Source organism: Schistocerca piceifrons, chromosome 3 (assembly GCF_021461385.2).
Source record: "Schistocerca piceifrons isolate TAMUIC-IGC-003096 chromosome 3, iqSchPice1.1, whole genome shotgun sequence".
Taxonomy (NCBI): Eukaryota; Metazoa; Arthropoda; class Insecta; order Orthoptera; family Acrididae; genus Schistocerca; species Schistocerca piceifrons.
The window spans coordinates 279,436,302-279,580,480 of record NC_060140.1 but is presented as its reverse complement, the minus strand read 5'-3'; the positions used below and the strand labels follow the sequence as shown (position 1 = coordinate 279,580,480).

Genomic DNA, 144,179 nt, shown 5'->3' with positions numbered 1-144,179 from the left:
TAGCCCAGCTTCATGGAGACGGTTGCGAATGGTCCTCGCCGATACCCCAGGAGCAACAGTGTCCCTAATTTGCTGGGAAGTGGCGGTGCGGTCCCCTACGGCACTGCGTAGGATCCTACGGTCTTGGCGTGCATCCGTGCGTCGCTGCGGTCCGGTCCCAGGTCGACGGGCACGTGCACCTTCCGCCGACCACTGGCGACAACATCGATGTACTGTGGAGACCTCACGCCCCACGTGTTGACCAATTCGGTGGTACGTCCACCCGGCCTCCCGTATGCCCACTATACGCCCTCGCTCAAAGTCCGTCAACTGCACATACGGTTCACGTCCACGCTGTCGCGGCATGCTACCAGTGTTAAAGACTGCGATGGAGCTCCGTATGCCACGGCAAACTGGCTGACACTGACGGCGGCGGTGCACAAATGCTGCGCAGCTAGCGCCATTCGACGGCCAACACCGCGGTTCCTGGTGTGTCCGCTGTGCCGTGCGTGTGATCATTGCTTGTACAGCCCTCTCGCAGTGTCCGGAGCAAGTATAGTGGGTCTGACACACCGGTGTCAATGTGTTCTTTTTTCCATTTCCAGGAGTGTAGTTTCTCTATTTCCCATGCTAAGTTTGGTTATAAAGTTTCGGACAACAATCCATTGTTGGGTAATTTCTAGAGAATCTTGTTTTCACTCCGCTCAAACATTTGAACAAGACAAATAATAGCTAAGATAAGATGGAGATTTTTTTGTAGTGGGGCTATCTTGGCGAGTATTCGGTGCTTACTGACAAGGGACTGTGAAATTTTGGGCTTAGACGAGTGTGAGTTGGGAATATGAAACACTGAAATGAAATGACATTATTGACCAGGAGACTCCATCTGAAGCTCTTGTACTAACTTGTAAGTAGTGAGCCATGAAGCATAATGGGACCGTTCTTAGAATTGAGATTTGTAAAAAGTATATGACAGAATATGGAATGACACTGAGTGAAAGTGTTTTGTCAGTGACAGGAAAAGAGCCTATGTATACTTTTCGTATAGAAGATGCGAGTGTAGGGGCTAGTGAATGTTAAATCGCCAAGTGAAGCTCATATTCATGTTATTTTGTGGTAGCATATATAAAGTGCAAAAAGACTGTGACTGATGCAGTTGTTTCGCTGAACATTGGTCATGTACAGTGTACTGGTATTAAATAAGAATTTCTTAAAGTAACTGACAGCTACAGGAAAAATCCTATTTCAGTCTCCCGCGGCCGTCTTGGGTTTGCCAAGTGGATCCCATCAGTCCGAGCCCATCTCCATTACGCAACGAAATCCATGTCCACAACTTCCACTATATATGTAACATAAATCTTACAGAATAGGTATGGTCTTGCGGAAAGTGGTCGTAGTGTAGTGATAGAAGCAGTCGAATCTGATGAAAAGAGTTCGAGGTTCGAATTCCATGGAGCATGTTTTCCATTATTAATATTAAGTTTCAAAGTCAAAATTGTCGTTTCGTAGCTTCTGGTATTACCACCATATTAGACTGGATTAACCTAATGGAACGCACCTAAAATTCAGAGAAAAGCTATGCGAGGCGACATAAGTTTGGTTAATCTACGAAAGGTTGACACGATAATGGAGAGAAGGCGATAGTGGAAGACATTACTCGGAAACACCTTTCGTGGTATGTAAGGATTTAGTCTTGAGTTTCGAGACTTATCAAGAAAGTACGCAATTCCTACAAAACCTTGTTAATCTAGACCGTGACGGTAAAATGTGTTACATTTGTGATTTCAGTAGTGGAGTGTCGTCAGTCCCTTTTTCTCCTGCAGCGTCCGCGGATCCAATAGAAAGGAAATATGATACTACACCATTATGTTCATTGAATCACACACTGCACAGCAGTTTAAGAGGACTTAACGCTTATGTACCTTTCAAATGGTGCTCGACAGATGCAACCTAGTCCATTTGTATAAAAATTACCGCTAAGACTGTACATATTACTGAATTCTTTCTGGCAGCCAATATGAGACTAATCCGCGTTGTGAAACTCCCATGCACAAATAGATCAGAAAAGTTACCAACAGGGTTAACCGTCGTTCTTAGTGAGAAGTTTTTGCGGCTGCGCCATTGGTTTTAAAGTGAAAAATATACCATCTCCCAGTTGTCATCAGAAATTTCAGTGAATTGGAGAAATGTAACTGTGTCAATGGCAGTTGATGGAAGAATCAAGTAGTTAATGTCCCTCTCGTGGCGAACAACTCATTCATTAACAATTCATTCTATCCGAAGTCTCAAGAACAAAAGAGTAAATAAGTGCGGCAACAGTTTGACTGATCCAAAGGGTCATCAGAGGATAAGCGTATCGTCCTTGTCTCTAGATCTGCGTCCGTAAAAGCTTCCTGAACCTTGTGCCGGATTTGTGACGGAAATACCGCAATGATACGCAGTGTTGTCGAAGCAAGACGAGTGGAGGTGGCACCACTGCTGACAAATGAAAAAGCGGTGCGAAACGAACGGGCGTACGAATGACCCTAGGCCGGAGTCCGAGGCAGCTCACAGACCTTAACGGCAGCTGAATGCCGTTTAAAACGACCGTAACAGGCGCTCTGCGCGGATACAATGCGCAAAAGCCCGCTGTCTGTTGACGCGTTCAGTATTCGTTCCAGTGAGCATCCTACGCACACAGCAAGAGTCCCTAGAGAAATATACATACTAAGATGGTATCTGTTCTTTCGGCCATGTCCGAAAGAACAGATACCATCGGTGACCAAGCAGCTCGTTAGAATGAAATTACAATGAAATGAAAACCATTAGCTGCTTACAGGCGTTGACATATGTCAACGGGGACAGATGAAAAAGTGTGCTCCGACCGGGACTCGAACCCGGGATCTCCTGCTTACATGGCAGAAGCTCTATCCATCTGAGCCACCGAGGACACAGAGGATAGTGCGACTGCAGGGACTTATCTCTGGCACGCATCCCGCGAAACCCACATTCTCAACGTATTGTCCCGCACTACATTCGTAGTGCCCCCGCCCATTATACTCATTACTCGCGGCGCGTTGCCGATTCCCTTAAGAGTTCGGGCACTGTTTGTGCATCTGCACAGAAGAAGAAGATGGTCAACTGGCCAGTGATCCTTAACTATATATATACTAAGATGGTATCTGTTCTTTCGGACATGTCCGAAAGAACAGATACCATCGGAAACAGTGCCCGAACTCTTACGGGAACCGGCACCGCGTCGCGGGTAATGAGTATAATGGGTGGGGGTACTACGAATGTAGTGCGGGACAATACGTTGAGAATGTGGGCTTCGCGGGATGCGTGCCAGAGATAAGTCCCTGCAGTCACACTATCCTCTGTGTCCTCAGATGGATAGAGCGTCTGCCATGTAAGCGGGAGATCCCGGGTTCGAGTCCCCGTCGGGGCACACATTTTCATCTGTCCCCGTTGACGTATGTCAACCCCTGTAAGCATCAAAGGGTTTTCATTTCATTGTAATTTCACCCTACAGAAATTTCTTGGTCTTGCGTGACCGGGCCAAATATCTCACGAAATAAGCGTCAAACGAAAAAACTACAAAAAACTAAAGTTGTCTAGCTTGAAGGGGGAAACCAGATGGCGCTATGGTTGGCCGCTAGATGGTGCTGCCATACGTCAAACGGATATTAACTGCGTTTTTTTTAAATGGGAGCCCCCATTTTTTATTACATATTCGTGTAGTACATAAAGAAATATGAATGTTTTAGTTGGACCACTTTTTTCGCTTTGTGATAGATGGCGCTGTAATAATTACAAACGTATGGGTCACAATTTTAGACGAACAGTCGGTAACAGGAAGGTTTTTTAAATTAAAATGCAGAACGTAAGTACGTTTGAACACTTTATTTCGGTTGTTCCAATGTGATACATGTACCTTTGTAAACTTATCATTTCTGAGAACGCATGCTGTTACAGCGTGCTTACCTGTAAATACCACATTAATGCAATAAATGCTCAAAATTATGTGTCAACCTCAATGCATTTGGCAATAAGTGTAACGACATTCCTCTTAACGAGTATTTCGCTTCCGTAATGTTCGCACATGCATTGACAATGCACTGACGCATGTTGTCAGGCGTTGTCGGTGGATCACGATAGCAATTATCCTTCTACTTTCCCCACAGAAAGAAATCCGGGGACGTCAGAACCGGTGAACGTGCGGGCTATGGTATGGTGCTTCGACGACCAATCCACCTGTCATGAAATATGCTATTCAATACCGCTTCAACCGCACGCGAACTATGTGCCGGACATCCATCATGTTGGAAGTACACCGCCATTCTGTCATGCAGTGAAACATCTTGTAGTAACATCGGTAGAACATTACGTAGGAAATCAGCATACATTGCACCATTTAGATTGCCATCGATAAAATGGGGGCCAATTATCCTTTCTCCCTTAACGCTGCACCATACATTAACCCGCCAAGGTCGCTGATGTTCGACTTGTCGCAGCCATCGTGGATTTTCCGTTGCCCAATAGTGCATATTATGCCGGTATACGTCACCGCTGTTGGTGAATGACGCTTCGTCGCTAAATAGAACGCATGAAAAAAATCTGTCATCGTCCCGTAATTTCTCTTGTGCCCAGTGGCAGAACTGTACACGATGTTCAAAGTCGTCGCCATGCAATTCCTGGTGCATAGAAATATGGTACGGGTGCAATCGATGTTGATGTAGCATTCTCAACACCGACGTTTTTGAGATTCCCGATTCTCGCGTAATTTGTCTGCAGCTAAACACCTAGTTGAGCATCATCATTTGTTGCACGTCGTGGTTGACGTTTCACATGTGGCTGAACACTTCCTGTTTCCTTAAATAACGTAACTATCCGACGAACGGCCCGGACACTTGGATGATGTCGCCAAGGATGCCGAGCAGCATACATAGCACACGCTCGTTGGGCATTTTGATCACAATAGCCATACATCAACACGATATCGACCTTTTCCGCAATTGGTAAACGGTCCATTTTAACACGGGTAATGTATCACGAAGCAAATACCGTCCGCACTGAGGTGAGACCACGTACTTATACGTTTGTGACTATGGCAGCGCCATCTATCACAAAGCGAAAATAGTTGACCAACTAAAACATTCATATTCCTTTAAGTACTACACGAATATGTAATAAAAAACAGGGGTTCCTATTTTTTAAAAAACGCAGTCGATATCCGTTTGACCTATGGCAGCGCCATCTAGCGGGCCAACCATAGCGCCATCTGGTTCCCCCTTCAAGCTAGAAAAGTTTCGTTATTTGTAGTTTTTACGTTTGATGCTTAGTTCGTGAGATATTTGGCCCGGTCGCTATCAATGGACCACCCTGTATTGTGCCCATTCAATAATGTCCATCCCGAACAGTCACCTCAAATGAATATATTTTTTCACATATTATACATATACACGCTGCACTCTGCAAATAATCAAATCGCGAAAGTAGAAAGCAGGCTTCATCAGCGAATTTTACTGATGAAATCATCTTAGGTTATTAATCTAAAAGCAGCATTGTCTTGCATCGCTGTTTCGACAAGTTTCCCTGGCATGGTTGTTAGTAGGAAACGTTTTCCCAAGACAACGCTGTTACTCAGTTGATAACCCGAGTAAGTTTCGTCACCGTAAGTATCAACTGTGTTTGACAACAATTTCAGGATCTGGTATGTAGCATTACAGCATATCATACCAAGATTACGTTCTGTATGTCACTACATGATGGAAATAAAGAAAAAAAGATTAATGTCCCACCTAATATCATTAGAGATAAAACGCGAGCTTGGGTTGGGGGAGGATGGAGAAGAAAATTAACCAAATACTTTTCAAAGAAATAAATCTAGCATTTGTCTTAAGTGAGGGAAAGGAAATAGATAACTTAGAACTAGATTTTTTTTTATATATGTCCATCCTTTTGACTGGAGGTCTTGGGGACCATGGTCGCTCACTATTGAAAGAAAATGAGACGCCTACAGTCGTCCTCATGATCTTCTTTATTGCGTAGCAACAAGTTTCGGCGCTTCAATGCGCCATCTTCAAGCCATAGTTGATGCTGAAAAGGTTATTACGATCCAAATATATGCTGCAACAGCCAACGTAACTGGATTACGCAGGCTGTCTGTAACAGTGATGTCAGCAATCCAATCATCAACTGCCAACTTTAAATCCAGCTGGTTGAGCAGATGTTGGAACCACTGCCTTCCCAAATGTAAGTCCAATGCCTTATCAGTACACCACCTCGTTTGGTACAGCCTGATAGAAAAAGGAGGGAAAGAACATTATGTTTTAAAGAACTGACAATGTTGAAGTCATTAGTGATGGAACACAAACTCCAGTTGGGAAAGTACTTTGGCCACGCTTTTTCAGAGTAACCACCCTGGCATTTGGTTTAAGCAATTTTGAGAAATCAAGAAAACCTAAATATGGATGGGTAAATGAGGATTTGAACTGCTGTTTTACTGAATATGAGTCCAGTGTCTCACCACTGTCTTCCTGGTGGATATTTGTCACTCTCCTGGTCAACACCAAAACTGAATTTGCTCTCATCACTGAATACAACTTTGCAACATCTTTACCTCCACACTACTTAATCTAACTTAAATTAACTTCCGCTATGGGCAACACACACGCACCCACACTCGAGGGAGGATTCGAACCTCAGACAGGGGTAGCCGGATGGACCATGACAAGGTGCCCCAGACTGTGCGACTACCCTGTGCAGTGAAGTGGGGAGGCAACATGTATAGGGTGAAATATCTTCGTTGGTACATAGTGCTACAGTACTAGGAAAATTTTAAAAACAATAAAATACCTGAAATTGCAGAAGTATAGAAGGGACAGATACTGTGGTTTTGTTAGGTAACACATATGTATCTTATTGGATAAAAATGAAATTATTGCAGTGTCAGGATAGGAGAGGGGACAGTCAAAAGTGTACCAAAAACTGGTTGGAGGACAGGCAAAAGGCATGGACTCCAACATCTTTATTAATTTCCATGCCGCTGAACCAACAGTGTTAATATGCAGTACATAAACTAAAAGTGTTTATAAAAATATTTACAAAAACAAAGCAGTAATGAAAACGACAATGTTTAACAACCCTTATACTATAGAACAGCTAAGCACATGGAAAATTAAATGCGTTTTATGAAACTGTAAAAAGCATACTAACATTACATATCATCAAGCATATAGTAACATTACAGGCTTACTAGGCATAATTAAATAAAAGTTTACAGGAGGGCAAAAGAATGCATCTAGGAACTAGTCAGATAACGTGAGATGAAATTTAGCCAAACAGCAAGGCAAAACATCTTGAAACATTTTACACAGCTGCACTCAAAACATGTCAGCAAATATAACCTTTAACAACATTTCTGTTGATTCTAGTGACCTAATAAAACAGTTCTGAGACATGCTCACAGTTTACATAATGGTCATAACTTAAGACAAGATGGCACATCTTTACTTTATATGTCAATGCCAAATCCGTGTGGTGTCATAGTTGGGAAACAGAGCAACAACAGAGCAAACTAGTAGACCTGATACAAGAACTAAGCTTACACATGCTGAATAGACTTAGCCCTACATATACACACCACGGAAGAACAGAAGCAGCAACAAACATAGACATGACTCTGGTCAATAACAGAGCATTTCTATGGGTCTCTGAATGGCAAGTACAAGATGGCGCACCACTAGTGATCATAATATGATCCTGTTTGATTTCAAAAAACCTGTGGGAACACAACATTATGAAAACTGTTCCAAGCAGGTTTAGAATTACAAAAGGGTCAAAGAGGAACGAAATCAGATTACGACATCGAATGGCAGGTTCAAATATTGACATTGCAGCACAGAACTTAGAACAAGCCATACATCAAGCATAAAACACAAAATGTGTCATAAGATATCATAAGAAGAACTGATATCTCTTATGCATAATCAAAGGTCTGATAATGATGATGATAAGGAAAATGGTACAATAACACACTGACAGTATCTACCAAGCATCTTACTACCAGTGTGTGATGCGGAAGAGGACAATAAACAACAGCAGCTACTTAAAAGATTGATGAATATGCCAGTAGTAGAACCATTTGCATAGAAGGAAGCTCTAGATGCAATCAGTCTTTAAAGAGAGGCAAAATTCCTGGCTTAGATGGGATTGGTGCAGAGTAGCTGCAAGAAGCAGAGCCAGCTAGTGCCATATATAACAGCAGTTTTTAATTACTGTCTCATGCATGAAAGGGTACCTGACAGATGGATGACTTCTGATGTAGTAATATTCCAAACAAGAAGAGGACCGGGTCCCCACCTCAGAGAAATCATACCAGCCAATACGCTATTTGAATGCTCTGAGAAAAGTCCAAGAAAGGCTTCTTTGCACATTGCTGCTTACACATTGAGAATTGTCTGGACTGAATCATACAGAAAATGGCTTCTGGGAGAGAAAATCTATCAAGGATGAAATAAAAGAGACACTAGCGCTTCTCATGAGTGTGATGTCTACACCAAAGAACTGTTTGTCATTTCTGGGGACCCCTCTTTTTGCCAGGCTCAGTGACTTCAAGATACCTTTACATGAGCCTGCTAGATTACTGCCAGAACTGGGAGGTACAGCGGAACACCCAGGCAGCAGTATGAAGAAACATCGCAAAGAGGTGTCCACAGGAATCCATCTGTAGGGCTACCTTTTGTGACATAGTAACATAACCCCTTCTTGAATTACTAGAAGAAAGTCATGAAGATACTGAAGTTGTGGCACATGGAGAAGACCTTTTGACTATTGTTTCAGGGGGTTTCAGAGCAAATATAGAAATTAAATGTAATGAAGCTTTAGTCTGGTGTACAGCTGGTCCATCCATAAGTTACAAGCAGCTGTAAATAATACAACTTACATAAAAGTAGATATTCTAGGGCACTGTTCTGGCATTATCACAAGTGCTGGAACGAAGAAGAAGAATACAAGACCAGAGAAGGTGGTGAAGCAGCGTCAGCCAATAGCCCACTGACAAGGACTGCGGTACAACAGGAGCGACCTCTGCAAGCAGGGAATACAAGAGTGCCGCTCCTGCCAGCCTCGGGCGGACATTAGTGGACAGGATTCGCACAGTATTGGCAGGACCTAGCAGAGAGTGCTACGATATCAGATTGTAGTGATCCATATCCACTGCTTATTTGAACATTGTGTATAACCAGGACTCAGATTTATGTTGCATGTCACCCATTGCTTGCGACACCTTTGTACATTAAAGTTAAGTATTGTCAATCAGCTTTATAGCAATAAAACTACTAATGTTATCTGCTGGAATTGTTGTATAGCATTCCGAGAATGCAGCATCCCTTAGGCACCCTATACAAGATGAGTGGGCTAGACTCCACAACTGGTGCCAAGAATCATCTGAACCCAGTGTCCTGCGGTCATGAACATTTCTCTTTTTTTGTGCTGGTGCCTTAATTCTCTCTTTGTCTTTATTTTGCAGGGGTGCTTAATTGCTTTACCAGTTTCTTGCCATTTTTGCTAATGTGTTTTCAGGTGGGCACTGCAGACATTTCCTTTCCTTTTTTTGTCTGTTTCTTGCATTCGTGTCTTCCAACGTGCCCACCCCGCCTGTCCCATCCCCTGCTCAGGTACCGCAGCTACAAGCGTTAGATGCCACACAGCTAATGCAGTGTGGCTAGCGCACACCGCTGGTGCAGAGTGGGACGATCACAAGTAAGGGACTCAACCCAGCAAATAGCTGGCTGCTCAAATATATGAGCTGACAAAGCACCGGAATCATTCTGATCTAGTATTTGCACTACCTACTGAAATGATGGATTGGACTGTTTCAAAATTTGTTCTCTGAATTTGGTATCAGGTACACTGTAGATGATCACATCATGCAACATTACATCTGAATATAAAGCACTGCAAGCACATTTGAATCTGTATTTTCTTGTCATACCCTGCAAATCTGTTACCCACTCACGATAAGTTTTTTCTGACCATTTTTTGCAATTAAAGAATTGACACCTTGCTGCTACCACATTCACTTGTTGGTCATAATAGTTAGTCAGCAAAGAGATAACATTGTCATACACAAGTTCACTGGTAGTGGTGTTAGGAAAGAGTTTTTGAATTAATCTGAACGCTGCACTTCCTATTATGGATAATGGATATGGAAGTTTCACAGTACCTGGTACATTGTGAGCTAGCATATGCGCATCAAACTGGTGCAGCCACTTGAGCCATTCCTCATTTTATTTACTAAACTGTCGAAAAGGTGATATAGCAGCTGTAGTAGGTGATGGTTGTTCTGTCGGGCGCGCAATGTTGGCCAGTAGCTGCTACACCGTGTTGAGCAGTGTAGATATTTGCTGCATCTGAAACTAAAAACTGCATGAGAAAACAACTTTCCCTCAACACGTAAGCAGTTCGCTACACAGGCGAATAGAATTAAGTCTTGCCCTATGTGTTATTCACGGCACAAATGCCAAGACTGTCCCTCTTGACAAGCTCAGTGTTACGCTTGTGGTAGGAAAGGACATGTGCAATCCGTAAATTTGCAATTGAACAAATATAAGAATTCAGCTCGCTCACAAAACTCTTGTCACAAGGCCCATGTCATTAACGCAGTATATTCCAAGACTGCAACTAGCAAGTAAGCAGTTTCGTCAGTGAGACATCAGTCAAATAATCTTTTTGCTTGTACACTTTTTTGTGAAAAACATGTGAAATTTCAATTGGACATGGGTGCCTCTGCCACATTGCTAAATCATTGCACATATGAACTGTTAGGCTCCCCACACCTGGCTAAAACTAGCACGCAACTGGCGGCTTATAATGGATAAGACATTCTCATTCTCGGAACATGTACTTTGTCTGCCATGTATCACTCACATACACAAACAGTGACTTTTACAGTGTTACAACCATGCGAGTGTGAGAACATTTTTGGTCTTGATTCTTTTGATTTGTTTTGCCTTTAACATTCAGAACAATGTGTTGTCAGTGTCTGCATCCAATGTAAAAGGCAGTGTAGCTAGCTTGCTAAAAGAGTTCCCGCAACACTTTTCTGAAGGTTTAGGCAAAGCTAACAATTTTGTTGCACATCTTACTCTGAAATACAATGCTCAGCCAAAATTTTGCCCGGCCAGAAATGTTCCCATTCCTTTACAGGACAAAGTCGCTGCTGAGCTTAAATAATTGCAAGATAGCACCCATATTGCCACTGGTTTTGCTGCCCAAACCTTCAGGTCACATTTGCCTCTGTGTAGACTTTAAATCTACAGCCAACCCACAAACTGTCATTGGTACTTATCCATTGCTGTGCCCTGAGGATCTTACAGACAAATTAGGCGCTGGACGCTACTTTTCAAAAATTGATTTGCGCAGTGTGTATCTTCAAATACTGCTCAATGAAGAATCTCAAAATGTGTGAGTAGTGAATACTCACTTGGGCTTGTTTAAATATTTGTGTGTGCCTTTTGGCAGTGCTTCCACACCCACCATTTTCAAAGGTATTTGTAACAGCTGACTGCACAAGTGCCAAACTGTTCAAACTATTTGGATGATACTGTAGTAGCGGGTCATATGCCTCAAGAACATATTGCAAATTTACGTGCTTTGTTTCGTGTGTTATCTGATGCAGGACTCAAGTGTAGACTAGACAAGTGTGATTTTTTTAAACCTGAGCTGCAGTATCTTGGTCAGGTCATAAACAGTCAAGGTCTACATCCTCTTCAGTCATATTTGTTAGCCATATGAGATTTGGCAGTTCCTCACTATTTCACAGAATTGCTGTCAGTTTTAGGAAAAATTAACTACTATATTCGGTTCATGCCAAAGGCTGCACAAATTGCAGCTCCATTGCATCATTTGCATCACGAGAATGTCCCCTTTGTTTGGACAGATGAGTGCCAAGGAGCTTTTCAAAAACTTAAAGATGCATTGCTCAGTGATCGATGCTTAGTTCTCTTTGATCTTGACAAACCATCTGTATTGCAAGCTGATGCTTCCTCTTACGGAATCGGTGCAGTGCTTTCACACAGAATTTGTGATAAAGGCAGACCTATTGCTTTTGCATCAAAAGTGTTATCCAAAGCTCAGTGTAACTATACACAAATTGAGAAAGAGGCTTTGGATATTGTGTATGGTGTCACCAACATCCACCACTATTTGTATGGCAGAAAATTCTACTTAGTAACAGATCATAAGCCTTTGCAGTCCTTGTTTCATCTGACGAAACCGGGCTCTTTCAAATGAATCATCCAACATTTGCTTGGAGAGATTTAGGGAAATGATGGGAAATCAAAATTTAGATGGCCAGATGAAGATTTGAGCCACCGTCCTTCCGCACAAGGGTAAATTGTGCTAACCAGTGAGCCATCTTGCTTAGTAACATGTTGAACAATTCTTTGGAATGATCATCCAGTTTCCACAGCCCCACAATACCATACCGTATAGGTACAACTGAAATGTAGCATATATTCATTTGATACAATTCTACTCCTTAAATAATTTTTTTCCTGCTTCGTCAAATTCTTATCCACATCTTATTCAACACAACTTGTTAATGGCACAATTTACTGTCAATTGATGATGCTAGCATAAGTAGTGCATGTAGAAACATTTTATCCAAAGAAATATTCATAACATATGATACTTGTATACCATGTGCATGTCAAAATTCAACCCTACTATAGACTGATTGTTTTTCAATTGACATAGCTGCTTGCTTTGAAAGCATTCATTCTTCTCTTTCAAGCAAACTTTTTACTTTTTATGAGTACTTAATATTTCAAAAGTTATTTGTATTAAAAACTTTCGTAATCCAGACCATTCCAATCCTAAACTGCAATGCCATCAAAATTCTAAAGTAATAGTTTTATAAGTACAATTACTCTTTTTCCAAAAATGTGTACTTTCATTAAAATAAAATTTTATTATTTTATGAAGTAGCTAAATTACACGTTGTAACTTTCTAAAAAAATTCTTGGCAAACTTTCAAAATTCCAGTGTACATTATAATGTTCACTTCATAAAATATTATCTATCATTTTGACATTTTCTGATTATGCAGCTTATAGTCAACTAAGATAACTGCACTACCTATTTTATTTTCACATTTTTCGTTCTCTACTGATTGTGTTAATGTTTACAGTGTAATACGAGTTGTATTCAATAAGTAATGCAACATATTTTCTATTGGCCGATTTGGGCTGAAAAATGCAAAATTTGTTGTTGGACATTTTTGAATAATCCCACTTCAGCCCCTATAGATTCACGAAGTTCTGATAGGTGGTGGCACCATAAATAGCCTTTAAAACGGTTTTTGTAACGGAGGTGCGTTCCAAGCAGAGAGCTGTCATTAAGTTTCTTTTGGCAGGAAACCAGAGCATCACAGATATTCATAGACACTTGTAGAATGTCTAGGGAGACATGGCAGTGAACAAAAGCATGGTGAATCATTAGGCTGTCAATATTGCAACAAGGTCACAGCAAACCGTCCGATCTCCTGTGTGCTGGCTGGCTGCATACAGCTGTGACTCCTGCAATGTTAGAATGTGCAGACACACTCATTCAAGATGATCAATGGATCACAATCAAAAACTTCGCTGTACAACTGGACGTCTCTGTTGGTAGTGCTTAAACATCCAACCACGAGCTGGGGTACTCGAAGGTTTGAACCTGCTGGGATCCATCCTTCAACCTGGATCTCCACTTCGACTTCCACCTGCTTGGTCCAATGAAGGATGCACTCCACAGGAAACAGTATATGGCTGATTGGAAGGTTATTGATGCAGAAAGACAATGGCCCTGATGTCAACCGGTAGAGTTGTACCAGGCGGGTATACAGGCCCTCTCAGTAAGGAGGCATAAGACTGTCACATTGAACAGAGATTATGTTGAAAAGGAGGATTTTATAAACAAAAGAGTGCATAATAATAGGGTGCACTGCAATCCTAAATAAAACCAACTTACTTTCAGAAAAAAAAGTGTTGCATTACCTCTTGAACCCCCCCCCCCCCCCATAGCTTGTTATTTTACCATTTCGTCTTTTGATACCATCTTTGTTGCTAGTTACCACCCTGTTCTGAGAAACATACTTTGGGAGGGGAACATAAATGTGCAATCAGATTTACCTGAATTAGTTTTGGACCACCAGTTGTAATTTAGACAGACATCACACGTGTTGCAAAACAGTTTCGGTTTAAAAAAAAAAACATATTATTGAGTTCTTTGTAGCTTTGCTAACTGCAATATAAGTAAATGAATGTAGTTGGAGTTGATTATATCAAAAGAGCTAGGTGACACACAAAATACCTTTGCACTTCAGCATTTTATTTATCAAAATATAAATGTTCGTTGTGGCACCAGTTATCTCAGAAACTCTGGAAGGTAGCCAAACTCACAAAAAGCAGGCTCAAAGTGTCCCTCACAAGTCACGAATAACTGGTAAAACTGTTAATTCTACAAGGCGTATTAACACACTTTCCCCTGAAAACTTTAAGGATCCTGTACAACCACACTCATAGAAAAGATCCAAATGATGTGAACTGGACAAAAAAGTCCCAACACCTGTACTATGCAGCAACTTATTGCCCAGAAATCAGGTCACACAAACTTCACAAGCTCACATCCTGCTGACAGAGCTCCTCACCCTTTTGTGTCTAGATACAAGATTACTCTCCAGACTGTCCAAGTTAATCAGGACCTCATCCTACACTATACTTATAGAACCACTCAAACCAAAATGCAAGTGTTCATATTGCAATCTCTGTGTCTTCCTGTAGCAATTGCACACAAAGCAACAATAAGTTAAGTCTGTCACTCATTAAGCAAACATCTGGGTTAATCAGTCTTTGCATCTAGTAAATTTGTGAAATCACTCATAATCCACGTGGCTTACTGATCTATGTTACGAAACTGATGTTAATACATTACAGTCAAACTGATCATCGAAACTGAATTTAGTGCCTAATTATGGAAAAATGGTTATACCAGTTTGCCATCTGCAATTCATCTGTCCTTCTCAATGTTATATTCTGATTTGTTCTGATTGTGCCTGCTAGTAAGAAAATGGTACTCTCCAGGCAAAAATTAATTAATATTCATTTTTTACTTTCATTTTAAATAGAAAACTTAAAGAATTATGGAAATGGAAGAGGATGTAGATGAACGTCAAATGGGAGATACAATACTGCATGAAGAGTTTGACAGAACACTAAAAGACCTGAGTCGAAACAAGGCCCCGGGAGTAGACAACATTCCATTAGAACTACTGACGGCCTTTGGAGAGCCAGTCCTGACAAAACTCTACCATCTAGTGAGTAAGATGTATGAGACGGGAAATATCCTCACACTTCAAGAAGAATATAATAATTCCAATCCCAAAGAAAGCAGTTGCTGACAGATGTGAAATTAGTTTAATAAGTCACAGATGCAAAATACTAACTCGAATTCTTGACAGACAAATGGAAAAACTGGTAGAAGCCGACCTCGGTGAAGATCAGTTTGGATTCCATAGAAATATTGGAACACGTGAGGCAATACTGAGCCTATGACTTATCTTAGAAAATAGATTAAGGAAAGGCAAACCTACATTTCTAGCATTTGTAGACTTATGAGAAAGCTTTTGACAATGTTGACTGAAATACTCTCTTTCAAATTCTAAAGGTGGCAGGGGTAAAATACAGGGAGCGAAAGGCTATTTACAATTTGTACAGAAACCAGATGGCAGTTATAAGAGTCGAGGGACATGAAAGGGAAGCAGTGGTTGGGAAAGGAGTGAGACAGGGGTGTAGCCTCTCCCCGATGCTATTCAGTTGGTATATTGAGCAAGCAGTGAAGGAAACAAAAGAAAAATTTGGAGTAGGTATTAAAATCCATAAAAACTTTGAGGTTCGCCGATGACATTGTAATTCTGTCAGAGACAGCAAAGGACTTAGAAGAGCAGTTGAACGGAATGGATAGTGTGTTGAAAGGAGGATATAAGATGAACATCAACAAAAGCAAAACGAGGATCATGGAATGTAGTCTAATTAAGTCGGGTGATGCTGAGGGAATTAGATTGGGAAACGAGACACTTAAAGTAGTAAAGGAGTTTTGCTATTTGGGAAGCAAAATAACTGATGATGGTCAAAGTAGAGAGGATATAAAATGTAGACTGGCAATGCCAAGGAAAGTGTTTCTGAAGAAAAGAAATTTGTTAACATCGAGTATAGATTTAAGTGTCAGGAAGTCATTTATGAAAGTATTTGTATGGAGTGTAGCCATGTATGGAAGTGAAACATGGACGATAACTAGTTTGGACAAGAAGAGAATAGAAGCTTTTGAAATGTGGTGCTACAGAAGACTGCTGAAGATTAGATGGGTGGATCATATAACTAATGAGGAGGTACTGAATAGGATTGGGGAGAAGAGAAGTTTGTGGCACAACTTGACCAGAAGAAGGGATCAGTTGGTAGGACATGTTCTGAGGCATCAAGGGATCATCAATTTAGTGTGGGAGGGCAGCGTGGAGGGTAAAAATCGTAGAGGGAGACTAAGAGATGAATACATTAAACAGCTCCAGAAGGATGTACGTTGCAATAGGTACTGGGAAATGAAGAAGCTTGCACAGGATAGAGTAGCATGGAGAGCTGCATCAAATCAGTCTCAGGACTGAAGACAACAAGAACAACAACAACAACAAAGAATTTATATGTACTTTGACACAGATATAGTAAGTGTCCATATTGCTTAGAGGAGATGAAAAATCACATTCATGGTCCACTGTGATGCATATCAAGACATTATCGATCTCCAAAATATGGACATGATGAAATACAGAAACCAGTCACGATTTACAATTAAAAGCATTTGTGAATGGACTGTAGCAGGATCAGAAGAGTATAAAAATAATTTGGGGTAAATACACTTACATTATAAAGGGTAGGACACAGTTTTTTTGTGTGTGTTTAATTTTATACACAGGAGAAAATACCTCTATCATCTGGCCAGATCACTAGCCAGGTCCAGAATGGCATTCTTACCGTAGTTAAATCACTGCCACCATGTTGCCAGTTCCCCAGTGTGAAAGTATGTGGCACTAAGCAGACACTATCATTTCATTTAGTCATCCATCTAGGGACCATAGTATCCATTCAGCAGATGTTCCTCTTTTTGTTTAAGTCATATGTCTCATATCAATCTCATATCTGTTGTCCCCTGTCAGCATCCACCTGATCATTTGGAACCAGTTACCTGTCTCTCACCCCAGAAAATCCTAGAGGTCTTCATATAGTCTAAAACACTTAATAGAAAAAATGCTTACTAAACAATCAGAGGTAGGGTATTTGTGAAAAGATGTTCCTCATTCTGACCTAGGCTCATTCCTGATTTTAGTTCCGCAATTACTTGTTCTGGCCACGGTCTCATTCCTCGTTATAGTTCCACCATTCCTCACTACCACTTAGGTCTTGTTTAGTCTGTCTTGCTCGTTTTTGGGTGGTCATTTGTTCTTTATTCCAGCTTCACCATTCTTCCTTGTATTTGCCCATTCTAGTCCAGTTTCAAACCACTGGTGAAATCTCAAATTCTTGTGCTTTGTGTATGCTGTTCGGAATCCACAATTGGTAATTTATATCTTTTTTATGATTTTATGTTAAAATTAACAAGAAGCCCCATTTCGCTGGAACTATTTTTATATGCTAGCCCATGTTTTTAAAATCCAGGTCATAATTTCCACTTTAAAATTTATAAATTATATTTACTAACATGAATACATAAGACACAAGAGAATTACAGGCACCGGCTGCAAGAAGTCACTGACTGAAAAGAATGGGGAAAGCTGAAAATTTGTGCTGTACCGGGATTCAAACCCGGGTCTCCTGCTTACTAGGCAGATGCTCTGACCGCTAAGGCATCCAAATACAATGTTCATTGCAACTGCGTGGACTATCCTACCACACCTCCCATCAGACCCAAATTCTCAACTTATCCACACACTACCAATGTAGTGCCCCTTGACCACATCCTCATTACTCGCACCATTTCACCGATTCCCTTAAGAGTTCGAACTTGGTGTGCATTTACACTGAAGAGATCACTGGCCATCTGTTCTTTTGGACATGTCTGAAGGAATAGGCATAACATCTATAGGGAATATATAAGGTAAAATCTTCTGGGGCGTTAGGCTGCATCTATATGATCGAAGCTTCAGGCTCCCTGCTCGGGGGTCTTCTTCAGGGTCTTGTGGTGTCCACGGTTAACTGAACATTGTCCAAGACCGCCCTTGCATTACTTATAAATCGGGATTCTTCCTGCACTTATACCTGAGAAGTGGGATTATTGAGTACAATTCCTGTGGCTATCATCGGTTGGCCATTGTCATTGGATAGTAAGTGAATAGCCCACACTAATGCTGCTGAAAAAGTGGGGTTATTGGATAAAATTCTTGTGGCTACCACTGGTGGACCATCATTGTGGACACATAGGGATTTTTACCACACTTATATTGAAGAAGAGTTATTAGCTGAAATTCTTCCTGCTGTTGTTGATGGACCCCCATCATTGGATAGAAGTAAACCAGACAGAGCATGAGAGGGGGAATGTTTACCAAAAATATTACTGGCCCCAGAGGTGGCTTCCTGGACATGTTTTTATTCCTCACTCATTGTGGCTGCATATAGACTTCCTTGATGATGGGGAGCCGCAAGGCTGGAAACTTACAGCCAACCTCTCTATTGAAGTTAAATTCGTTATTAGAAATTTCAATTGCTTCTCGGACTTTTATTTTATAAATGTTCCTTTCCTTAGTTAGCAGATATGCGTTTTTTATATATAGGAAGAAGTTTTGTACCCATAAAGTTGCTGTTTTGAATCTCACTAGGAACAATAACAACTTTTATTTAAACTCTGTATGTATTAACAAATGGAAACATTAAGTAAGTAATACTGAATTTTAATTTTCATAATAAAATGAGGTTTTTTATTTTTAATTGCTACTCATATCAAGATCAATTAAAATTTGCCACAGACCAATAGTACTATATAATTACATAAAAAAAAGGAATGGTGAATCACTGAGAATTAATGTGGCCCCGAAAAGGACATCACCCGAGAACTAATTCCCAAAGACGAACTAGACTGCCCATCTCTAGAAATAATATTGTGGTTCTGACAAAAAACTGTGTATTTTTACTCCTCCCTCCAAAATATTTTGTTTCTCAGATCAACAAATATATCTGACTTCTACAGTTGTGAGTGTTATTCTTGTGCATGGTCATACGAAGTATACACTGCTTACTGCTGCTGCCATTTCAGTGCTTGTCTTTGGGCACCACCATTGCTGAAACACTTCAACTAGCTTCCAAATTTGGTGAAAGATGAACAAAGTTGGTGAATTGTGTTCAGCATTGTTTCATGTCTCTTTGTTTTTAAATACTGGTGTTGTAAATTTTTCTTAAGCACAATGGCAGAGAAAATGACAAAAATGAATTGCTGTCTTCTTTAAAATGAAGATGAAGGTGCCGCGCGGGATTAGCCGAGCGGTCTAAGGCGCTGCAGTCATGGACTGTGCAGCTGGTCCCGGCGGAGATTCGAGTCCTCCCTCGGGCATGAGTGTGTGTGTTTGTCCTTAGGATAATTTAGATTAAGTAGTGTGTAAGCTTAGGGACTGATAACCTTAGCAGTTAAGTCCCATAAGATTTCGCATACATTTGAACATTTTTATTTTTTATTTATTTTTTTTTTTTTTTTTTTCTCTTGAAGATGAAGGTGTTTAAGGCAGTTTTAAGAAACTGAGCTTAAAAACAGAAATCTGTAAGCAGTTTGGCATTGGTAATTCTGCACTGCCAATGTTATATAAAAAACAGAGATCAAATTACATGAGCACAGTATGTTCAAGTCAGGGAGAAGACATATGAGAATGACTACACACAAAGATGTGTTGACGGTGTTGCTTGTTACTTTCAAACAAGCTAGATCCCAGAATGTTGCCAAATCAGGACCTTTATAGCTGGAGTGGGTTGATTAACTTACAAAACAAATGGATATCAAATTTTCTGCAGATTCAAGCTGGTTCGAATATTTCAAGAAAAAGAATGGCACAGTGTCAAAAATGCAACATGCATCATTCAACTCAAAATTCTTTACTGGTCCCTCAGTTTCATATTAGACATTTTTCACTATATCTGTATGCAGACGTTTCAGTTTTGTGTGTCTTCTGTTTATATGCCCATTTCCTCTAGATCCTTTGTAACATTCATGAACCAGGGAATTCTTTTTTCAATTTCGAGACAAATATGTTAAAGATGAGTTTAGTCCACTGGGAGTCATTCATTCTTGGTTATAATGTGGACTCAGTGTTTATAAGTTGTGTCCCTATTTGTGAAAACCAGCTAATCCAATTACAACTAACAAACCAAGAGAGCAAAAGAGGAACATCTCCTCCCCTGGAATGAGGTGAGATCACAAACACAATACTTACAGACTGAAAAACAACAAGTCTGCTGGAGAAAATCCCATAATAGCAATATTATGGAAGTCTGAGCCTGAAGCATCAGTAGATGTTTTCCAAAAAACCATAGCAAACATATGAGAGAAGAAGAACTATAAAATGAGTGGAAATTGGCCACAATTCTTCCACTGCATAAGCAAGGAAATAGTGAATTTACAAATCATTATCATGTTATCGCATTACTCTCAGTTAACACACAAGATCTTGTTACTACCCATCTTAAACTTCCTAGAACATCTCAAGCATAAACTGGGAGAAAATCAAGGAGAATAGTGGAAAGGTCAGTCAACAGAAGAATAAATAGTGAATCTGAAAATGTTAATAAGATATTATACACTGAGGGGAAGACAGTAGATCTCTGCATTAACAAATTTTTAAAAGCTATAGGATTGCATACATCTTCATGTGCTTAACATACTGTCAGAAATTGTAGTTGTTGAATAAAAGGTAGGGATTATAAGAGTAACAGTGACAGCACGAAGTCTAAAACAAAATTTTAAGCATGTTTCTCAAACCGTCTGAAGTCAAAAAAGTAGTTTGGTAGGGAGATGGACACTTGCTACTTTTGTTAAACTATGTTTTGGATAAAATAGTTAAGAATACAGCATGGAATTAACCTATTTACAACTTTAATCCATAGACACACACTCTCCTGTTCATTAATTTTACGATGGTTCCTTGTTCTAAACCAAAATGCCTGGTTAGATGTGAAGTAGGATATACCCAAATCTCTATTGAACACTTCTCCAACATGAAAAGTGCGGTAGGCTATTACATCTCTTGGATTAAAACCTTCCAAACCAGTCACATTCTTCACTTTATCACCATTATAACGAACAACAGCAACTGTAATCCATCCATTGCCAGCTTGATGTGTGTCTAATTGCGTAAGTGTAAAATTAATAACACAACCACAAAACACAGATGGACCTTGCAAAATAACCTGTGCTCCTTTGTTAGCAACTCTGATCTCCAGATCGTCTAAAGCCTTGTAAACAGTTTGACGTGAACGTCGATATCTTCTGCTGTAGCGAGGCATCTCATAACATGCGGTTGCACGCGCAGCTGCTCGCCGACTGAAGCCGGCTTAGACTAAGCACACATGCTCTGCGCTGGGCAGCGACTGGCGGTGCCGGAGGCGGCGAATCCCGGACGCGCGCGGTAGGATCTCTAGACTGCGCGCGTCCGCGATTCAGCGGCTGCGGCTGACCTTGAGCAAGCGCCAGTGTATATGACGCAACTCAGTGCTTACGTCATGCTCTGCGCGAGCAAAAAAAATTGTTCTCGCTCTATGGCCTCCGGTCAATGTAGCGTACGTCTTGCGATCAGAATCTAGCCGGTCAATATTTTTTTTAATATTTTTTTTTTTTTTTTTTTTTAAAGGAAATGTGGATAGATTCTCATCGCAAGACGTACGCTACATTGACCGGAGGCCATAGAGCGAGAACAATTTTTTTTGCTCGCGCAGAGCATGACGTAAGCACTGAGTTGCGTCATATACACTGGCGCTTGCTCAAGGTCAGCCGCAGCCGCTGAATCGCGGACGCGCGCGGTCTAGAGATCCTACCGCGCGCGTCCGGGATTCGCCGCCTCCGGCACCGCCAGTCGCTGCCCAGCGCAGAGCATGTGTGCTTAGTCTAAGCCGGCTTCAGTCGGCGAGCAGCTGCGCGTGCAACCGCATGTTATGAGATGCCTCGCTACAGCAGAAGATATCGACGTTCACGTCAAACTGTTTACAAGGCTTTAGACGATCTGGAGATCAGAGTTGCTAACAAAGGAGCACAGGTTATTTTGCAAGGTCCATCTGTGTTTTGTGGTTGTGTTATTAATTTTACACTTACGCAATTAGACACACATCAAGCTGGCAATGGATGGATTACAGTTGCTGTTGTTCGTTATAATGGTGATAAAGTGAAGAATGTGACTGGTTTGGAAGGTTTTAATCCAAGAGATGTAATAGCCTACCGCACTTTTCATGTTGGAGAAGTGTTCAATAGAGATTTGGGTATATCCTACTTCACATCTAACCAGGCATTTTGGTTTAGAACAAGGAACCATCGTAAAATTAATGAACAGGAGAGTGTGTGTCTATGGATTAAAGGTGCAGGAATATGTGCCAAAATACAAGTTACTGGAGATGTAACGCATTATTATAAAAATTAAAATAAACATTCTCTTATCCTATCCACATTTCCTTTAAAAAAAAAAAAAAAAAAAAAAAAATATTAAAAAAAATATTGACCGGCTAGATTCTGATCGCAAGACGTACGCTACATTGACCGGAGGCCATAGAGCGAGAACAATTTTTTTTGCTCGCGCAGATGTAACGCATTATTATAAAAATTAAAATAAACATTCTCTTATCCTATCCACATTTCCTTTAAAAAAAAAAAAAAAAAAAAATATTAAAAAAAATATTGACCGGCTAGATTCTGATCGCAAGACGTACGCTACATTGACCGGAGGCCATAGAGCGAGAACAATTTTTTTTGCTCGCGCAGAGCATGACGTAAGCACTGAGTTGCGTAAGGGAGTAAGAAAAATGGAGTCAAAATGGACTATTTTGCTTTTCCACATGATCTAGTAATAACAAACAAATATTTTGAACAGTAACAGAACAAATTTTCTTCATTGTGTATTTAAAAAGAAACATATGCAATATTTTGACTGTTGGTTCCTCATAAAAACAAGAAGAAAAGTTCAAATCAAAATGATACCTCAGTAGCAATACATTCTATTTTTTCCAATTTTGGTAGTTCTTGACTGCCCATACTGAACACATTTTGCTCAAAATGTAACAAAAACTAATTACACAAAATTTTTGCATTGCAGAACAGTTCAATTTGGGAAGACAGAAAATTTCTAAGTTCATTGACTGAGTATTCATCCGCAATGGTGCCAGTGTGTCAACAGCCACGACGTGTATTATTAGCAAGTAGGCTTGGCAAGCAGGCTGGCAGAAACAGCAATCTTAGCAAGGCAGTGAGCGACTGCAATTGGTTCAGCAGGCAATGTGCGACGTGTGGCCCGATAATGTTATGCAAGAAGCACAATTCATTTCACAACTTCACTTTCTGCGGGTTTGTAGAGAGAGCTGACATACCAAAATAAAATGTAGCTGTGGGAGAGACTGAAGGCTAGGAATAAAGGAGGGCAGTTCAGTCATTACAGATGACATCTAATAGCAAAACCCCCTCCCCAGCTGTAACAAATACACCAACCAAAAGGCCAGTAGCGACTCGATCGGAGGGATCAATGACGTTTACCTCATTCACACTCGACTCTCTGATTACTATTAGGTAAGAGTTTGTGCATGAATGTTCCAGTTCTCCAGTACATCTCTGCTACACTGTTGGGCGAGGTTGACTGCATCTCTGTGAGCTGCCAGGAGCCATTTTCAAAACTGGAATAACAACTGCCACTGATGGGCCACTCAGGAAACAGTCACAATGACACCAAGCAGGGGCACAAGCTGCTCTAACATTGCAGTCTCTGATCCACCACCAGCTTGCTGAAGGGCGGGTTAGGATTGGCAAACAGCACATCATGACAATGCAGCCACATGATGGGCAGAAGTGTTGATCATCACGACAAGTGACAACATGACAACATGCAGTGCCTGGTAGGGCGATAGTGTCAAGCACCACAACATCCAATGACTCCACAATGTGGTGTGGAAGGCAAGAGAAGACACGGAACGGATCGAGCATTCCCACATCCACTTGGAGGTACAGTCAGAGGGCCACAGTAGCAGGCGGATGTGAGGACCCGCATCCAGGACCTAGCGGAGAATGGAAGACGCTGTCTAGATTGTAAAATTACTGAATAAACAGGTCTTACAACTGATTCTTCTGTTACTGAATCTGCCAACGCATCCAGGAACCTACCATGACCATCCTGCACACAGTACAGGCATCAGCTCTTATGGTGTTAATTGTCCATCAGATAAATTATTTTCCAGATGTGTACACAAAAGAATATATTTAGTTTGTAGAAACAAACTGGTTTTATTCTGCACAACAACAATATATGTCATAAATATAAAAATTATCTATAAAAATATAAAAAATTACAAAATATATAATACAAAAATATCATTTATGGTTCAATGAGAATTATATGCAATTAAAAATATTTCAGAAATATGTTTACATGTAATTCTCAGTTTGATCACAAGTATGAAATACTGATGGATCTAGATATAAATATTATCTTCTTTTGTCCTCTTCAGCCAATGATCAAAATGATTGTTGTAATGTTCAACTGTTGTTTCATTTTCTCCGCTGTTTCCAACCAATCAGGTAGCTGCATAAAATGAACCACATTATTATTTTTTTTTAAAGTGGAAGACTCAGGAAAATCAAATTGTTCTTGCAGGTCAGTGCAAGCAGCCAACAATAGAACAATGTTTGCATCTCTTCCTTATAAAACATAAAAATAACATAAAAAATAAGTACACAACAAGAATGGTAAAATTTGATGAGTCTGCGTACACTGAGAGGATATGTGACTATACACAGTGATCATTATTGGTGTTCAAAAATCCCCAAAGTGACGTAGGTGATCCTGAGACAAATAATTTAATACAAGACACAGTGGGCTGCAAATGGGAAATACCCCAGAAGTGGATGTCACCAGATGACATACCTCACCGCATGTGCAATGGTTGGGCTTGTCAATCCTAATCTCGCTATTAGGACAGTGCAACACATCGCTCCGCTAGGCTACGCCGTTTTCATGAATGTGTACCAATTCATCATAGTCTACCAATACAGCAAGCACTACAATATCACATCAGATAAATCAAGAACAAATGCAGAATACCTTAATAAGCAGTGAGTAGCACTGTCCCTGCCAGCAAGGATAGGAACAACAAGCCCAACTGCTGCATGTGTGATGAGGTTCACCATCTGGTGACATCAAATGTTCCACATTTATCATCCACTACTGGGGTATTTCTTGATATTTGCAGCCCCATGTGTCTTATTTCAAATTACTTGTCTTAGCACCCCCACATCATTTTGGGGTTTTTAAACATTTATAAGAATCATCCTGTAGAATGATTACAAAAGTACAATAAACAGACGATAGAGCTCTCTCTACAAGTATAACAGTATGGGAAAGTTCTCTCGGGACTGGTTAAATGTGACTCTGAACGAGATTAATGAGCCTCTAGAGACAACTTGATCTACAGATGTTGCAAATGATTCTCAATAGATCAATAGTGCATCAGTGTTAACATTCATTCTAATCATTCTCATTTTTCTTCTGTGACAGATCTGGGGGTTACATTATCACAGGAGTGGCCCAGCTTACTGCTGATGATCCAATGACAGATGCGCTTTCTGCACACAAGAAACGTGTTGCTGGAAGAGTGAGCTGTTATTTTGTTCCTTTGTTGAAGAAAGGCAAGTGAAGTCTGAATGAACATATACTGTACTATCTTGAATGCAGTAAAAATGCAATCCTATCAAAGTACCCAATAATTCCAATTTAAAATGTTGTCACATACCACTCTAAGCAAGTCAGAGAGTGTACACAAAATTTCAAACTATTCTAAATTAGAGGTGTCTACATCATCCAAACTTGAATGCACCATATTAAATCTCAACAAAGTTTAGTCGTTTTAAATTTATAAACCTTCTTTTACAAACTCTAAAGGAATAAAATGGGTCATGTAAAATCTACTATGCATACCATTATTGTTTCCATGTTAAATTATGCCTCTAGTGGCAAAAATTTGTATCACATCCTGCTTACTGTGTGGCGTTTTCTCAAATAATGCAAAGTGCATACTTGGGTAAAAAAACTCATGTCATTATAATCAGCACTCTGTACAGCCAGTTCTGGCATCAGTTATACTGAATGTTGATATTCCACTAAAACTACATTGATTTTAACATAAAACTTTTCCATATATAAATACACCTTTTTCAGCCCTTATATTTATAAATAACCACTGAAAATGACTGTACAGCAGCAAATATTTCACCAAAATTCAGTATCCTCAAAAATTCACATAATCTGCTACATGCTTGTGACGCATGACTAATGTCATTGAAAAGTATGATCAAACCATTAAACAAAGCATGTTTGCAACGAAAAAATTGTCCTGTGGAGAACAAATATGGAGATCACTATAAAAAACTCATAAATTATAACACAAAAGTATTTGTAAAACTTCTGTTGTCTCCTGTTCTTAACTCACTTGTTGTTTGGAGTCTTAATGATAAGCTGAATTTACTGTGTGTATCTAATGAGGAGGTATTGAATAGAAATGGAGAGAAGAGAAATTTGTGGCTCAACTTGACTAGAAGAAGGGATCGGTTGGTAGGGCATATTCTGAGGCATCAAGGGATCACCAGTTTAGTATTGGAGGGCAGCTTGGAGGGTAAAAATCATAGAGGGAGACCAAGAGATGAATACACTCAGAAGGATGTAGGTTGCAGTAGGTACTGGGAGATGAAGATGCTTGCACAGGATAGAGTAGCATGGAGAGCTGCATCAAACCAGTCTCTGGACTGAAGACCACAACGACAACAACAACATGTAATATGCAGTTGTGAGCAGTCTTGGACACTAGTATCACTGCAAAGGATGAGATCTGATTATTACGCTGGATCTTCAGAGTAACCTTAGGGGTTTTTACTCCACCACTAAAATATTAATATCTACCACATCTAGTCAATAAAGCATTTCTCTTCCTTGATTCTATAATGGCCTTGTTACTTGTTGCCAATTATGGCAGAAAAGCTGTACAGACTAAAAAGTGGCAACTCACAAGCAGTCAACAGACAGAAATCAGCATTCACATGATCAAAAGTGGCAGTTCATTAGAGTCAGCACAAACAAACTATTTGACTAAACTTGTGAGCACCTGCCATCAGCCATACACGTTCGTAAGTGCACTACATCTGCGTTGTATATGATGGCCTGCTGACTCATAACAACTGCAGCCTTTGTCAATGCACAGTCATTAAAAGGTAAAACTGTACTGCTAAATACAATCTGGTATACCACATTATACATCAGAAGAACAGATGTTTAATACCTTGACAACTCTCATTTTGCAATCCCGCCACATACCACCAAATATGAGATCTAGGAATCCTATCAAACTTTTAACTTAATCGGTTGTAACTTAGTTCACTCATTTACAATAACACAACCAGTAACTCATATGAAATAATTATATGTGGTGTGCACTGAGAAGGGGTCAAAGCCTGTTTTTAGGGTCTAGTCTTCTAACAGGCCTAGAATCAACTGCAACTCATGAGCTTTGACATTAAAGTTGGTGGAGTAACTAAATGAGTATAAAATCATCCTCATATAATGAACTGTAGCTGTACATGTGGTGCTATTTATTTGTTTTCACATGTATAGTCACATTCACATAACTTTTCTGAATACATCTCACCCCAGTATACCTTCAACAAAGAACTGGAAAATTTGCTGTTGAAGGAAGAGCTGCAATAAATCTGGCAGCTGTCCATAGAACCTCTATTTATGGAATTATCACAGAATGATATTTTCAGGAAAGCCATCTGCGAGCCAAGTTATTAAGACGTCATCCGATTTTTCATTTGGAGCATGAAACAAATCTCAGCAGCAATTAATTGCTCCTAATAATAGCTTTCCTGCATAAAATGTCTGTGGTGTGCTATGATAACATCTTGTTCAGGCTGAATCCTTCTGTGGCTCAAAAAGTGGTACCACAAGCATTCCTCTCTGATTACCTAGTTACTATTCTTGAACCAAATTTGGTCATATCTCGATGTCCCCATTGCACTTAAAGTAGCTCCTTCGTTGGGGAAGAAAAATTCAGTCTATGAATAAAAAACATATTTCAAGATCAGATTTTTAAAGGCTTTCTCATTTCTGCAATGAGGCAAATTTTGTGATTACCTATTTCCTACTATAACTGGTGAACTATTCTTTTGTAAAGGCAAGCCAAGGGATTAATTACTGTTAGGTAAGAATTTTTTTGTTATTGTAAATAGCTTAATTTTGTCTGATTGAAACTGAAATTAAAGAACGGTATTGTATCCCATATTATAAACCATTCACGATTGTAAGGTCTAGCTGGGCACTATCTATATACAACAGATTTTAGCTATAGTTGGAGACAGTAACCACTTATGGTACTGCTTTCGCTGTCCCTGTCTGGATGGAAATTTTAAATGTGAAGATAAATTTTCCTGGTTTTGGAAAGTTCACCAGACATACATACTTTTTGCCATTGGTTTCTCAAAATAATGATAATTTGCAACAGAATCAATTATTTTTGTAAAAGTGGAAAATACTTAATTATTTACAAGTTGTGTGGCATCTTCAATCCGAGTGAGATGAGCAGATTCCACCTCATAATTTTTAAAGGTAAAGGTATAAAGAAATAAATAATATTACAATGAAGGAAAGATACTACAAAATCCACCGTGAAACGCAATGAATCCAAAGATAGGAGAAAAGGGAACATTACAATAATATGATAAGAGAACCAGAGTCAAATTTCAATCATCACAGAGCAAGACAGTTGAATCAAAATTTTTAAAAAAATCTTTAGGTAAATTCACTAAAAGAGAACAGATTATAAAGGGTCAGCACAGGAAAACACTGACCAACAAAGTGACATACAAGAAGATGGAAAACATACTTTTCGCAACTACTCTACTATGTTGGGCCCTGGTGGTCTAGTGGTAAAGTGCTTGACCGGAAACCAAAAGGGCACGTGATCGATTCCTGGTTGGACCTTGAAGTTTTCAGTCTTTGATTTAACCTAGCCTTTACCTTTCAATGATGTGAAGGATTGCCAGGAACAACACATGGTTCAGATTCCACATTAAACTGTAGGACCCCTTTCCCTGATCGGACAACTGGGGTAGGTTAGGGGCATGAAAGTCAAAGTGGCGTCCAATTGAAAGTTTTGCACCAGGCCAGTGTCCCACACAAAATTATAATTACTGTAACTACTTTGCTGTAATGAGTGACAGTCTTACTTTAAATGTGAAGAACCAGGTACGGCTTATGTACAAGTCACCACCCCGATAGTTAATGAAGTACAGCAAGTAATAAAGAATAACAATACTTGTGAAGACCAGATATGTATTGAGTTATTTACAATTTGGAAAACAGAAACCACACCTGAAGCCTGGAAAAGTGCAGGTGTATGTCCCATATTTGAGAAGAATTATTCCCTCGTATTCAATAACTACAGAGCAACTGCTTTACTGGGTGCCACTTATAAAATACTACAGATTTTCCTATTAACCAGGCTGATCCCCATAACTGAAGGACTAATTTAGGACTACCAATGCAGTTTCTGCAGAAAAACATGATCCAGTCACATTAACGTGACCACCACCTACGTTCAATGTCAATGTGCAATAACAACAGTCCAACATCAGGTGGTAGAACTAGCATTGGAGGATATATAAAGCATGTTGGGGGACGTGGAAAACAGTGCAGTAATTGTTGTAACGTGGGGAGTGGCAGCTGGCCTTTTCAGATGAATCATATTTTAAGCTCCATCAGACAGATGGCTATTGGTGTGTACAATGTGAAATGTGCAAAATCAGAAACCCTGCAACAATCATCAGAAGGAGGGGGGAGCATTATGGTCTAGGGAATGTTTTCGTGGCATTCCCTGGATCATCGTAAGTACAAATCTATCCTCGGGGACCATGTCCACCTCTACATGCAATTTGTTTCCCCTCGGCACAATGGCGTCTACCAGCAGAACAATGCAATGTGTCACACATTTCACAGTGTACATACATAGTTTGAAGAGCACCAGGATGAGTTTACCATGCTCCCCTGGCATTTACACCCAATCAAGAATCTGTGTGAACACTACAAGCAGGCTGTATGTGCCACAGATCCTCAGCCGAGAAACCTAGTGCAACTGGCCTCGGCACTAGAGTTGGCGTGGCTCACACCTCTGTTAACACCTTCCAGAACGTCACTGACTCTCTTCCTGCACATCTTGCAGTCGGTACCGCTGCAAAAGGTAGTTAATTTCAGCTTTGGACAAGTGGTCACATTAATGTGACTGGAAAGTGTAGATCTATACTACATCATTTATTCACTCCGAGACAAGTAACTGATAAGACGTAGGAATTGAGTGTAGATGTTCACATTTTCAAGAAGACCCACCATGGCATACATTGACAGACAGTCCTAAATATAACAAAGGAATCTGAAATACTCTCAAAGTTGATCAGATTAGTTAAAATGTGTATAGAATACATTTTATATCATATAAAGACACCTGTAGGAGAACCTGAAAATTTTAGTGTGTACACTGGACTGAGGCATGGAGATGCCAATTCACCTATTTTATTTAACCTCATCACAGAGGCAACAGATTGAGAATTTATTAACATTAATCCACAAGGGACCCACCTGCAGGGTTAACAGTACTAAACTTGGCTATGCAGATGATGTATCATTAACATGTGGTTCCAAAACAGAATTAATCTGAATTATGCAAAATTATTATAAAATTGCTGAGAAAACAGTATTAGACATTAATGAAGAAAAGACAGAATATCTGATTATAACCAAGAAAATCTGAAGTGCTGCACCTTTGGCTGTAGATGTATTCACTTCAAGACATTTAGCTGTTTCAAGTACTTGGGAAATGTTTTTGCTAACAACAATAGGACAGATATAGAGATAGATACCTGTCTAGCAATAATGATTAAGATACTTTTCAGTTTTATCAATATCTTAAGGAAAATATTACTTAACAGTAACTTCAAAATTCACTTGCACAAACTATTATACCAACAACATTTTATATGGATGTGAAGTATTAATATTTAGAAACAAAGATGAAGAAAAAATATTAATATTCAAAAGAAAAATATTAATGAAATTTTTTAGATCTGAATGTGATGAAAATAACATGGAAACAAGCACTGAAAACTCTATGTAGAAATATCAACAATATAAGAAAAAATACATTGCTACTTACTGTAAAGAAGACACGTTAAGTAGTTGTAGACAGGCACAATTAAAAGCTTTTGGCCACAGCCTTCATCAGCAGAAGGGAAACATACACCATTCATACACACAATCAAGCACACCTCATGCACACATCACTGTCAGTGCAGGCAGAACTGTACCAAATCTACATAATTACATTACCAAACACACTGTCTTGCATTGTATTGTGATGTTATCTGTAGGCTTATTTTCTGTCTGTCAATGGCTGTTTTTTATTTTTATTTTAGAAAGACCTATTCCGTGTAATATTGCCCACCTTCACATCTGTTAAACATTAGAACTGGATTACAACTGGGTTCTAATCCTGTGACTGCAATACTATGAAACTAAAAATTTTTCTCTCTATTTTTAATATAAAAGTTTTATATTGTATCCTATCTCACTGATACAGAGTAACCAGTCTAAACAGAACTACCAGTTCACTTTCACATACTAATGCCATACTCGCATCCTGTAGCTTTATATTAAAATTTTAAAAGAAATTTGATTGGTGCAAAACATCTTGAGCTTTAAAGAGTGCCCTCTAATATAAAATGATACCATGCAAGTATGGTTCTAGTATATGTCTGTGAACTGATAGTGCTGTTAAGACGGGTTACTATGTAATTACAAAATATGTAAATTCAAAATTAAAAACCAATAGTAATTTATTGTTATTTTTGTATACATTTGTAGATAGCTGACATTACCTGAAACAGGTCTTTTTGAAAATTAAAAATAAATAAATAAATAAATAAAAGTAAAAAATAAAAACAGCAATTGACATAAAGAAGGACTGCAAGTGACTCCCTATGACCAATATATCCAGTTTTTATTACCTATGAATGTTCCACATTATGTGATTTTTGTAGCTCATGGGCTCAGGCTCTCTGGTTTATTGTAGACTGTTTCATGAAAAACTTATCATACTAATCTCCACAGTCACCCTGTGGCATGTAATAAGACTGGTGTGTGCCACGATGTTTGGTACACATCACAGTCATGTAAAACACTCCCATACCCTCAATGCTCAAGCAAGATGATAAAAAACTCAAACTCTTACATGAGCATTTCTTGCTTTCATTATTATTCACTGTGCAATCAGCCCTATTAATTATATTAAAAACTGACTGTCAATCCTGACAGTGTGCAGTGTCACTTTTCTGTCACTAATGATAAAGAACATTCATTGTTGCTTGGTATATGGCTGCCTATTAAACAACCTTGAAAATTTGGGGATGGGTAAATTTATGATACGTTGAACCCATTTGCAGGATAATATTCTCAAATGCAGTTAACACACTATTCAGCATTCTAGTGGTATGCAAATATGCAATGTATGTTTATGCCTTCAACAACATTTACTAAGCTGAAATTGATGATTCCTTGAAACAATGATGTCACAGTGGTCTTATTTTGGCAGTGACGAGGTGATTTCATATTCACATGATGACCCTTTTCCAAACACTTGTGGTCTCACACAGTAGCTTTTAGTGGAAGTCAACAAGCTGCACACACACACACAAAAGAAAACATACTTTTGATGAAAAGTGCTAAATCAGATATGATAAAAAGTATGGTGATATAAATCCTTCCAAACCTATGGAAGTTTCAACAGGCACTGGTGCCAACCTCCAACTTCAGCCATCCCACATCACTGCCCTAGTACCCAAGGAAAGCTAATAAAGGCTGCCTGTAGCAGGAAATTAGCCTTCTTACTTTGAAAGTATCATCTTTGCAACTATTCCATTAACAGATTCCATTAACTGATCGTCCTTGTTTACCTTGGACTGTGATATTTTTGCCAGACTTTGCTTCTTCCCTTCACTTTTCTGAACTTTAGTGTCATGCCATTCTATATTGTTATTATATCCTGTTTAACTGTGTGTACTAGTATCTGCCTAACAGTGTCACGTTCCACTGTTTGTGCCTTTTCCAACTGTGCTCAGAGTACAACTTCAATTCAGTATCCATTAAAGCAAACCATGTCTTGTTTAAATAAACACTGTCTCACATCATGGCAAAAGCATTTATGCTGTCCATGGAATCTGCAACAGGTAGCAACTGAAAAAGAATATTTGAAATACACACAGCTAAATATACCAACCTAAGAGTCAGATCTTGAGCACGGCTTGTCATTACAACCTTTTGCATCTCAAACAGTTGTCACATTCCAAAGTTCGCACATTCGGTAAAATTCACCTTCATGATCCTCCTTCAAAAATGCTCGGAAACCTGTGAACAGAAATTAATTCTGAGTACATATAAAGTTAAGCTGTACAGTGGTGGAGAGGAGAGGAAAATGGAGGCAGGGGAAAGGTAAAAGAGGGTAGTTAGGTGGGGGGGGGGGGGGGGGGGGGGGTAGAAGGGAGAGCCACTGTTGTGGTTTTATAGTTGAGATACACCCACCATCAACTACGACACATCTCTTCTACATGGTGTGCAGTTGCCTTTCATTATACCATTGTTAGTATTCAATTAACAATTTTCTGTTAATATATTAATATTTACAAAAAACAAAGACGAAGTGACTTACCAAACGAAAGCGCTGGCAGGTCGAAAGACACACAAACAAACACACAAAATTCAAGCTTTCGCAACAAACTGTTGCCTCATCAGGAAAGAGGGAAGGAGAGGGAAAGACGAAAGGATGTGGGTTTTAAGGGAGAGGGTAAGGAGTCATTCCAATCCCAGGAGCGGAAAGACTTACCTTAGGGGGAAACACACATATCCATCCACACATATACAGACACAAGTAGACATATTTAAAGTCCACACATATACAGACACAAGTAGACATATTTAAAGTCTTTAAATATGTCTACTTGTGTCTGGATGTGTGTGGATGGATATGTGTGTGTGTGTGTGTGTGCGCGAGTGTATACCCGTCCTTTTTTCCCCCTAAGGTGTCTTTCCGCTCCCGGGATTGGAATGACTCCTTACCCTCTCCCTTAAAACCCACATCCTTTCGTCTTTCCCTCTCCTTCCCTCTTTCCTGACGAAGCAACCGTTGGTTGCGAAAGCTTGAATTTTGTGTGATGTTTGTGTTTGTTTGTGTGTCTATCGACCTGCCAGCGCTTTCGTTTGGTAAGTCACATCGTCTTTGTTTTTTGATAAATTTTTCCCACATGGAATGTTTCCCTCTATTATATTAATATTTACACGTACATAAAAGAAGTCAGACAAATAATGTGACAATACATCATACATATGGCAAGTAGCAGAAATTTTGTACTTGTCTGGGCAGCTTCACTACTCTGCCATCACATCTGAAACTTGTTCAATGAAAGATCCAAATTGCAATATCAGTCATTCAAATTCAGATACTTTAAATTCTAAATCAGCCACCAAGAACAACACAAGGAAGCTATGTTTCTCTGTTTGTTTTTTTTTTTTTTTTTTTTTTTTTTTTCACGTTTTCTCTCTGCTCACTTGCACATGTACTTCAGCAGATTAGCAAAGCATCATCAGAAGGAAACATCCTGCAGGAATTCTTCAATTGCAAATAATGATATTTAAATTTTACACACACACACACACACACACACACACACACACACACACACATACTGTGACATGCCTGAAAGCTGGCAAAAATCATAGCTTTTAAATTTGCTGAGGACAAGCTACTCTACTGTGTGGTTTAATGACAATGGGGACTATTCATGAGGATGCTGTCATCACAAAAAGAGCTCATAAACTGAATTTTAAAATCTCGGTTGGAGCATGAATGTAATACAACAATCATCCACCATTGCTGCCAATTAATGCTTTATGTAATATCTAAACAATAAAGTGCTCCTTGTTATAAAACAGTGAAGCTGCAGTGTAATGTTCTTTTAATACAAGGTGTATCATTCTTTTAGTTTTACCTTAGTATTTGAATGTCTAAAAATACCCATATCTGTAGCAGTTCATACTTACTTTCCAAACTGTTTACATTTTATGAGGAGCAGTTTATTATGATAACAATTTTCTTAGACCTGTTTTCGTTCTGCTATTTTCCAAAAGCAATGGTCTGACAACAAACCAGGAATAACAGCCAAATATGTTCACCTGGCAGACCACACACATTCATTTGAGTGCCACATCATATACCTCAACCCCATAAAACTTTCTTCCACATGTCAACAGATATACAATGGTGCTCTTTCAGTATATTTTGGATTTTGGTGATCCCTACTGATTATTTCTTAGCCCTCACACAATGATAATTCAGCTTATTGCTTCTTTTATAGTTTCACATCACAATATCATCATCGTCATCATCACTACCAGTGGCCCTAAGCACTTATAAACCTTATGAAATCTCTTACAGAAAGACCTAATAGACCCCTATGATCATGTATTATTCAGATTCATTTGATTATCTTCAGTTACTTCTGGCAGGAAACAACTGTATGATGGTGGTGGTGGTGGTGGTGGTGGTTGTGATAAATGCATTGTTCCTGAATGCAAGGTCATATGTCACAGACTGAGCATTCAGTGGGGTGTTAGGAGCATGTGAGGTGACAGATAGCTGTCCGCAGTTATCAAATAAGTTAACTGTTGACAAACAAGCTTATTTAAACAGTTTCCCGTTTCAGTATTTTTGTTCACTCAAAGATACATAATTTTGTGAAGATACTCACTATTATTGTGACAAAAAATATTTTTATTAACAAAGTGATTACATTCACCATTCTATTTTTGTTGTTATTTGACATGTCTATGCTACATTCACCTGCATCTGGCTAGTGCATGAATGTAATAACAGAATTTGACCCTTACAATTATCTCGCACCTTAGACAGAGATGTGCTCCTTTTCTGCTAACAGTATTCATACACACTACTGCTGAACAGACTACGTGCAGCTTACACCGAGCTGAAATTGTGATTCCATTGCTACAAAAATCATATGTAGCACCAGTAAAATTTGTGATTCCTTCGTATGAGATCCTACATGTCTTTTCAACACTTCCATGACTTGTATGTGTCTTATCACAAATAAATAAAAACAAAAAGAATATTCTTCAACAGTCAAACTGAAAAAATATCTAGATAATGCGATAAAACTGTATTACCTGTCAGCTCAAACACAAATACAGTTATGTACAAACAAATGATGTACAGAATGAGATTTTCACTCTGCAGCGGAGTGTGCGCTGATATGAAACTTCCTGGCAGATTAAAACTGGTTGCCGGACCGAGACTAGAACTCTGAACCTTTACATTTCATGGGCAAGTGCCCTACTATCTGAGCAACCCAAGCACGACTCACGCCCCGCCCTCACAGCTTTAGTTCTGCCAATACATCGTCTCCTACCTTCCAAACTTCACAGAAGCTCTCCTGTGAACCTTTGATGATGTTAACGGCTGCATCTGGCAGATAAACAAAGTCAGAGGTCTCAGCTCAGACATGGCTGACAATGGGGTAGAATCTATGACCATATGTGTTCAGTTTTAGTATAAAGGTGTCACTTTGTATAAACAAACTATCTTCAAAAGAGATATTACAACTAAAGGAAAATAAAAAATATTCCAACCTACCACTTAGTAGTACCCTGACACAGTGAAACAGAAGCTAGTAGACCGTTCCAAGTAACAGGTGAGCAAGAGGAAGGAAGGGGGAGAGGAGTCCTTGTCTGAGCTGGAGATCTTGGTGACTTTCCTGCTTAATCCTACATTGTTTACTCAAACTGGAGACATTGACTAGGCTAGTAAAGACACACATGGCTGCAAAAGCTGGTGTTTCTGGCAGCACTTGTTCAGATGGAAAGGTGCACCTAATTGAAAAGGAGACTTTCGCTGCAGTGGTGTTATTTGTAATTCCCGTGGGTGAATGTATTTACCAAGGGTGGCATGATTCTACTATCAGTTGCACATGTGGAGTTGACGGCTTCGCAGCCATTTCCTCATTTCTAGAGAGTTGTTTCTATATTTCATTTCATGACGAATTCCTCCCGATCAGCACAAAGAGTGGTTATCCAATTTCTTCACACAGAAGAGGAGCATGCATCACAAATTTAAAACAGCATGAAAGGACTGTATAGAGAGCAGTGTCTCACATGGTGAACAGTATTCTGGTGGTGTCAGTGTTATGAGACTGGAATGTAAACTTCAAGGACATGCCATGCCCTGGGCAGATGCACATTATCACCACCAGTGCTACGATTTCGGTTGTGGAGGAGTTCATACAGATGAAAAATCAGATCACCACACATGATACTGTTGTTGAACTGTCAACATGCAAAGGAACAGTGTATCACGTACTCTCTGAGAAGCTTTGTTATGGCAAAGTTTGTGCACAGTGCATGTCCAAGCATCTTTCAGAAGATCAGAAGACAGTGAAAATGGGTGTTAGTTTCGCCCTTCTGTTGCGATAAATACGGCAAGGAATGGATTTCTTTGCTAAGATTGTGGCATGTGATAAAAGGTGATGTCACCAGTTTGGCCCTGTCTACAAACAGATGAGTAGGGAGGGAGTGGTAACATCTGGGCTCGCCTCTTCAAAAAAAAAAAAAAAGCCCACTGTACCACAAAGGCTGGAAATGGTCAGTTTCTTTTTCAATGAAAAAGGACCTCTACTTATCAACTGCCTACTTATCAACTGGCTAACATTGTGTACAACAGTTAATGTTGGGCAGTATTGCAATACATTTCTGAGGCTCAAGCAGACCATCAAGAACAAGTACAGGGGCAATTTCTCAAATGGGATAGCTCCTTCAGAAATATGAATGGGAGGTCCTAGAACATCCTCCTTACAGCCCCAGCATCTCCCCATGTGACTTGTATATCTTCGGCCCCTTAAAACAATCTCCGAAATTTCAGAAGTCCACCATGGCAAGGAAGTGCAGCACACTATGGAAAAACCAGATCCATCAGTGACCCAGGAGTTTCCTACACTGAAGCCTTCCAATTTCTTCCTACATGCTGGGATCGGTGTATCAATGTCAGTGGCAATTATGTATAGTCATACTGTTCCACGTGAACTGTAATTCTATAATTGTTATTAAAATTTCTTTCCACATAACTGTAATTGCATTTTCATTTGGGTACACCTTACATTAATTTATAAAGACACGAACATGTGAATAACAACACTTGATAATCAAAATTAATGAGAGAGAGCGCAGTTTTTTTATATCTTGAATGCATCTATAACAACAAGCATCAGTTTAAAGCTAAACCAAATGTTACATTGAAGAGAACACAGTCAGAAGAACATAGGAAAAACCAAAGCGAGAAAATGAAGATATTTTGAGAAAAAAAGAAAGCAACGATATCAGTAAAATAAGTACAATCATGCACCACAGCTGGGCATAATGATGTCAAAAAAAAAAATTGTAAGTTGCATGTATATTCAGTTTTTGTGACAAACGTTGTGGTAATAGCCTAAAAATTAATATAAATCAAACATAATAATGCATAAATATTAAATAAAAGCAGGTGCATGGCTAAGCTGAATTAAGGTACAGGGTGTTCAAAAAGTCTCTCCGCAGTGCCATATGATTGTTAGCTACACGTGCCAGATAATTATAGGAATTGAACTGTGTATTCAACAACAGGGGCCACACTTTCAGCATTTAATGTGAAAATTTGCAAGTAAAAATGAATATTCAATAAATTAATAACTTTTATTTCACTGAGTTTCATTTCAGTATATTCAATGCGGCATACAGCACGTGCAGACTTTTTGAACAACCTGTATTTTATTCACATTATGAAACAGATCACAGAAAATATAGAAACATTAAGATTTTTTTTTTTTTTTTCAGAATTCGCAGTGTTATACACACATAAAAATATTTACCTAAGAAATATGGATTTAATTCCTTTGACCGTAAGAAAATATCTTTCAGTTGCAGAAGGAGCTTTTTCACATTACTTTCAGTCTTGTATTCTTTCACAACAGAGATAAATTTCTGATAATTTTCAGTATCAAGTGCACCTTTTACCTGAAAATATTTAACAAGTGTTAATTAAAGGAACTAAACTTAATAGATGGTTATAGACTTAACTGTATAATTGTCTAAAATGGGGGAAGGGGGCAGCAGAGAGGGAGATGGAGAGGGAGGTGAGAATGGGCATATGGTGACAAAATAGGACTGTGAAACAACTCTGTTCTGAAACAACTTGATAATTTGCTGTTGAACCATTAAAGGTAGTTGTAATGTTTAGTAAATATTAAGACAAATATAAATATCTTACCTTCTTTACATAGTTTGTAATATCATCCAGTTTGTCTGTGCCAGATTTACTAGGTGCAGCTCTTGAAGAGGAACTGTATTTAGACACCTCTTTGAACCTGTTACTAGAAAGAGGCAAGGGGACTGCATTTTCTGAAGTGTTTTGATTTGATTCAGACAGCACATATGTGAAAGGTGCCATCTTCATCTTCTTCTTTTTGGCTGGTGGAGGTTGTGAACAGCTCCCTTTAATATCAATAGTACCTCTGTTCTTGGAGACACTGTCAGGCATTTCATTCAGCAAATTAATGCATGTAGTATGGGGTTCAAGAGCATCCAAAAGGCTTCCATTTGTGAAAGGATTGTTACTCATTGCTGGGCTCTGTGTAGTGGAGGCACTAGTTGTATATTCATTCATTGACCATGAAGTCGCATTATCATCTGATGATTTATGACTGTCTTCCTTGGTGTTTAATAAACGACCAATTGCTGTTCCAAATGATGCTGGTACAGGTGGTAAAGAAACATCTGAAATACTTAACACAGATGCTGATGGAAACTGCAAAGCAAAATACCACAGTCCATTACAATAAACTAATAAGCACAATAAAAAATCATATACTTGGACAACAGTTAAACAAGCACAAGTTCAAGTACAAATACAAGTACAAGTACATTTACACCTACATCTACATACATACTCTGCAAGCCACTCTATGATGCGTGGCGAAAGATATCTCTTACCACTACTACTCACTTTCTTTTCCGTTCCACTTGGAAACAGAGCAAGAGAAAAATGACTATCCACAAGCCTCTGTACATGCACTAATTTGTCTTATCTTCATGCCTCTTGGGTGGAATGTACATTGGTGGCAGTAGTCATTCTGCAGTCAGCTTCAAATGTCAGTTCTCCAAATTTTCAAAATAGTGTTCCACAAAAAGAACTTCCTCTTCCCTTCAGAGATTCCCATCCAAGTTCACGAAGCATCTCCATGATACTCGCATGTTGATAGAACATACCAGTAACAAATCTAGCAGCCCGCCTCTGAAATGTTTCAATGTCTTTCTTTAATCCAGTCTGGTGGGTATCCCAAACACTCGAGCAGGGCTCAGAAAATGGATCATACTAGTGTTCTCTATGCGCTCTCCTTTACAGATGAACCACAGTTTTAATCTTCTCATAAACCAAAGTTGACCATTCACCTTCCCTACTACTGTCCTTATGTGCTCATTCCATTTCATATCACTTTGCAAAGTTATGCCTAGATGTTTAATCAATGTGATTGTCAAGCAGCACATTGCTAATACTATATTCAAACATTACATGATTATTTCTTCTACTCATCTGCATTAGCTTCCAATCTTCTACATTTATACCTAGCTGCCATTCATCACACCAACTAGAAATTGTGTCCAAGTTGTATTGTATCCAACATCCACTCACCACCGACACCTTCCTGTACACCACAGCATCATCAGCAAACTTTTTTATACGTCCATCCTTGTGCCAGGTTGTCTGGGGGACTACAGCTGTTCATCACTGTAAAAAAACTAAACACCTACAGCCATCCTTAAGTTATTGTGTAGCTACCAGTATCGGCATTTCAATGCACCATCTTCAGGACTTTGTTGACACTGAAGGGGTTATTGCAATCCATATATATGATGTATCAGTGGCCAACAACTGCTTTACGTAGACTACCTATAATTGTGATGTCGTCCATCCAAACATCAAATGTCAACATTTTGGCATGTATGTTCACTGAGTGACCGATTAGATGATTTTGAACTGCTTACTGATTTCATGCAACACCAAAACCTCTTAGGTTTCTTAGTTATATCTAATAAAAAACAATGTAGCTTGGCACTGGCAGTGCAAATGTTAGCTAATGCCTCTGACATGGACACAAGGAAAATTGTATACCATAGCTACTTAAACTCTGTTATACAGTATGGTATTGTTATTTGGAGAATTTTGAGCAAAATAACTCACATACTGATTTACAGAAAAGAATCATTACAAACGTGTGCTGTGCAGCCAAGGAAATCATGTGTCTCACTATTTAAAAATCCTAAATTATTAACAGTCCCTCCCTATATATCTGTGATATTATCATTTCTTCTTCTTTTTTTTTTTTTTTTTTTTACACGGCAGTTTAGAATTATGGAAGGAAAAATGTTTTGATCACAGATATAATACAAGAGACAAAAATAATTTTATGCTCCCTGCTCGTCATTTAAACTTGTATGCTTAGACTCCCCAGCATAAGAGAAAGAAAATTTACAACAAACTAAAAACCAAGAACATTCCGAGAATGAATTTAAATTTACTGAAAAGTGAGCTACATGATACAGAGGAACTTGGATTTCACATTCTCCGATTTAACGCTTTTCACGATTGTACACCAAAAATTTGTAGCCCCAGTGCTAAAAATTTCCCAATTTTACATTCCTTCCTAGTAAGGTAGTCACTGTCCTCACCCATCCAGCCCCCTCCCTGTTCCCATTCCAGCACTACACAGTCGTCATTTCACCGCCACACCCAGTCTTTTAATTTCTTTTTATTTCTCTACTTTCCGCTATTTACCCCCTCCCCCCTCCGCACCTTCTCTCCTACCTCAGTCTAAACTGCAACACTTCACTATACGCCACCCCCACCATTCTATCCCTCCCCCTCCCTGCCCCAGCCTTCTCCTTACCCCCACCCAGTTGCCACTCCCATCATACACTGGTGCTGCTGCTCACAGTGTGGTTTCAGCTCTCTGAGACTGCAGACGTGTGTGCAAGTTGCGTTTGCATCTGTGTGTGTGTGTGTGTGTGTGTGTGTGTGTGTCTAATGCTGACAAAGGCCTTAATAGCCGAAAGCTATAACTGTGTGAATCTTTTTGTTGTGCCTACCGCGACTCAGCATCTCCGCTATATGGTGAGTGGCAACTTTCCTTCTCTGGTACTGAAAATATACTTGTCGTGCAGATGATATGCTATGATAGAGATGTCACATGGAAATTGAACAAGGATTTGGCGATAGCACATTTTGAAGACCATCGTGTTCAAATATGACATGATAGAGTTGCAAAAACTACATATACTACTCATGTATATACTTTGCACAATGCATTGTAGATCATAAAGATTGGTAGCAGTGGTAGAGGGCACAAAGCAAAACTGTAGCACTTGAGCTTTCTTTCAAATTTACATTTTATACAGTTACAGAAATTTACTGAGACAATTTACAATAAGCTTGTCATGTCAACTGGGGAAGCAAATTCATTTTTTCATGTGTCTGTTTCTCTCATCAAGCCTAAAATTACACTTTAATGACAGCGAGTATATGAAGTGCGGCTTGTAAGAAAAGCATTAATATAACAGCAATGTTGACAAAGTTTGTCAGGAAGCAGATGTCTACATATGCTTATGGTTTAACCACTTAGCTGCTGTGATGTTTTTAGTTTAATTCAGCACGTTCATCAATTTTTTGTTTTCTTTTTCTGGGTGAGCACAGAGGATGATTTCTCAAAAAAGTGTGTTTTGAATGTACAATTTGTCGTCATAGCATGTTGGAAAATAGCTCAGTTACCTTGTACCCAGCTACCAATTTCAATTTTTTTATGAATTTTTACTTGCTGTTACACATCTGTGATGTTTTAAGTCCTGATGAAATTCATTGCCAAAAATTATTGTATAAACATTTTATTCTACATTTAATTTCCTCCACTTGGACAGGTTTTATACAAAGTATTGGAGAGGATTGAGATTTTTAATCATATATGCCAATTGCCAATTATATGTGCCTTTTTTGTGTTAAATTTTTCTCAATTCTGCATTTTCCTCAATTTGGGTTTTTTAAGTCTGGACCGCACGAAAATGTACAATAGGGGTTTCACTGTACCCTACTTCAGCAAAGCTACTAGTCAGTTGAGGATTTCATGAAGGATGAACTGAATATCTGTGGTAGGAGGATGTAGTTATCAACTATCTTGTTATGTAAACATAGATGTCTTTTTCACAAAAAGTTACATTGATGTTCAAATATTGCTATATCTTATTAATTACAGTTAATATCAGTGAAGTCGTATTATCTTATTTTGACATGTCTCCTGTACCACAATCATATCATTAGTGCCTGTAAGCTATGAGGTGAATAAATCACAATCCTTGATGAACACATGTCACATTTCAGAAAAGTTCATTATATCAAAATCACTCAGAAATCGGCATTGTTCTATGGCATTCACGATGATTGATCCACTATGTGGCTTTATAGCCAAATATCTGCATCTACATCAATTATCCGCAAACCATCTAATAGTGTGCGGTGGAGGGTACTTCTGGTACCACTATCTGATACCCTTTCCCTGTTCTATTCGCACATGGTGTGTGGGATGTATGATTGTTGATAAACCTCTGTATTAGCCATAATTCCTCGAATTTTCTCATTGTGGACATTTTGTGAGATGTGGGAGAAATTAATTTGTTGTCTTATTCTAGCCAGAATTCTTTCAGAATATCAACAGTAAACTACTCCATGACGCACAAGCCTCTCTAGCAGCAACTGCCACTGGAACTTGCTTGTTTAGCAACTCTCTAATGTTATCGGGACAACTAAACAACTCTGTAATGAAATGAACTGCTCTTTGTTAGATCTTCTCTGTTTCTTCTATTAGCCCTACCTTCTAAGGGTCCCATTGACAAGCAATACTCAAGAATCAGTTGAACGAGTGTTTTGTAAGCCACTTCTTTCATGGATGTGTTACATTTCCTTAAGATTACTTTCCCTACATTTGTTTTATGTTGCTATTCCACTACAGAGGCTCCAGAAAGTCCTATCTTTCCAATGTTAAAATAGCATTTATACATTAATGTTTTCTCAGAAAGTATTTGAACTCAGAAGTTGAAATTTTTACAGGTTATTTATTGGAGTATTGGCTACAACTTAATACATGGATTTTTAACCATTTGAATTCAGTAGTTAGAGATTAATTTTTTCCATTTCAATGAAAATTCACTACTTTTGTGCCATTTGTTGTTTATAAACTGAACAATATACAGGTTTCTGGAAAAACGTAGTGTTAAGTTACGCAGAAGGGACTGTGTCACATTTCCTAAAAATTTTAAGCAAATTGGTTTGGTAGATCCTGAAAAAAAAATTAATTTGTATGAAAAAATAAAACTTTTGGGAATCAAGTGACAAAGTTTGGATTAGCTTTTTCATGCATTTCAATCCATAGGCTGGATTATCTTCATCTGCTGCAAACTACTCCTCCAAGCTTCCTCTTTCTCCTCCTCCTTTTTACTCTGACTTGTATCTCTAGACTACTTATAGCCCTGTCAGCAGCCCAAAGACATTCTTTGTCTAAAGCAAGCATTGTTCTTACCATGTTGAAACCTATATACATTCCCATATTTCGAAATACTTTGCATCTTACAACATTGCCATAATTGAATGTAGCAACAGCATCACACACACCAAAGTGAAGTGTTTCTATTCCAACACAGTTGTGGAGATTCTTGACCATGTAACACTATTTACACTTACATTGGGGTTTTGAGTTTTTCCACAAACACACTTTTTCAACAGTTCAGGAGCTGCTAGGTCTCAAACTATGTTTTATCACTTACAATACCACATCACGCAGACTATGTTTATGAATGTACACTTCACTAGCTAGCAATCCCTTGTTGTACTTACACCAATTGTTTTGTCCTTTGGGACACAAGTATTGATGGGGACCTTCATCGGTTGAAAAAGTATGGAAAAAAAGGAGCCCAAACCTTTTTCATTGAGACTGTGTGTGTTTTGCCTAATAGCTATTCCATAATAGTTCTGTATTTTGTCAATTACACTGTCAGTTAACCTTCCCTTCTCACGCAACCCTTTACTATCACTGAGTTTTTGTTTTTGTTACGAAGCTTTCACTTGCCGAAGTCTTGATCCATTTGTTTCTGTACGTGTCCAATACATTCAGATTTCTGCACTACAACATCATCGCCATAGGGCTTCAGTTCTTGAATATGTTTGACACTTATAGAATCACCATCACCTAGGCAATTTACTTATCGCACATTATCATATGCAACAGAATAATGAAGTATACTAGCAACACCAGCCACTTCCGTTCCTCGACTGCTGACAGTATAGTTAGGTGTGCAATTATTTTCATGTGTACCTTTATTTTTTGTGGACACCTACAATATATAGATATTACTGCTACATCTAAAACTTTCCCTGTATACACACTGGTGGCAAATACTACACCATGAAGATATGCCAGGTACCATTGAATGCTGCAATCAGGTTTCTATTACCGCTGTTTTCTATTACTGCCTCTTCCACAGCTTTTTTCATAGGTTCTATACATACATATTCTACTTTAGACCCTATGAATCTATTATAGTTCATAAACTTGGTTGGGTGATTTGGAGTATTCATAATGCCACAGAAAACTGCACCTTCACCAATTGTATGCAAGGCATAAACAAATCTAATGTTGTGTTCGTAGATTTTGCTACAATTTTCTTCATTTGGAATTACTGCAACACAGCTCCAAAAGGAGGTCGTGTATGAACACTTACAACACTTCAGTTCCATTTCACTGGAAAGTCCTACGTCATTTTTGCAGAGAGTTCCAGACAGACTTCACTACACTGAATACATCTTACAGAGTTTGAAAAAATTCCGTTGAGAACTGACATATCAAATATTTCATTCACATCCGATTCGACAATAAAATATTCGTACTTTACACTAATGGAACCAATCTTCCTCTGCAAATTATTTTCTTTCTCACTTTCATGGCAATGGGCAGGTGTACCACCAAGATTAGGTTCACACACTTTGTTATCATCTTTATTGTTTACGGTAATAACAACTACCTTTGGCTTTCCAACATTTCTCCTTTTCTAAAAAGCCTTCAGAGGATCCCTAGTCACTTTACGTTTATCCACGGTTTTCCTTCAATAAGACAGAGACTTCAATGAACAGAATACATTAGGAATATTTTCAGCATTACAAGAGAGTAAATAAACATAAAACATACGACAATCAAGCGAGTGATATATATCGAATTATCACACGTTAGTCACAACACTTATTTTCTCTCACATTACTAATATGTACATGATGAGCATGTAGATTCATGAGTACAAGATTTGACAGCAGTTTAACAGCACCACAGTGGACCACAGCCTGCAGAACATATTTCGAAAATATTTTAAAAATAGTTCTTGTCTTCTGAACTGAATGCATTATACACTCCTGGAAATGGAAAAAAGAACACATTGACACCGGTGTGTCAGACCCACCATACTTGCTCCGGACACTGCGAGAGGGCTGTACAAGCAATGATCACACGCACGGCACAGCGGACACACCAGGAACCGCAGTGTTGGCCGTCGAATGGCGCTAGCTGCGCAGCATTTGTGCACCGCCGCCGTCAGTGTCAGCCAGTTTGCCGTGGCATACGGAGCTCCATCGCAGTCTTTAACACTGGTAGCATGCCGCGACAGCGTGGACGTGAACCGTATGTGCAGTTGACGGACTTTGAGCGAGGGCGTATAGTGGGCATGCGGGAGGCCGGGTGGACGTACCGCCGAATTGCTCAACACGTGGGGCGTGAGGTCTCCACAGTACATCGATGTTGTCGCCAGTGGTCGGCGGAAGGTGCACGTGCCTGTCGACCTGGGACCGGACCGCAGCGACGCACGGATGCACGCCAAGACCGTAGGATCCTACGCAGTGCCGTAGGGGACCGCACCGCCACTTCCCAGCAAATTAGGGACACTGTTGCTCCTGGGGTATCGGCAAGGACCATTCGCAACCGTCTCCATGAAGCTGGGCTACGGTCCCGCACACCGTTAGGCCGTCTTCCGCTCACGCCCCAACATCGTGCAGCCCTCCTCCAGTGGTGTCGCGACAGGCGTGAATGGAGGGACGAATGGAGACGTGTCGTCTTCAGCGATGAGAGTCGCTTCTGCCTTGGTGCCAATGATGGTCGTATGCGTGTTTGGCGCCGTGCAGGTGAGCGCCACAATCAGGACTGCATACGACCGAGGCACACAGGGCCAACACCCGGCATCATGGTGTGGGGAGCGATCTCCTACACTGGCTGTACACCACTGGTGATCGTCGAGGGGACACTGAATAGTGCACGGTACATCCAAACCATCATCGAACCCATCGTTCTACCATTCCTAGACCGGCAAGGGAACTTGCTGTTCCAACAGGACAATGCACGTCCGCATGTATCCCGTGCCACCCAACGTGCTCTAGAAGGTGTAAGTCAACTACCCTGGCCAGCAAGATCTCCGGATCTGTCCCCCATTGAGCATGTTTGGGACTGGATGAAGCGTCGTCTCACGCGGTCTGCACGTCCAGCGCGAACGCTGGTTCAACTGAGGCGCCAGGTGGAAATGGCATGGCAAGCCGTTCCACAGGACTACATCCAGCATCTCTACGATCGTCTCCATGGGAGAATAGCAGCCTGCATTGCTGCGAAAGGTGGATATACACTGTACTAGTGCCGACATTGTGCATGCTCTGTTGCCTGTGTCTATGTGCCTGTGGTTCTGTCAGTGTGAGCATATGATGTATCTGACCCAGGAATGTGTCAATAAAGTTTCCCCTTCCTGGGACAATGAATTCACGGTGTTCTTATTTCAATTTCCAGGAGTGTATATCAATTGAAAGGGGAAAGTCTGCAGATATTTAAAATGCGAAAAAGGAAAAATTGAACATTTCATGATTTTGAATCTTTCCGGAGCTGCTGTAGGTCACATAACAGTCCTATCACACTTTCTGGGGGTACTCCTGAAATTTCCTCTACACATGTTCCTTTACGAGCGACATGTTGAGTTCACTCTGGAAAGAAGTCTTGAATCGAGTCACAAACCTGGGCTGATATCTCACGGATCTTTTTCACTAACCGGCAGTGCGGGTTGGTGTCAAATGGAATGTGGAATCTATGTTGGTTTTTAAGGAGGCCATATTTGTTCCCCAAAAACATCATGATATGTGAGCATAATTCGGCAACCGATTGACATCAGCAATATAGGCCTATAATTACGTGAATCTGACGTATTACCCTTCTTGATACAGAAATGACCTGCATTTTTTCCCAATCGCAAGTACCGTCCGTCGCTCCAATGTCCTATGATAAACGTATGATGATTGAAAAGAGGTACTGTATTACGATCTTCCATGATGAAACAATTTCAGAAGACTAAATTCAGTAATTCAGCCTTCTCTCTGTCATTTTCCATTTTGGTGCCTGTATGGTCACTTGGTGACTGATTAGATGATTTCAATCTCCTTACTGATTTTGTGTAAGGCCGAAACCTCTTAGGGTTCTTAGTTGTACCTAGTAAACAAACTATGTAGCTTCACATTTGCAGTGCAAATATTAGCTAATGCCACTGACATGGACACAAGGAAAATTGCATATGCCACTGACATGGACACAAGGAAAATTGCATACCATAGCTACTTCTACTGTTATAATGTGTGGTATTGTTATTTGGGGAATATTGAGCAAAATAATGCCCCCATCAACCATGGACCTTGCCGTTGGTGGGGAGGCTTGCGTGCCTTAACGATACGGATATCCGTACCGTAGGGGTAACCACAACGGAGGGGTATCTGTCGAGAGGCCAGACAAACGTGTGGTTCCTGAAGAGAGGCAGCAGCCTTTTCAGTAGTTGCAGGGGCAACAGTCTGGATGATTGACTGATTTGGCCCTGTAACACTAACCAAAATGGACTTGCTGTTGTGGTACTGCGAACGGCTAAAAGCAAGGGGAAACTACAGCCGTAATTTTTCCCGAGGGCATGCACCTTTACTGTATGATTAAATTATGATGGCATCCTCTTGGGTAAAATATTCCGGAGGTAAAATAGTCCCCCATTCGGATCTCCGGGCGGGGACTACTCAAGAGGACGTCGTTATCAGGAGAAAGAAAACTGGCGTACTACGAATCGGAGTGTGGCATGTCAGATCCTTTCATCGGGCAGGTAGGTTAGAAAATTTAAAAAGGGAAATGGATAGGTTAGAGTTAGATATAGTGGGAATTAGTGAAGTTCGGTGGCAGGAGGAACAAAACTTTTGATCAGGTGATTACAGGGTTATAAATACAAAATCAAATAGGGGTAATGCAGGAGAAGATTTAATGATGAATACAAAATAGGAGTGCGGGTAAGCTACTACAAACAGCATAGTGAACGCATTATTGTGGCCAAGATAGACACGAAGCCCACACCTACTACAGTAGTACAAGTTTATATGCCAACTAGCTCTGCAGATGATGAAGAAATTAATGAAATGTATGATGAGATAAAAGAAATTATTCAGGTAGTGAAGGGAGACGCAAATTTAAGTCGTGGATGACTGGAATTCAACAGTAGGAAAAGGAAGAGAAGGAAACATAGTAGGAGAATATGGATTAGGGCTAAGAAATGAAAGAGGAAGCCACCTGGTAGAATTTTGCACAGAGCATAACTTAATCATAGCTAACACTTGGTTCAAGAATCATGATTGAAGGTTGTATACATGAAAGAACACTGGAGACGCTAGAAGGTTTCAGATAGATTATATAATGGTAAGACAGAGATTTAGGAACCAGGTTTTAAATTGTGGACTCTGACCACAATCTATTGGTTATGAACTGTAGATTAAAACTGAAGAAACTGCAAAAAGGTGGGAATTTAAGGAGATGGGACCTGGATAAATTGACTAAACCAGAGGTTGTAAAGAGTTTCAGGGAGAGCATAAGGGAACAACTGACAGGAATTGGGGAAATAAATACAGTAGAAGAAGAATGGGTAGCTTTGAGGGATGAAATAGTGAAGACAGCAGAGGATCAAGTAGGTAAAAAGACGAGGGCTAGTAGAAATCCTTGGATAACAGAAGAGATACTGAATTTAATTGATGAAAGGAGGAAATATAAAAATGCTGTAAATGAAGCAGGCAAAAAGGAATACAAACGTCTCAAAAATGAGATTGACAGGAAGTGCAAAATGGCTAAGCAGGGATGGCTAGACGACAAATGTAAGGATGTAGAGGCATATCTCACGAGGGGTAAAAAAAATAGATACTGCCTACAGAAAAATTAAAGAGACCTTTGGAGAAAAGAGAGTCACTTGCATGAATATCAAGAGCTCAGAAGCAAACCCAGTTCTAAGCAAAGAAGGGAAAGCAGAAAGGTGGAAGGAGTATATAGAGGGTCTATACAGGGGCTATGTTCTTGAGGACAATATTAGGGAAATGGAAGAGGATGTAGATGAAGATGAAATGGGAGATATGATACTGCGTGAAGAGTTTGACAGAGCACTGAAAGACCTAAGTCGAAACAAGGCCCCGGGAGTAGACAACATTCCATTAGAACTACTGACAGCCTTGGCAGAGTCAGTCCTGACAAAACTCTACCATCTGGTGAGCAAGATGTATGAGACAGGCGAAATTCCCTCAGGCTTCAAGAAGAATATAATAATTCCAGTCCCAAAGAAAGCAGGTGTTGACAGATGTGAAAATTACCGAACTATCAGTTTAATAAGTCACAGCTGCAAAATACTAACGTGAATTCTTTACAGATGAATGTAAAAACTGGTAGAAGCCGACCTTGGGGAAGATCAGTTTGGATTCCGTAGAAATGATGGAACACGTGAGGCAATACTGACCCTACGACTTATCTTAGAAGAAAGATTAAGGAAAGGCAAACCTACGTTTCTAGCATTTGCAGACTTTGAGAAAGCTTTTGACAGTTTTGACTGGAACACTCCCTTTCAAATTCTGAAGGTGGCAGGGGGTAAAATACAGAGATCGAAAGGCCATTTACAATTTGTGCAGAAAGCAGATGGCAGTTATAAGAGTCGAGGGGCATGAAAGGGAAGCAGTGGTTGGGAAGGGAGTGAGACAGGGTTGTAGCTTCTCCCCGATGCTATTCAATCTGTATATTGAGCAAGCAATAAAGGAAACAAAAGAAAAGTTCGGAGTAGGCATTAAAATCCATGGAGAAGAAATAAAAACTTTGAGGTTCGCCAATGACATTGTAATTCTGTCAGAAACAGCAAAGGACTTGGAAGAGTTGTTGAACGGAATGGAGTGTCTTGAAAGGAGGATATAAGATGAACATCAACAAAAGCAAAACGAGGATCGTGGAATGTAGTCGAATTAAGTCGGGTGATGCTGAGGGAATTAGATTAGGAAATGAGACACTTAAAGTAGTAAAGAAGTTTTGTTATTTGGAGAGCAAAATAACTGATGATGGTCGAAGCAGAGAGGATATAAAATGTAGACTGGCAATGGCAAGGAAAGCGTTTCTGAAGAAGAGAAATTTGTTAACATCGAGTATAGATTTAAGTGTCAGGAAGTCGTTTCTGAAAGTATTTGTATGGAGTGTAGCCATGTATGGAAGTGAAACATAGACGATAAATAGTTTGGACAAGAAGAGAACAGAAGCTTTCAAAATGCGGTGCTACAGAAGAATGCTGAAGATTAGATGGGTAGATCACATAACTAATGAGGAGGTATTGAATAGAATTGGGGAGAAGAGGAGTTTGTGGCACAACTTGACTAGAAGAAGGTATCGGATGGTAGGACATGTTCTGAGTAATCAAGGGATCACCAATTTAGCAATGGGGGGCAGGGTGGAGGGTAAAAATCGTAGAGGGAGACCAAGAGATGAATACACTAAGCAGATTCAGAATGATGTAGGCTGCAGTAGGTACTGGGAGATGAAGAAGCTTGCACAAGATAGAGTAGCATGGAGAGCTGTATCAAACCAGTCTCAGGACTGAAGACCACAACAACAACATAATGCACATACAGAATTACAGAAAAGAATCATTGGAAATGTGTGCTTTGCATCCAAGGAAATCATTTCTCACCTTATTTAAAAATCTGGAATTATTAGCTGTCCCTCCCTATGTATCTATGATATCATCGTTTTGGTAAAGTTTTACTTCCAAAGTCACTGAATGCTTCTCTCGTTGCTCTCCTTATGATTCACTTCATTCAAGTTTTGTCTGGCAGCTAGGTTTTGACTTCTCTTGATTCTGAATCTTGTTCCTCTTCATGCGCATTTGGTCTTGGGGAACAGATAAAAGTCACATGGTGCTAGGTCAGGTGAATACTATGGGTGGTCAAATACTGGAATGCTGTACTTCACTAGAAACCTCTTAACCAACAATGTAGTGTGAAATAGCGTGTGTGACTTGTTGTTCTAAAATTTTGGTATTTTTTTCCTTTTCACAGAGTTGAGCAAGTACCTCAAGGCAGTAATGTAGCTTTATAATCTGACCTTCAGGAACCCAGTGAGGATATACACTTCCATGAATATCGACACTTTCAATCTTGATTTGCTCATTCGAGCCCTCTTTGCTCTCAGTGAAGTTGGGCCCTTCCAGTCCATGGACTGGGGCTTAGTTTCTGGATCATAAATCAAAACTGAATATTCATTACATTGTCACACTTTTCAAGAAATTAAAGTCATTTTCAATAGTACTCAAAGTGTCAGTACAACCATTATCACAAGTTTCTTTTTGTTCAATTGTGAGAATTTTCAGCACTCATTTTGCACACTTTTTTCATGTTAAACTGGTTATGTAAAATTTGTGTTGCACATTCTTTGTCAATTCCTATAGTTTCAGCAATTAATCAAATACTCAACAAACCATCTGATCAAATCAGACTTACTTCTTTGATATTTTCATCTATTTTTGATGTTGAAGGGTGTCTTGTGTGCGAGTCATCTTCACCATCTTATCAGCCATCTGGGAAATGCTTGGAACACTTAAAAAACTCACATGCATGATAAACAGTCTTTGCTACACATTTCTTTTAGTAAAAGATAGGTTTTAGTAGCAGTTTTTCCAAGCCTCATGTGAAACTTCCCAACCATTTGTTGCTTTATTATTACACTTATGATTTTTCCGGCAAAACAAAATAACTGCTCTTACACAAATGAAGGCCACAGCCACACTGCAATGTCTACAGAAACCAGAGATGAAGGCTTCATGCTTCAGAGCTATTGGTCATTCATCTTTGACATGTGTACTTACTCTGTGACAGTATTAGTCCCATTATTTTATAGGTACATCTCATACACACGAAATTCTGGACATTCTCCCTGAAATATTCTACCACTGCAACTCCTAACACAGATGGTCTTTACAAGCACCAGATTACTATTTTTGACCCACGTGTGATGCTTAACTTCATCCAGATTGATTCAATTCAGAATCCCTGATAACCTCAGCATATAATATCAAATTCCTTACTGCAATAAATTTGCGCCACTTTTGGTGGCAAATATTCCAGTCTAAATTTAGAATCCTAATACTATCTGGGCATTATTACCTTTAATCGGCAGTTCTAATTCTGGTACCTTATCCCAGATGCTCCTGCAGTTTACTAATATCACATTAACCTTTTCTACTTCTGACCTCCAATGGCAGGCATTATCTGAGAATAATGTGCCAGGGTGCTACTCTAATTTTAAAAATAAATAAAAAAGTTCATGTGCAAGTCACACCTGCTCTGCTACCCTAGCACCCAATTACTGCATGTAGTACATGCCTAACCATTAAGGAGGGTCCTACAATTCTCCACCCTATAGTGGAGATTGAGAAATTAACATCTGATATCACCACCCAATTCTCTGTGCCTTTGGTTTACACCTCCCACTCTACTGCACACCAGAGGACCCAATGAACTCTGGATACAATGCTATAATAGTGAGTTTAGCCCACATTCCACATGCGGTGCTAGCTGCTGCCATCACCATATCACCCATCCACCAAAAGGAACACAGGATGCCCTCAGAACCCAAGTGGCAGATGTCATTTGTGACAAAATGAGCCATGATTTGCAACCATTGCATACAGTGTGCTCAATAGCTGCCAGCAGAATCTCCTCCACATCTCCAAAATGACCCACCCGGCCCTTCCTCCCCACTCCACCCACCACCAGCCAACAGACTGAGTCAAATGCACAATAGCATTTTTTTTTTTTTTTTTCCTGACATGCCTGCTATTTCCCTGAGAGGATCTATAATCTGCCTAAAATTGGAGCTCTCAATGACTAGCGTATCTGCCCTCTGCACTTGCCTGGACTGAGCAGGAAAGTTGGCCACTGTCCCAACAGGAGCCATCCCGTACTGGCTCAGAAGTATTAAACACTGGGTACAACTTTCTATCTGTTGTTAAGGTGTAAGGGGCCAGCTAAGTGTCCCATTCCTTCTTTTGCCTTCTGGCCAGTAACATGCAAACCCATCACTGCCCGCCATTCACTTTTGAGTAAAGACTCAGTTATTGCATATCTGAAGATGCAGCGACAACCAGGTCACCTGCGGATTCAAACAGCACCAAATCTGTTCATGTCTTGTCACTGGAACCCAATGTCACTGCAGCTTCCAGCAGTAGCCAGAAGCCTGTTGACAGTGGCCAATGCAGTTTACAGCTGTTTATGGACAGTGGTAAATTCTCCTTGGGTCGCACAAACACAACAAGTACAGTCCCTATCCACATCAATCTGTGGGGGGAGGGGGGGGGACCTGTTAAATTCTCAAAAATGCAAAAGACGTGGAACTAATTAAAAAAGAACAAAAAGACCCCTGTAGGGAAGAAAATTACCCAACTGTGGTGCTATTGATGTTGGGATGTGCTTAAATATAAACAAGGGAAATAAACAAACACTAAAATCTTCTCTGTAGAGTTCTCACTAAACACAAAGATCTCAAGATCTGCAAGCTCTTAGAACAGAAACGAAAAAAAAAAAACTCAGCTTTGCCAGAAATTCAGCTCACACAAAAGATAAAGCAAAAAGTAAATACACAAGTTTGAAATGTACACAGAGACTAGACAACCAGATAAAAACACAGATAAATATTCACTTCTTGACAGATGCTCATGGAAAATAAATCCTGAACAACACTAAAGGCTATGTACTAACACAAACTACTGGCAATGCCACTCTGAACACTCCTATCACCTGTCTAGCTGTCGCCAAACTGACTGATAAACTACTCATCACAAATTCAAAGTGAATCAGCCGATGGTGGCAGTAATGATGATCTGAAGTTACACTACTCAGTTCAGACAAAGGCTACCGCAGGAAATAAATATGCAAGCTTTTATGTAAATAAAAACTAGACAATCAGATAATAACACAGATAATATTCATTTCCTGGCAGACGCTCATGGAAAATAAAGGCGGAAGTAAGATAAACTCTACACACTAACTGAAACTGCTGGCACTGCCATTGCGCCTCCCACCTGGGGAGCTGCCCCTAATCTAACATTAATTTTGCCTAGCTGTGACACTACTGTAAGTGACAATAAACTGAAGGCTCTTTCCATATGAATTATCAAAATTCTTTTGCCCGCTCGCTTAATTTTTTTTTTTAAATTGCTCAACCTATCTCTGATGTACACCGATAAAAAAGTAACAACTCCCTCCACTGTCATAAGGGAAAAGCTTCAGATTACAGTGGTGGAAGACTCCCAGGGCAAGAAGTCCCAATATAATTAATGACCTTTCCTCGTCCAGTGTTCTTTTCCTCACATTTTGCAACTTAATCCCTTACTGCTAGCAGTTTATCTTAGATTGCCAGAGCAACAAAGTTTTCCAAGCAACTGGAAAAGGGTGCAAGAGATTCATATTTTCAAGAAGGGTAATTGAACAAATGCATAAACTGCTATAGACCTATACTGCAGATGTCAATCTGTTGTAAAATTACAGAACGCTTTCTACGTTCACATTTTATGGCCTTTTAGGAATAGAGAATAGTGTGCTGCATCCATCAACATGAATCCCACAAACTACAGTCTCATGAACACAGTTTGTTCTGTTCATCAAGGAGGTACAGAACACAGTAGTGTGTCCATGTTCATGGCAAGTTCCATGAATTTTGGAAGACGTTCAACACAGTTCTGTATTCTCATATAGTGCACAAAATACAAGCTAATGGAACACTGAACCATCTTTGTAATTGGAATGAAGATGTAGGTAACAAAACTCAGCATGTCATTCTGAACACTTAGGGTGCCCCGCCCATAATATTACACACACATCTTGGTGAGGACTGCCACAACCATAATATAACAGGCAGTGCGCCTCATTAGTTCTTGTGAGTAATACTCGTTATCCAGCAGATAAGAGAAGGGACATCAACAATTCTAGTACACATTTCTGCAGTCTGATTCATAACAAGGCACTCTGATAATCGAAGCACTCAAACAAGCAAGTTGAATGTAAGACATCACTGTTAGCACATTGCGTACTTGAAGCAGTATGTTTGACAATAATCCACTCAGTGATGCAGAGATTTTTTGCATTCTGAAAGAATCTGAAGATGAACTTAGTGATATTTTTGATGTTGATGACATGGATGAAGAGTTCAGTTACAATTTATCTGATTCAAATAAGAAAGTCTCTGTAATTTTTATGTTGTATACATATTTTGTTAGCATAATGTATCTGATGAAATAATAGAATGTGATGCTTCCTCCCCCTCACCTGAAGAAGGCATTATTTTGAAACTCCTGTGACAACAGGTGATTTAACAGAGGAACAATACTTTAATAATCATTTAAAGAGCAATTAATACACTATATTTCAAAGCAACAATAATAGTTTCACATACTTCTTACAAGATAATCATGATTGTAAAATCAGATATTTTGAGCTTATACAAAGGCTTCCCAAGTCATTCTTTGCACCCACTATTTACGGGTGGAATAAAAAGGGAAGAAATGATTGTTGCTCACTGAATGTCATCTGCCACACACCATATGGTGGCTTGCAGAGTATATAGATTCAGAAGTGGTAACATTCTTCTTTTTGTTTGTTATGGTATCAGATTGTTATTTTACTTGATTTGCAAAGTAACTATGTAAACAGAAACTTACCTCATAGCAACAACTGTTTAATATCAGCTTGAGATAACAGAATATGTAAGATAAGGGAAAGGCAACCACTTACCTCTTGCCTATAGATGACTGGTATATGGCCAACAGAAACACTGCCACCCCCCCCCCCCCCAATACCAATAGGTGCTCTCCCCCCCCCCCCTCTCTCTCTCTCTCTCTCTCTCTCTCTCTCTCTCTCTCTCTCTCTCTCTCTCTCTCTGTCTCTGTCTCACACACACAACCTTTTTTTGCACCTCTCTCCCTCCCTTTTTTGCAACTTCTCCCTTATTCGCACCCCTCTCCCCCCTTTTTTTCTTTTTTTGCAACTTCTCCCTTATTCGCACCCCTCCCCCCCCCTTTTTTTTGCAACTTCTCCCTTATTCTCTCACTCTTTATCATCACTGCACTGCAGCAGCCATGTCATCTAGTGCGAGATCTGCCTCACACAATCCTGCTCCCCCCGCCCCCCTCCTTGCCTCATGCGTCCTTCCCTCCCTCCCAACCTCCATCCACATAGGCAACTACTCTCAATAACTGATATTCAATAATTAGTCTTTCCACTACCACAGGGATGTACATTTGGTGTCTGTGTGTGAGAATGTGTGTACTCTTACCGGTAAAAGAGCATGAGCTTGAAAGCTAGTGTTAACTGTTTTTTGTTGTGTGTTCCTGTGTGCCACGCACCAGTCCTGTGCCATGCACCACTCCTCTGTAAGTAAGTGGTTGCCTTTCCCTCCCTACTCCCTCCCAACCTCCATCCACATAGGCAACTGCTTTCAATAACACTGGGCAATCACCATAAAAATGACAGATTAGCTCTTGTTCTGAAGATCAAGTGACATTTTGTTTTTTAGAGTGAATATTTTAAATTTGGGGGAATTTTTTTTTTTTGGGAGTTGGCACACCTGTCAAATAACAAAACACAAATGCTCTTCAGCTGTTTGTAAGTCATAAACATAGATACTGTTGCTGTGACTGTGAATTACATGTAGTTTCTACTCAAATTAATGCAAAATTTCTGGTTCGTGAGTGCTTTTTTAGCGTAAAATTTGTAAAAATTCCACAAAAATGTGTAAATATGGTGAATAACTTTAGTTATATTTGTGGTGAAATAACATTTTCCTCACAGAAACGCAATCTGACGCCTCTTGTAAAGACTGCCTATCAGTATTATTTCGGTATGAAAGTAGAGGACCAGGATAAGTCTTGGGCTCCACATATATGTTGCAACGCATGTTCAGTTACACTGTGAGAATGGCTGAAAAAGAAGAAATGATCTATGGCTTTCGCTGTGCCTATGATTTGGTGGGAGCCTACAAACCATACAGATGACTTCTATTTCTGCCTGACTCCACCTATAAAGGTACTGTCTATGAAGAAAAGAAGAACAGTTCAGTACCCGAATCTTTCATCTGCTATTCAACCCATTCCACATTCGGATAGTTTACCAGTTCCCACTCCACCTAAAAATTGTGTACGGTATGTTGATGATTTTCACTTATGGACCGTCTGAAAATCATCAACATACCGTAGTATTACGCGCAACTGAGGAGGAGGACAGGACCAAAAAAATTGAAGATGTAAAAATTGTGTGTTTGAAGTAGAAAATGAAGCCAGTGTGGAACAAGAAGAACCAAACAAGCCTTCCACATCTCATGACCCTGATTTTGAGGGAAAAGATGATAAACCGCACAGACTGAGTCAAGCGGAATTGAGTGATCTCATTAGAGACCTTGGCCTGTCAAAGGAGAATGCAGAAATTCTTGGGTCTTGACTACAGCAATGGAATCTTCTCTAAAGTGATGTGTATGTACATGTGTAGCTGTAACTTAGAAATGTAAAATATAATGTAAACTTTTGTAGTTCTCTTAAAAAAGTAAAAAAAGTTTCTTTTGTAAACCTTGACATGTCTCCTGTACATCAAATCAAATGATTTGAAAATTGTATGTAATGAGATGAATAAACCACATAACACATAACATAACATAACACAGTACAGAAAACGTCACAGGGAACTGCTTCCCTTTTTAGAGAAGAAAAATAATCTTGTTGTTTGCTGTGACATTAATGGCTTGATGAAATCTTTGAATTTGAGTCATGATCCAACTGAATGGAGGTTATTCATAGACTCCTCCAAGCTTAGCTTGAAAACTCTGTTACTTCACAATGGGAACCTTCTTTCATCTATTCCTGTTGGTCATGCTGTTCACATGAAGGAGACATATGCAAATATGACAGCTCTCTTGGACTCAATTAAATATCATGAACACAAATGGAAAATCTGTGGTATCTAAAAGTCATTGCCATACTCTTAGGAATGCAACTGGGTTAGGCAAAGCATTGCTGCTTCTTATGTATGTGGGACAGTAGAGATAGGAAACTGCATTATATTAAAGAAGACTGGCTTGCAAGAAATCTTCACCCTAGCGAGAAAAATGTCGTTGCCAAGCCTCTTGTGGACCCAAAAGATGTTCTTCTTCCACCCCTGCATATCAAGCTGGGTTCCATGAAAAACTTTGACAAAGCTATGAACCGAGAAGAACTGGCCTTTAAGTACATAAGAGAGAAATTTTCGAAATTAAGTGATGCAAAAGTTAAGGAAGGCATTTTTGTCAGACCACAAATAAGAGAACTTGTAAACGATCCTGCATTTGACCAAGTTTTGGAGGGGAAAGAAAAAGACGCTTGGGAAGCCTTCAAGGGCATTGTTCATGGATTTTAGGCAACAAAAGAGATGACAACTACAAGCATTTGGTGACAGTGCTCCTGCAAAAATACTGTAACCTTGGATACAACATGTCCCTTAAGAGCCATTTTCTCCACTCCCACCTAGACTCTTTCCCTACTAGTTGTGGAGCTGTTAGTGATGAACATGGTGAGAGATTCCATCAAGACATTTCTGTTATGGAACAAAGATATCAGGGCCATTGGAATGAAGTAGTGCTTGCGGATTACTGTTGGTCTTTGTGTAGGGATTCTGCAGAACTCCATTACAAGAGGCAAGCTAAAAGACGACAAAGTCAATAGGCCACCACATGATTTTTCCAGCAATTTAGAACTCTTAGCATGTAATTACTGGTTAAAAAAGTCAAATGCACTTTCACTGTTGTTAGCATGTATGTAATTAAAATGTATCCTTTTCTCTCAATCCATTAATATGTAATACTTCCACCTTGTGTATATCCTAGAAACTGGAGCTAATAAAAATTTTTCATTGTCATATTTGTTTTTCTCAACCCAAAATTAGTAGGAACTGCCTCATGAAGTGCTCAAAACATTCAAAAATTATTTTTTTGTTGCCCAGTGTAATTGATATTCAATAATTAGTCTTTCCACTACCACAGGCATGTACTTTTGGTGGCTGTGTGTGAGAATGTGTGCACTCTTACCAATAAAAGAGCAAGAGCTTGAAAGCTAGTGTTAACTGTTTTTTGTTATGTGTTCCTGTGTGCCATGCACAAGTCCTATGTAAGTAAGTGGTTACCTTTCCCTTATTTTACACATTTTCCCATCCCGGAATTTCCATTTCTGAACTAACAGAATAAATTATATATTCATATATTCAGAAAACTCTCTCTCTCTCTCTCTCTCTCTCTCTCTCTCTCTCTCTCCCCCCCCCCCCCCCCCCCTGTGTGTGTGTGTGTGTGTGTGTGTGTGTGTGTGTGTGTGTGTGTGTGTGTGTGTGTGTTTTACACTTGTCTCCTAGACAAAAGACAAATAATTGCTATACATACCATAAGTTCAGCTTGTCTAAAGAAGGATCGTATATTCCTCACAATGGGACCAAACTGGCGAAAAGTCTTAATGTGTGGTTGCAGCCATGCAGATAGTTGTTTCTTGAAACTGGCATTCTCAAACCTCAAATCACAGAGCAGGACAGCACCATAATCCTTGGCATGTCTAATGACACGTCCCATAGCCTGATTCACAGCTCTTGATGCCTCCAGCTGATACCAGTCACGACCTGACAACATCTGTAAACATTTTTCAGTTACTGGTTTTGAAGGTAAAGTAACTATACAAACAATAACTGAAAGTACCGTTTAACAAAAAAATAAAACTGTGAATCAAAAAGTGATATGATGAGTGAGACTGAATCACATAATTTTTCTATCTGCTCTTGTTCACCTAGCCTTTGATGTTCATATTTTACAAACACTGCAACATAATACACTATACATGCATGCCTCTTAAAATGTGAAACTGTTCAAGACTGAATGAAAACAGTTTTTATGGCTGTTAATGGATGACTGTACTCTGCTGAATATAGGTAGTAGTAGCTTAGTTCCTAAATAGGTTAAATGACATTGATTTTATAACAAATTAAAGAAATGAATTTAAAAATGCACAAACCACTGAAGACACATCAGACATGCAAAGTGAAAAATGTTTAAATTTAAAAAAATTAATTAGTATTATATAATTACAGAAGTTACTCGACGCTAAATCTTGAATTTCTTCATTTCATATGTACATTTGCTTTATTTTTGCCTTTTCAGTAAAGTTACCATAATTACTTCAAAAGTTCCTGAATGGGACATCGCACTGACATAGGAGGTGGAATTATTGTTAAGTGTATAATCATAAAAACTGTACATTTACCCACTAAGCTGACTCCACATATCTAGCATTCAGGTCATTATCAACTACTTGGAGGAGGCTTGAACAGTCTTTTCCCCTTTAATATTTAACACCTCTGTCCTAAAATAAAATAGATTTTTATCTGATCTATTATAAAACAGCTGCCTGAAAGTGTATGACTATTTTCACATGAGACAACATTAGCTGTTAAGTTTTTTGTCACCGGATAACTATGACTGTCATGTTTTACAGCTACAGCATAGCAAACAAACTAAATGTATGACTCCCTTTCCCCTCAGCATTTTCTTATATCTTTATGTAGTTCTTTAAACTGAAATTTTACATAATAATGTAAGAATTACTCAAACTACAGTTCTGTCTATTTATCCTGGAAATTACCCACAGTTTTTATTCTGTGAATGTCTTTAATCATTCCAGCCATCATTCATCTGAGTTGCACACAAAGAACTAAGTAGTAAAACGTGACTACAGGTTTTCTCATTATGGTTCGGATGCAAGAAAATGTGAATGTTAGTCAGAAAGCTTTATGAAAGATCAAACATTTTACAAGCAGAATCTTTATAATCCAGAAATCACATACAGAAGCCTCTTTTTGAAAACCAACATTCCCATAGGTTTCTTCCCCCACATTTCGTAACATCTAGTCTACAAGGAAACTATAAGTCTACAGCAGAGTGTGTACTGAAATGAGCCACCTCAGTCAATTCTTGGCTACACCTGATGGTCAATGGTATCAACCACATATACCCTTCAACTGTACGCTTGGAAGAGAGTCTTTGGTACTGACAGGTGAATAGCATTGTTTTGTTGTCTAGTGACCATAGGAATCAGTCAATCATTTATTAACAAATGAAAAATATTAAGGGAATGGCAGATATTGTTGCATAGCAATGTAGATTTATGCAGAGGATAATGAGTGAGACCTTTGATAATATTTTGTGATCAGCTGAAACTTGTGTCAATGTTAATCATTCATACATAGAGGTTGAAGTGCTGGAGCCACCAGGGCGACAATAGCAGAGCCTGGTAAAGGAGGGTGAATTATCATTTTACAAGCAGCATACGGCAGTTTTGTGCCAAATGCCTGTTAATGTTACATTCACAAAAACAGAACACAAGAGGTTCAAACCGTCCTTATGACAAATCTCAGAAACCCATCAGTCACTGTTTGGCTAACAACCCATATCATTTTGTTGGTCATGATGAGATGCCAACTCTGGAACACTGAAAGATGAAACTATTGACTCAAAAGATATCTCCACATTTCAGTGCTATTGCTTCTACATAAAACAATAAGTTGCCACAAATAACAAAAAGTTTAGCATCTCTAAAGGTGCAAAAATTCTTGTGGAATATGTGAATCAAGTGAGTGGTGAGACCTGCAGGACTTCGGTGAACAGCATAGCAGATTTCATGATAAGGAGCCGAAAATGAAGCTGTTGTAGAATCCTTTGTGGAAAAACTGATTGCAAATCAATGACGGAGCAGTGAGAGTTCAAGCAGTTCAGAAGGAAAGACTTGCAATCAGATTCTGAAAGCAATGTGAGTGATTTTTTTCTATTATAATACTGGCAGCACACTCAGGAATTTAAAAGGAGTACATGCCATCAACTAATCATCAAACTGTGAGCAGACTGAAATTTACACTCTGCAGTGGACTGTGCACAGATATGAAACTTTCTAAAAGATTCTAGAGCTACCCAAGCATGACTCATGACCTGTCCTCACTGTTTCACTTCTGTTCGTCACTCATCTCCTACCTTCAAAACTGTGATAACTGGATGTGAGTCTTGCTTTGGTAGCTTGATCGGTAGAGTCCTTGCCTGTGAAACACCAAGATCCTGAGTTCGAGTCTCGGGCTGGCAAAAAGTTTTAATCTGCCAGAAAGTTTCATAACAGCACACAATCCGATGCAGCATGAAAATTTCACTCTGGAAATCCCTCAAGGTTGTGCCTAAGTCATGTCTTCATGATATCCTTTCTTCCAGTACTGATAGACCAGTAAGTTTCACAGGAGAACTTCCATGAAGTTTGGAAGACAGGAGAGGTGGTCTGTCTGCAATCCTCCCTGGGTATCTCCACAACAGTTTGCTGAGTAATGCAATATGTTAGCTGCAGGATATGCTACTAATGTCAACATGCCTTTTTCTCATTATCTGTGTCTTGACTTGAAAATCTCTCTCTTTCTTTCTTTCTCTCTTACACCCTCGCTCCCCCCCCCCCCCCCCCCCCCAAAATTGGTGTCCCAATACCACATATGCTTTGTATTGTCTACTTCTCCATTTTGGCATGCTGCTGAGTGCTGAAAACTCAACAACAATCATTTCTCTCCACACTTCTAAATCAGACAATGTTCTTCCTTCAAAAATCACATTATAACAACTTTTTACAGTCAGGAAACAACTTTGAACAATTCTCTGTCTACTTGACAAGTGTACCTTAACTACGTTAGCAATGAAATGAGTTGCAGTTCAAAGCAGAGTCTACTAACATGAACTACTTTTGTTCCACGACTTTTTCGGGATCGTCAAGGCTGTCTTCTTCCATGGAGTCTGGGGCAACTCCGAGAGAGGTTTGCTGCTCAGAGAGAAAACATTAAGAACAGCATGCGTGGCCACACAAGCTGCGGGCCCAGGAAATACCAAGCTTGACATCTGGCACCAAGGGAAGGTGGAAAGAGCCACTTGGGAAGGAGAGACTATGTATGGTGCATCACTCCCCCATGTGAGGCCGGTTGCCGGCATGCCTGACCATAAACTGATATGGCATGGTGGGACTTGCATGTTGAATGTGGCATTTCTCTATATGGGCATGTTAGCTGAACGGCAATGGAGACGGTGTTGTTAATGAAAGGGGCAATGCTGGTGGCAATGCTGTCTCTTGGATGTTGCCTTGCATCAGAAGGGAGAGTTGTGATGCAACCCGATGCGACAGCAAAGGGTGCATGGCAAAGGGGGAGCTGTGTACAGGGACTTAAGATCTGTCTCTTGGGGAAAGGGGGGGAGAGGGGGTTTGAGCAGGCTGCTAGGCTGGGGGGGGGGGGGGGGGAGGAGAGGGTTGCCACCTCCTGGACGACTCCTCAGTGCTAGGCACCTGCTGTTCCCCTCGCTCTTTGCATGGAGCACAGACCATCAGGTGCCCTGCATGCCCATGAACTCGTTTGTCGGCATGGGATCTCAGCGCAGGTCAGCAAGGATCCTTCACCACACTTGTGGGTAGCCAGGGCATATTCTGCCAAACCCAGAGGGTGGTGACATTGCCTGGACCAGGTCCGCTGGGTCCAGTCCGCTGAACGACTGGGTGACCATCCCACCACCTGAGTAGGAGTGGGTCCTTGACCAAGAGGTGGAAACTTGGGCTAGTAGGCGGCAAAGGCCGAGAGGTGCATCTGCCTCTCAGGAGAGGGGTTGTACTTTCCAAGGAGCGCTGAGTGAAATCGTCGGTGACGGGGCCGTCGAGGGGGACCAGTATGTTGGTGACAGCTTGCTGAACCCGGCAGCTCAGGAGTGCCCTTGGCCTAGGGGCAAGTTTGGTGGGCAAGCTGCAGTAGTCCCCCACCCATGCCAGAGGAGCCGGTCTGGGGCAAGAGACAGACCTCCACCTTTCTTCACTTGTCAAACTTCATGATGGCTGATTGAGAGATCAGTAACATGAGTTCACCTTTATGGGCATCTATGGTGTCTGATCCCTCCTCACAGGACAAGCTGGGAAAGGCGACAGACGAGAATGTTATGAGTAGGCACACCAGAATAACACTGCTCCTAGAGCAGAATGTTAAAAATGGGAAAATAAGACTAGCTGCTCTGATGACTACTGAAGATGAGTTGGCAGCATGGGCCACTGCTAATTCAGGGCTCGAAGGCTGTGTAAAAGAACTGCGAAAGGAAAACGAGAGGCTGCACAAGCAGCCAGTAAAGACCTGGGCAGGTGTGGCTGCACAAACGCCACCCACACCACAAACTATGAAGGACACGATAGCAAGGGTCACCAAGTGGCCAGACACAGTAGTCTTTCTCACACTGCTGCCTGGTCAAGACATAAAAAAGGTCCAGGAGATTTTCACGACAGAAGTGAACCACGCAAAGGACAAGATTAGAATTAACAAGGTGAAACAAGGTAAAAATGTTGTAATTGTAGACATGGCAACAGAGGAGGACAAGGAAAAGCTGTTAAAAAAACCAATAGCTATGTAAGGTAGTAAAATGTGAACCACCTAAAAAGTAGAATCCTCTTGTCATACTATATGATGTACTGACTATAATGAAAGATGAGGAACTGTATGAAATTATAAAAAGACATAATTTTGATGAGATGGGAGGATGAGGAATTAAAAAAGAGTTAAGCTGAGATTCAAAACGGGACCTCAGGACCATGATGTCATCCATCACGTTGCTGAGGTCACTGGAGCAATGTGGAGAAAAATCACAATGGGCAAATTGTACATAGGCTTCAGGTTAATGTCAAAGATTATTTTGTGGTACCTCATGGCCACAATTGTGGGGACCTGGACCACTTCTCAAGCACTGTACCAGAGGGTCAGCTTGCTCCCAGTGTGCTGCAGAAAACCACAAAAGAAAAGACTGTAATGCAATAGGGATATGTGTCCCATGCAGGAATAGGGGTAAAAGATCATGTGGTGTCACTGGGAGGAATTGCCCTACCTACAGAATGCTTAAATAATGATTCATTTCAAGAATTGATTATGGCTCAGGCCACAAACAGAAACAGGATGCCAAAGAGCAAATCCCCGAGCAAAAGGAGGAGGAACGCAATGTGAGCAAGTAAATTCAAAGAATTTTTGAGGATGCTTTCAAGCACCCAGAAGACAGGAATGGTTGATACTGGAATACAAACAGGGCTGCCCACACCAGCTGAAGCTTTCTCCTCCCAAAGCTGGGGACATAGGCCAACTGAAGACCAAGGGCGGCAAGGACGTCCTGTGGTAGTGGCCTGACCAGTAGTTACGCAGAGGAGCAAAATGTGCAGAGAGCGACAATACGAAATTCAGGAGAACACAATAACAAGCACAAGTGTGCTTCCATTTGTGAAGGAACCATCTCCTGTTAAGAGTACCACCCATGCACCCTGTTAGGGTGTACCCAAATCTTGAACACGCCATGTAACTAGCCAGGTTGGAGCAGCCAACTACCCTGACCACTGCGTTGTGGCATGTGGTCTAGGTGGGGTATGAATATGGCACGAAAGTTGGTGATGGAGGCTGCTGACAGAATACAGTTTAAGTCAATTAATCTCCCCACCGACTTTGGAACCCTATGAGATGTGGTCAAGAAAGTATTTGAAACAAGAGGTGAAGAGTTTGATTTAGATGAAATTTATGTTCAATCAGTTCTGGCAAATGGACGCATTGCATTCGACTGCCGAAATAATTGGCCAGAAAATCATGTACATACCTACTTCCCATAATGACCACAATAACTATTGGGACAGCTAAATACACACAATAGCAGACTCGAGATGCAGGAGCTGCACAAGGTGGTGGAGAAGAAGAGATTAGGTGTGCTCTGCCTGCACGAGCCGTACTCCCAAGCTGGGCAAATAGCCTTCGGAGCCGCGACATGGCAGGTAGTCAGTAGTGGAAACGAGCCGAAAGTGGCAATGATAATAACGAATAAAGCATTACGAATAACAATCCTCTCTCAGTGATCGACTTGATTACATTTACAATAGGTGGCAGAGAGTGCCACAGGGACATGGGGTGGAAGATCCAATTGAATTATAACAGATCGGACTTGGGGTGCCTAGCAACGGAGTGCGACATTCCTGCATTACCAGAAGATGACCAAAACCAAAATGTAAATGTGGAATGATGGGTATGTCGAAGAGTTCGCGAGAGCTATCACTAGTGCAGTGAAGGCAGCAGTACCAACCAGGAGGGGGGCATAGCAGCCTCTCCATCACCATGACCATGGTCTGCCGAACTGGAGCAAATGCACCAATCTATCAGAAGAGCGAGGAGGCATTACCAGCGCAGTGTCATCTGGTGGGAAAAGCAATGATGGTTGCAACAATACAGGGAGTTAAAAAGAGACATTCCAGAAGCACCTTTCGGCAGTTCCAGTTTGAAGTTGGGAGAGAGATGTCACAAATCAACTAGCTACTGACCCACTGGGAGTGCCCTGTAAGTTGTGAGGGAGAAGACCCACTCTCCAATGGTTCTATCTACAGTCTGGCATGGGGACAGATGACGGAGTCTTGGCAGGAAACTGCTGAGGTCCTCCTCTAGTCCCTGTTGCCTGATGACAATGAGAAAGGCGAAACAGAGGGCCAGCACCAAATAAGAGAAGCAGATCTTGTAGGATATACAAATGATAGGGCAGTATACCCCTTCTCTGAAGAGGAGGTGGCTGCCCAGATTAAATCTTTGGAGAGAGGAAAAGCTCCTGTGCCAGGCGGCACTGTTGCAGAGGTGGTGCAGTTCCTCGCCCCTCAGTCGGTAGCGTCACTCACAAAATTGTATAACAAGTGTCTCAGGCTGCAAAAATTACCTAAAATTTGGAAAACAGAAAATGTGGTCATAATAAAGAAAGGACCAGAAAAAGACCCAACTGAGACCAAATCATACACACCAATCTCTTGTAAAACTGTTCAAGAAATTATTGGCTGATAAACTGGCAGCACTTGGAGTGCTGTGCGGGATGAGTTCGGCTTCAGGTCTGGACGGTTGGCATCTGATGCAATCACCCTGGTAGCCAAGGTCTGTGATTCAGCCTCCACTTTTGACCACCTTTACTGGCCTTCGCTTTTCTCCTGTTTACAGGAGAAGGAGTGTCCAAGGCCGCTATATGGTTGACTGAGGAGTTATTGCGACGATCGGGAGGTCTGGCTATCATCTCCTAGTGGGACAGTTAGAAAATCAACAACAAAGGGATGCCCAAAGGGATGCCCAAAGGTCTCTGCATTGGGGCCCTTGTTTTGGGACATCCATACGGAACACTACTGGACAGTATGCAACACAGTGAAAATGCAATAGAGGTGAAAGCCTACGCAGATGACTTCCTCCTGCTGGTAGGTGGCTGTAACTGCGAGGACAGTGAGCCCAAGATCAAGAAGCCAAGAATATATTGCAAGAATGGTGCCATAAAACTAAAATAACAGTTGCACCAAGTAAGCCAACCTACCTTTAGCTGAAAGGACAACTAATTAGAAACCCGACAGTCACAATCGAGGGCTCACAAGTTCTCTGGCACCGAGAGGCGTACTATTTGGGAGTCATTGATGAAGGGTGGAACTTTGCAAAGCACACTGGAACTGTAACCCAAAGAGCCTTAGAAGTGCTCGATCCTGATATGCATCAGGCACAAAAGATTCCATCTCCCTCCTGAACTGATAAAGTTATACTACAACAGTATATTAACATCAATAGTGGGTTACAGCTCAGGAGTCTGGGCACACAGGCTCATGACAGTGGTGCCTGCCATGGCCGTGAGAAGGGTACAGAGAACTATGTTATTAAGGTCAGTTGGGGCCTACAGGACATCCCTGGGTGGGGCCTTGTTGGTAATAATGTGGCTTTGGCCCCTTGATATCAAAATTAGAGAACAGGCTGCATGGTTCTGGGCAAAGAAGGAAGAGACTGGGAAAACAGGGGATATTCTGCATGACTCTTCAGGCTGGGGAAAAGGGAACAATTAAGAGAAGGGGTGTAGAGCTGTTGCAGGAAGTATGGGAAGCTGATGACACTGGACATAGAACTTTTCAATTCCTGCCAGATGTAAGAGAACAACTAAGTCTGGGATATTTTAAGCCAACAAGGAGACTGTTTCACTTTCTCACTGGTCATGGGCCTTACGCAACGTATTTGTGTCGATTTGGGAGAAGGGCTACACATTCATACGACTGTGGTGCACCAGAGGGTACTCGAGACCATTTGGTTTATGAGTGCCCCCTACACAACGATGTAGCAGCTGCACTGAGGCAGCAATTACCACACAATGACACCTTTAACCTGTTACGACATGAGGATACATTTCAAGTACTGAATGACCTGGCCAATGAGGTATCACAGAAAGTTGTTCTAGAGTATCTGAAGGACAATCGTGACTAACAACAAATAATGAAATGTATTCCAATACGCCAATCCCGTACCGCCTGGTCGTGGACAGGCTGAGCACCGTTACATTCAAGATCTGCCATGCCGATAATTAAGGAAGGGGGGGTACATCATCACTAAACTAGAGGAACTCATCAAATTTGATGCAGATTAGGTTTTTAGTAAGTAGGACTTAGATACAGGAAAATAGACAATAGGAACCTGCAGCGAATAGTTAAGACATCTTGGGCCTGCCCAGTGCTAGGGCACAGTCACCGGGATTAGCCCGGTACACAAGACCATCACAGAAGTAGGTTTATACCTGACTGGTACACCTGTAACACTGCAGGTAGTGTAAACGTTTAAGTTTTAGTACATCACTAAAGATGCAGTAGACTAATGGCAATGGTAATGTAGCTTGCCCATCATAGCCAGAACACCAGCACTACTTTTAGTTCATTGTAAATTAGTTGCAACAATTATTGTAATAATTTTAGGACCCACTAATTGTATTATGTAGTGGGTTATTACCTATAGTAACAGATTAAGAAATAAAGTCCCACCTTCCAAACTATATAAAAAAATCATCTTCAGCAGTCAATGATCACCATTCACCAGTATTAAACACATTGTGCAACATCACTTTAAAAAAATGGTATGTTACACTATGTGGTGGAAGCGAAGCTGTGAGGCTGGTTCGTGAATCATGCTTGGGTAGACCAGTCAGTAGAGCACCTGCCCACAAAAGGCAACAGTCCCGAGTTTGAGTCTCAGTTCTACACCGAGTTTTAAACTGTCAGGAAGTTTCAAATCGTAAGTAGCTTTTTATGAGTATATCTGTTAATCTACTGATGGATTACCCCATAACACAAACATTGAACAAATTGATACCGACCATATTTAACAATGAAAGCAAAAACTGATCATGTTCTATCAAATGACAAACAGTTTACATTTCTACTGTGAAATGCACTGCAGGGGGGGGAGTACACCCTCAAGGAAAAGGTTATTTTATTCACAAGTTAGGGCACAGGTAGTTCATCATTGTACAAATATATGATAATACATTCAGACCAAATGAAACACACATCACATTACAAGTTGTCCAAACAGTCATATCAATACACAGTGTACCCACCTCTGGCAGTAACAAAGGTGTGTATTCTCACATGCAAATAATCACAAAGGTGCCAAATGACATCCTGCAACAGACTGTCGCAATCATCTCATGCCTTTTGTTGCAGTTCAGCAATGGTTCTTCCAGGTCCTGGAGAATGAGTAAGCCCCACTTCATCACCTCCTATGCGTGTTCATTTGGTGAGAAACCTGGTGATCTTGTTGGCCAGGACAGCTGTTGTAGACTATGAAGAGGATTTTGGGTTGCATCAGCTGTATGTGAACATGCACTGTCCTGCTGAAAAAAGCACGTCTTCCTACTGATGCAACAGCAGTAGCCTGGGGTTAACAGCCTGTGTAACTAATCAGGTGCTGGTTACGTTAGCCTTCAGCAAATGTGACCGCAAGTTGTAACTGGTGGTTCGCCACATTTTGAAGCCTGGGATGGGACCCATGTGTCATGTCAAATGCACTCTGGAATAGACAGCTCAGTCTGTCATACACAAGTACGTCCTTCACCCACATACTGACAGCACCTACTCTGATCTCTGAAGACAATGGAGTGCCACTCTATTCTCCAGTCAACTCTTTGACAACACCAGAGCAGTCATGCCAAGCGATGATGTGGTGTCAGTGGGAGTCTGGCCAGAAGCACTCATTATCTTAATCCTGCTGCAAGAAGATGGTTCCCAATGCTCCCTGATGACACAGCAGGTGCAACATGTGCACAGATTTCGTCTCAGGATATGTTCGGTCAGCCACCACTGCTCACACAATGTGTAAATCTGGAAATGCGTTTATACTATGCTAATGTCTGGAACCCGGTCTAAAGGTGTGAGAATGTCCCACGACCACTATTGAAAGCAGTGACACACCACCAATACACGGTGCCCAACATGTGCAGCAATCCGCTGACATGTCTATCCCTCTTCCCATAGCCCACAATGCGACCCTGATCAAATGGCTGGAGCTATCAACAGGATTACGTACTTGTTGGTGGGGAATGATTGTACCCTAAAACGAATGTTGCAAACACTGTTCACCTCTCAACTCTGCACAATTACTGCCTTCAGAGTCATAAGAGGGGGTGCACAAACAGGCCTTCTCATTATCATCTGATTGTTAATGACCAGATAAATGAATAACTAACACTAAAACCCCCTCACTATGCTCATACTCAGTATACACATGGTGCCCTGGAGATGTTTCAGCCCCCCCCCCCCCCCCAGAAGTATATATCAAACAACATCAGCATACTAGATACTGAATGTTGTTATTTGTAGTTTTTTGAGTTTATGTATCAGAACCAGTAGCTGCAAAGTAGTGCAGATGCAACCTGCATGTTATTGCATCCCCCCCCCCCCCCCATGTTTCCCCCAAGACATAGGGATCAGGGTACAAATACCACATGCAGCAACACTGCCATTTATCTGCCTTAGCTGCTGTCAGTACCATTTATTCGTCCCATGTATTATGTAATACTGTGCCAATTGTCAGCAATGATTAAGTTTGGTAGCATATAATTTCTTAATGCTGGTTGCAATACACTGTTTACCATGTGGGCAATCCAAGCATACATCATTGGCTGACAACATTTCAGTCTATCTTCTACTTTTCCACACTCCTAAGAGGTGCTCCAACTGGACTAACACCACTACGGGGAAAAGGAAAGACCTCAGTGCAAGCAGCACAAAACTTTAATCTATCAAGGAGGTTCCACTTCCAAAACAAAACTTTAATACATGAAACACCATAACAAAACGAAGTGCTGCTACGAAATATTGCAGAGGATACTGTAGCAAAAGTCTGATCTAATCTAATAACACGAACATGGCAAAAACAATTTTATGTAACATGTTACTTATAAACCTACCTCATTTTCTTTTGTTCGGTTTTCATCTAAGTACTTCTGTTTAAGTACAACACGTGGGTCCTTAAAAGGTGGATAAGGCAGTCCAGTAATAATTACAGCACGACCATTCATGTCTGCAAAGTCCAGGCCTTCAGATACCTTGCCTCTTGTGACTGCCATAAAGCAGGCACCCTTGACATTTGGATCTTTGATCTTCGCATAGTATTCAGTCATTGTTGCAATAAATGCATCCTTCGTCTGAGGTTCCACCAATATTGGCTAAAATATAACATAACAAAGCAAAATTATACTTCATGGAAAATGAATGTGAAATGCAAATCAAATTCAAATATGTATACTTTTTTGTTCTACAGATTAAAACTACTGAAAAGGTATTTCACTTATGACCTACAACAGCATATGTGATTAAACGATTTTACAAATGCTCAGGCATTGTGCCAGATGTGCGATTCATAACCCACACATATTACGAAAGCTGATGTGATTATATATGTATATGTATGAGTGTGTATGCATGTATGTACATACATATGTGTGGTCCACACCTTCTCCTAAACCACTGGATCAATTTGGATCACTTAATGTCTCGGAAGAACCACTGTGAGGGTAAGAACACCTATCTCTCAACGGGACAGGAATGGAGGTGAAAAATAAGCGTACCTCAAGACTTCCAAATAGCCAGAGTATAGTCATCCACTATTTGTGAATACAGCACTTTGTGATTTGCAACCAATTTTACATGTAATTTCAAACCTTTTTGAGACTTTTTTATCACTTTTACACCCCCCACCCCACCCAATGAAATGATGATAAGAAAAAAAGTTTGTCGCTTATTACATATTCCCTGTTAATACAGTAAACTGCCAAATCAGGCATGACCTTCTAATTTATTACTTCTTTACTATTACCTCTATTTGCAACATATTTTACAGACACAATACACATGTGCTGAAGAATGAACCTACAAAATTATATCTTTACATGACACGTAGATCATGTTCCACCATAATGTCAAGTGCCGGCATGATGGCCAGAATGTTATAGCAGAGAGGGCTGTGAGACGACATCACCCTATAATAAGCTGATGGAGTCCTCTCTAGGGCGACACTGAGACCAGAGCACCCTCTATACTAAGATAATACAAGTGCCGCGCCACCTAGCCGTGGCCAGAGTTGAAGTTGAGCTGACCTAAGAACACTACAGGAGTGACTTAGAAACTGTATTGGTTCACTTGTATTATGAATTGTATATGCTGAAGAGCTTGCTTATGTTTGTCTGTCACCCCTTGCTTGCGACACATCTATATCTCACAAAGTTACATATTGTAATCTTTCCTTTTGTAATTAACTCCATTAATACGATTTGCTTGAATTGTTATCTAGTGATCCGAGAAAGCAGCTTTCCTAGGCACTCTATATTAGACGAGTGGGCAGAACCCAACAATTCAGGAGATATGACATAAACATTGAGCTGCTTGAAAATGGAACTGCCAGACAAAATTCGCTAAGATAAAGATGAAGTCTGTGCAGAAATATGTGTGAAATATGTTAAAAACATGTGAAATGTATGCGTTGTGCATAAATGCGCAAAGCCATGGGTAAAACGCTTCTCCTAAACAACTGGATCGATTTCAACCTAACATGGTACATATATTACTTACTACCTAGAAAGAAATACTGTGGAGGTAAGAACCAGCAACCTCCTATTGGGGTGAAGATGATAATGGGCAGAAAGAAGGGAGAAGAAGGAGATGGACACAAGAGTGGGCACGATGGACAGAGGGGACGAGGGTGGGTAAATCGACAGGAAAGGAAGAGGAAGAGACAAACAGAAGGGAGAAGAGCAGATGGCCAGAAAAAGGAAACAAAAGGGGAAGGATAGTGGAGGGGAACAAAGAGAAGGACCGCAGGGGGGGGGGGGGGGGGAAGGAAATAACAGAGAGGGAGGAGGAGGAAATGGATGGAGAGAAGGTCAAGGAGGAAATGAACAGAGAGATGGAAGAGGAAGAGATGGTCAGAGGGAGAGGAGAGGAGTGGATGGACAGAAAAAGGGAGGAGGAGCAGATGGGCAGAGAGAGGGGCAAGGGGCAGGTTGAAAGAAAGAGCAGCGAGAAGTAGATGGACAGAGAAGGGGAAATGGCATATGATCAGAAAGAGGGACGAGAAGGATATAGACAGAGGGGGATGGAACATATGGACAGGGAAAGAGGAGGAAGGAGCAGATGGACAGAGAGGGGGAGGGGCAGATGGTTAGAAAGTGGGGGGAGGAGGAAATGGATAGATGGAGAGGCAGGAGGAGATGGAGAGGGAAGGGGAGGGGGGGGGGGGGAGATGGGAAGAGAGAAGGGAGGAGGAGGAAATGTTCTAAAAGAAGATTAGAATAAATAAATACCCAACAACATCAAGTACTCAGCTAATAATAATAGTAATAATAATAATAATACCTGGAAAAGATAAAATAGCAAATTCCTGGCTAAAGAAGTTCACCTCAACACATTCACATCTAACTAAATTATTTAACAGTTACATTGCAGACCCATACACATTCCCTGATACATTTACACATGGAATAACTTATCTGAAACCTAAAGATCAAGCAGACACAGCAAACCCAGCTAAATATTGCCCCATAACATGCCTACCAACAATATACAAAATATTAACTTCAGTCATTACACAGAAATTAATGACACATACAACACAGAACAAAATTATAAATGAAGAACAAAAAGGCTGTTGCAAAGGAGTACAAGGATGTAAAGAGCAACTGATAATAGATGCAGAGGTGACATATCACGCTAAAACTAAACAAAGGTCGCTACACTACGCATACATTGATTACCAAAAAGGTTTTGATAGTGTACCCCACTCATGGTTACTAAAAATATTGGAAATATATGAGTAGATCCTAAATTGATACAGTTCCTGAACATAGTAATGAAAAATTGGAAAACCACACTTAATATCCAAACAAAATCAAATAGTATCACATCACAGCCAATACAGATTAAGCGTGGAATATACCAAGGAGACTCATTAAGTCCTTTCTGGTTCTGTCTTGCTCTGAACCCACTATCCAACATGCTAAATAATACAAATTATGGATATAATATTACTGGAACATACCCACACAAAATCACACATTTGCTATACATGGATGATCAAAAACTACTGGCAGCAACCAATCAACAACTCAACCAATTACTAAAGATAACAGAAGTATTCAGCAATGATATAAATATGGCTTCTGGAACAGAGAAATGTAAGAAAAATAGCATAGTCAAGGGAAAACACACTAAACAAGAAGATTACATATTGAATAACCACAGTGACTCCATAGAAGCAATGGAAAAAACAGATGCCTATAAATATCTAGGATACAGACAAAAAATAGGAATAGATAATACAAATATTAAAGAAGAACTAAAAGAAAAATATAGACAAAGACTAACAGAAATACTGAAAACAGAATTGACAGTAAGAAAAAAGACAAAAGCTATAAATACTTATGCTATACCAATATTGACCTACTCATTTGGAGTAGTGAAATGGAGTAACACAGACCTAGAAGCACTCAATACACTTACACATTCACAATGCCACAAATATAGAATACATCACATACATTCAGCAACAGAAAGATTCACAGTAAGCAGAAAGGAAGGAGGGAGGGGATTCATCGACATAAAAAACCTATATTATGGACAGGTAGACAATTTAAGAAAATTCTTTCTAGAACGAGCAGAAACTAGCAAAATACACAAAGCAATCACTCGTATAAATACATCGGCTACACCACAGCAATTTCATAACCACTTCTACAACCCTTTAGATCACATAAAATCAACAGATACAGACTTTGCAAACAACAAATAGAAACAGTAGATCACATCACAAGCGGATGTACAATACTAGCAAATACAGAATACACCAGAAGACATGACAATGTAGCAAAAATAATACATCAACAACTTGCCATACAACATAAACTAATAAAACAACACCTTCCCAAATACAAGTATGCACCACAAAATGTACTGGAGAATGATGAATACAAATTATACTGGAACAGAACCATTATAACAGATAAAACAACACCACATAACAAACCTGACATCATACTCACCAATAAAAAGAAGAAATTAACACAACTAATTGAAATATCCATACCCAATACAGCAAATATACAGAAGAAAACAGGTGAAAAAATTGAAAAATACATCCAAATGGCTGAAGAAGTCAAGGACATGTGGCATCAGGATGAAGTTGACATTATACCAATTATACTATCAACCACAGGAGTCATACCACACAATATCCACCAGTACATCAACACAATACAGCTACATCCAAACATATACATACAACTACAGAAATCTGTAATTATTGATACATGTTCAATTACCCGAAAGTTCCTAAATGCTATGTAACATATACCGTGCAGTTAAAAGGAAGTCATGCTTGATCAAAGTCCGCATCACTTTCCATTTCTAACCAGACATAACGTCTGAGAAAGGAAAGAAATAATAATAGAAGTTCCTCACTCAATACAATAATACTAAAGTATGTCAACTGCCACAGGCAAAACTTAAGATGGCGTGTATAGATTGCATAAAGGCATATTATAGTGCACCTAATGACTAGACCCTGAACTGGTTTGAACTATAGGAGTTCACCCAAAATTTTTATAATTCTGTATGTATAGAATTAAATGATAGAATACTAGACAATCCAAAAATAATGAATAACAATGTTTTCATTCATGAATTATATGGGTAAGAAAAGGGAATATTTCATGGTGATTCTTTGCCTCATCTCTTATGTTGCATTTGTCAGATTCCTCTAACTAAATAGATTCTATTTCAATTATTAAGCCTTGTGACAACTTAATTAGTCATCTTTTTATATGGATGGTTTAAAACTATTTACAAGAAATGATAAAATCCTAAACAAAATACTAAGTATTGTTAATACATTTAGCGTTGACATCTGTATGCTGCTTGCTACTGAAATTAAGTGTGTTTAGAGGAAAACTTGTTAAGTCAAAGGAAATTCATTTGGGTGAAGATACTAGTAATAGAAAGCTAGAATCTGTTAAGACTTACTTGACACTTGCAAATAATGTGACAGGTATAATCTTCTGGAGAAGGGTACCAAGTGCCCAAAATCGGTTAAAAAATTACATTTCTTTTATGTGACTAGTTGCTGATTAATTATGAAATTATTAAATGAATAATAATTATGATATTATTAAATGAATAACAAATCAAATGATGCAGCAGTGAAGAAAAGAGTTCTTCAATAGTATTATGGGGCACAAAACTGAAATTAAAAACTGAATTCAACTCCACAAACAAAATTACGACTAAAGGTCACTGGCAGGTCCTGTAATGACATAAAATTTCAGTATGGAGAACTGGACCCAACAAAATATTTTATCTGCAGACTATAAGAAACAAAAACTGCTTAACATGTTTGGTGCTGTACACCCCAGGGCTAACATCAACAGACAGTATGTGACACACAAGGAAGGAGGACGTCTGAGACAAATACAAGCAGTATGTTATAGTGCTCCAGTTGGATTTGGGAAGGAATGTGTCTCAGCATCTGAATGAAACACTAATATTTCAAATAATACAATCTGAGACTGCAAATGGAAACAGAAGAATTATTGTCCTGGATAAGACAGTTACAAGAAAGTTCTCCCAGAATGCATAAGATACTGATACTGACTCCTCCCTGCAAAACAATCAAAATTTGGACTCAGGGCAAGCTAAAACTATCATGGAGAGAGCGCCCAAACCCAAAGGAAAACTGGAAGCACCCAAAAATATACGTTCTGTTGTAACTAATAATAATAAATTAAATCCTATTTTTCTAGAACAGAAAAGCAGTGCATTAAAAAGCTAAAAGTTGAAACAAATCATGCCTAATAGCAATAAGGTAGGAAGATTAGAATTCAACAGCCCATTGACAACAAGGTCAGTTGGAACACAAGCTCTGACTGTTATATCAGCATTTGTCCTGAGCAATATAGCAAAACCACAGAAATTTTATACTGGCTTGAACAGATGGGAACTGAATAACAGTCCTACCAAATTCAAGGCCAGTGTCTTAAGTACCCTTCAGTTCACTTTTTCAGTAAGACTATGGAATGCATGACAACTGTGAGTGTGCACAGCAGAAGCATCATAAAAATAAGCAGAGAAGAATATGACTGATGTTTCAGCAATTCAATATGCTTGTAATAGCTAAGTTGAATGATAATGTGTGTCGAAAAAAAGCTGCATGAACAATCAGCCACATCTTGATAAGATTTCAAAGTGGTGCGAAGTTTGACAACTTGCCACGAATGTTCACAAATGTAAAATTGTGCACTTCACAAAATGAAAAATATGTAGTATACTATGACTACAATATCAATGAGTCAAAGTTGGAATCGGTCAACTGATACAAATATCTGGATGGAACACTGCAGGAATATGAAATGGAACAATCGCATAGGCTCAACTGTGGGTAAAGCTGGTGGTAGACTTCAGTCATTTGCAGAGTAGAGATGTAGATGTGGGTGAGAGTGAGATGTGGATGTTTTGGGGCTTGGGTCCTTACCTCTTCACTCTACATATTGTCCATGTATTGTGGGACAACATGTGAAAGTGAGGTTTATGTCAGTTCTGTATTAACAGCTCCATAACGCAAGGCTCTGGAAATGTACGATGAAGGGGAGGGAGGGGAAAGGGACAGCATTTCAGAAGACGAAACTGACAAATGTCCTCTTTATCCCAACAATTCTTATCCTAAAGACATTTACTTCTTAGCAGTGTCCAGGGACACTATTAGGCTACTGAAAAAAAGATGCTGCACGCAATGGGCATGTATGCGCTTTATCCACAGACACAACACTTTATGTACTGTTACACTGAGCGTATGAGACTTGACAGTGCACAGAACTGGGCAATTCAGTTCCTCAATAATGGTTACCATATGCCACCAAGTGGCAGGTGTGCTTTGTGCACCAGATTTCTACATAAATAAAACTAATTTGCAGATAACAATCAGAGCATCTGCCTTCACCACAAAATCACTACAGACAATGGTCACAAATAAACATAAATAATGTTGTTCTGGAAATAAAGTGCAATGTACATATTTCAGTTACTTCGTTATCAGTCTGCTGGTTTCAACATCTGAGCAATCTTGACTATCACCTAATCAGCATTTCAGAACTCAGCAGGTAGCAAATGGAACTCAATTCTGCAGCACATATTTGGTTTGACTAATGCTCTGTCTTGCCCCATATCTCATCGCTTCAGCCACTCTATTTTCAACCAATTACTCTTCAACAGCATTTTGCGGACTTTGCATGAGATCAAACTTTGCTGTTGCCTTCTTTTATTTAAGGTTTTCCGCTCTCACTTGAAAAGCTTTCTTAAGGACCAATCATAAATGATTTTCTTCTTTTAGTACAAAGACACTTTTTTCTTCTTACTATCCGATTTTCTTCAAGCACCAGGTACTTCATATATTGAAGATAAAGATTTATTTTTTTTGCCCGCTAATAGCTTTGGTGTATTATTTGCTACAAGATAATAATTTCTACATCCTTAAAGAGTCAATAGTGAATATCAAGAAATTACTCAACACAACACAGGACCAAAGTTTTAATTATTTACATGTATAGCAATTTCATTCCTAATATGGTAGTTACAACTAACCAGCAAGATTCCTACCACCATCAAGAATGTCAGAAAAAAATCTTTCACTATACATTTTCCGTGTGGAAGAAACCAACCAGCCTTAATGGCTATGGCACACACACACACACACACACACACACACACACACACACACACACATTCCAATCCCGGGAGCAGAAAGACTTACCTTAGGGGGAAAAAAGGACGGGTATACACTCGCGCACACATACACACACACACACACACACACACACACACACACACATATCCATCCGCACATACACAGACACGGATGGATGTGCGGATGGATATGTGTGTGTGTGCGCGCGAGTGTATACCCGTCCTTTCTTCCACCTAAGGTAAGTCTTTCCGCTCCCGGGATTGGAATGACTCCTTACCCTCTCCCTTAAAACCCACATCCTTTCGTCTTTCCCTCTCCTTCCCTCTTTCCTGACGAAGCAACCGTTGGTTGCGAAAGCTAGAATTTTGTGTGTATGTTTGTGTGTCTATCGACCTGCCAGTGCTTTTGTTTGGTAAGTCTCATCATCTTTGTTTTTAGATATATTTTTCCCACGTGGAATGTTTCCCTCTATTAAAAAAAATTGAAGCTTTCGCAACAAACAGTTGTTTCATCAGGAAAGAGGGAAGAAGAGGGAAAGACGAAAGGATGTGGGTTTTAAGGGAGAGGGTAAGGAGTCATTCCAATCCCGGGAGCGGAAAGACTTACCTTAGGGGGAAAAAAGGACAGGTGTACACTGGCGCGCGCGCGCGCACACACACACACACACACACACACACACACACACACACACTGTATATGTGTGGATGGATGTATATATATGTGTGTGTGTGTGTGCGCGCGAGTGTATACCCGTCCTTTTTTCCCCCCTAAGGTAAGTCTTTCCGCTCCCGGGACTGGAATGACTCCTTACCCTCTCCCTTAAAACCCACATTCTTTCGTCTTTCCCTCTCCTTCCCTCTTTCCCGATGAGGCAACAGTTTGTTGCGAAAGCTTGAATTTTGTGTGTATGTTTGTGTTTGTTTGTGTGTCTTTCGACCTGCCAGCGCTTTCGTTTGGTAAGTCACATCATCTCTGTTTTTTGATAAATTTTTCCCACGTGGAATATATATATATATCTACCATCTGGTGAGCAAGATGTATGAGACAGGTGAAATACCCTCTGATTTCAAGAAGAATATAATAATTCCAATCCCAAAGAAAGTAGGTGTTGACAGATGTGAAAATTACTGAACAATCAGTTTAATAAGCCACAGCTGCAAAATACTAACGTGAATTCTTTACAGACGAATGGAAAAACTTGTAGAAGCCGACCTCAGCAAAGATCAGTTTGGATTCGCAGAAATGTTGGAACACGTGAGGCAATACTGACCCTACGACTTATCTTAGAAAATAGATTAAGGAAAGGCAAATCTACATTTCTAGCATTTGTAGACTTAGAGAAACTTTTGACAATGTTGACTGGAATACTCTCTTTCAAATTCTAAAGGTGGCAGGGGTAAAATACAGGGAGCGAAAGGCTATTTACAATTTGTACAGAAACCAGATGGCAGTTATAAGAGTCGAGGGGCATGAAAGGGAAGCAGTGGTTGGGAAGGGAGTGAGACAGGGTTGTAGCTTCTCCCCGATGCTATTCAATCTGTATATTGAGCAAGCAATAAAGGAAACAAAAGAAAAGTTCGGAGTAGGCATTAAAATCCATGGAGAAGAAATAAAAACTTTGAGGTTCGCCAATGACATTGTAATTCTGTCAGAAACAGCAAAGGACTTGGAAGAGTTGTTGAACGGAATGGACTGTCTTGAAAGGAGGATATAAGATGAACATCAACAAAAGCAAAATGAGGATCGTGGAATGTAGTCGAATTAAGTCGGGTGATGCTGACGGAATTAGATTAGGAAATGAGACACTTAAAGTAGTAAAGAAGTTTTGTTATTTGGAGAGCAAAATAACTGATGATGGTCGAAGTAGAGAGGATATAAAATGTAGACTGGCAATGGCAAGGAAAGCGTTTCTGAAGAAGAGAAATTTGTTAACATCGAGTTATAGATTTAAGTGTCAGGAAGTCGTTTCTGAAAGTATTTGTATGGATTGTAGCCATGTATGGAAGTGAAACATGGACGATAAATAGTTTGGACAAGAAGAGAATAGAAGCTTTCGAAATGTGGTGATACAGAAGAATGCTGAAGATTAGATGGGTAGATCACATAACTAATGAGGAGGTATTGAATAGAATTGTGGAGAAGAGAAGTTTGTGGCACAACTTGACCAGAAGAAAAGATCGGTTAGTAGGACATGTTCTGAGTAATCAAGGGATCAACAATTTAGTATTGGAGGGCAGCGTGGAGGGTAAAAATCGTAGAGGGAGACCAAGAGATGAATACACTAAGTAGATTCAGAAGGATGTAGGTTGCAGTAAGTACTGGGAGATGAAGAAGCTTGCACAGGATAGAGTAGCTTGGAGAGCTGCATCGAACCAGTCTCATAACTGAACACAACAACAACAACATTCAAACAATGGAAAATCCAGGATGGATTGCAACAATATTATGAAAAGGATAGTTGCTGCTCACCACACACACACACACACACACACACACACACACACACACACAGTCTGGCTTCAACTGCCAGAGACTGTGGTCGCGCGCGCGTGTGTGTGTGTGTGTGTGTGTGTGTGTGTGTGTGTGTGTGTGTGTGGTGTGTATCTCCGATGAAGGCCTTGTTGACCACAAGCTCATTTTCCGACAGTTGTGCCTATCTGCAACTCAGCATCTCCGCTATATGGTGAGAAACATAACTATACAATAGTTCTGAGTTTTATTTTGTGCTAAATTGTGTTTTGTTTTTGTTGTTTCTACTTTAATTTTCAGTAAAATGATAACGGTTTGAAGTAATACACAAGAAACATTTTATTACATTAATGCAGACACTAAAAACACAGAACACATGTATCCAAAAAACATGGATAAAAACTTTCATAGAACTGACATCAAAGAACATATGTATAAGCAGAGGCACAGATTCTCATTTACAACACTCCTGCTGGAATCAAGGCCCGTAAAAACTTCATACTATTCCAAATTTCTTAATCATTTGATGACAATGTACTCTTGAGAACGACTCAGTCAAAATAAGCATCTGTTCCATCAGGATTTGTTGTACTATAACTCGAGCTGCATTTATTTTCTGTCTAATAAAAATGGTATCTGACATTGATAAGTTTTTTCTTTCCACTGCATGTTTATTGTCACAATACAGTTTATTTGGGCTTTTTTTTTAGCCTTTGTAGCCAGTGTGTGTCTTGACAAGTCAATGTCAGGGCCAGTATTCAGCTTCAGAAATTGATAAGAGCTACCGTCAGCTATTTCGTCCTGCTCTAGGAAATTACAGTTCCTTGTGATTTAAACAGAAAACCAGTCACTGCCCTCCTGTCCTCTATGTCCCCTGCCCAGCATGCACCACTGAACGCAGAGACACTGTATTTCTCTTTCTTAGAGAACTGCAGATTCAAGTTCCCAGTCCCTTTCAAATATCTCAAAATTCTTTTAACCGCCTGCCAATGAACTATATCTGGATCACTGTTGAATCGACTTACAGCTGCGATTGTATATGCATACACCAAAAAGCTTTTCTGTAGGGAACTTTCACCATGGCAGTTCTCTCTTCATCTATCTTAGACCTCCTATCATGCGTGAGTACTCCATTATTGTCTACACGTGTCAACACTTGAGTGCAATCCTTTGTGTTGTGTTTATTAACAGGGTCTATAGAACCTGGGACATCCGGGAGATCTGGGAAAAACCCGGGAATTTTTTCGTCCGGGAGAAAACCGGGAAAAACCCGGGAATTTTTTAGGATTCCGGGAACTTTTCCTTGTTTTAGTTACCTGTTAAATTTTTGTGATTTTGACTGGTAAGAACCAATACTCTAACGAAGGATATTACTGTATCTCACTTCTGCAGAATAATGCTGCAGCAAAAAACATGGATGAGAGGGGGAAAAAAAAATAAAACTTAGGTTGCAAAGGAAATGCGCCATATACAACAACAAAACACAGTGCCCATACAAGCGTCTGCTAACCAAAGTGTGTCAAAGGCTTTAGGAAGGATATGCAGTGCTTCCTAACAACAAATTGCCTCCGATGAGTGTGACATGATAGCTGTTTACATTTGATTCATTTGAGCAGTTGCGGGCGGGCTCTTGCGCATGCACAGTTGAGTCGCTTATGGGTAGTACCTCCTCCCGCTTCTGGCTACAGATGTGTGGTTGGGCGCCACTATCTAAATTTCTCCGGTTCGGAAATATCGTAGATCCAGGGCTGATGCACAGAGCAGTCTGAGTTGTAGTGGGGAAGTGGGTAGTCTCCACATGACCTGTGTTTACATTTAGTGATTTTGCCGTTTCCACTTCGTTTATTGCTCTCACATTAAATGAAAAGAAAACGGATTTCTGTGGCTGGGAGCTACCAAATGAATTAAAATACGTTCGCATAATTACGGAAGGCTAAAATATGTTGATAGTTTCTGGTTTTATTTCCACCTTTCTGACTGTCAAGCATTAATCACCTTGTAGAACAATTAAGTTATTTTTGTCGGTTTGCTAAAGAGATTTGGCTTTTACTAATATTTTGCGCTGAGGCAGTCAATTTATTTGAAACGAAACAGTGTTGGCTAGTTTCAACTGTTCACTGCATTTCAAGTGCACGTTTTCCATCTTCTAGCTCGTATGGCACTATGCCATAATAAAGAGCCAAACATGAGATAATACAGTACTGGTACTCAAGAAAATTTACCTCCGAATCTGGACATACGATTGTGCACTTTAAGCCGAATTATACATTTTACTATAGTTCACGTAATTCCGATGCTCCTGAAGTATCCTTTGATGTCTTGTTTCTTTTATGACATAATACAAGATCTTTTAATATTTTACACGTACGAACATGCGGGCTTTTTGCTTCATCGCAGCTGCGCAGGCGCAGTACGTCTGTTATCTGGCGCTCTCTGGCAACTGCTGAAACAAACCAATTTCTAACAGGTCACGGGAAAATTTTGCGAATGGTGGTTTGAAAAGTGTTACTTTCAAAGTAAAATTCCTTTTACGCAAGATGACCTATATGCGAGAATGTACGATGAATTTCTTAAATCACAGAGCGTTTGACTCTCATTTAAAAATCAACTCTTTGAGGACGGCCATCTAGAAGAATTTCGAGCCCAGAAGATCAGACATTTACATCGTTATTAAAAATTTTACTGGCACATTTGTGTGATGTATCTTAAAGTGAAACACGCAAAAAATGATCAGCATTATACGTGGAAGCTTAGCTACTCTTGCAGCTTATTAATCTTCGAGACCAATATTATTTGTGAAAGCTTTGTTTTTCTTCTAGCAAAACTATGTATATTAATTTAAACCATTAAATTTTCTTTTTGAGTGTTCGCGCCACTTAAGAGTGATCTTGCTATTGGTTGACTACACTACGTGTCCTGTGCTGTCATCAGCTGCTGAGATCACGTGACATGAGCTATGATTGGCTTACAAAAGCGCGTCGCAAGCTCGATTTCATTGCTTCGGAAAGTAAGATGCAGTGTTTGGTGGAATTCGAATTTATACCTCCGTAAAACGAAGAAATGCAGCATACATGTTGCTGCACATCAAAGATCTTTCCAAAACGCTCAAAAATTAACGTTTGTCTCACAAAGAGAAAAATTAGATAAAACAAAACAGTTTGTCTGCATACCTTTCATTATGGACTTCTCTGGAAGCTCACAATTTAAGTCTAACACTAACAAATGATTTCTTTTGTTTATCAATTCCAAACAAATGCTAAGAGCAAGTCTACAGTCATGAAAGTTTAAGAGCAAGTATACAGTCATGAAAGTTTAAGAGCAAGTCTACCGTCATGAAAGTTAAACACACAGTGCACTGAGAAGCACAGTAGTTTACCTTTGACACACATATCTGCGACCATATTCCTGACAGCTGCCATTCTTCCTGACATTTCTTCAGCACTGGATATGAAGGAAAAAAGACCAGAAGCCCACCAGGAATAATACGGCTGAGATTAAGAATTGTTCGTCCAAGAGATGTTATGTACTGCGGATCATTCCTATAAATCATGCCAAGATATTAAGTACATTTGCACCAGATAGTATTAAAACACTAACACATATCAAATTACTGTTTATGACCTTCATAAGCTACAGAAGTGATTGGAGACAAGGAGAGTAGTCCTTTTAAAGACAAAGGGAAGAAAAAAGAAAGACCAAATACAAATGCTTTGCAATACAAAAATTGACTGGAATGGGCATAGAATGATGGGTACAGAAAGCAGCTCATACGGTTTAAAAAAAGAAAAAGAAATGAACTTTTACAAATATAGGACTTAATTTAATACTGAACAACTGGCATAAAGAGATGGGAATCAAAAATTTTCTTATACACTGGTTTATTTAAGTCTTTCCTCCTCCCTTCTATACATTTGGCTGCCCACTTAACAGAAGTGACCATACACTGATAAATATTTCTGACATTCCGTATTTGAGGACGTGAGATTACATTGTCACTCTCATGCTTAAAACCACAAATGTGCAAAAACGGCTATTCCGGCTTATATGCAATCACGAATTTCATTTTTCATGTTCTTTGTTCTGAAAAAAAAAAAATCTAGTGAGTTGTCATTGTAATGTATGACAAAATTCAATGTCCATTATCACTAAAGCATAAAACGAGTGAGCTGTCTAATGCTACGACAGCAAATGTGCCTCATTAGCGATTTTCACTTTCTGGTACAAGTCCTCAGTTTACTGTGCAACCATGAATGTGCTACATACATTGATTAGACGTCCAACAAATTTTTTTCAAGTGATTACGATCACCTATTTTGTCTTCAATTACATCATTTCATTACTGGACAAAACTGCATTTAAACATTGTTACTGGGAGTAAGACTGCGCATTGTTAGCAACCCTTTTGTGGTGAGCAGTAACCCTGCACAGTATGAGCAAAAGAATAATATACTTAGACTGGTCTAGGAGATGCATAAAGAAAGCAGAACCTGCAACAAAAACACCATATACAAAACCCCAGCATCATCATGAGAAAGGTTTGGCAAATTTTAATTCATTAGGTATAAGGAAACATTTTGTTAGTTACAGAGTATGAGAGTATATTTAGCAAAAGTATGTTGTTTTGTTATTCAATTGTGAAAAGTATAAACAGGCATGCCATTCTCAGATATAAAAAAATTCTTCGTTTTTCAGATAACTGTAGTTCTACTGGAGGTTCACCTAGCACAGTATCAGATCTCCATGTGTCATCTCAAAAATTTCAACCTTCAAATTGTACTGGGACAATCAGCTCTGATTATGACTATGTTGTTAATCTTGATTGTAACGCAGATGCTAGCAATCAGGATGAAAGTCACCTAAGTAAATATGTAGAAGAACAAGGTACATACAACTAACTACATATGTACTCTGCAAACCTCCATGAGATGCATGGCAGAGGATACGTCCCATTGTACCAATTATTAGGGTGGCTTCTCATTCCATTAATGTATGTAGCATGGGAAGAATCATTGTTTGAATGCCGTGTGCATGCAGTAATTATTCTAATCTTATCCTCAAAATCCCTATTTGAGTGATAGGTAGGTAGTTGTAGTATAGTCCTTGAGTCATCATTTAAAGCCAGTTCTTGAAAGTTTGTTAATAGACTATCTTGGGATAGATTACATCTATCTTCATGAGTCTTACAGGTCAGTTCCTTCAGTATCTATGTAACTCTCTTCCATGGATTAAACAAACCTGTGACCATTTTTTCTGCCCTTCTCTGTATAATTCAATATCCACTGTTAGTATTATTTGGTACAGGTCCCACACACTTGAGCAATATTGCAGAATGGGAGCAATATTACGGGTCATACAAGTGATTTGTAAGCAATCTCCTTTGTATACTGATTGCACTTCCCAACAGTATTCTACCAATAAACTAAATCTATCACCTGCTTTACTCAAAACCGAGACTATGTGAGCATTCCATTTCATATCCCTAAAATGCATTACATGCAGGTAATTGCACGAGTTGGCCAATTCCAGCTGTGATTCATTGATATTGTAGCCATAGGATACTACTTTTTTCTGCACAATTTTACATTTATGAACATTTAAAGCAGGTTGCCAATCTTTGCACCACCTTGAAATCTTATCAAGCTCTGACTGAATATTTATGCAGCTTCTTTCAGATAGTACTTCATTATAGAAAAATGTGTCATCTGCAAAAGCCTGATGTTACTATCAACATTGTCTTCAAGTTCATTAATATACAACATGAACAGTAAGGATCCCAACAGACTTCTCTGGGGCACACCCAAATTTACTTCTACATCTGACGATAACTCTCCATCCAAGACTACTTGCTGCATCCTTCCTACCAAAAAGTCCTCAACACAGTCACAAATTTCACTTGAGACTCCATATAATCATACTTTTGACAATAAGCACATGTGTGGTACTGAATCAAATGCTTTTCAGAAATCAAGAAATACTGCAATTACTTGACTGCCTTGATCCAAAGCAGTCAGTATGTCATGTGAAAAAATTGCAAGTTCTGTTTCACATGATCGATGTTTTTGCAATCTATGGTGGTTGGCAATGAGGAGACCATTCTGTTCAAGATACCTCATTACATATGAGCTCAGAATATGTTCTAAGATTCTACAACAAATCAATGTCAAGGATGCTGATGGTAGTTTTGCGTATCATTTCTACAACCCTTCTTGTAGACAGGTGTGGCCTGTGGTTTTTTCCAAGAACTGGGCAGAGTCTTTTGTTCAAGGGATCTATGATAGATTATAGTTAGACAAGGGGCTAACTCAGCCCCAAATTCAGTATAGAATCTGACAGGGATTCGATTGGGGCCTGGAGTTTTGTTCAATTTTACTGATTTCAGCTGTTTCTCAACACCACTGGCACTATATTTCATCCATCCTTTCAGTAGTGCGAGGATTAAATTGGGACAATTCTCTTGGGTTTTCCTTTGTAAAGGAACATTTGAAAATTGAGTTAAGCATTTCAGGGACTGAACACTGATTTTGGTGCCACTAATGACCTTCACACATGACCAGAATTTCTTTAGGTTCTGTGAAATATCATTTGACAATATTCTGCAACAGTAGTCATTAAAGGCATCACACATGCTCTCTTGACAGCCAAATGTGTTTCATTCAGAATCTTTCTATCTATAGCTCTATGCTTCATTTTACACCTATTGTGCAGTAATCTGTTTCTTTAGAAGTTTCTTTACATTGACTGTATACCATGGAGGTTCCCTCCCATTATGGACTGTTCTACTGGGTACATATCTACCTGGAGTGAGGTCAACTATTCTTTTATATTTGAGCCAGCACATGCTCCTGCCCTTTCCTGAAAGTTTCAGGTTCCTCATTGAGATATGACAGTACCGATTGTTTATCTAGTTATTGAACACGTATATCTTTCTGCTTGTTTTAGTTGTCCTTTGTACTTTGGTAAACAATGTTGCCAAACCACATCGTGATCTCTGATTCCAGTTTTAATGTGAACATCCTCAAAGATGTCAGGTCTATTTGTTGCGGAAGGATCCAACTATCATTTTTTGCCCACCTCTGATATTCAGTCTTGGCCAAAAAATTTCACATGCACCTTCAATTTCTATCTTGGTGGATTTGAGTTTCTAGTCTACTGTGACAAATACACCACCTCCATTTCCCATTTGCCTATCCTTTTGACATTTACTTAAATTTGCCCCAAAAATCTCACTCTAATCAATTTCAAGTTTCAACCAGCTTTCTGTACATAGTATTATGTGAGCTTCACTGCTTCTCATGAGTACTTCAGACTCTGGCACACTGTTGGAGTTGCTTCAACAGTTTACCATTGGATTTTAATACTCTCATCTGTGGGATGCTTATGGGACAATGATACTTCTAGGTTCCTACAGCTACCATTATCTGGATTGGGTGGAGAGTCGCCTAATCTAAAAAACCCTTGTGTGAACACCACACATAGTCAGCTACCTGAGTAGCAGCCCCTGATGTGTAGGGCACACCTGACGCATTTAGGGGGACCCTACAGTTATCAATTCTATAGAGGAAGTCCAGGGAGTCGCAGCCTAACTTGCCACAGAACCTTTGAAGTCACCAGAAAGTCCTTCCACTTGACTCAGAACCATAGGGACACGATCAGTTATGTGGACAATGCTGCAAATTGTAAACTTTGTTGAAAGTCCATGTGCAGACTTGTCTTCTCAACATTCCCTGCTAGTTGCTAGAATGACCCAAGAATGACCTCGGACCAGACAACAGGCATCATTTGCTCCAAAGTGTCACAATCTGCAGTTGGTTGCACCCTGTTCTATCAATGACCGCTGGAACAGCCTCTTCAACATGTTGAAGTAATGTTCTTCATTAATTTTCTTGAGCATCATCATTTTCATTTTTTAAATAAAATCTAAATGTAATATTAATAATTGCAAACTATCCAGAGGCATTCCTGTTTAGTAATTGTTAAGAAATGGATATGAGACAAAAATAAATGCCCAAAACTTCTGAGATAACTAAAACGGGTGATCCTTGTTACATGTTCAGTGTGGCAGTAAGAGTAAACACAGCTGTGAGACGTAACCTTAAAAAGAAAGAAGATGATCTGCAGCAAATACGTCTATTCTCAAGGCATACTCAAAAAAAATTACCATGGCAGCAGCAAAACTTAAAGGATCTGATCATAATGCGTGGGAAACAGATGATTACTTGAGAATAATATGAATACTACCACAATCTGTTGAGTGATGAAACCGTTTGTCACACACTGGATGAACCATTTATTGAAGAGGACTCTCATGCAGATTGAAGGCTTCTTTGGGTATGTTTGGTTGGTTACAGTTGTATTATTGATTCAACCGTTATTTTGTTTATAATTTATTCTGAAGCAATGAAAGTGGAATAGGCATCAGATTCATCTGATTTAGTATGAATGCCAAAATTCAGTAATGTTGTTAATTTCAGAACAAAAAATGTGCAATTACCCTCACCCCCCCCCCCCCCTCCAAGACAACGGAGATATGATTGTGAATTTCAAATCCTAACATTAACATTTGTGCTAACAGTAACTCAGACAGTCAGTTTCTTAAATTACCATATTTGATTTTTAAGTGTGTTTGAAAGATCCGATCACCCATATACCGAAAACCTGAAACTTCTCTGTTTTGGTATAAATGGGATGAGGCAATAGTATTATATTTCAAACTGTAAGGTATAAGTTCAATAGTCTTTTTTGTGTCAGCTTATCTTGAAAATAAATGATTTTGGAATTACTCAGTTATAAACAGTTATTTTATGGTTCCAGAGTGAGATTTTCACTCTGCAGCAGAGTGTGCGCTGATATGAAGGTAGGAGACGAGGTACTGGCAGAAGTAAAGCTGTGAGGACGGGGCGTGAGTCGTGCTTGGGTAGCTCAGTTGGTAGAGCACTTGCCCGCGAAAGGCAAAGGTCCCGAGTTCGAGTCTCGGTCCGGCACACAGTTTTAATCTGCCAGGAAGTTTCAGTTATTTTATGGTTTATTGGAAAGCAGTTATAAATAATTACTGCATAATTTCCCAGTGTTCATTCATTTACAAAATTAATCTCTACTTTTAATGTATGCTTCAATTCTTCCTATGTAGAACTGTCCTTTCAAATTCAACACTGCTATGTGGCGTAAAGCCTGACAATTATTCATTTTAGCTACTAGTTTAGTTACATAAAACATAACTAGCTTCCACAACTGACAAAATAAGAGCATCAAATATTAACTATCTGAACTGAATGAGGCTGAACAAGGAGAGAGAAAGAAAGTGCTATGTTTCAAAACTTTTTTTTTTCAAAGATGAAGGAGAAATGAAGAGGATTTAACCGAGAGCCAGGCAGTAGAGTAAGTGTAAAACTTGATTGCAACCAACTTACAGGGAGCATGGAAAGAGAAGAAAATAATTTCTGAATGGATTTATTGAAATTAAAGGAACAAGGTTACTCATTTTTACACCCATCAGCACTGTTCTGGCTGGTGCTATTTTAATGTGGATACTGCAGTGATACCTGTATCGTTACACACTGTACTACACTAAAGTTTTATACAGCACAATAATGAAAAAGGAAGAGGCTGCTACTAAATGTTTTCACAATTATTCAGGTTGAAATTATTATTTGATTACAAGTTTCACAGCACTGTCGAACAAATACCTTGTATTTTTATCAACCAGCAACAATCCTGAAAACATTGGTCATATGAAACCCTACTCCCTCTTTCTCGCATGATATCCTGAAAGCCAGACAGATGGATGCAGTATTTCTTGACTTCCAAAATGCATTTCTCTCAGTACTGCACCAATGGTTATTAATGAAAGTTTAATTATACGGAGTATCAAACAAAATTTGTGACAGGATTAAGGATTTCTTATAGCTTTCTATAACAAAACTATCTGGAAAAAGCTACACAAATATAAAGACAGATCCTCACAAGGTTTCAAAGATCTGCAAAAATGGCAACTTCCTCTAAATGATAAGGACAGTCACACTGTGCACTTCACAAAAAGCAATCCATTGATTACATATCAGTGAGCCTTGACTGGAATCAGTCACCTTCCCTACATGTAACATTTTTTAGGGATACGAAATGGAAAGATCACATAGGCTCAGTTGTTGGTAAAGCAGTTGGCAGACATTGGTTCATTGGTAAGATATTGGGACAATGCAGTCAGTCCATAAAAGAGATCACTTACAAACAATTTGTATGACCCACAAAGCACTTGTGCAACACATCATAGAATACTGCTTAAGTATGTGGAACGCATACGAAATAGGACTAGCAGCAAATACTGAATGTATACGAATATGGGTACTATGAATGGCCACAAATTCATTTGACTCAGAGCAGAGCACCATAGAAATGTTGAAAAACCTGAAGTGCGAGACACGAAAACAAACATCAACTATCCTGTGAAAGTCTACTTAAAAAGTTTCAGGGATCAGTATTACGGGAAGGATCTACAAACCTACTATAGTTCCCAATGTATTACTCACATAAGGACCATAAAGATAAAATTAAACTAAGTACAGCATGCACACAGGCATTTATGCAGTCATTCTTCCACACTCAGGCACTTCATAGTGGTTACCAGAGTATGGGTGTAGGTGTACATAATTGGTAAAAATGTACTCCCATTTTATTTTACTCAACATGAAAGTGACAAGGAGAAAGACTGCAAATACTTCTGCTATAAATTGATTATTGTGACACTAAAGATTTAACGGAGATTGAATGAACTATGAGTATTAACTGGAATTCTACTCTACATAGGTTGTAGGATGGAACTGGAGGGAGAGGGAGAAGGCGGGGGAGAGAGGGCAGGGGGGAGGAGAGAGGGCGGGGGGGGGAGAGAGGGCGGGGGGGGGGAGAGAGGGCGGGGGGAGAGGGCGGGGGAGAGGGCGGGGGAGAGGGCGGGGGAGAGGGCGGGGGAGAGGGCGGGGGAGAGGGCGGGGGAGAGGGCGGGGGAGAGGGCGGGGGAGAGGGCGGGGGAGAGGGCGGGGGAGAGGGCGGGGGAGAGGGCGGGGGAGAGGGCGGGGGAGAGGGCGGGGGAGAGGGCGGGGGAGAGGGCGGGGGAGAGGGCGGGGGAGAGGGCGGGGGCATCCGTAGGAAAAGGAGGCGAGTAGAGTTGCTCCGACAGATGATGGCCATCTGGTTCCTGCATGGGCACGTCTCCTGGTGGCATCAGTTCTTGTGCTGGCACCGATATGATGGTGAGAGGACTGCGTTGTGAGTAATGAGAGATTCCAGTATCCCGAGCATCAGGTAGATCCGAAGGTGGTGTAGCAGCTTCCGGAACGGGCGTTGCCGGCACACGAGGCCGAAGCTAGTCCGAATGACGCACTGCAACACCAGTGTCCATCTGGATTTCATACAGGCATTGGCCACGGTGTCGTAAGATGCGGCCAGGACTCCATTTTGGCCGCCTACCATATCCCCGTACCCATACAAGGTCGGCGGGGGTGAACCGGCCAAGCGAAGGCACCCGCGTCCATGAGGTGGAAGGCCACAGAAGATGAAGTAGCATTCGGGGCTGTCGGCCATGTAAGAGCTCAGCTGGGCTGTGGTCGCCCATGGGGGTGAAACGGTAAGAAGCCCGAAATTGGAGAAGCGCATTATCAGCAGAAGAAGTCAGGAGTTTCCTCATCTGAGCCTTAAATGTGCAGACCAGTCGTTCAGCCTCACCGTTTGACTGTGGATGGAACGAAGGGAATGTGACATGTATGATGCCGTGACAGGCACAAATATACGCAAAATCGGAAGAGGCAAATTGCGGACCATTATCAGTAACAAGAGTAGAGGGATGGCCTTCCAAAGAGAAAATGCAAGCGAGAGCATTGGTGGTTGCTGCGGTGGAAGACGACGTGCAACGGACAATGAAAGGAAAGTTAGAATAGGTGTCAATAACGAGAAGCCAATAAGTACCTGAAAAAGGTCATGCGAAGTCAGCATGAATACGCTCCCAGGGCATCTCAGGCGAAGACCACGGTGACAAAGATGACTTCGGGGCGGCAGCCTGTGACACACAAGGGCCGCAGGCAGCAACCATGTGTGCGATTTCAGAGTCGATGCTGGGCCAGTACACATGACGGCGCGACAGAGATTTTGTGCGAGACACACTCCAGTGCCCTGGGTGAAGGAGGCGCAAGACCGAAGCACGTAAAGATGCAGGTACCACAACACACAGTGAAGCATTTTCAGTGGAAAGTAGGATAACACTATCCCTAGCCATGAGGCAGTAGCGCAAAGCGTAGTAGTTCCGCAACGGATCAGAAGTCTTAGCGGACGGACGATCTGGCCAACATCCAGGTGGAAACACAAAAGTTCGTCACTATCGAATGCCAGATCAGGACCTATGGGAAGGTGAGACAGTGCATCAGCATTCGCATGCTGAGCCGTTGGCCGAAAATGAATCTCATAATTGAAATGAGACAAGTAAAGAGCCCAACGCTGAAGGCAATGTGCAGACTTGTCGGGAAGTGACGTTGATGGATGAAACAAGGAAACAAGTGGTTTGTGATCCGTAACAAGATGAAATTTGGATCCATAGAGAAAAACACCAAACTTATGAAGAGCATAAATAATGGCCAAAGCTTCTTTTTCAATTTGAGAATACTTTTGTTGGGCATCCATGAGCGTTTTGAAGGCATAAGCAATGGGTTGTTCAGAGCCGTCAGAAAAACGGTGCGCAAGGACTGCACCGACCCCATATTGGGAGGCGTCCGTGGCAAGAACAAGATGTTGGCCAGGTCAAGAAGTAGCCAGGCACGGGGCCTGTTTCAGTATAGTCTTCAATTTCTGGAAAGCCGCATCACATGACGCGGACCAGTGAAAAAGCACGTTTTTATGCAACAGGCGATGCAACGGCTGAGCCACCGAAGCAGCAGACAGTAAAAACTTGTGATAGTATGCTATTTTCCCCAAGAAAGCCTGCAGTTCCTTAACAGATGTAGGGCGAGGAAAATCATCGATCGCAGTGACAGTTTGCTGAAGCGCACAAATACCATCCCAAGAGAGTTGAAACCCCAAGTACGTGATAAATGCCTGAAAAAATTTTGATTTCTGAAGATTACACTTAAGACCGGAAGTCTGTAAGACATGAAAAAGTGTGCGGAGATTTTGAAGATGTTTGTCAGTGGTGGAGCCAGTGACAACAATGTCGTCCTGGTAATTTATACACCCAGGGACAAAGAGCAATAATTGTTCCAAGAATCGCTGAAAGAGAGCAGGGGTGCTGGCAACCCCGAGTGGCAATCGTTGGTATCGATAGAGGCCGAAAGGTGTGTTAAGGACTAGAAACTGCCGAGAAGCAGCGTCGAGAGGAAGTTGGTGATAAGCTTCTGACAGGTCAAGTTTAGAAAAATACTGGCCTCCAGCAAGTTTAGTGAATTCTTCAGGTCCAGGGATAGGGTAAGTGTCGATAAGGCATTGAGCATTTACAGTGGCTTTGAAATCGCCACAGAGACGAATATCACCATTTGGCTTAGCAACGAAAACGACAGGAGAGGACCACTCACTGGAAGTGACAGAAAGCAAGACCCCTGAAGCAGTGAGACGATCCAGCTCCTGTTTCACCTGATCACGAAGGGCCACAGGAATGGGCCGAGCCTGAAAAAACTTAGGCCGAGAAGTGGGTTTGAGCGTGATATGAGCTTCAAAGTCGTTTGCACGACCTAACCCAGGAGAAAAAAGGGACGAAAATGTCGTCAACAAGCTATCCAGTTGAGCATAAGGAATAGCAGCAGAGACAATATTGACAGAGTCATCTATGGAGAACCCAAAAATGTGAAAGGAGTTGAAACCAAAAAGATTGTCCGCGTTACTATGGTCAACCACAAATATGGGAACAGTACGAACGATAGATTGGTAAGATACCTCAGCATCAAATTGTCCCAAGAGAGAAAACCTTTTTATTTTAAGTTCGTAATTACCTAGTGACAGGTGGCAGGATTGGAGAACCCAACTGAAGATACGTCTGAGAATTGATGATAGTGGCAGCAGAACCAGTATCCACCTGCATGCGAACATCTCGACCAAGTATTTGGATAGTGAGGAATAACCTCCCTGTAAGGGAAGAAGTACAATTGACAGACAACACAGGATCAGAATCAGCATCATGTTCATGAACATCATGAATGCGGTCGGATTTGCAAACGGATGACACATGACCCTTTTTTTTTTGCATTTGTGACACACGGCCCAATGTTGTGGACAATCTTCTCGTGAATGTTTCGTAAAACACCGCAGACATGAAGGAAGTTGCCATGGGTTTTGCTGCAGTTTCTTAGAGGTTTATTTACGGTTAGGCCGAGGCTGCGCTTGGGAGCGTACTGCGGCCACGTCGGCCGGTGGGGACACGCCACACGCTTCGTCAACATCGCACAGAGGTTATTCGTTGGCAGTCGTATTCAGCAATTAAAGTGTCATGGAAAATGTAGGAGGAGAACTTGAGTTTCAAGCAAATATATCCACTTGAAGGATTCAGCAAATAATCGGTTCAAAACCCTAATGGGATAAGTTCATATTGACATTGATATTGAAAAATATTTACTTGCTTATTAATGAGTTTAACTTTTACAATGGCATCGGGAAAGCACATGCAAAACCCATGTGCAGCACCAGGAATGACTGCATAGGAAACTGAAAAGTGAACATTATATATGGCCATAGCACCTGACTTGTAGAAATTTCCATATATGGGCATAGTAGCAAAAAGATTACATGTGGCTCTGGCCACTACTTCGTGGTAGCACTGCGAACTCAGGAAATAAAAGACCATTTTTCTGGTGTAGAAATGATGTGATAACTCAATTTTGTTATTCTATTGATTCCTTCATTAATTCATTCTCCAGGAATTCCAGAAAAGAACTAATAAAACGGCTTCCCAATAACCTAAATCTGCCAAACATATATGACTTACAATCTCACATTACTGTTACAGAGTTTACACAACAGTCTCTTATCCTATCGCACTTCTTCACAAGACACACAAATATTCAGCCGAGAGTACAATGATGTAAATTAATAGTCACATAATTGATTTTAATCTGAGGAAAGCAAGATCATTTAGCTACATGTATCTAAATATGTAAGCAGTTTGCATCCCCCTCTGCAACCACACACACACACACACACACACACACACACAATCACAATTTGTGCAGCTGCGTTGTCCCAGCAGGACACACAATGAAAGGTTTGCATTTTGGCAGGTGGGTTGGGGTGAGAGGTTGTGTGGGTTGGGAGCCAGGAAGTGGGACGGCAGGTAAGGATGGGGTAGCTGACAGGTCAGAGGGAGGCAGCCGGTGTGCAGGATAGGAATGTGGGACAGGGAGACAGCAGGTGTACGCGATAGGAATGTGTGACACTGGCACCGGAGCAGATGAGTTTGTGCAGCACATGGTCGTGGTGATGTGAAAGCATGGATTGGGAAGGGGTGGTTGGACAGAGGAGGAGGAGATTGTTGTGTGGGTGCAATGGGTTAGTGGAAATTGAGGCAAGGAGGATTACATGAGCAAAGCATGTGTTTGCAAGGGCAATTCTCATTTGCATAGAACAGAACAGCCGGTGCTGGGTGAGGGATCCAGATGGTACAGGCTGTGAAGCAGCCATTGAACTCAAGCATGTTGCGTTGAGCAGCATGTTCCGCCACTTGGTGGTCGATGCATTGCAGGAAATCCAAAGAAAGTCCATCATACATTACCGTGTGTTAAAAGAAGAATTGAGTGGATGGCCATCAGGTCCTGTATGTACAATGCCAACAAACACTTGGTCTGGAGTCACTATGTGTGGATTCTCTAGCCTGACTGGAACATCTATGGCCAGCTCCGACACTAGAGGCTTCAAAGGAGCAAGTGTTCCACTCGTGAGAATTACACAGTGAGCACCCTGCTCCACCAATGCCTGCATCCTATATTATGGAAAAAATAAATGCAAATAAAGTAATAGAAGTAAAACAATTTATGCCAGTATTATTCCTGTTTCATAATCAACAATAATTAATTTAGTTTCAATAACTTTATAGAGCATGGGCAAAAATAAGGAAATACCAAAAACACAACACATTGCATTACCTAATATGGTGTAGTAAACCTGTTGGCATTCAAAACAGCTTACAGCTATCTCAGACTGGTTAAATACTTGTTCTGTACGGTTTTCAAAGGAATCTTACAACATCCTTCCTGCAGAACAGAGTAGGTGGATATCGATCACACTGCCTTCTCTCTAAAGTAGACCACAAAAACTTACCAATATCGTGATATGCTGACTGTGCTGGCCAGGGGAGATGCAATAGCTGATGCTAGTGCTCAAAAAACCAGTCATGGACAATCCAATCTGTGTGAACGAGGACCCTGTCATCTTGGAACACAGAATTACTATGGGATGGACCTGGCCATGTCAACTGGTCACATAATCCGTGGCAGTAATGTGAGCTTGCAGAGTACTTATGGGGCCCATAGAATGATACAGCTGCCCAAATAATCATCACTAAACCCCAGCCATGCTCCACTCTCAGAACATACATAAACATGGTAAGAAGTTGGAAAAATTGTGAAACAAGACACATCTGACCAAATGAGATTCTTCCATTGCTCCACAGTCCATATTTTATGGCTATGAGACAATGTTTTCCTGTTACGGGACTCTGCATCACTGATGAGTGGTTCTGGAATTCCAATTTGCCTTGCAATTCCCTGCTTATGGAGCTCGCTTCACAGTTTTTTGATGCTGACAGGGTTTGTGAGTGCCACATTCAGTTCTACAGTAACTTTTGCAGCTGTCCTACTCTCATTTTTTGTCAGATCCTTTTCAATGACTGACTGACTCAGGATCACTCAACACACACTTCCAATTGTGATGTGGCTTAGCGGATGATGCTTTTCTGCATGTGGTACAAATGTTCAGTACAGTGCCTCTTGAAGCACCAAACACTTCAACTCCTTTGGTTATACAAGCATCCACTATATGAGTGCCAACCATTTGCCCACATCTGAATACACTTAGCTCTAACATATAGTACTCACGACTACACAGTTATGACTACAACTGACACTTGCAGTGTATTGTGCACATTGTACAGGTGCCATTCACGGCCAAAAACAATAGCGCAACCTGTAGGCTTGATTAGCATCTACATTTATGTTGAGCATGCATGTCTTGTGATGTTTGCACATTTCTGTCCAACTCCTGTATGTAATATTGTAAAGAAGCCTAAAAGTTTTGTACCTATCGCTTAGAGAACACGAAACCAAACAACCAAGTCACATTACTGTGTTACTCCTAGTTACAGAGATATCGTGTATCACTTCAGGTTAGGGGTCAGATAACAGACGTGATGCACCACACACTTCTGATAGCATCTTACAATAGTCCATCGATACAAGAGATGGCCTGTGTCCATAGACCATCTTCCTCAAGCTTAGACATGGCTAATCTAGCCCAACGAGCACAGTGAGATCAGCCCAGACTAAGCAGCTACTGATTCATTGGACATCATATGTTGCTTGCAATACCTCATAGATCATTATGAGATTCAATGGCTGCATAATTTTTCCATGATCTACATGTATATGTTCCAAGTTATGAGAGAATTTTACTTTCTACTGACATAGGGCTTGTCTTTTTTAATGTAATTTTGATATCGTTATGATATGACAGCCTCTCAAAAGGAACAATTTCATTTGAATCTATCCAAGGCTGCTAGGCACAAGACTTTTTATTAGTGTATGCATCTCCCATGCAGCATGGCACATTACCTTCTTGTCAGTTTCACAAAATGCTGTTAGAGAATTTCTGACAATTGCCTTGTATTGCACAGTCTAGCTAAATGTACAATTTTGTTGAAATTAAAACACAGCGCAGTACACACAATGAGAAACTACACAGTGAACAATTTAGAAAGCAGTACTGAGAGAGTAGGTTAATGCACAATATTCAATGATCACTAAAGGAATATAATCAAAAACATTCAATAAAAGAGAGAGAATCCTTTTTCCTTCACAAAAAATACAAGATAAGAAGATCATGAGATTGCACATACAAACTAGAAGAAAGATGAAAGAAGGTGCAAAAAACTTATAATGAACATTTACTAAATCAACTGCAGAAGAGATGAAAAGAGGGTCTGGAACTGTTGATCTTGGTTTGAGCTTGGCCTATTAGTTTTAGCTGTTCATATGTTGGGAAGTCATTGGATAAATGGAAGATAATTTTACAATACTGTTTCAGAACAAATCAGACTATCTGTTCTGTTCTTTATTTTTAGCTGCATAATTTAAATGAACTGTATTTACTGCCTGTTACCTTGATGTGTTGGTATGGCCCACTATCAGCTACTAGTGCTCTGTATGTACCTACGCAAATCTGTTTTACTTACAAGATGTACCACTTATCTAATATGCTTCTAGCTGCTTTGTAAGTTCACCACAACGCCACCTGAACCACTGGACTGATTTCACAAAACTTGGTACACATATTCCCTACTGTCAGCCAACAATCACTATGGGCATAAGAATGACGAAAAATATTTATCATTTACTACTATTTCGCTGTTCATGCAGTATAAGTACTGTATGAGGCATGATGTTATAATTTTTTACTTCTTTACTACTAACTGTATTTGTGACATATTTTACAAACAGTACAGACATATACCACTCAGTGCAACTGCAAAATTATATCATTGTGTGACACAGTTAAGGAGATGTGTTGTTATAAAGACTGAGATATGAGAAAATCTGCCACACCAAGCACGACATTTAAATTTATTACTTCTTTGTTACTAAAGCTATTTGCAATAAATTTCACAGACAGTATCCATGTATGCCTCTGAATGTACAGGGTGACAATTATTGAACTATATGAATGAAAAAAAACATAAATTAGTTACAAAATACAGTGCGCACACACTTTATTCAACATATAAACATCATTACAGATATTCAAATTAGGTTATGACATTTTCTATACGCCTGCCATCATTGGTGATGATGTGGTGCAGTTGAGTAGCAAAATTCTGCATGACCTGCTGCAGTGTTGAAACACCGATGCTGTCAATGATGTCCTGAATGGCTGTTTTCAGCTCAGCAATGGTTTTTTGGTTATTGCTGTACACCTTGCCTTTAATATAGCCCAACAAAAAGGAGCAGCATGTGTTCAGATCTGGAGAATATGGCAGCCAATCGAGGCTCATGCCATTCATCTCTGGGTACCCCACAACCAGAATGCAGTCCCCAATGTGCTCCTCCAGAACATCCAAAATTCACCTGCTTCGATGGACTCGAGCTCCGTCTTGCAAGAACCACATCTTGACAGAATCAGGGTCACTTTGGATAATGGGGATGAAATTGTCTTCCAAAACCTTCACATACCGTTCAGAAGTCACCTTGCCATCAAGGAATATCACACTAATTATTCTGCGACTGGACATTGGACATCACACACTCACCTGTTGAGGATGAAGAGACTTCTCAATCATGAAGTGCGGATTCTCAGTCCCCCAAATGCTCCAATTTTGCTTATTGACAAACCCATCCAAATGAAAGTGGGCTTGGCCAATAAACCAAACCATACAGCACATACTAATTTCCACCACGTCCTACGACCAACCGTGCAGTTTGAACATCCTAATGCAAACTGTTCAGAAGTTATGATGATTTTATTTCATGTAGTTCAATAACTTTCACCCTGTACCTACAATGTTGTATCACTGTATGACATAGTTCAGAAGATATGACCTCATAAACATTAAGCACAATAATGTCATAAACATTAAGCACAATGCCAGACACTGCATGGAACAAACATGGATCCACAGCTATAAATAGATACTCTAACAATCCTACATTTCTTATCTAGGAAATTAATAAAATACTTATGTCCTCAAAACAACTGTTGCTTCATGAATGCATTTTCAATCTGCAGCAGAGCACACACACATTTGAAATTTTCTGGCAGATGGAAACTGTGTGTCAGAGTGGCTCAAACTTGGGACTTATGCCTTTCACGGGCAAGCACTTTACCGACTGAGCTATCCAACCACAGCTCGCAAACCACACTCACAACTTTACTTCTGCCAGTACCTCATCTCCTTCAGAACTTCACAGAAATTCTTCTGCAAACCTCATGAAACTAGCGCTCCTGGATGAAAGAATTTTGTATAGACATGGCTTAGCCTCAGCCTGGGGGATTGTTTCCAGAATGAACAAAAAAATTAAGCATATTTATAAAGATAAAATTATATGCAAATTTTCCTTAAAAATATAAAATATTTTGCAAATATTCCAAAATTGAATATTTTACTATAATTAATGACTATTAGTGTGTTTCTTCAAAATTCTACACATCAAGAGGACTAATGTTTAATGCAGAATGCTACATGGAATCTAAGATGAAGAGAGGGCCTGAAATAACTGATGGCTGATTAGATGTATGCCCACTTACAGAATGACAGCTATGATAGAGACTTTTACAAACATGTAATAGCTTTCTGCAGCCTGATGTACATTTTTAAATCTCTAATTACATCCCTCCCTAAGTTTTGTTGAATCACTGACATTTACCTCGCTCCCCAAGACCCACCCCCCGCTCTCTCTCTCTACCCCTTTGCAAGGAGACATATGAAGCAAGTTGGTGCAGTTGCAGTTAAGCCACTACACTCTATTTAAGAGTAGCAGGGTTCAAATACATATATAGGTTTTCCATGGTTTCTCTAAACCACTTAAAGTGAATTATTTGCTAAAGGCACACCCAATTACTACCACCCACTTCTGCCTCAAATGGCCTACATGTTAACCAGATAAACCTAAACTGTTCTGGATCACTCTTTCACAAAATGCCATCAGTGATATTCAATGGGTGTGCCCAGTACTAACCTATTTAGCACAAAAAGTCTTTCTTCAAAGTTAAAATCAGCCTGACAAAACAATCAAACAGGTATAAAATCCCCAATGTTAAAAGATGTTTTTTTTTTTTTTTTCGCAAAGCAAATCATTCTGAAAAATGCTACTACACTTACCCAAATCCAGGACTGAAGCACCAATAATTTATTTGCTTTCCCTTGTTACTTGTCAGATTCGATGTTCTGTTAGATAACCAAGTATCTGTCTTGCTCTTAGTTGACTTGAATTCCTCATAAGTTATAAAGACCTACAAATAATGGTAACATTACATTATGACTCATTTCACATAACATATGCATGTGACTATGTCACATACTAACAGACACAAGGACCAATAGAGCGCTTTAAAACTGAAAAGTGATGAAAGTGGTAATCTGTGCCATGATTAACACCCAAGCTGAAAAAAGCTCAATCACAAACTACATTTTTATCAATGGGAAATAAAGTGCAAAAACCAAGACATTTTTCTTAAACAACAATGGCAATATAAAAATTATTCAAAATTTACCACAAAAGGAGATTTCTATATTTTCCTACTGAACACTTCTTCAAAGCCTGCTAACTTTATAAACACACAGATCAATATTCACAAATAGCAAAATTCATAAATAAACCATTTCACATAATTTATTTCTTTTGAGCTGTTGCGCAGTTTCATCAAGAGAGAACTACATTCTACCATAGATCACAAATCAGGCACATGCTGATATGCTATGCATAAACCATCAATATCTCTTGGTGGAAGACATTCAGAGAGATACAGGCAGATTCATCACTCTTAAAGCAACATTTGGAACTCTTCAGACTGTTTCAGGCTTGGTCCAACAACTAATTACTTCAAAAATAATGAAAATTTACTGGCACCAAGTTTACATGTGACACAGAGGCAAAAATCAAATTTCAGAAACTTGTTTTTTTCTTTCTCATGTTTAAATGTTAGGCATGAATCAATTCTGTTAGTCCAATTAAATATCAGTTTTCAATATTCAGTTGTTTTACACGAATTTCATCTGTTAATCACCTGTTCTTGTTTTGTCAGTATAATTAAGTGAGATTATCAGTATTTTCAAAGCCAATACCCACCACCCAGCATAAATTTACATTCCAACTAGTACTGCAGGTACTGAGTCAAATGCTTTTCAAAAATCACGAATGTCTTGACGATGTTTTCAAGATACCTCATTTATGTTTGAGCTCAGAATATGTTCCAAGATTTTACAACAAATCAATGTCAAGGATATTGGATGGCAGTTTTGTGGATAACTTCTTATTGATGAAAGGATGAAATATAAAAATGCAACAAATGAAGCAAGCAAGAGGGAATACAGACATCTAGAAAATGAGACAAACAGGATGTACAAAATGGCTAGAGAACAAATGCAAGGCTAGAGAAGCTTGTATTATAGGAGAGAGATGGATACCATCAACAGGAAAATTAAAGAGGCCTTTGGAGGAAAGAGAAGCAGCTCAGATGCAAAACCAAGACTAAGCAAAGAAGGGAAATGTGAAAGATGGAAGGAGTATAGTGGGGCTACACACAGGAAATGAGTTCTATGGCAATATTATAGAGAGGGTAGAGGAAGTAGCTTAAGTTGAGGTGGGAAATTCAATACTGTGAGAAGAATTTGACAGAGCACTGGCAGACCTAAGCTGAAACAAGGCCTCTGGAGCAGATAATGTTCCCTCATTAACTACCAATATCACTCAGAGGGCCAACCATGACAAAAGTATTCCACCTACAGTGCAAGATGTATGGGACAAACAACGTACCCTCACACTTCAAGAATAATGTAATAATTCCAATTCCAAAGACTTCAGGTGCTGAAAGGTGTGAATATTACTGAACAATCAGTTTAATAAGCTTTGGTTACAAAATACTGACATGAATTATTTACAGAAGAATGGGAAGCTGGTGGATGCCGACCTCAAGGAAGATCAGTTTGGGTTCTGAAGAAATATAGGAACATGTGAAGCAATACTGACTGGCTACGACTTCACCTAGGAAACAGTTAAGAAAGGTGAACCTATGTTTGTAGCATCCACTGGTTTAGAAAAAGCACTTGGTAATCTCAAGTGGAATTCTGAAAGTGGCAGAAACAGACAGTATTAATAAGAGTTGAATGGCATGGAATCAAAGCAGTGGTTAAGAAGGGTGTGAGACAGGTTTGTAGACCAGATTTAGACCATCTGTACACAGACCAAGCAATAAAGGAAAAAAAGGAAGAATTGGAGATGGAATTAGAGCTAAAGGAGAAGAAATTATAACTTTTGAGGTTTGCCTGTGAGATTATAATTCTGACAGAAACAGCAAAGGACTTGGAAGAGCAATTAAACAGAATGGACAGTGTCTTGAAAGAATGATACAACATGAACATCAACAAAAGTAAAATTAGAATAATGGAATTTAGTCCAATTAAATCAGGTGATGCTGAGGGAATTAGGTTAGGAAACAAGACACTAAAAGTAGCAAATGAGTTTTGGTATTTGAAAAGCAAAATAACTGATGATGGCTGAAGTAGAGAGGATATGAAATGTACACTAGCAGTGGCAAGATAAGTGTTTCTGAAGAAGGTAAATCTGCTAACATTGGGTCTAGATTTAAGTATTAGGAAGTCTTTTCTGAAAGTATCTGTACAGTCATGTATGGAAGTGAAACATGGACAAAAACAGTTCATAGAAGAAGAAAATAGAAGCTTTTAAAAGGTGGTGCTACAGAAGAATGCTGAAGATTATGTGGGTAGATCACATAACTAATAAGGAGATACTCCACAAAATTGGGGAGAAAAGAAATCTGTGGCACTACCTGACTAGAAGAAGGGATCAGTTGATAGGACACATTCTAAGACATCAAGGAGTCACCAATTTAGTACTGGAGGGAAATTTGTGTGTGCTTTGGGGGAGGGGGGGGGGGGAGGTAAAAATTGTACAAGAAGACCAAGAGATGAATATGCTAAGCAGGTTGAAATGGGTTTAATTTGGAGTAGCTATTCAAAGTTGAAGAAGAGGCTTGCACAAGATAAGAGTAGTATGGTAGTGTGGAGAGCTGCATCAAACCAGTCTTCAGATCAACGACTATGACTAACACAACAACAACAACAACAACAACAAATCAATATCTCCATAACATAAAAAAGAGAGAGTATAATGCTCTTACAGATGTCAGTGACTATGTAAGGAGGAAGGAGGAGGAGGTCAGTCAAGAAAGATGTTTAAAAATCTTATCCACATGGATTAATGAATCTGAAACTGTTTGCTACACCCCACCTACATCACTCACATTTGGTGAAAACTGTGAGAAATGATCACTGGTGGTACATTACTGCACCCCAATTTGGGGACTGGAGAGGAGGAGAGGAGGGTTGGAGAGGGGGGAGGGGGGAGGGGGGAGGGGAGGAGGGAGAGGGTAGGGAGGAGAGGGGGAGGAGGGGGGAGGAGTGTGGAGGAGTGTGGAGGAGGAGGTAGGAGAGGGGAGGGGGAGGAGGGGTAGGAGACGGGAGGAGGGGGAGCAGGGGGAGGAGGGGGAAGAGGGGGAGCAGGGGGAGGAGGGGGAAGAGGGGGAGCAGGGGGAGGAGGGGGAAGAGGGGGAGCAGGGGGAGGAGGGGGAAGAGGGGGCAGGGAGGGGTGAGGGGCGAGGAGCAATGGGAGGGGAGGGGAGTGATGGGAGGGGAGGGGAGTGATGGGAGGGGAGTGAGGGGACGTGTGTGAGGGGGGGGTGAGGGAGGGGGAGGGGGAGGGGGGTGGGGGGTAGGAGGGTAGGTGTGTGAGGGAAGGGGAGGGGAAGTGTAGGAGGGGGTGCGTGGGAGGGGAGGCGTGGGAGGGGAGGCGTGGGAGGGGAGGCGTGGGAGGGGAGGCGTGGGAGGGGAGGCGTGGGAGGGGAGGCGTGGGAGGGGAGGCGTGGGAGGGGAGGCGTGGGAGGGGAGGCGTGGGAGGGGAGGCGTGGGAGGGGAGGCGTGGGAGGGGAGGCGTGGGAGGGGAGGCGTGGGAGGGGAGGCGTGGGAGGGGAGGCGTGGGAGGGGAGGCGTGGGAGGGGAGGCGTGGGAGGGGAGGCGTGGGAGGGGAGGCGTGGGAGGGGAGGCGTGGGAGGGGAGGCGTGGGAGGGGAGGCGTGGGAGGGGAGGCGTGGGAGGGGAGGCGTGGGAGGGGAGGTTAGAGGGGGAGCGATGGGGAGGGGCGGGAGGAGAGGGCTGGGCAGGGGAGGGGAGGGAGGGAGGTGGAGGATGGTGGGAGGGGAGGGGAGGGAAGGGCAGGGAAGGGTGGGAGGTGGAGGGGGCATGGGAGGGGAGGGGAAGGAGGTGGAGGGGATGTGAGGGAGGGAGGGGGAGGGGATGGGAGGGGGAGAGAGAGAGAGCAGGGAGGGGAGGGAGGCGGAGGGGGAGGGGAGGGGGAGAGAGAGAGAGAGAGAGAGAGAGAGAGAGAGAGAGAGAGCAGGTGGTGGTGAGGGGCGTGTAAATTTACAAGTTCACCGGATGTACTGAATACAGCATTCCTCCCAATCAGTTAGATTTTAGTAAATAAGCAAATATATCATCATTTATGTACCAGGTTGGTGCATAAGTCCAAAGCGATTTTGTTTCGCATGTTGGTATTCTGGTTATTATGGGTTATTTTATATAAGGATGTATAGGCATATATCACTAGGGGGTAAGGTAGATCAGGGTGTATACGTGGACAAGGAAAAAAAATTCCCGGATTTCTCCCGGATTTCCCGGTTAAAAATACACTTTCTCCCGGGTGAAAATGCACTTTTTCCGTGTTAAGTGACAGTATACTCTTCCTCGGCGCTGTAAATCTCATCAATCCTTCGAACATTTATGGTTTTATATACCGACGTAGAATTTTCCGGCACTTTAGAATACGTGACTCGGGGGTGGGTTGCACGTTTTGAAAGACCTCTGATGTGCAGCAAGATGTACGCTGCATATTTTCGAATTACGAAGGTATAAATCTGAATTCTGCCAAACAACGCATGTCACTTTCCGAAACATTGAAATCGAGATTATGATGGGCTTCTGTGAGCCAGTCATAGCTCATGTCACGTGATCTCGCCAGCTGATGACAGCATAGGACACGTGATATAGTCAGCCAATATCAAGATCACTCTTAAGTAGCGCGAACACACAAATAAGAAAAGTTAATGGTTTAAATTAATATACGTAGCACTCACATATAATACTGGTCTCAAAGATTAATAAGTTGGAAGAAAAGTTAAGCTTCCACATATAATGTTGATCTTTTCTTGCGCGTGTTACACTTTAAGATACATCACCCAAATGTGGCAGTAAAATTTTTAATAACGACGTAAATTTCTGATCTTCTGGGCTAATTTTTCTAAATGGTCGTCTTCAAAGAGTTGATTTTTAAATCAGAGTCAAAAGCTTTCTGATTTAAGAAGTTCATCGTAAATTCTCGCACATAGTTCATCTTGTGCAAATAGAAATTTGCTTTGAATGTAACGCTTCTCAAACCACCATTCGCAATATTTTCCCGCGATCTGTTAGAAATAGGTTCGTTTCAGCGGTTGCAAGAGAGCGCCAGATAACAGACGTCACCGCGCTTGCGCAGCTACGATGACGCAGGAAGCCCATATATACGTTTGTATGTGTAAAACATTAAAAGATCTTACATTATGTCATAAAAGAAACAAGACATCAGAGGATACTTCGAAAGCATCGGAATTTCGTGAACCATACTAAAATGCATAACTCGGCTTAAAATGCACACTCGTATGTAAATTTTCTTGGAGTACCAGTACCGTATTATCTCATGTTTGGTTCTTTATTATGGCATAATTCCATACGTGCTCTTGAAATGCAGCGAACAGTTGAAACTAGCCAATAGTGTGAAATTAAATACTTCGTTTCAAATAAATTGACTGCCTCAGCAGATATAATTAATGAAAGCCAAATCTCTTTAGCAAACCAGCAAAAATAACTTCATTGTTCCGCAAGGTGATTAATGCTTGACTGTCAGAAAGGTGGAAATAATATCTGAAACTAATAACGTATTTTGGCCATCCATAACTATGCGAACGTATTTTAACAAAATACACAAAAATCCATTTTGTTCTCATTTAACGTGAGAGCAACAAACGAAGAGGAAACAACAAAATCACTGAACGTAAACACAGGTCATGGGGAGACGACCCACCTCTCCACCACAACTCAAACTGCTCTGTGCATCAGCCCCGGATCTACGATACTTCCGAACCGGGGCAATATTAAGTAGTGGCGCCCAGCCACACTTCTGTAACCAGAAGCGGGAGAAGATACTACTCATACGCGACTCAACTGCGCATGCGCAAGATCCCGCGCGCAACTGCTCAAACGAATCTAATTTAAACAGTTGTCACGTCACACTCATCGGAGACAATTTGTTGATATGAAGCATTGCAATCTTCCTAAAACCTTTGACACACTTTGCTGTTGGCAGACGTTTGTATGAGCACTGCTTTGTTGTTGTATATGGCACATTTCCGTGGCAACTTAAGTTTTATTTTCGTTTTTCTTTCTCTCGTTCATGTTTTGTTGCTGCAGTATTATTCTGCAGTAGCTGGATACAGTAACATCCTTTGTTAGAGTATTGGTTCTTACCAGTCAAAATCACAAAAATTTAAGCAAAAACTAAAACCATGGAAAATTCGTTTTTCCCGGTTTTCTCCCGGATGAAAAAATTCCCGGGTTTTTCCCAGATCTCCCGGTTCGTATACACCCTGTAGATAATGCCTACAGGAAAATTAAACAGACCTTTGATGAAAAGAGAACCATTCTATCAGAACTACTGGCAGCCTTGGAAGAGCCAACCCTGATAAAACTCTACAGTCTGGTGAGCAAGATGTACCAGACACGCGAAATACCTTAGACTTCAAGAAGAATATAATAATTCCAATCCCAAAGAAATCAGGTGTTGACACGTGTGAAAATTAACATGAATTCTTTACATACGAATGGAAAAATGGGTACAAGCCGACCTCAGGGAAGATCGGTTTAGATTCTATAGAAATTTTGGAACACGTGAGGTAATACTGACCCTACAACTTATCTTAGAAGAAGGAAAGGCAAACCTACGTTTCTACCATTTGTCAACTTGGAGAAGGCTTTTGACAATGTTGACTGAAATACTCTCAGATTCGAAGGTGGCAGGGATCAAATACTGGGAGCGAAAGGCTGTTTATAATTTGTACAGAAACCAGATGGCAGTTACAAGAGTCGAGGGGCATGAAAGGGAGGCAGTGGTTGAGAAGAGAGGGAGACAGGGTTTTAGCCTATCCCCAATGTTATTCAATCTGTATATTGAGCATGCAGTAAAGGAAACAAAAGAAAAATTCAGAGTAGGAATTAAAATCCGTGTACAAGAAATAAAAACTTTGAGGTTTGCCGATGACTTTGTAATTCTGTCAGAGACAGCAAAGGACCTGGAAGAGCAGCTGAACGGAATGGACAGTGTCTTGAAAGGAGGTCATCGGAAGTACTTGGAGATGAAGCTTGCACAGGATAGAGTTGCATGGAGAGCCGCATCAAACCAGTGTCTTGACTGAAGACCACAACAACAACATGGTTTTATTTACTGATTGTCATTTTTTATTTATAGTTCACTGTTGCTATTTGATTTAATCTATTGTCGTTTTGTCATCTGGAGGTAGTGAGTGGAGCTGTGGACGCTAGAAAATGGAGTGTCAAGTGGAGAAACAGGAACATTTCCGAGCTATTCTTCTGTTTGAGTTCAATAGAGGGGTGACAGCAGCAAAGGCGGCCAGAAACATGTGTTGTGTATGGGGATAATGCCATCAGACAGAGCACAGCAAGAAAATCGCTTTCTCATTTTAAAGAGGTTTGTTTCAATGTTAGTGAGTCTCCACATTCAGGGAGACCTTCAGGGTTTGATGAAGACCATTTAAACACATTAATCCACAACAGTCCATGTCAGTGCACTCAAGAACTGGCAAATGTGTTGAACTGTGATCATTCCACCATCGTGCAACATTTACATGCAACGGGGAAGGTTCAAAAATTGGGTGTATGGGTACTGCATGCTTAAGCTAAAATCACAAAAATCAGTGGATGGCCATAGTGCATCTCTGCTTATTCATCATCAATTGGTTCATGAACAACACCAACCATTCCTATCCCGTATCGTTAATGGTGACCAGAAATGGTGTCTTTATACTGATGTAAGGAAAAGAAAGGAATGGTTCAGACCAAACAAAGCAGCAACTCCCCATACAGAGACCAGTGCACATCCACCAAAGGATGACGGTGTAGTGTACTATAAATTGCTTTCCTGAGGTGTAACCACTGCTGCTGACATTTATAGTCTTGACGTCTTGCAGATGCTACCCAAGAACAAGAAAAAGGAAGACTGCACAAAATGATGCTACTCCACGATAACGACCACCAATATTCTGCTAGACTACCCAAAAACACTATACAGGAGTCATCTGCACCCATCTTATTAACTTGATCTTCCAGATAAAAACACGCTCCACCTCAAAACCATGTGATTTCTATAGTCCCAGAATTGAAAGCTTTCCCAGCATTAGAAGACCATTGTAAACAGTGAAGGAGAATATACTACTGGTGGCTTAGTCTCTTTTACATGTACCTGTTGTGTTTATTAAACTTATGGGAAAATGCTACAAATTTGTGCACTAACCCAATATCTCATTCCATCTATAAAGATAAAATGTGCTTATCTCCAAATAAATAAAGGAGCAGCAGCACCAGTGCTCGCAGTGTGGTTTCAGTTGCCTGAAACTACAGTCGTGTGTGTGAGTTACGTTTGCGTATGTGCGTCTATTGTTGACAAATGCCTTAATTGCCAAAAGCTATAATTGTGAAAGTCTTTTTGTTGTGCCTATCTCTGACTCAGCATCTCTCCACTATATGGTGAGTAGCAAATTTCCTTCTCATAATATTGTTACTCATATTTTTTTCTCACACATCTGTCTCATCATTTTGAAAATCAACAAGAAAGCCATTACATACAGAGCCTATTTGTTTTTCTTGTTTACATATTAATATGTGTGCAGAGATCCATTTGCTTGAAACTTCCTGGGAGATTAAAACTGTATGCTGGATCAAGAGGCAAACTCGTGAACTTTGCCTTTCATAGGCAAGTGCTCTACTGGTTAAGCTAACCAAGCACGACTCATAAACCATCCTCACAGCTTTACTCCTGGACATATGGTACTGGTGGAAATAAAGATGTGAAGATGGATTGCGAGTCATGCTTGGGTAGCTCAGTTGACAGAGCACTTGCCCGTGAAAGTCGAAGGTCCCGAGTTCGAGTCTCAGTCTGGATCATAGTTTTTAATCTGAAGGGAATTTCATATCAGTGTAAAGCCCACTGCAGAGTGAAAATTTCTTTTAGAACCATTCCCCAGGCTGTGGCTGAGCCATGTCTTGCCAGAATCTTTTCTTCCATGAGTGCTAGTCTTTCAAGTTTCACACAGAATGAGATTTCATCCATTTCATTTTCTCCTTTACAGCTTCCACAAGGTGACCCCAGAAACTGTCTACGACAAAAAAGGACTTCCTTTGTAATAATGCCCCTTGTCGTCTTCCCCAGACTTTCTCCAATGAATCCACCATCAAATCTACTATCATACAGTGATACTCATAAGTGAATTCCATGTGGGATGGTCTCCTCTGGTAATGTCTTCCTTTTGAAGATGGGATACAGTGGAAGTTTATTGCCATCTGCTATAATGCACATCATCTCTGTGCATCTTAGTTTCTCCGTTCATCTTAGTTTCTCCATTCCAGTCGTCCTCACAAGGACACTTTCTGAGCCAGTTGGAGCAACAGAGGTGTTATGAGGTGTATCAAAAAACAATGGCATCTGGTCTGTGTTACCAACCTGGGTGAGGAAACAGTCATATTGCTGTTGCACTTGTATTACGTAACGGTGGAACTCCATTATTTTACCTGTGTAGTCTCAAGCTAAACAATGGTGCAAAGACATTCTCCTTCGTAGACTGGGAATTTGTCATCTCATAAAACAAATCACCCAACCAACGCTTGCTTTAAAATCTTTTCTGTCAATGTTGAGCATGACAGCTATCTCACAAGCCTTGTTCTGAATCATTTTGTAATCATCATCATTCTGAAGTTCATTGACATAACCAATTACATCACTATAAATTTCAGCATATTTCCCTGTTTTAGGCCCATGGAAAGATTCGAAGCTTACCTTTGCAGCCATGTGTTAATCTTCTTGCCTCCATCAACAACATATTGAGTTAGGATCAACAGAGAAATGTCTTCCTGCAGCTTTCAATCCATTTGTATTGGTGCAAGATAACACTTAATGGCGACTTTACTTTTTAGAGTTCAATCAGTTCTCCATGTTTGGATTTCTCCTGTCCTGTCCTGTCCTGTCCTGTCCTGTCCTCCTCAGACTTGTGGTTAATGCCATAGCTGAGGTGATCATGTCTAGTGTGTCATTTACTCAACATTTCACTTTCATACATACTCAACAATTTACTTTCATATATAGTTCAGTTCTTGTTCCATTGACTTCCTGCTGATCTCTGGTGGAGCCACCAGAGACCGGTAGAAATTCAATGGAAGTAGCCGTTTCCTACTGGTGGTCCATACCGCCGTTCCCTACAGGTGGACCATACAGCCATTTCCCACTCTGCTGTAGTGCCGTCACTATTTTTTGGCCAATACTGTGGAAAATAGCAGCTCAGCCACAGCAGATGAAGAAGCCATAAACAGAAAGTGGCGGGCAAGGCACTGGCATCACAGTCACAGGAACAGGGCTGTTTATGCACTGTAGGGCCAATCAAGCTGGGGACCAAAATCCTGTTGGAACAGCAGAAATATGGGGCTCTTGCAGGTCACACCAAGCAGTTCCTACACCACTGATCCACAGATCAGTTATTCCGTATATAGCTGTAAGCAGTACATCAGCACAACAAATGAGTTTTTAACCATTATAAACAACAGTCAATTTTAGCAGAGGCATTTACAAAAAAGCAGCACTTATTACAACAAGAGGGCTATGGAGGGAGCCACAGGTCAGCAAGCAGCCACTACAACTTTGGACCTTTGCCACTGCTAGACCATTTTCTAGCACCAAGTCTTTCTAACTGGACTTTGCACCTTTCTATTGGTGGGCCACCTTCAGGCTCACTTCAGCCGAAGCCATACTCCTTCCCTGGCAATACAGCTGCTACCCTCCTACAATGGTATTGGTGTCCTGGCACCATGTGCCTTTGCTCAGAAGGTCAAATTCTCCTGGAAGCTGTCACCCCTACAACCGTTCTAGCACACTTCTGCACCACTGTGACCTTCCATAAACGGCCATGCCATAGGTGACTGGGGCATGTGCTGCTGAATGGGCTTCTGGGTGACAGATTTCATGGATGCCTATGTCACGGCCAGCTTCTTGTCTGACAGCTGGCCACCGCAGGGCACGATGTGTCATCCATGCCACATGACAAAGGGGAGGAAAGGGGGGTCACCATGCTACAAGTGTAGCACCATAAATCTCAATAAAATGTTTAACTCTCTCGTGTAGTCTTCCTGAGTTACCAATGGTCTGCACACTCGCTGCAACCCAACTCTGCACAAATGCAGGTCACGGTCTTCACGAAACCTTCTGATCTTCCATGCATTCAACATCAATGTTGGGTTCAAAGTGTTAAAGGGACCCTTATAGGGCCAGGTAATTACATACATTTAAACAGGATCATGTAACTGCTGTGATTTGCTTTCCTGCTACAGTTTAAATGCTTTCAGCTAATCTCCATTATTTTTAACTTATCATCAATTTTATCGCTTATTGTTTCTATTATTATTATTATTATTATTATTATTACTGTATATAGCATCTGATACTGTTGGAGAATGGACAAAATGTTCTTGGGTACTCGAGCCATGTCAATATGATAAAATTTTCAAGCTTTTGTCATTTGCCCCCACAACCATCCCCATGAGCTAAAATTTCTGACTGTCAGGGTATGTAAGATGTCCACTGTATATACACAAGGCAGCAGCATCAACAACATTCTGGAGATAGGCTGAATTAATGCATATGCACAAGGTGAGCTAAGCAGCCCATCACAGCACTGACCCACCATGGGTGCACTGACATCAGCAAGCATACGGAATCAGCCCCACATTCGAAACTGCTCATCCCACAGAAATGTAAGTGACAAGAATTTCCCTCTGTTTCTGTTTGGTGCCCAAGGCTCGCTCCTTGACCTACTAAGTGCATAGCCATGTTCTCTGTAGAAGTTTTTGCACCAAATTCAAATACTGACTACCACTTTTATGGTAAAACCTCGAAACAGTCATCTGAGCCAAGATTATCGTGTTCTCAAATAGTATTCTGTGACCAATATCTACGCACTGTTCTATCATGGCTGAATTGTATAGTTCTCTTTGTTTTATATGGTGCTTCTGTTCAGCACAGTGCACACCAACTGTGTGGGTGGTTTGTTCTACATACTAACAATTGGATGTTATCATTATTAATTTGTCATGTTAAGCAGAATCCAAACTGTCAAGGTGAACCTAACACAATTCACTAGCTGTTGGTGCCACATGGATTAGTCACCAGAAACATGACACACAGACAGTCATTAATATAATTGGAATATCTGTGTTATTGTACATTGCACCTTTGGAAGATGGCAAAACTAGTAACTCCCATCCGATGAAATACCATGGAAGCAAGTACAGTATGTCTGCACTATACTTAGCAAAGTATTACACACACATGTAAACAAATGACAAGACGTGGATGAGATGACTAAAAACTACTCCAAATTTCATGTCAGCAAATACGGTAACGGAAAATCCTTGGTGGAATATAAATAACTGAAGGAGCAAAAGGTAAGAACTCTCTTTACTGCTGAGTCCTTGAGTGGTCAGTAGGCACAAAAATAAGACTGAAAGCACTGCTAAACTTTCAGACAATGTACTTCCTTGGAGCTAATTAGCACAGAATACACAGATACCTACATAGCTATTTTACCCTAGACGACTGTATTGTATTGGTACTGCAGCTGAACTGCCCCAAAATATAGTGATAGTGAAATAACCTAGCTCCAAAATCACAAAGTCAAAGAAATACTACCCAAAATGGGAGCTAAAACATTTATCTACCAGTATGACTGTATCTGTAACATCAGTACAGTGCAGAACTTGCTATGGAAGTATTATCACATTGTGAAACTCACCTTATAGCAGCGTTTAACATGATCAATGTGTCGGGATGAATTTACATCTGTACTAAATGCTATCCTCAGCACTTCTACAAATTTCTGTAGACCTGTACCCTTCCTCTGGAATGGTGATGTACTTGTTGTTGACAAATACTGGATAATTTTACTAAGTAAGTCAACAACAAGATTTTTTCTGCCATGTGTAATCTGTTAAAAAGAAAGTTACTTTAGAATCATGAAAAACAGTGACAAAATAAAATAAAATTTGTTTCTTGGGAGAACTAAATATCAAAATACATCTGAAAAGTACAAGCTCTCAACAATTCACCTCAGCTTTAGACATAAGCTCAAAAAGAAAGCTTCCAGGATATGTGCTACCCTCTGGAGTAACCTCAACTGCATCAACTGCCTTTTCCAGTTCCAGGAACATTGTCTTAAGGACACACAAATCATCTGCTGTGAAGTCCTTCGGTGTTGAATCACCATCGGACTGAGTAAATCCAGTCTGCGTTTCAGCATACATGTCTTCCATTACCTGGGAAAAATTAAAAGGTACTGTCTGTTACATACCAGAATAACAATACTTTCTAATGTGTTACATTGTACGACAGACATCTGCCGTTAAAAAAGTTTGATAATATCCATTATTGTAACACTCTGTACAACACTTCAGCATACTCAGTCTGAGAGAGAGAAAAGTGGGATGGAGGGGGTGGGGGTTGAGAGAGAGAGAGAGAGAGAGAGAGAGAGAGAGAGAGAGAGAGAGAGAGAGAGAGAGAGAGAGAGAGAGAGAGAGAGAATGGGGGGGGGGGGGGGGGTTAGGGGTGAGTGGGTATGATGCTGTGGTGGAAAACAAACAGACCTAATAGAGAACAGTCATTTGGTGTGGCGACATAGTACGGGGTGTATACGCGGACAAGGAAAAAAATATTCCCGGATTTCCTGGTTAAAAACACACTATCTCCCAGGTGAAAATACACTTCTTCCGTGTTAAGTGACATTATACTTTTCCTCATAACTGTAAAACTTATCAGTCCTTTGAATGGTTATGGTTTTATACACCGGCATAGAATTTCTCAGCCCTTTAGAAAATAAAACTCAGACAAAAAAGACCATGTCCGCTGCACATTTTCGTATTGCTAAAGTACAAATTTCAATTCCACCAAACACTGCATGTTACTTTCCGAAGCATTGAAAATGAGATTGCGATGCACTTTTGTAAGCCAGTCATAACTTATGCCACGTGATCTCGCCAGCTGATACAGCGGATATTCAGAGCTTAGGACACACGATGTAGTCAACCAATAGCATTATCACTGTTAAGTAGCATGTACACACAAATAGGAAAAGTTTATGGTGTAAATTAATATACATAGTGTTGCTACAAGAAAAGCAGAGCTTTCACATATAATACTGGTCTCGACGAATAATAAGCTGCAAGAGAAGTGAAACTTTCATGCATAATGTTGATCTTTTTTGTGCGTGTTACACTTTAAGACACGTCACACAAATGTACCAGTAAAATTTTTAATACCGACATAAATGTCTGATCTTCTGAGCTCGAAATTTTTTCCAAATGGTCATCCTCAAATATGTGATTATTAAATGAGAGTCAAACTCTCTGTTATTTAACAAATTCATCACACATTCTCATACTTAGTTCATCTTGCGTAAAAAGAAATTTACTTTGAAAGCAACATTTTTCAATCAATCATTCACAATGTTTTCCCGCAACCTGTCTGAAAGAGGTTCGTTTCAGCAGTTGCCAGAGGGCGCCAGATAACAGGCGTCACCACAGTTGCACAGCTATGATGACACAGGAAGCCCGTATGTTCATACAAGTAAAATATTAGAAGATCTTACGTTATGACATAAAAGAAACAAGACATCAGAGGAATTTCATGAACCAAACTAAAATGCATAATTCGGCTTAAAGTGCACATTCGTATGTCCAGATTCGGTTGTAAATTTTCTTGGAGTACCAGTGTATTATCTCATTTTTGGTTGTTTATTATAGCATAATGCCATATGTGCTAGAAGATGGAAACATGCTCTTTTGAAATGCAGTGAACAGTTGAAACTAGCCAATAGTGTGGAATTAAACACTTTGTTTCAATAAATTGACTGCCTCAGTGGATAAGATTAATAAAGCCATATTTATTTAGCAAATCGACAAAAATAACTTCGTTGTTCTGCAAGGCGATTAAAGCTTAACTGGAAATGCTGCCCGAGGCAGATGCCCCGGTTTGCTGCCAATAAATATGGCAGCTTGCGCGCGCCAGTAAAATTTTTCCGGGTAGCATCTTGCACAGCTAACATCCACACTTTTGTAGCCAGAAGCGAGAGAAGGTACATGCGCGACTCAACTGTGCATGCGCATGGGCTCGCTTGCAACTCCTCACACGAATCTAATGTAAACAGTTATGATGACGTCATGCTCATCAGAGGCAATTTGTTGTTATGAAGCATAGCATAGTCTTCCTAATGACTTTGACACATTTTGCTACTGGAAGGAGCACTGTGTTTTAGTGTGTATATGGCACATTTCCTTTGCAACTTCAGTTTTATTTTAGTTTTTTCCTCTTGTTCATGTTTTATTGCTGCAGTATCATTCTGCAGTGGCAGGATGCAGTAATATCCTTTGTTAGATTATAATTTCTTCCAGTCAAAATTACATAAACATAACTGAAAACTAAAACCAACAAAAAAAGTCCTGGAATTCTAAAAAAATTCCCGCTTTTCTCCCGGATGAAAAAATTCCCGGGTTTTTCCCGGATCTCCTGTTTGTCCTGGGTCGAATACAGCCTGTAGTAGCTAGAGAGAGTGCATATATATTTTATAAAATTAATGTTGCCTATTGCAGGAAGACACTATTATATAAAATGAATAATGTCATAAAATAAGTCATGTCACATACAAGAGAGCCTGCAACAGCAGAAGGCAAAGAACCCCCAAATCATGTAAGGATCTGGTGATAAAATAAATGGACACACTTACCTTTCTTATTCCTACCAAGCAAATACTGCTAATCACTGAAGGAAAGAACAAACAGATACTAACCTGAGTAACCTCTTGTATGCACAGGGCAATATCAGAACTTGAGATTTGGAAAGAGGCAGATTCTTCACACATTTTCTCAATATTATGTGCCTCATCCAGAATTATAACATTGTTCTGAAAAGAAGATGTGATTATTAGTTCAGTATTGTGATAGACACATGATTCTTTAACAACAGCAATCTCAGACATAAAACCATCAGTGCATATTAACAACAGCTACCTTGGGAAAGAAAACCCTGACACTGCAATTTGCATGCATACTTCAAGTCGGTAACACAGAGAACTATACGAATGCACGGTGTCTATTCTTTCGGACATGTTCAAAAAGAACAGACACCTTACATCCATGTAACTGATTTGCCTCGATGGATAACAAATCTACGATCTTCAGTGCGGATGCACATTTACATCTGATCTCCTGCAGGAATCTGAAAGTAGTGAGCATGGAGGACATGGACAGGGACTACGGATAAGCGGCACTAGGTGAGAATGTGGGTCAGCTGAGAAGCATGCCAAGATAGTCCACACATCTGCAATAAACACTGTGACTACGTATCACTGTGGTTAACGCAACTGCCTAGTAAGCAGGAGATTCAGGGTTCAAATTCTGTTCCAGCAAATATTTTCACTCATCACCGCTGATTCTGCATAAAGTCCTGATGCAGATGACAACAATAGTCCCTTCCGTTTCCTTTCTCTCTCTGTAACATAGACAAAGTTGTATTACTCCCAAGTGCCCTTACTTTACTTTTAACATATATACCATCTGATCAAAAATATCTGGCTACCCCTATGTAATACAGAACTAACCACACCATGTCATGAGAGATGGACCTGCCACTGCAAAAATGAGGCAGGGAGTATTGTGTTGTCAGTACAGAAGCAGTAACAGTGGAACAGATCAGTCTTGTGACTTCATAAGTGGACTAGTGATTGAGTGTCACCCAGGTAACAAATACATCAGGGGCATTACAACTCTTCTACAGCTGCCCAAGTCAACTGCCCAAGAAACTGGCTGTGCTCTTTTCAACAGAACCACCCCAGCATATGCCTGGAGCGATTGAGGGAAATCATGAGAAACCTAAATCCGGATGGCTGGACAGGAGATCTTCTACAGTTACACCTATAACTGAACTCTAACAGTCACACAGTAACTACATGGTGCATCAATATCATTTTCCTCTCTTCCTATTTTATTCGTGAATGCTGTGTGGAAAGAACAACTAATTCTATGCTACCATGTATAGGCTCAAAATTCTGTAATTATACCCTCACCGTCAATATGCAAAATACAACTAGAGTGAGATGACAGATGTTTGGATATTTGTGACAATGTCTGCTCACATACTGACTATACAGACCATACAACTTTTCTTGGAATTTTCCTATTCTTTCCTGTCAAATAAATTTGATATGAGTTCCAGGCTACTGAGCAACACTCAAGAACCAGTAATACTGTAGTACTAGGTGAGTTCCTTCAAGGGTGAATTACATTTTCTAGTGAATCTTAGTCTGGCATCTGCCTACCATACATGCAGATTTATGGGGTTGTCACAACACATTTCAAAATGATCTGGTTGGATATCCCCAGATATCTGACAGCTGTAAACCCATACATTACAAAAAAGTTATCAAGACCTTTTGGTGTTGGTGTAATATTAGCTATCCTTGATGTTCACAAGTACCAGTCCAACTGCATACAAAGTCTGGTATCTCAGACAAGTGCAGAATAGTATCAAAGGCTTTCTGGAAGTTAATAAAACCTGTATCAGCCTGTACTCTACCACTTATGGCCTTCTGGATATCATGAATGAGTCTAGCATCCACGTTTTGCTAGCTGTGCAGCTTGCAGAATTTCGTTTTGATAATTATATGACAAATTGGCAACAGTGACATATGACTGTACCTTACATATACTGTAACTTAGAGTGACGGAATAGGTAGAATCCTGTTTTCATGTCCCCAAACTATAGACCACATGTCTGTGACTTAGCCTTGTGCGCTTCCATAACAGACGGAAACATATGTCTCTTTTTCCAACAACACAAAATGCTCCATTTTTCACAGAATTGTTGCTACAATAGGAGCCAGTTGTTTTATAACTCTATAACCATTTCCATCTGTATATTGCATTCAAAGAAAACTGAAAAAAGTGGCGGCTCCCAAAGGTGCACTACGGAAACTGGGGATAGAGTTGTAATCTTTAAGAGGGCAATGCAAAATCTCTTTAGTTCTTGTATTATACATGTGATGACAATTGTTTTCCACTTTTGAGTTGTTGAATATAGAGATACACAGTTTAAAAATACGACGGCAGGGGATAGTTAAAATGCTCATATTTGTGCCTCTAATAAGCGGCTTGCTCAAACAACTAGCCTTTGCATTGGACATATTTTTAATAATCATCTTTCATAGTGTTAATATTTTATTTTCATTACTTCTATTCAACTGAAGATAATTCCAGACCTTACAACAGACTCAAAATAACTGGTAACCTACCTTTTTTATGTTCACAACAGTTACTCAGAATAATATTGTTGGTGCAATTCCAATGCTGTTATTCTACACACCCTTAACTCTCTCTCCCCCCCCCCCCTCCTTCTGTGATCCCAAGTATGTGAAGGCCTTGACAGATTATATTCTAAATGTATCTCCCCCCCCCCCTCGGAATTAAACAGAATATGCTTCTTGTTTATACTGATAATTTGAAAGTAATCAGATTTTGATTGTGTACTTATAAATTGTGTTCTTTATGCCATCGCCATGTTGTACTTAATCCATTTCGATTAAACCAGTTTTTTACTTAGAGCAGCTGGCCAACAGGACATCATGAGTACTGGCAACTTTTTTCAGAAAAAAAGCACTGCATATAAGCTATTACAACAGACACATCCAGCATGCCTTTAGTAATGATAAAAATAAAATTATGCTAACCTTGCCCTTACATGCTATTATTCACTGGAACAAACCAAAGAGTCCTGGGTGGAACAACTGTAGGTAGTCTTTTACCATACACCAAGCGAGATGGCGTAGCGGTTAGCACACTCGACTCACGTTACGGAGGATGACAGTTCAAACCTGCATCTGGCCATCCTGATTTAGGTTTTCTGTGATTTCCCTGCATTGCTTCAGGCAAAAGCTGGGCTGGTTCCTTTGAAAGGGTACGGCCAACTTCCTTCCCTAATCAGATATAACCGATGACCTCGCTGCTTGGTCCCCTCCCCCAAATTAATCAACTCGCCGTACATTTGAAGTCTTGAGAGAGTGAAAGGCTAATAAACAAGATTGAAACTGTTGCTAAGTTCCCAGATACTGTCCTTTCTTAGAGCAAACAAAACACATGTACACTGAGGTGACAAAAGTTGTGAGATAACATTATGTACATATATAGATGGCTGTAGTACCACGTACACAAGGTATACAAGGGCAGGGCATTGGCAGAGCTGTCACTGGTACTCATGTGATTCATGTGAAGAGATTTCCAACGGCATTATGGTTGCACAACAGGAATTAATAGACACTGAACGCAGAATGGTAGTTGGAGCTAGATGCATGGGATGTTCCATTTCGGAAGTTGTTAGGGAATTCAATATTCATAGATACACACTATCAACATAGTGATGGGATGTAATCAAAAGGCCAGTTCATGCACAAAATACTGCACTGGCAACACTTTCATAATTATGGGCGGTTATAGAGGCAGCATGGCTCAATATTTCTGTAGGGGACTTCCAACGACTAGTTGAGTCTGTCCTATATCAAGTTGCTGGACTACACTGGGCAAAAGGAGGTCCAACATGATATTAAGAGGTATCCCATGACTTTTCTCGACTACGTGTATATAGGACTGTGTAGCAAACACATTGTTTTTAAAGGTGAACATTGACTGTCAGCTAACATAGAGTGAATATGCACAGATACTGGCACAAAAGAATGTCATCAGCACGCTACAATCTTAGGGTGTTAGCATCTGTTTGGAACAGACATTGTCTTATGGTAACATGCTATGCTTACATACATTCAATTCCTAGCTTGGTATTCTTTTCTGGAGACTGATGGCACACAACAAGGACATGGATTTTAAACCACAGGAAAGGGCCATAATAATAACAAATAGAAGTAGTAACTGGGCTCACTGTTAAGAGCTATTTAAAAAGTTGGACATCCTTACTACATCAAGTGAGAATATACATCAATCTGTGGTGCATATCAGGGAAAATATTACTAAATACTTCACTAATAGTTCTACATATAATCGTGGAACAAGAGTCAGTTTGGAGTTGTGTTTTCCCAGAAAAAAGCTCAGAATAGCAGTTTACAACAGGTGACAAAATTGTGCAATAAATTGCAAAAGAATTGAAAAAGATTACTAAAACAGATTTGTTTGAAAGGCAGGTAAATGTTTTTCACAAGTAGTGCATATTGAACAATTAAATATGACTTACAGGAATCACAGTAGTGGATAGTAAAGAAAGGGGATAACTACAGTACCTTGTAACATTTCAATACACGATTATGCTTTACTAATTTCAGAAGGAAGGTGTGTCAAGATGTATAACGCACAACAGTAAAGTCAGTTGATAGTTTTTCAAGTGGACAGTAGCACATAGTTGAATATGGAGGTCGAAATCGAGGCAAGGGGCACAGCAGCATCTTCTCAGTCCAGGAGTCATCAACTGGTGTCTTAGTGTGAATGGCAGTGAAGAGTCGAACTATGTTTTACATTGAAGTGGCTAGAAACAATCCAGGAGTCATCAGCGGGTGCCCTCAGTGTGTGGGCAGTGAAGAAGGGAACTATGTCTTACATTGCAAGTTACCTGAAACAATTTGTGTGTAAATGAAGGGACACTATACAACAGAGAATTACTGAATAAGGCAGTGCATCTGTTAAGACACTGACTTCATAGTCAGAAGGATGGAGATGCTGTGTGTGGCAATTCCGATTTGGGTTTTTCTAGATCACTAAGGCAAATGACGGGATGGTTCTCTAATCAATGTGATGGCCGACCCCTGCCCTACCAACACAGGCTACCTGCCCTCTCCTCTTAAAGCATGTTATGTATGTTGTGTGTCATATTTTGGCCTGCCAATTGGCACTGTATTACCTTGACAAATCCTGTTACGTTTTGAGTTGTTCCTTCAATGAATAAAGAAAATAAAATAAAAAAACATATACACATTGACTGGGGCAATGCTGCTATGCATGTTTATGTACAACTTTTATTCATTTGTTAGTGCACATTGCAGTATGCTGTTCATTCTTGACAGGTCTTGAGAACATTAAATCATAGACACACATTTGTACATAATGAGACAAAAAAAAATTTATCCTGAGTTAGCAGAGACAATTCAGACTTAACTACAGACAATGTAGCAACCATTTTCAAGCTAATGTAAATTATGTTGTATTGCAAATAATTCGAACATTTTGTTTCTTTCTGGAAGTAATACTGTGTTGATACTCACAGAATTATCTGAAGCCTAAAACTGTTAATAAACATAATAACTTAATTCAGGAACATGCAAATACAATTCATTCAAGAAATAAGTGAATTTCTACAAATAAACTTCTGTTTCCCACACAATTCATTCACAGTTATACCCAGTACTACTATTACTACCATCTATAATACGTACATTTATTTCCACACCAAATGTTGTCCTTGTATTGGGATCAAGCAAGTAGTTGTATGGTAAGAAGACTACATCTGCTGTCTGCTTAAGTTCATGAGCCATAAAGTACGGGCAACATTTGGTCTTACGTCCTGCTACAACAAGGTCCTCAATATCGAGAATACCCTCATTCCTAAAGGCAGGATCTTCTTTCTTGGATTCCACATTATTGTAGAAATAGCATGTGCGAGATGAGACTCTAACACGGCACATGTGCACCTGGGAAAATGCAGTAAATTCACAACATCTATTAAAAATTTGCAGCACTCAAACACAAACGTAGTTACGAATGATCAATTTATTGTAACAACACAACAGTCACAATCCATCCATCACCTGATTTATGATGGTACAAACAATATATAATCAAACAGAAGAAATTGTTGATACTGATTACAAACAATACTGGTGTATAAAAGTTAGCATCACATTTGTTAGCGATCTGTAATCAGTAAACATAAGAGTGTCATAAATGGATGTGTTAAAGTTAATAAATTAAAAATTAAAAATAAAAATGGAAATAAAAACATACACAAGGGGCACCCAATAAGCAAGTTTTCCTATTTTATAGAAAAAAAAAAAATTACACAAAATTTATCATGTTGAAATAATTTTATTGGCATTGTACAGTGCTTCTGTCTTCTCATAGCTGTTCAGTTTTTCCAAACATTTTTGGTAATAGGATATAAATTTTTCCACACTAGTGTCGTACTGGAGCTGGCCGTGTGCCCGTAACCAGCTGTTCACTGTTGGTGTGACTTCACGAGTTGCAAGAACATGTGAAAATCACTTGGGGGCAAGACCTGGTGAATATGGAGGATGCAGGAACACTTCCCAATTGAACCTTCCAAGCTCCACCTGAGTCACCCAAGCTGTATGAGCACTGCCATGAAGGGAGAGAACTCTGCAAGACAAAAATCCAAGACTTTTCTTTTGATGGCAACTTGTACCTCTCAGTATTCATTGTGGTGTTGCAAAACAGGTTGTGTAGAAGTACCCTCACAGTCCCAAAACATGGTTGCCATAATTTTCTCTGCCGAATGTTTGATCTTTATTTCTTTCGTGCACTGTGCTAGGTTTCTTCCACACCATGCCCTGACATTCTGTCTCAGGTCTCACCCAGTAATAAGCCATTTGAAGAGCAGATATCTCCCTCTCCCTCTCTCCAATGCATTTCCAGAACATTTTGGCTGAATCCATCTGTTGCTGCTTGCAGACATCATTCAGAAAACATGGCGCCCATCTTGCACAGACATTTTGGTAGCGAGGAGTGTCTTTCAGGATCTTTGTGATGGATGAGCTTCCAAGTGTAGCCCCCAGATGTAGCCACATTAATATGTTGTGAATGGTAATGCAATGATCTTCCTGCACAATAACACAAATTGAAATAATGGCATCATCATACATCACTGTAGTAAGCCTCCCTGTGTGCTGTCGTCGTGCACATCTTTGCACCCTTCCATAAACTATACATGCCAACATCAAATCATTTGAATGCTCATACAGGCATCCCCATACGATGGATATCAACTCCATGCTAACTGGCAGTGTGCTAACAAGATACTGTGGCATGCAGCATACACCAGTGTAAGTGCTGTCAACACATACCAGTCAAACTCACCAGCCCTCATATGTCATGGGCACATTTATATTTGCAGAGAAGTAAAATAGGAAAACTTACTTAAGGGATGACCCTCATAAATTATGTTTCTAGAAGGTTGAATGACACTGCAAGCACGACATTCTGAACACAAAAGATAATAGAAGTACAGTGTGTTGCATATTTGGAAGCTGTTCTGTGGCTCCTAATTTTGAAATGATTAAAACTAGTGAAGAAGGGTCTACTATAAAAAATATATAAGAAAAACATCAATCCTACCTTGGCACTGCTGTTAAGTTCTTTGGATACTTCAGGATGAATACACAGCTGGTTACGAGACCCTAATACTGTTACACGAACATGGTTATAGGCAGTACGTTTCAGTTCCTGCATTGCTTGTGAGAGCTGTGAATGTGTTCTCGATGCATAAATAATTTTTGGAACACCTGGTAAATAAGTAAACCATAAATCACAAAAATAACCAAAACAATACAAAAATTTTAATATTTTTGTTGAGCAATATAATACCTTGTATTATTTGATATGTTGTCAAAAACATCAATGTCAACAGCACAATGTAAGTTTGAACTTCTATTGCAAATCTAGCTGTCTGCCCAATTAGGGGGAGGGGACCAAACAGCGAGGTCATCGGTCCAATCGGATTAGGGAAGTATGAGAAGAAAGTCGGACACATCCTTCCAAAGGAAGCATCCTGGCATTTGCCTGAACTGATTTAGGGAAATCACAGAAAACCTACACCAGGATGGTCGGACGCGGGTTTCAACTGTCATCCTCCTGAATGCGTGTCCAGTGTGCTAACCACTCCACCACATCGCTCAGTATATTGCATATCTAAAATACATACTGTATGTCCTCTACACTGCAGATATGAAACAGGTGATTGCTTTTGTGATCTACCAATCACAAAACTCATCCAACTAATTATGTTATTTTCTGGTCTTCACAATGGAATGAAATCTGCTTGTATTTGAGTTTCAGGAGCTAATTTTAACACACTGTAAAAACAAAGTTATTGATTTTCTTTACCACAAGGGGGAATACTCTCTATTTATTTATTTATTTATATTTCACTGACTGCTGTGGCAGTGGTGATCACAGAACTTTCCATAACATATCAACATCATCACCATAATTTTCAACAGGAAAATTAGAACTACCAAAAACAAATCCCCCCCCCCCCCCCCGCCCAATGTAAGGAATAAATACCAAGAAGAAGGCATCATCTGGGAAAAGCTGCTTAATTTAAACTAGTTATTAAATGAACCATCATAACAAACTATCATGAAACTGATAAATGCTTAGAGCTTCCAAAAACTATGCATATGAGCAAGGAGGAGGAAGAAAACTGATGCTTTCATACTGTAATGTGGTTTGGTGTAAGATTCTACAAGTATCTTTAACTGAAAAGTCAACAAAACAATATTCTCCAAAATAACATCAAAAGTCTATTTTAGGTGAAAATATCGAAGGAAGAAGAAAATATCATAGGTTTGTATGTGAGCTACAGACTCACTATGTCGTGCCAAGAAGACTGAAATCACCAAATCGAAGTAACAGGTTATCTACTAAATTAATGTTAAAAAGCTTGGAGAGACATTTACCTTTTCACCTGTTTAGTTATAGGGAATAGGAAGTGATAACTCTATTTGTATGAAGCTAACTAATTTCACAGATTTTCTATTCAATAAACTGGTCTATATAACTGACGAACTATTTATTATTTTTTCCAGTATTATCAGCACATTTTTCTTGCTATAATGTAACAAATAAAACCATTCAGATACTACCTTGGAGATGCTATTTCAACTGTTACGTGGCAAAGAAAGCCATTTGAACTATTGAAACTTTCTGACAGAACAAAACTGTGTGCTGATCCAGGACTTGAACCCAGAATCTTGCCTTTTGCAAGTAATGCTCTTACCAAGTAAGATATCCTGGCGTGACTCATGATCTACTTTCACAGCCTGGTTTATAGAGGAGAATGTTAATGAGATTTTGAAGGTAGGAGAAAGGTATAGCACACAGTTTTAATATAACAGTTCCATGGCAGACTGAAGGATTCATTCTGAATTTGAAGTATAGTTTACATTAAAGAACATCAACTTGCTACTACAACTTCTGTTTTCAAAAATCTGAAATATTATACTGAGGCTGTATACAAAGCAATTTAATAATTTACAAAGTGTATTAGTATTACTGCTTTTTTCCATTGAATTGCTTCATATCAGTTTCAAATGTGGTTATCGGCGTCAATATCAGTTAAACGAGAACACAATCATTCCATTACATTTGCTTTATCAACTGCAAAAGTTGATGCTGTAAGAACAATAAAATCCAAACTAGTATGAGACAACAGATACGTGTGTAGTGCTTGGAACAACATCTGCTGATGTACTTGCAGCTATAATACTGTTGTTATTTACCCCACACAGATTGTTGTCCTTTTGTAGATCCACCAACTGCAGTGTTCAGACTGTCTGCAAGGCCAGTCACAAAGTCCCCACCAGGTAGCTCAAACAGTCCACCTTGCGCCTTCATTTGAAGCTGAGCTTTCTTTACTGTTAGCCATGCTAGTGAAGCACACAGCAAGCTCAGAGTTTTTCCAGTTCCAGTAGGAGACTCCAGAACACCATTCTTCTTCTGGAAGACGAAAGCAAAACGATTGTTTTCTATGCAACATACGGCAAAACATCTTTAAGCAGCAAACAATATCGATAAGACTTACGTGCTGGAGGCATTCTATAACTTTTTCCATGTAAGTCCTCTGCACAGCATATGGTTCAAATGGAAAGTTCACCGAAACGTCTCTTATATTATATTCCGGCATTGTGATCGCTTTAGTCAGGGTGGTAAAATTAGACTTACAACAAGCCCACAAGGGAAAACGACAGCGTGTAGCACATCCTTTTACAAAACATTAATATTTCACGTGATCATTTCTCACTGTCAGTACAATCCCACTAACAGCGCATAATCTAAACGACTTGAAACCAACGAGGGAAAGACTATCATTACTCGAAAAGTCCGTGCCGGTATGTTATCTTACGCTAGTACAGAATTTCTGTCAGGGTATTCGTAGTAACTACATCGAATAGGGGTAAATACACAATATATGAACAATAACATACGACTGTCAACTTAACACATCTTTCAAACAAAGCTCGCTACCAATGAAAACACAACTGTCACCCGCGCGAATCGTTTTGCAAAGATCAAATAAATATGAAACTTGGAACTTCGCCAAAGGGTACTCTCTGCGACAAAGTGACATATTTGATCATTGTTGATATTTCATTAATTTCATATCACATGGTTTGGTATTGTGTGGTCTTACGAACGTAGGTACTAACAAAATAGATGAGATGCTTGTGCGGAAAACAGCAGTGAAGGAAACAGAGAAAGTAATTCTGTGTTTTAAAAGTAAAAGCTCTGCAGGAGTTGATAACATTTCCAGTAAATTATGGAAATATTGTTGTAGAGAAATAAGTAGTCCTCAGCCATATTTGTAATATGTCACTGGAGGAAGGAGTATTCCCTGACAGGCTAAAATATGGACTTATAGGACCCATTTATAAAAAGGGAGAAAAGACTGATGCTACAAATTATCGACCCATTACTCTCACTTTCTTTCTAAGGTACTAGGGAAATTGATACACGGCCGAATGGTTGAACATCTTAGTAAATACAGCACCCTCAGCAGTAGCCAGTTTGGGTTTCGAAAAAGCTTTTGACAGTGTAAGTCACCATATCCCCCTAAATAAAGCCAACACCCTAGGTATGAGTGGAACAGTAGGCAAATGGCTTGAATCCTATCTGTGTCGTAGAAAGTAATCACGTAAGGACTGCATGGTGGCCAGGTTTCTTCAGGCTGGGTATATCAAGGCTCAGTATTGGGATCACTTATTTTTCTAATACTTGTAAGTGATCTGCCACCAGAGGCGGATACATTTGGGCCCCTTGTGGGACCGCCCGCATTGGCGCCCGTGCCGCCATTCAGCCCGCACAATATTCGTTCGTTTCTTTCGTCAGTCGACTCGACTGAACCGAGTTATCGAGTAGTTGTACTTTTCTTTGTAGCACGCGCGTCCTCGTCGTCGTATTTTATACGTTTCTGTCTGGCACATAGATAGCTAACACATGCCTATGAGAAAAGCCGCAGCCATTCTAGTGATCTCGATACCTTATTCTGTCAGGTATTTGTTCGAGAAAAGTAGTGAATATTCTATTATTTCCTTGTACAAAGAACCTTCGATACATAGCGTTATAAATACAGACTATTCACCAAATAGGAAACTAGTTTACATTCAGAAGCAGAAATATTAAGGCTGAAGAATGAATATGTAAAAAGTCCTAGTTGTAGGAAGTGCAAGTGTCAAGATTAGTCAAGAGAGTGATCAGCTGATTGTGAAGTATGAATAATAGTTATTCATAGTAGTGTCTCAGTATAAATATTGTTACGAGACTCCTAACAATATTTTTACTAACAATGTAACAATAGTTTCCCATGTCTAACTCGTAACACGAGTTAGGTATGGGGAAATATTGATGCCCCTATCTCTGGCAATACTGACTTTGGAGAAGATTCCCAAAAGCGCTTTGTTACTAGATAGACCGTCTTTCGAATGCACTAGAAAGAAACGAGATCGACAATAAAAGTTCCATACACATAAATTGCACTATCATGGTAGATAATAGTCCCCTGATGAATGTGTCAAATGAAATAGTAAATAAGGCTTTTGCAGATATGCAAAAATGGTTCGAAACTAATGTTCTTTCCATCAGTCTAAAAAAGATAAATTATGTTCCTTTTCCCTCTAGTACAAAGCTGCCAATGAAATGAATCTAAAAATGGATGAACATGAGATTGTAAAGGTTGAGTCCTCCAAATTCTTGGGTCTGCATGTAGAGAGCAAACTTAAGTGGCACTACCACATTCAAGATATGTGCAAAAGGTTAAACTCAGCAACATTTGCCTTGAGAATCATATCATACAGCAGGGAGATGGCCACAATAAAAACAGCATACTTTGGATATTTCCATCAACTTATGACCTATGGTGTAATATTCTGGGGAACTCAATCAATATCAAGAAAAATGTTCCATGCACAGAAGAGAGCTGTAAGAATTATGTGTGGAGTATATCCTAGGCACTCATGCAGAAATCTATTTAGAGATCTTCAAACCTTTACAACAACTATTTTTTCCCTTGGGTGCTTTGTTTTAAAAATATAGCAACTTATTTAAAACCCATAGTATGTACCATAATTGTAACACCAAAAGAAAACTTGATATTCATTATGATCTAAAAACATAAAGCATGGTCCAGAAGGAGGTTTATAGAGTGGCACCCAGATTTTTAATGCCCTTCCACCAATAATCGAAGAACTGGTTGGGAACATGCCCAAGTTTAAAGAAAAGCTGATGCAGTTCCTTCTAGATGGATCTTATTGAAGTATAGACGAATTTCTGAGCCAAAATGCATAATACCTCCTGAGTATGCTTAAATCTATTGTTGAGACCTTCTTGGCCTAATCATCTTTCTTTGACTATCTACAATGTAATTTAAAACTGAAACGTATGTATATTTGTGTGTATAACTGTATATTCAGCCAGAGGTCAAATATGATAACTCATATGCTAGGTTACCTGTTAGCTCGCCTGTTCCTGTTATTTATATTATAAGAACAATGTACTTGTGCACTAAACAATAATTTGTAAAAATTTGACTAGTTCTATACCCAGAGATGAATTCGCATATGGATCTACAGAACTCCAAATAAATAAATAAAATGAATAGAGAGTAGCCAGCTATCAACAGCATTGTACATTCCTCTAGAAGTACTGGATGTGGGACGTAAAACCGACCCGTAAAGTCAATACCTGAACATAAAATGAAACGTAATGTATTGGATATGATTACTTGCCTTCACAGTAGGTGCCAAAAGTGTCCTCCACCAAATTCAGCACACATGTGAGCACGCTTCAGGTTATTCACATATATCCTTCTCATTTCTTGTGTTGCCACGCTAGTGATGAGATACTGGTCCTGGTACTGAGTACTTCAATTGTATGTGGATGTGTTTTGTATACTCTTCCATTAACAGTTCCCACAAGTAAAAGCCACAAGTGAACAACTCTTTGCTGATTGCCCTCTCTGGTGTAAACATCTCATGCAAGCAGGACAATGACGCAGCTGATGTGAGGCATGTTGCGCCATCCCACTGAAAGTAACATAACTGACCGACAAGTTTGAATAAAACTCTTCTCCTAAAAACACATCATTGTTCACTGTCATCTCAAAGAATTTGGATCCCACAATGCCCCGGAAATGGCACACCAAGCACCAATGTTCTAATCATTCAAGGATACCTGGCGGATTGCGTGTGGATTTTCTTTAGATCAATACCGGCTGTTTTTGGAATTTGTGTACCCATACTCCTCATCATTCATGATGAACCTTAGTGGGTCCAAGATACCATTGGCAACATTTCTCAACAGCCATGAACAGAAACGCAGTCTCTTCTGTAGGTCAGGCTCCGTCTGTTCTTGCAAAAGACTTATCCAGTAACAGTTTTCAGTCCCCTTAAAACACGACTACAACTTCTCTCACTTGCATTAACCTGTTGACTCAGTCTCTTGGTTGACTTATGCGGACTTCTCGTCATTATCTCCTGCACCTTCCTCTTTAACTCAGGTGAGCAGGCAGGTGGTTTTCTGTTCCTGGGAGCATTATGAACCTATCCTGTACGCTGCCATTTTTCAATCAATTCCTGTATGGTGCATCTTGCTGGCACAGAACATCCTGGAAATTTCTCCTGAAACCAATTCTTTGTTTTCACAAAAGATCCAGTGCAAATGAGGCTTCGACAATGGCAACACGCTCGGGTAACAAATACGATATTATCACACCTCACACTAACCTGGTTTCACACAAAGAGGCCTTTTTCTCAGATGGTTTCGGCCAGTTTCACTGGCTTTGGCTGCAGCTGCCTTACAAAATAACAAAGTCCGCACAGTGTCGGTACATCAGTGGAAATGGTTAGTTCGTGCACGACTGGTTGGACGGCGTTTATAGTTTTCCATTATTACTGAAACGCGCGCAGGCACCGGAACATTATCGCTGTGTACGACGGCCTGGTTTTGCGTTCCACACCCTGTTGTATCTTCTTTAGCAAGCAAAAAGTCACTAACTTTTGAGAAGATTACTTGAATGCTGTAGTCCCTCCCGGATTTACTGGTAGTGTGAGTGCAGCATTCGTCTGGTATAATCTATGGCTAGTTATTAGATACTTCGACAGTCGTACACCACTAACCTAACCTAACATTACCTCTTACTGCCGGCCTATCCAGCAATACGTCACAATGAAACACTGTGGGCTAACTTTCTGTAGTAGCGTAAGCTAAGATGGAGTTTCTAGCATCTGCGACTAAACTCGCAATATATTAAAATTACTAATCATGGAGATGGCATTACATTACATTAATACTTGTTTCACATATCACGAATGTGACATGTCGTAAAGATATTGAATGTCAGTTTAACATAAGATTTCTTTACATGATATAATTCTTTGTACAAGTATTACTTCATATCTAAAAATGCATCTATTGAGTAGAAGGAGTTGTCATTTAGAAATTCTTTTAATTTCTTTTTAAATGCTGGTTGGCTATCTGTTAGATTTTTAAAGCTATTTTGTAAATGACCAAAGAGTTCTGTGGCAGCATAATTCACCCCTTTCTGTGCCAAAGTCAGATTTAACCCAGAATAGTGAATACCATCCTTATTCTAGTATTGTAGCTTTGCTCTAAGCTATTATTTTTGAAATGGGATGGTTTAGTAATAACAAACCTCATCAGTGAATATACACCATTCAGGCAGAACATTGTGACCATTGACCTGTCATTAATATGGACTCGTCCAGGCGGCAGCAGAGATACCTGGCGAGGAATGACTCCTAGTCAGACACACACATGGTTCATGTAGTATCGGTGAGCGTGCTGTCAGTGTGCAGAATGGGGACAGTGTCTGATCTATCTCTGTTTGACTAAGGGCACATTATGATGGCGCAGAGTCTCATTACAAGCATTTCAGGAACTGCACGCCTGTCAGGTGTTCGGGGAGTGCTATGATGAGTGTATTCAACATGTGGCGAACCAAGGTGAAATCACATCCAGTCATCATGAGGTAGGGTGGCCACCTCTCAGTACAGATGTTGGATGCCTAGGTGGGGTAGACTGGTAAAACAGGACAGGCAACGAACTGTGCTAACATCAGACTTTAATGCTGTGCAGAGTACAAGCGTGTCTGAACACACAGTGCACCAAATACTTCTAACAATGAGTCTCCACAACCAATGACTTTCACATGTGCCAATGTTAACACCACAACATTGGCAATTGTGACTGAAATGGGTATGTAACCATTGGCACTGGACATTGCAGTGGCAGAGTGTTGTATACTCTGATGAATCCTTGTACCTTCTTCATCGGGCTGATGGGAGGGTGCGAATCTGTCGTTTTCCAGGAGATCAGCTCCTTGACACCTATACTGTGGGGTGGAGGCAAGCTGGAGGCTCCATTATGTTCTGGGGAATATTCACGTGAGCGTCCACACGTCCAGTGGAGCTCGTGCAAGGCCCAGATGGCCAAGGAGTATCGTACACTGCTTTCAGAACACATACAACCCTTCATGATGATCATGTTTCCTGACAGCAGTGACATTTTCCAACAAGATAACACACTGTGTCACAAAGCCAGGAGCGTGATGGAGTGGCAAGTTTCAATAGATATACTGACCCCCAGCTCACCAGATCTGAACCTGATCAAACACATCTAGAATTCAACCAAACACATCAGATCTCATTGCTCCCTCCACAGAGTTTACAGGAATTAGGTGACTTGTGTTGCCGATGTGGTACCAATTCCCTCCAGTGACCTACCACAGCCTCATTGCTTCTATGCCACAATGCATCACCACTGTTATCCTAGCCAAAGGTTGACATACTGGCTATTTGGTAGGTGGTCATAATGTTCTGTCTGATCAGTGTATGTAGTGTGAAGGTACTGTTAACATCCCTAGTTCCTTAAATAAATGTCTGCAAGGTGCTCTTGGCTATGCTCCAGTTGCTATTCTGATTACATGCGTTCACATCCAGAAATTTTGAATATTCTGCCCTAGGACCAGACCTCCGTCAAAAGTCTATGTTTATCAATGGTGGTATGTTATTTACTGTACAGAAGTGTATATACTGTGTTTTCTTAAAATTTAATGATAATACATTTGCAGACAACCACTGAATAATTTCCTAGAAGACATTATTTACAATTTCCTCAACTAATTCTTGTTTGTTGTATGTGATTACTGTCCTTATACGATCAGCAAAAAGAACTAGTTTTTTATCTTCATGAATATAGAGTGGTATGTCATTAATATACATTAAGAATAATAAGGGACCTAGGACTGAACCATGTGGGACACCATCCTTGATACCTCCCCAGTTAGAGGACCCGGCTGATTTCTGCAGACTATCTGTATTGTTAATTTCAACCTTTTGCATTATTCCAGTTATATACTAATTAAACTATTTGGGCCATGTACTACTCATAGCACAATCTTAAGTTTAACTAGAAGAATTTCATGGTTCACACAGTCAAAAGCCTTTGACAGATCACAAAAAGTCTCACTGGGTGATGTTCAGTTATTCAGAACATTTGACATTTGATCAATGAAAAGCAAATACAGCATTTTCTGTTGAAAATACCTTCTGAAAACTAGACTGATGTTTCGATAGTACTTCATTTTTACAAATATGTGAAGCTACCCTTGAATACAATACTTTTTCAAAAATTTTGGATAAGGCTGTCAGAAGTGAGACTGGGTGCTGGTTGTTAACATCAGACCTATCTCCCTTTTTATGCAATGAAGCAATGATCCCAATCAATTTGCAGCATTACTAATAACATTTGCATTTTTTCTCCTTAAAGTTTTACAAGTCCTACCAAATATGTAAATTATATCCACTGTACTTATCTTTCTCTATCATTCAAAACAGCATCTTAACAGATACCTTTCGCTTCTTATATAATAGTGTCATATCGCTTATTCCACATAATGGTGACATTAAAAACATAAATGATTCTTTTGTAGTTTTTATACCTACTAATATTGTACAGACTACAAGGAAGCTATTATTCGAAAAAATCTTTAGAATTTGATAATACGAAATACTTTCCTAAAGAGAATCAGCTGTTATACTCATAAAGGTGAAGAGATTCACCAGGAAAATAGTCAGTGGAGGAAAACCAACTGCTGTTAAACTCCAAACATATCATAGACAATCCTCAAGTATATTTATCTGAATGGGACCACATGTTAAGTGCAACCATATACTAATCCTGTTTGGCAATGCTTTAAAAGTACCAGATTCTAGTGTACAAGTAGTCAGTGCCATAATCACGGTTTAGTAAATACACTGAAGGACGTCCATCAATTTTCAACTGTGGAGAAAGCTATCTCACTGCACATAAGAACTCTTGTACGACGCAAAAAGTACTTTATTTCTGTGTTTTCCTTTCATTTCTTCTTTGTATGCTATCATTTGTCCCAAAATATCTTTATAATATCTTGAACCAACTGTGAAATATTAGCATAGTCAAAAATACATGAAGCAGCATGTATATACTTTAACATCAATATCACTTTCTATCTACACATATTACACACACACACACACACACACACACACACACACTAACACACACAGAGGGAGAGAGGTAGGGAGGGAGGGAGGGAGGGAGGGAGAGAGAGAGAGAGAGAGAGACATTTGGTGGTAAGCATCCTCGCCATATGGAAATATCCTCACAATATGGAAATACAGCGAAATACCAAAGTACCAGTTGAATACGAACGTTGCTTGTATAAATCAGTTTTCAGAGTATAGAAAGTAGTGACACTGGTGTAGGTTTATACACTATAGCGAAAAGAAATTAGTATATGCAGGTGTATACAAATATAGAGATTTGTAAACAGGCATAATACGGCACTGAGGCCAGCAATGCCTATATAAGGCAACAAGTGTCTGCAGCAGTTGTTAGATCGGTTACTGTTGCTACAACGGCAAGTTACCAAGATTTCAGTGAGTTTGAACATGTTGTTATAGTCAGCACACGAGCGATGGGACACAGCATCTCCGAGGTAGCGATGAAGTGGGGATTTTCCCATAGGACCATTTCACGAGTGTACTGTAAATATCACGAATCCAGTAAAACATCAAATCTCCGACATCGCTGTGATCGGAAAAAGATCCTGCAAGAACGGAACCAACGCTGACTGAAGAAGAATCGATCAACGTGATAGAAGTGCAACCCTTCCGTAAATTGCAGAAGATTTCAATGCTGGGCTTTCAAAAACTGTCAGCATATGAACCATTCAACAAAACATCATCAATATGGGCTTTCAGAGCCGAACGCCCACTTGTGTACCCTTGATGACTGCATTATATAAAGCTTTAAGCGTCACCTGCGCCTGTCACCACTGACATTGGACTGTTGATGACTGGAAACATGTTGCCTCATCGGATGAGTCTCGTTTCAAATTGTATCTAGTGGATGGACGTGTACGCATATGGAGACAACCTCATGGATCCACGGACCCTTCGTGTCAGTAGAGGACTGTTCAATATGGTGGAGGCTCTGTAATGGAGTGGGGCATGTGCAATTGGAGTGATATGGGACCCCTGATACATCTAGATACGGCTCTGACAGATGACACATACGTAAGCATCTGCTGATCACCTGCATCCATTCATGTCCACTGTGGATTCCGACGGACTTGGGCAATTCCAGCAGGATAATGCAACACCACACGTGCATAATTGCTACAGAGTGGTTCCAGGAGCACTCTTCTGAGTTTAAACACTTCTCCTGGCCACCAAACGCCCTAGACATGAACATTACTGAGCATATTTGGGATGCCTAGCAACACGCTCTTCAGAAGATATCTCCTCCCCTCATACTCTTTCGGTTTTATGGACAGCCCTGCAGTAGTCATGGTGTCAGTTCCTCCAGCACTACTTCAGACATTAGTCGAGTCCATGCCATGTCGTACTGTGGCACTTCTGTGTGCTCGCAGGGTCCTACACGATATTAGGCAGGTGTACCAGTTTCTTTGACTCTTCAGTCTATATTAAGCATGAATATAAACTATCTTACATTACAAATCAATTGTTTTACTTTCAATGAACTATGTGTATTAACAGTGTGCTAAGATATCTTTTTTCGAATTTTGAAGCTGTTCTTGATAGATTAACGATAGTATTTATCTTGCAATTCAAAACAAATATTCGACAAAACAATTTCTGACTTTCTTTGAAGGTAATGCTGAATGTTGTACTAAATGTTTGGATCCAAGCTTTTGCTACAAAACTGTTCAGTTTCAACATTGCTACTTCTCCTATCAATGATAACACAGTGTAGTATGAAAATGCACCTAACTGTATAATGAGCTACATAAGTAAATGTATCTATTTCCTTCCTCAGTAGTCTGAATTTATTCATTATCCTCAATGTGCATTCAACAAATCTCCTTACGCTGAGAATAATTGTACAGATTTTTCTCATTGTTCAGTTGTCCACAATGAAAAGGTCAACTCAACATCTCTAACATGAGAGCTCCCAAAATGATTAGTAGCTCTCCATCATGCATTCCTTGAAATTTTGTAAATGACTGTAGTAAGAGTCCAACGTATGTAAACTTTCTCTAGAACATACTTTGTAAACTTGGAAACTTATGGTAAGTTCCTATGGGACCAAACTACTGAGGTCATCGGTCCCTAGGCTTACACACTACTTAATCTAACTTAAACTAACCTGGCTAAGGACAATACACACACACACACACACACATGCTCTAGGGAGGACTTGAATCTCCAACTGAGGGAGCCACACGAACTGTGGCAAGACGCCTCAGACTGCGCAGCTACCCCACACGGAATACTTTGTGTGAACACATCTGTATCATATTGTTTACTATTGGCACCAACACCTATAATTACAAATTTGTGATTGACATCGCCCACTGCTTGGAGTAGTCTATAATAAATTAAAAACTGTTCTTTATTTCAGAACATTCTACCAGAATTTCTTCCAGCCATACACCCTACACAGTTTGTAAAACTCATTTTAACACGCAATTTTGCTGACAGTTTCATACAGTCAGCGTTTTTAAATGAATTGGAGCAGTTGATTCTCTTATTAATAATGACACTGTTGTACTCCTTCTATAAATGATGATTCTAATGCTTCATAGAACATTTCTCTAGACAGACATCTCCGAAAAAATTGTTAGATTTACTGCTCAGACATGGTGTCACCGAGAGCTTTTGTTACTCTAGTTAGTGCAAAGCCTTTTATATAGTCCATCAACTTTCATTGGTCTTTAGAAATAGTCATCTAGAGTGTCATATATGTTTTTATATTTTATTGTTCTTCCAGTTTTAATAGTAAAATCGAAATGGAAGCACTTTAGAAGCAGAGATAGAAAATAAAAATTTGGCAATGTGTGATCAGATGATCGAGACAAAAATGTCCTCTGGCTTTGGTTCCATAATGTGGTTTTCTTAAAAGAAATATCATTCCTAAGAGCTAGTTCTTTGAAAATGCAGATAAGCTCGGTATAAAATGATCAGTTATTGACAACTGGTGGGACTATGCTCTCTGAGAATAACGAAAGTGGGGTTTTCGAAGAGGAACACTTGGCTTGCTTCAGATTAGAAATATCTGTAAATGTATTTCAATTTTGGTTCTGCGTTTTCTCATCTCCAACTAGAAAATAATTGAGTAGAACATCGCCAGCTTATATTATAGCCCATTCACAGCAAAGACTCATTTCAAATCTACACTGCCTGACAAAAAAAGTGCACCACCCAAAACGGAAGGAGGAAATGAAATGAAACTTAACATTTGAGAATGAATGAATGAATCAGTGAGTGCAAAATCGAGCCAATTTTAAAAATAAGATGGCAGTATGAGCCCAATTGTCATTATGAGACTGCAGACCCTCTGGCCTGGATGCATGGACTGATTCCATTAGGAAACTATTATATCTTCTCCTGATTAATCTGGCCGACAACTCAATACCATTAGCTGCTCACAGGCGTTGATATACACCAACGGGGACAGTTGAAAATGTGTGCCCCGACCAGGACTTGACCCCAGGATCTCTTGCTTAAATGGCAGATGCTCTATCCATCTGAGCCACCGAGGGCACAAAAGATAGTGCGACTGCAGGGATTTAACTCTGGCACGTTCCCTGTGAGACCCACATTCTCAACTTATAGTCCACACACTACATTCCTGGTTCTTGATATACTGGCTAGTGGCACTGGGTCTGAGCTGATGTCTCAACTGCTCAAACACGTTCTATTGAAGATATATTTTCAGACCTTGATGGCCTTGGGAGTGTCTCAACATAGGCAGGCAGTTCCTAGACACACATGCTACATGTGGACGAACATTGTCATGTTGACAAATGGAAACGTGATAGTGTTGCATGAGAGGTAACATATCAGGTTGCACAGGATGTCTGTGACATACTGTTGTGCGGCCAGGATTCCCTCAATCACTACCAGCCAAATCTGAAGTCATATCCATTGGTTTCCCACACCATGGCTCCAGGAATAACACCGCTTTGTCATTCCAAAACACCAGAACAATGGGACATCTCTCAGGTCACCAAGATATTTGATGACGGTCGTCTGTGATAAGACAGGACCGTGATTCTTCGCTGAACAGAGTAAAACGCCATTTATCAGTAGCCCATGCTTCCCAGTCATGGTATCATTCCAAATGCAGCCATTTGTACTGCGGTGTTAACAGAAGCCTTCATATGGGACAGAGATTCTGTAATCTGGCTGCAGTTAGTTTTCGACTAATGATGAAAGATGCCAAGGAATGTTTCAGGGAGTCCACTACTTGCTCTCGGCTGGCAAACATAGATGTCAATGGGGTAAAATGTGCTCGGGGCACAATATGACGATCCTCCCTTGCAGTGGTCAGACGACATCAATCTAAACTTTGATGATGAGTATGCCTGCCCTTACATTCCCATGCAGTGGGCCACAGTCACATCCGAATTCCCCAAATCTGGAAACTGCAGAACTCGACCAGCCAGCCAATTGAAGATCCACAATGAGGCCCTATGATGCTATACCGTATGATTATAATGCTTTCTTGCACAAAGATGTGGCATCTCCATGTCCTGCAAGGTGATCACTAAAGATGCAACACTGTTAACAATTGTCATATATCCTACCAGGCATGATGACAAAACTAAACATGATAGTAATCCAATCTGGTGACCATTCTACCTGTCACAGGGAACTGCAATTCTAATCATTTACATAACCTTCAATGGTGTATATGTGTCTCACTTTTTTTTTTTTTTTTTTTTTTTTTTTTTTTTTTTTTTTTTTTTTTTTTTGACAGGCAGAGTATTTATGGAACATGGTTTTCTCCACTTCTGATTTCAGATACGAAATGTACACTCCACTCAACCGTAAGAATTAATTATATGTTTTTATAGTGTAAAGTGAGAGGTACTGTAAGGCCATAGCAAATGACTGTACAGTTTCAACAGTCAAGGAGAAAATGTGTATATATTTGGAGATTTCTATATATCGATAATTAAAATCATACATGGATCCAACAATAGTTTTGAGGGGAAGGCGGGTTTTAATTCAGTGGAGAGCTTTGTTCTCTTTTGTAAACAAACTAGCCACTTGTGCTAGATTAATTTAATGAACCTTATGCAAATATACAGTTCGCTTGTGTGGAGGTTTTGTTTTTAGGGCATGATTAATGGGCAATAACTGTCATAATAATTACCATAATTTATAGGGAAGATTGCTTTATGTTTATTCAGGAATTCAGTGCTTTAGATTGAAGTGATGTTAATTAAGATGATAATTTATGACCCAAAAAATTAAGTCTGCTATTGGTAATCCCGCTCCCACCACCAGCACCACCACCCCTGGTTAGTGTCCCCAAGACTGTCATTCTTAATGTGGATTTCACTGGAGCTCTTATTCTCCTGCACTTTTTAAGAAGATATATGTGGAGCCCTGCCCACTCGTCTCATATAGGGTGCCTAAAGGATGCTACATTCTCGGAATGCTATACAACGATTCAAGCAAATCACATCAATAATTTTTATTACAATAAAGAAGATTGACAATATTTAACTTTGTATTTACA

The 144,179-nt window shown here is 40.1% G+C and overlaps 1 protein-coding gene across 1 annotated transcript; it reads right to left on the bottom strand.

The window, feature by feature from the left end:
* Positions 1–24,504: 24,504 nt before the first annotated feature.
* Positions 24,505–131,123, bottom strand: LOC124787859 (regulator of telomere elongation helicase 1 homolog). The gene is made up of 16 exons (XM_047254822.1): positions 130,654–131,123; positions 130,352–130,568; positions 128,187–128,353; positions 126,272–126,526; positions 120,635–120,748; positions 117,903–118,109; positions 117,590–117,781; positions 104,518–104,648; positions 99,205–99,411; positions 86,851–87,013; positions 73,189–73,446; positions 61,282–61,521; positions 39,672–40,208; positions 39,274–39,418; positions 33,588–33,715; positions 24,505–24,799 (listed from the first exon to the last, which is right to left on the bottom strand). The coding sequence occupies exons 1-15, from the start codon at positions 130,753–130,755 to the stop codon at positions 33,636–33,638; spliced, it is 3,015 nt and encodes a 1,004-aa protein (XP_047110778.1). The 5' UTR covers positions 130,756–131,123; the 3' UTR covers positions 24,505–24,799; positions 33,588–33,635.
* Between the last annotated feature and the right edge of the window lie 13,056 nt (positions 131,124–144,179).

Coding starts and splice junctions, on each gene's coding strand:
- LOC124787859 (XM_047254822.1), bottom strand. CDS start 130,755: ATGCCGGAATATAATATAAGAGACGTTTCGGTGAACTTTCCATTTGAA. Junction 104,649..117,589: donor ATGTTAAACGCTGCTATAAG/GTGAGTTTCACA, acceptor CATTATTTGTAG/GTCTTTATAACTTATGAGGA. Junction 40,209..61,281: donor TTAGACAAGCTGAACTTATG/GTATGTATAGCA, acceptor TTTGCTTTGCAG/TTTCCATCAGCATCTGTGTT.